Consider the following 118,133-nt stretch of genomic DNA (forward strand, 5'->3'; position numbering starts at 1 on the left):
TCTGGTGAGGTAGGGGTCCCATCTGTGTGATACTGTCCTGCGTTCTCTGTTTTTAATAATTTTCATATTATATGACTATTTTATCTGCTTTAACGTTGAGCATTTTGTGTTTTTAACGAAAATGAAAGGCGCTATACAAATCAATAAAGTTTGAAGTTTGAAGTTTGAAACTGAGGCTACAATTGACACAGAATCACCAAAACTGGACAATAGAAGATTAGAAAAACGTTTTCTGGTCAGATGAGTCTCCATTTCTGCTGATACATTCTGATGGTAGGGTCAGAATTTGGCATCAACAACAGGAAAGCATGGATCCATCCTGCCTTGTATTAATGGTTCAGGATGGTGGTGGTGGTGTAATGGTGTGAGGGATATTTTCTTGGTACTCTTTGCACCCCTTAGTACCAGTTGAGCATGGTTCCAACCCCACAGTCTACCTGAGTTTTGTTGCTGACCATGTCCATCCCTTTCTGACCACAGTGGACCATCTTCTGATGGCTACTTCCAGCAGGATGAGGCTCCATGTCATAAAGCTGGAATCATCTCAGACTGGTTTCTAGAACATGACAATGAGTTCTCTGGACTCAAACGGCCTCCACAGTCACCAGATCTCAACCCAATAGATCACTTTTGGATGTGGTGGAACGGGAGATTGACATCATGGATGTGTAGCAGACAAATCTGCAGAAACTGTGTGATGCTGTCATGGCAATATGGACCAAACTCTGAGGAATGTTTCCAGAACCTTGTTGTGTCTATGCCACCAAAGATTAACCCTTGTGCTATCCTAGGCACTTTACCATTGGGAGTTGGGTCATCTAGACCCACTAGACCATATGTGTCAAACTCAAGGCCCTCGGGCCAAATGTGGCCCTCAATGTCATTTTCTGTGGCCCGCGAGAGCATCAAAGTTTTTAATTTCTTAAAATGAAATAAAAAAAATGGTGTGTATTTATTCATATCTGGGGGAATCGGACTTGAAATATCGGATTGGGCAACTATACATTAGGACTTATTCACTGTCAATAACCTGTCAGAATCAAATTTGAAAGGATTCATGCTAGAGTAACAAGCAAACATATGTTTTTTATGCAACTGTAATTGTCACTTTAAAAAGTTATAATAAATAAATAATGAGTTATTTAACATTAAGGATTAGTTAATTAGTTTATTTTTCATTACTTTAAGTTACGTGTATAAGTTAATGTAATGAAAAATAAACGTAACTAATCCTTAATGTCAAATAGTTACATGTATAAGGTATATCCGGCCCTTTGAGGACAGCCACTATGCTGATGTGGCCCTCAATGAAAATGAGTTTGACACCCCTGCACTAGACAGTGCTCTGAACCTTTTTTCTTCAATGATTTGTGATCTTCACTGGTGTCCATGGATTACATGAAATCTTCCCACCTTTATCCACCTTTGTCATGGTAGGGAGAACACGTCAGTGGAAGGGTGGGGTCATCTAAGATAACACAAGGGTTAAGGCAGTTCTGAAGGCAAAAGAGGAGTCCAATGCAGCACTACCAAGGTGGACCTCATAAAGTGGCTGTTGAGTTTATGTTTACATTTCACACCCTATTTGATAAATATTAGTATTTAAAGTTTAGGACACATACTTGCCCCACCAACTCTTCAAAGAGACCACTGTACACATTATTAAGAAAATCATCTAAGTGTCAGAAAGTGTTTATACTTTTCCCCTTGAACTGAAATTAAAAGCTGAAATAAAAACATATATTTATGGAATTTTCTATACCACCTTAAGATCAGCCTGGTCATGGTCATGATATCCACAGAGTTCTGATGAAAGGCAGTGTGGATGCAGGTGGAGGTGAGAGTTGTTTGAACAGGATCTCTGTGATGACTGAATTATCTACTGTGTTCAGTCAGCTGTCTTCACCACACAGTCTCTGCTGCCTGTTCATCAACTCAACATCATTACATTCAAGAACAGACTGACTTTAAAGATGAGGTTTCTTCTTTTTCTCCATAAAAGTAAGTTGGATGTCATCTGCTAAAATACAAACACGCACATGCTGTTCACATGACAAAAAAAAACACTTGTAATTTAACAGAAACCATTCATGTGTTGATTTAACACACAACTAAGGAGAAAATGTTCTAATAAAGATGTTTCATGTTTGAAACCAAATGACAATGATTTTAAATGTCCACAGTGAGGCTGATGCTCTTTATTTTTTTGGGTTTGTTTTCAGTTATGCCTTCTTGGTTCTTTTCACATGTTTTCCTCCGTCACTGAATCCAGGTTGCTAATCATCCACAGCTGTTTTCATTTACGTCAATCATCCTCAGTGTGTTTATTTGTATGGTCTCCAGGGGCCTGTTTCAGAAAGGAGGTTAAGTGTAAACTCTGAGTGCGTTAACTCTGAAATCAGGGAAACTCTGTGTTTTCCGTTTCAGAATGGGAGGTTTGTTAAACCAGAGAAAGCAGAGTAAGTCAAACCCGTTTCTGAAAGAGAGGTAACTTATACTCGGAGTCAGTGTCCATGGTTACTTACGCTCTGAACCTAACCTGGTCGGGAGCAGGTTAGGCGTATTATTTATGAACGGTCCTTTTTCAAACGTATGTAATACAGTATATAGGGTGCACTGAACTATGAGGTGTCTTAGTGTGGAAGATGAGTCTATCATGAGTCTATCAGTCAGTCTGACTTTGTTAACTGAGTTCACAGTTATTCTAGAACTTGTTTGTAACACGCTACACGTTAGCCCCTTTAGAAGTGATAGCTGCTTTAGAAGTGTTGACCGCATTAGCGTTCACAAAACCTGTAACTCCCAACCTTGTTTGCAATACTCAAAAGAACAGCCTGACATCACCAAAATTAGTCACACATGAAAAAAGCGCAGTACTTCACCTCCACACGTTATTCCCAATAACACCCAATTTAGACAGAGCGCCGTGTACCTCTCAAAATGACAATCAGAACTAATCCATACATCCCATCCTATAAGTTGTTTTTTGAAAAACATTACGGCTTTTAAATGCGTCTAATAGTGCTGAAAATAGCCTACAGTGGATCAAGATAGTTTTGCTCATACAGAAAAAGATTTGCCTGATTAAGACCTTTAAACATATTTAGGTTTATAAGGCATGAAAATACAATACAAGTTAATGTGACAAAAGGGAAATTTAGCAATTTTTCTGTTTTTTATGAATAACATGTTCCTGTTAGCGAGATGGTTATTCTGAATTAAGCAACATTTGACTCTTTTTTTTCCCTTTTGACACCTCTCAACTAAGTGGATTTTTACAAAACTAAAACCTCCACAAACCCACAAAAACTCTTTTGGGATGGTTCTGGGGTGTTGCACAAACATTCACTAAGCGAGCATAGGAATCAGCTGAGTGACAGCTGCCTCATCTTCAAACAATCTAAGTTTCCTGGTTTTGAGTTCAATTTAGAGAGAAAAGTTACATCACCCCACATACAAAAACCTATCCAGCCTCCACAGAGAGAAATATTTGAACAGATGCTTAAGAAAAACTGGAATTTTAAAGCTTTTGGATGATCCAAAAAACACAGACGCTCAGGAGCCCAGTTATTTTCATTTCTCTACCTTCTAACCTGTCTGAGTCACACTCACCTACACCAGCTTCATATTCAGACACTAAAGCTTCCACACTTAACTCTGGAGAACACACACATTTCACTGCCATGGCTACCATCAAGCAGTTTCCATGGCAACAGGCCAGGTTTGTTGCTCTCTTAATTCCCTGAACACACCCATGTCTGAGTGACATAGGAGGCATGACAGAACCTCAGGGAGACGACGAGAAAGACAAACCCAGTTAAGAAAATCAGTTGAAACCCTTTCAAAGCCCTGGTGTTACTGTGACATTTTACATCAGATCGTGTCGGTTAACCATGAATTATTCTTAAGTGGCATCAGAATGCTTTTACCATGCAGACTGCTTTCACAGCTGTCTGTTTATCTGAGCGAATTCTGCCTCGGCTTTTCTTCGCTGTAAAGTCTCAGCACTTGAACCTGGTGGGCTGACTGAATACGTCCATGTTGTTAAAAAAGCAGTCTGCCTCACACTCTGATGTGGCCCTGAGGTCAGCTTGGCTTGGTCACCATGACTTCCAATCAGGTTTTAATTTCCTTCACTCTTTCCTGTTCTTATTTCTGTGTTGTCATTGTTAAAGTGAAGGAAGCATCCAGAGACTGATCTACTCTGAGCATCTGCAGAAAGTCTGATGCACGGATCTCCAGCCCTGGTCTTCAAGCTCCCTTTCATGTTGTTTTCCAACACACCAAATTCAAAAAACTGGGACCTGTTCTCCAGTCTCTGCAGAGCAGAATTAGGCAGATTAAATGAGGCCTAAAAGGAACATGTTGGATGGAGGTACCTGAAAGCACTGGTCACATGTCTAGAAGTTGAGTCATGGATCTGGCTGAAGCCACTTGAATTCAAGAAGGTTGACCTGAGTCCAAATGCTCTGACTCCAGACATCACCTGGATAAATGAGGACCTTTAATAATACTAGTCTAATGGACTATAAAGGTTTGGATACAGAGCTCTGTACAGATGAGTGTCATCTTCATACAGATGTTGATGAAATTAACAGCAGCAATAACCACAGAAATAACCTGAAACTGAAAAAAAGTAATTTACTGAAATCTATTTGTCAGACATTTATTTTGAAAAAAAAACCCACTTAAGACTGCAGAAATAAATCTTAATAAATCAATCTTCCTCCTAGAAAATACACTTAAAGGCCCACTCCAATCAAAATTGTTCTTTTGGTGTTTTAACGTGTTCTTGTGGCATTTTTCTCCTGACAGAGGACAAGAGGAGGAGAAAATTAAGATTAAAACCCCATTCCTTAGTATTTCTTTATTCAAATCGTTGTGAATCAGGAGCAGATGAAATAAAAATGCTTTTGGAAAAAGCTTGCAGATGTGACGTAGAACTTACAGCACAGGCCACAGGCTCCCTGCTCTGCTGCATTCTGAAGCATCCGCCTGTAGACAGATAGATCCATGCAATGGACGAAAAGATGATCAGAGTGGGACTTGAAAACTTTTGCTTTTACAGAAACACATGCAACTCAGTCGTGTTCTCTGATCAGTGTCACTTCTCACAAACCTGTGATTGTCCTTGTTTAGTCCATGTTTAATCTCTGTGCTGTTTGGTAAAATAATGTGTTCACATGGACCCAAGACAATAAAAGGAAAGATTTTTCCAGGGATCAGAATAAAAAATCCCAGCCCGTGGAACCCTTGTGCTATCCTAGGCACTTTACCATTGGGAGTTGGGTCATCTAGACCCACTAGACAGTGCTCTGGACCTTTTTTCTTCAATGATTTGTGATCTTCACTGGTGTCCATGGATTACATGAAATCTTTCCACCTTTATCCACCTTTGTCATGGTAGGGAGAACACGTCAATGTAAGGGTGGGGTCATCTAAGATAGCACAAGGGTTAAGGCAGTTCTGAAGGCAAAAGGGGAGTCCAATGCAGCACTACCAAGGTGGACCTCATAAAGTGGCTGTTGAGTTTATGTTTACATTTCACACCCTATTTGATAAATATTAGTATTTAAAGTTTAGGACACATACTTTCCCCACCAACTCTTCAAAGAGACCACTGTACACATTATTAAGAAAATCATCTAAGTGTCAGAAAGTGTTTATACTTGTGTCAGAATGTCAGATAGCACAAGGGTTGAAGAAAAGGATGAAAAAGCATCTCCTGGAAAGCTGATTTTGCAGTGACTACGTCAGTCTACCCAGATCATTTAGATTCATATGAATGTAGAGACCTCTACTGAGATCATGAAAAATCCTCAAAGCTCCAAGGAGAACTTCCATTGGGCAGGAGATCAATCCGAGACTCTTGTGATATTTTTTTTTTGCTTACAGATGGAGAAATGAAGCACCAAGAAAACTGGTCCTGCTGTGAGACACAGAGGGGGCTTAGAACATCATAGAACATCATCATTTTTGATTACTTAAAGTCTATGGCATTCTCCTATAGACATTTTCAACCAGTACAGACGAGAAACAAATACTGCTGAATATTTTAGTGACTAAAGCCCTACCCTCAGTTTAGTAATCCAGTGGTAAAGTGTCTGCTCTGAGACTGGGTTGTCTTGGTTGGGCCACAAATACCTTATATGATAATGTGAGGTATGTCTGGTTCAATGTTGACTGGATGGATTTGTAAAGATTGAGCTGACACATCACAACAGCCTTACCCATGAGATGAGTTATACCAAGAAAAGGGCAGAAAAAAATCTCAAATTTATAGTTATTTTGCTGCTAGAAAATCAAGGATTATGAGTCCTCTTCTATGTGATCTGGTCTGGTTTTGAGTTTGTTTCTAAAAACCTTGGAGTTTCTGATGTAACCTCCTATTACATGCCATGAATACCTTCTGTGATTGTAATCCTAACATGGGGAGACGGTACCTGCAGAGCACAAGGCAGAGAACGTGCAGCATCACAAAAACTTCTCTGTTACCAACCACCATCTGTTTTTTCTCTTCCAGACATGCGCTGACTCCTGCGGCTGACCAAAGGTGGTTTCTATTTCTGTAGATGCAGATGTATCAGAGCAGACAGACGGTGATCTATGTTACAAAGAGCCTAATATAACTGCTGGGATAATTTTAGGCTGGACTCGCTGCTGGCTGAGCCGTGGCTGCTGAAGGCAGTCTGGAGGAGTTTTGGTTTGCAGTTTCTGCACAGATTGGAAGCGACGGTTGTGTTGTGTTTGTCGTGCCTGTGTGTAGAGTTAATGAGTGTGATGGAGAAGCCAAGGTGACATGGATTTTCACTTCAAAGGCGCATGAGAGCACTGCACAGATTAAAGCGCACCAGGTATCAAAGAGCTCGGGGCAACCGGCAGCGCACAGGTGTCCCCCCTCCATGTGTGTTTGAGTGGCTGCACATTTGTTGTGTTGCAGCAGAGGGGTCTTACGTCTATTTTTACCTCCTTTCTCTCAGGAGACCTTTCTGGGTTCTTGCTCTCTTTCAGCCACGCTGTTGTCATTGATGAATTGGATCTCCTGCAGCTCCCCAAAAAACACATTTTTCCTTTCATATTTGCATTTTTAACAAGTTCTGCCGATGTGAACTGATTCGTTAATGACATGGAGGAAGGGTTTCAGGGAAAATCCCTTTAATCTGACATACACATTTCAAAGCAGTCATTGTTTAAAGTCTTCTAAAGGATTAGAACAGGACTCCTGTTACTCAAAAAGAGGATTGACAAACACAATCCTGACATCCCATGAGAAAAATCCCGATGTCTGGATTTGGTTTGGTTTGTATTTCAAATGCCAGTCTTGCTAAAAACTATTTTTGGTGTCATGAACTGCTTTTTGTTTTTCTTAAGAAAAGCACTGACCATGACAAAACCAGAAGAAAACCTTGGTGGGGAGTGACTATGCAGTTATTATCATCATAACATACAACTCCACCACCTATCACTTAATAACTTCCCACTTTGTGTTTTACAGCTTTGATTGTGCTCGGATATACTGTGTCCGATTATACGTCCATCAAAAAAGTAATACGGTTATTTTTAAGTTGACTGAACTCAAAAAAATGATTTTTGTTAACTGAAGCAAATGATTAAGTTGAAACAATGTAAAAAGTTCATCTTTCCAACATCCATACGTGGTCTTATCATCCTCTCCTTTTTTTCTTCTTTCTCTTTCGGCTTTTCCCATCAGGGGTCGCCACAGCGAATCATCCTTTTCCACCTCACTCTATCATGAACATCTTCTACCCTAACGTTAGCCAACTTCATGTCCTCTGTCAAGACATCCATATATCTCCTCTTTGGCCGTCCTCTTGCCCTCCTGCCAGGCAGCTCCATCTCCAACATCCTTCTACCAATATATCCACTATCCCTCCTCTGAACATGTCCAAACCATCTCAGTCTGGCTTCTCTGACTTTGTCGCTAACACAGGCAACATGAGCCGTCCCTCTGATGTACTCGTTCCTTATCCTGTCTAACCTGGTCACTCCTAAGGAGAACCTCAACATCTTCATCTCCGCTACCTCCATCTCAGCCTCTTGTCTCTGTCTCACTGCTACCGTCTCTAACCCATAGAGCAGAGCTGGTCTCACCACTGTCTTGTACACCTTTCCTTTGAGTCTTGCTGACACTTTTCTGTCACACAACACTCCTGACACTTTCCTCCACCCGCTCCAACCTGCCTGCACTCGCCTCTTCACCTCTTTTCCACACCCCCCATCACACTGAACTGTTGACCCCAAGTACTTAAACTCCTGCACCTTCTTCACCTCAGCCCCCTGTAACCTAACGCTTCTACCTTGATCCCTCTCGTTCAGACACATGTATTCTGTCTTACTACGACTGACCTTCATGCCTCTTCTTTCCAGAGCAAACCTCCACCTCTCTAGCTGTTCCTCCACCTGCTCTCTACTCTCACTGCAAATTACAATGTCATCCGCAAACATCATTGTCCAGGGAGATTCCTGTCTTACCTCGTCTGTCAGCCTGTCCATCAGCATAGCAAACAAAAAAGGACTCAAAGCTGATCCTTGGTGTAGTCCCACCTCCACCTTGAACTCCTCTGTCTGACCTACAGCACATCTCACCACCGTCATACTTCTCTCATACATGTCCTGAACTACTCTGACATACTTCTCTGCCACTCCAGACAATCTCATACAGTACCACAGCTCCTCCCTCGGCACCCTGTCATACGCCTTCTCTAAATCTACGAACACACAATGCAGCTCCTTCTGACCTTCTCTGTACTTTTCCATCAACATTCTCAAAGCAAAAATGGCATCAGTGGTGCTCTTACGGGGCATGAAACCACACTGCTGCTCACAAATCTCCACCTTCTTCCTAAGCCTGGCTTCCACTACTCTTTCCCACAGCTTCATTGTGTGGCTCATCAACTTTATTCCTCTATAGTTGCTGCAGTTCTGCATGTCACCCTTGTTCTTAAAGATCGGGACCAGAACGCTTCTCCTCCATTCCTCAGGCATCTTCTCACTCTCTAAAATCCTATTGAACAACCTCGTTAGAAATTCCACTGCTGTCTCTCCTAAGCACTTCCATACCTCCACAGGTAGGTCATCAGGACCAACAGCCTTTCCGCTCTTCATCCTTTTCAGAGCCTTCCTAACCTCATCCTTTCCAATCTCTGCTACTTCCTGCTCCACAACAACCACATCTTCCTCCCTTCTTTCCCTGTCATTTTCCTCCTTCATCAGCTCCTCAAAATACTCCTTCCATCTTTTCTGTACACTCTCTTGGGTTGTTAGCACCTTTCCATCTCTGTCCTTAATCACCCTTATCTGTTGCACGTCCTTCCCATCTCTGTCTCTCTGTCTGGCTAGCCTGTACAAGTCCTTCTCTCCTTCCTTTGTGTCTAACCTGTCATATAGCTCATCATAAGCTTTCTGTTTGGCCTTTGCCACCTCTCTCTTCACTCTACGCTGCGCTTCCTTGTACTCCTGTCTACCTTCCTCAGTCCTTTCTACATCCCACTTCCTTTTAGCCAACCTCTTCCTCTGGACGCATTCCTGTACTTCCTCATTCCACCACCAAGTGTCTTTACCGTCTTTCCTCTTTCCAGATGACACACCTAGCACCTTCCTACCTGTTTCCCTGATAATCTCTGCTGTAGTTTCCCAGTCCTCTGGAAGCTCATCCTGACCACCCAGCACCTGTCTCAACTTCTGCCTAAATTCCTCACAAGTTTCTTCATTCTGCAGCTTCCACCACTTGGTCTTCTTTTCTGTTTTCCCTCTCTTCTTCTTCCTGACCTCCAGAGTCATCTTACACACCACCATGCGGTGCTGTCTGGCTACACTCTCTCCTACCACCACTTTGCAGTCATTAACCTCTCTCAAATGACCTCGTCTGCATAGGATGTAGTCCACCTGAGTACTCCTACCTCCACTTCTGTATGTCACTCTATGTTCCTCTCTCTTCTGGAAGTAAGTGTTGACTACAGCCATTTCCATCCTCTTCGCAAAGTCCACCACCATCTGTCCCTCCAGATTCCTGTCCTTCACACCAAACCTGCCCATCACCTCCTCATCACCTCTGTTGCCCTCACCAACATGTCCATTAAAGTCTGCTCCAATAACAACTCTCTCTCCTCTGGGGATACTCTCGATGACCTCATCCAACTCACTCCAGAATCTCTCCTTCACTTCTAACTCACAGCCAACCTGTGGCGCATACCCACTGACTACATTCACCATCACCCCTTCAATTTCCAACTTTAGGCTCATCATCCTGTCTGAGACACTTTTCACCTCTAGAAGACCTCTAGAAGACTTCAGAATCACTCCTACCCCGTTTCTCTTCCTATCAACACCATGATAGAACAGTTTGTGTCCTCCTCCAATAGTACGTGCCTTGCTGCCCTTCCACCTTGTCTCCTGTACACACAGTACATCTACCTTCCTTCTCTCCATCATGTCTGCCAGCTCTCTGCCTTTCCCTGTCATTGTACCAACGTTAAGAGTAACTATTCTCAAACCTATGTTCCTGCCTTTTCCCTTCTCTCTCTGGCCACGGACCCTTCTGCCTCCCCTCTTTCTTCCACCAACAGTAGTCAAATTTCCACCGACACCCTGTAGGTTAACAGCATCGGTGGCGGTCGTTGTTAACCCGGGCCTCGACCGATCCGGTATGTCTAAAGTGTTGTGAATGATTCGCATGGTTATTTTGGCAATTTTTACGCCGGATGCCCTTCCTGACGCAACCCTCTCTATTTATCCGGGCTTGGGACCGGCACAGAAGTAACTGGCTTCCAACCCCTGTGGCTAGATTTGTCTTATCACCCTCTCACGGTGGAAAAAGTATTATCTGAGCTTCTTCATCCACTAAATCATCTTCAAATGGACACGCCATGCAATCCTGCAATGTCGCACAATTGATGCTGGAACCAACTCAACCCTGAATCAACTAAACTTTTATGGAACCAAAAGAGCAGGACAGCAGAAGGCTAAAAGCTCAGAGGCTTCAAACTGTGGCTCTCTTTCACACTCCGCTGATTCTGCACCGCCAAACTCCCCCATGGATTTCAGAGGATAAAACATGAGCCATGTTTTATGATTTGTTGGGTTCTGGTAAAACTTGAAGAATGTCAAACATTCCCACTAAAGAGGCAGTGTTTTGTAACACAGAGGATGAAATAACAAGGGAACAAACAACATTTACTGCCTGAAGTGTTTGCACGGTGCTAAGTGGCTGCCATCTTAGAGTGTAAGTGGTGGGTGATGGTGAAAGAGGTACAACAGTGTGACAGAGTGGTACTTTAGCTCAAGGCCCCTGCAGCTTGTTCAGCGGGTGAGAGTCTAACACTGACGTCATCTCGGATACGCTGCTGCCTGTAGGGAAAACAGAGCGGGCTCGCCATCGTCCACAGCTATGGAAGGATGGGTGGGAGGAGTTTCTGCTGACTCTTCATTTATATCAACAATAAATGATTGCACAAGCCTCTGATGAACAAAGAAAAAGTTCCTCAGTACATCTGCGTCAGGTGTACTGAGAACCTTTTGATCCAGCAGTATATATCCTGTGAATCCTCGTGAATTAGAGGTCGAGGCAGACCAGATGTGCAGATGTGAGGTAGAACTTACGGCAGGTCATAGTCTTCCTGCTCTGCTCCATTCTGATGCATCGACCTGCAGACAAATGGATCCATGAACGTCTTAGAATCTGGAATCTGGATCTAAACTGTACGGCTGGATAGATCTGATATTGATTACGATTTTTGTTGCACCGCTAATGTTAACTTGGGGTTGTGAGTCGCTGTAAGCTAGTGGGAGAGAGTGTAAACAGAGAGCTCTCAGCAATGGGGAGGGGAAAGGGGGATGGGGTTTCTCTGCACCAAAGGTCCAACCCACATAATTCCTGGTGCCCTGAAGAAATTACGTCCTATAAACGACACGTCTTTTTGGCCAAAATTGGCGTAATCAAAATTAAAAGACCACTGGGAACACTTTGACAATATACGTTTTATCTAAATTTAGACCATAAATAGGACAAATTTACTGTAGATTAAGCAAAGATTTGCTGTTTGCATGTACTGTATAAAACATTTCCCACACAGTACTGATTAGGCTTAAATCATCATAACATTGTGCACGACACTCCTTTGAAAACACCTTCCATCTGGTTACCGGTCACATCAAATCTTCTCAAAGTTTTAACATAGTGGAAAGGTCCATAGATGTAACATTTACCATAGGTACTTACAGATTACATCCACATTGAGGAGTAACGTGGGATTCAGTGTTTCTTATCTAAGAGCTCTGGGATCCAAGCTGCTTCACCCAATAATGGGACTCAGGGGCAGCAGAACATTAAGAGTAAAAATAAAGTGTGAGACAAAGAGTGAAGGAAGCCAAAGAACAGACGTGACTCCATGGACAAAGTTAACACTTTGGTGCCAGAAAACACTTGTCATACTGCATGTGGAAAAAAATCAACAACAGACAGGAGTGTTTCTGATTTCCAGATCCACACAGAGAGAAGACGCGAGCACAGTTTAGATTATTGACATTTTACTTGTGACTGAAGTGTGCAACAGTAGGATGATGGAGGGAAATGTGGTGGATAATTGTAACAAGCACACTTCAAAGAGCTTCCCCCACCATCCAGTGAAAAGCTGTGACCATGCAGTGTAGGACACGCAGGCACGCAAGCCTCTCAGCCTCCCACTGCTGCTGACCACAGCTCTTCACGCACCCACTCGCCTCTCAACCAGCCAGCACCCGGACCTCCATGACGTCCCTACGGTCCAAATGCCGGGAAACTTCTTCCCTGTTTACCGGCGTTTCATGGCTGCCCTCCAAACACAAGCGGTCACTCACAAGTAAACGCACATGCACGCATGGAATTCAGTGCCAGTTGCCGTGGCAACACTGCAAGAAGCTGCTCTTTGTCTTTAGCTAAGCATCGCTGTGAGAGCAGTTCATATCTGAGGTGAAACCATGCGGACACGTGCCTGATCACACTGAGAAGATCTGCATCCCAATGAAGCATGAGACACACAAACTGTTGCTGTGATTCGCTCCAAGACCTTCAGACTGAAACAACCATCAAGACAGTAGCTGTCCACCCCAGCTTTTATCAACAGCGCCCCCTACAGCACAGACACTGCTGGTACAGCAGCTGGACATGCAAACCACACAGTGTGCATGAGTCACATCTGACCAAAGGATGTGTCTGGCAACCGTCTGTTGTGACGGGAGGGTGGGGGTGTTCCTCCCTCATGACCGGGAGTCTGATAACATCTGACAAATCCTAAAAGTCCCTGCTCAGCAGCTGAACTCTCTGAACAAAATGACACAGAAAAACGTTTCATCTCGTATTTGTCATATATTGGTATTATTAACAATACCGTAATCTGTTTTAACCCGTTACTGTTGTTAAATACACATCCCACTTCCGAGGCAGAATTCAGCACCATGGACAGCAACAAGCTCTAGCGGTGTAGTAACACCAACTAACCACTAGAGGGTAGTATTGCCTCAGTTTAGAAAACCTAACATTCCTGTTGTGAAGTTTTTCTCAAAATCAATTACAAAACTAATTAATTTCTCCAACAATCGCAAAAATTAAATGCCAAAGAATGAGTGGTTCATTAAGAATTAAGGTTCCTTAAGTATAAAAGAGAGTATATTTTTTTAAGTATTCATCTGGTTTGTTAGAAAGGATAAGAGAAACTGTTCAGCTCTCAGCAGAGTTACACTTAACATTCATTTCTAATAAACAATCATAGGTTCTCTGAATTCAGTCACAGGTTTTAATACAAGTTTAGTTACATAAAACATTCTCCAGACTTTTATTTTTAAAAGATTTAACAGAAATAAAATAAAAAATTGTTCTATAATTTGGTATCCGAGCTTTAATTTTTTGTTTCTTTTTTGTCTTTGTGCATTCATGTGACCTAAAACACAGCAGAAAAAAGCACTCATTCATCAGGAACAGACTATTATTATGAAAATAAAAATTACATTTGAATAGGTGTGGTTTGTTGATTTTTCTCTCACAATTAATTCTTTAACCACAGAAAACATGATACAAAGAAAATAAAATGCAATAAGACATACTACTGTACCTATTCTTAGAGTAGTTTTCTTACAGAATTGTTTTACTTGAGTATATCTAATAAAGGGAAATCAGTATTTTTACGGAGCTACAGTGACCACATTAGTCTAGTAGTTCATTCTTGGTTTGTATATTTGTTCTGGGGACAACATTAGAACTCATGGTGGGTCATGTTTGGCATCAGTGTGAGGATTTCTGTGCGTACTTCAGCTTTATGTCTGACACCATGAAGAACGCATCAGTAACAGAAGATGAACTTGATCAGTGCTGTGAGGTAAAACACACAACCCATTATTAACCCAAAGCAGGAAAGACTTTGTGTCTTTAACAAAGAAAAAGCTGTAATTCTCCAGAACCGTTGATGTAATCAGTGAGCACCTGTTTGAAAAAAGCTGCAGTTTTTGGTCTGATTACATAAGAAGTTAAAACTGTTACTCAGAACTTTAGTAGATTTTTAAGTACTATATTTACCAGTTCCTGGAGTCATAACGTGAGGCAATACTTTTTTGGGGAAAGCTCCTCTTCCTTGAGTAAAACATTTAGATGCATTATGGAGGTCTACAGCAGATTTAACAGGAATGTCTGTTTGACATCAATGGAGTCGAGAACAGCAGCTCAGTTTTGCCATTTCTGAGGAGCATCTGAAGTTTTAAAACGCCCAAACTTCCACGATTGCATTCATATAGAGCTGTTAGATGCTGAAGTTTAAGTACAAATCTGATTAAACAATGAATAAAACTTGTGAAAATGCTGTTGGCAACTGCACTAAATTTCTGAAAGTGTTTCCTCCGTTTGAGTTTCTTCTGCGTCCACAGGTTCCTACTATAACCATCAGCTGTCATGCAGGAGGAGGTGTGGAGGGACATCAGTGAAGTGTGAAAAACAGACAGAGCAGGTCAGAGATTCCCTAAATGTCGCTGCAGATCTTCATGAGGCCTTCAGAAGGTCCAGAATGCGCCGCATGAACGCCGTGCTGCGCTCAGAAACTCTGTTCAGAATCAGAAATTGTCTTTCATTTTGGACCTGGAAAGGCGTTTGTCTGCCATTTCCAAGTGTAAATACTTATTTGGATTTGGGAAACCTTATACTTTTGTTGCATTAGTCATCTTTAGAGCTGAACTGCATCATTTCTGGGTGATAAAACAGGAAAACTTGGGATGTTTTTCAAACTTAAGTGAGTTTGTTTCAGCTGAACAGGTCAAGTGGGAACGGAAATGAAGTTCTGAGGCGACACCTATTCAGCCAAGACACAAAGGTTTCACAATAAACATTTTAAGTTTTATTGTGTGCGTGTTTGCATCCTTCTTTATTTACAATTGAGGGAAATTTAACAATAAAATGAAGTTATGAAAGGTAAAAAAAAATAACAGATTTACACTGGCATTCAAGTTTTGGCTGGTTTTCTTTGGCACAAACATCTGGAACATCTCAGGCTTTTCTGCAATAATGATCTGGACTGTCAGATACCATCAGATAGATTCACTGACATCTGAGGACGCCTCCATGCCAGCCTGGGACATGAGCTCCGCTACGTTCTTCTCCAAATCTTTTATGCGGCGGCCCATCTGATCAAGTGTCCCGGATAGGAAAAGTTCGGCTTGATACTTCAGTGGTTTGGCTCCAGTCAAACTGATGTTCGTTTGATTTTCACAGTCACAAAAAGAAAAAGTATTTTACTTTGAAAAACAGCAACTGCTCTTTTACTTTGAAGGTGCGAGCGTTAGCCCACAGGTAAAAATAAGGTATAAGTTATTTTCTTTAAATAAAAAAATATAAAATAAAATATTGAGTCCCAACTTGATGTACACAAAAGTAAAACAAGTAAATAAGCTTAAGCTGACAACAAACAACCAAGATTAAACTGGACCAACTAACAGATCAGTGGTAAAGACAAACAAATTTAAAAAAAAAAGTCGTTTTCTTATTTTGAAAAATATAAGCATAACTGCCTGAAACCAATCTGTGCACTTCCTGTTTGATCGCCCTCTAGCGGTCAAAAGGACAAACTTTTCCAGAAACTTGAATACAAAATTTCTATACTGAAACAAACAGGAGTTTAATGTAAACATGAAGGATATTGTTTGACTCCAGCTGTTCAGACGTCTTCTTAAATCTGTCCTGCAGCCTTCGCATAGTGGTTTCCATCTACAACGACGGAAAACTTTGGGTTAAAACTTTGTTTTCCGCCCGCAAACAAAACGTCCTCTAACTCGCCATCTAAGAAAACAAAAGATGTGTCGAAGTAGAAAAACGGCTTTGTTTATTGTTAAAAGAAAAAGTTCTATATTGAGTAACTCACTATTTCTTTCAGCTCTGCAGCAGCTCCGCCGTCTGCTTCAGACATACTTGCACTGCGCAATGTGCGCATGTCACATTTGTCAGAGACAGACACTTCCGCCCGAGTCCTTCAAAATAATGCTCACCGGTCCAACGAATGAACCAATTTCTTTCGTAATGATGAGAATTGTATAGGGGTCAGATTTTAGTACTAACATTATAGTTACTACTCCAGTCTTGCTTTGCTGAGTTTTTGATTTCTGCCACCATTCAAACAGAGGAGAGTATTTAATTATTTAATTTAGGCCCGCAGCGAATGAACATCAATCTTTGAGCAGCTCAGACTGTCGTTGGGTAAGTTTTCCAGTGTAACAAGGAAACAAAATAAAAACGCAAGACAAAGAAAACACAACTATTTTTCACACACACATACACACACACACACACACACACATACACTCTTATTGCATGTTTCACAACCTCCGAGTGCAGTTTATTATGCTGTAATAAAGGCCTGAACCTGTGATCGCTCTTACCGCTCTTAAGGCCCGTACACACCGGGACGAATATTCGCCAGGCGTTATTCGCCAGCGTTTTTCGCCACGTTTTTTGTGTTCACACCCAGGCGATTTTCGCTGACGGTGAGCCGAGCGAACATGCAATTTCCTTCCCTGACATTAGATGGCGCTTAATGTAAACAGAAATACTCCTGTACACAAGGTGGCGCTGCACAACTTTACGCTTCTTAAAGTCGCTTTTTACTCAGAAGAAGATAGCAAGTATTTACGCGCTTGTCAGAATAATACAAAGAAAACATGAATATTTCAAGCATCAGTAGCTCCAACTGGTACTTGGTTCGGGGATATTTAAGAATGTCCGTCATTATTTCTTCGCGGCAGTGTAGACGCTACTTGGCGTCTAACTTCTTCGCTGGTATGTGTGCTCAGCAAGGCAGTTTTGTGTTTGAGCGCCCCCAAGTTGTGTTTTACTGTAACTTCAGAAGCTACAGACACGTGTGCAAAAGCGCCATTCTCATTGGTCGAATAGATTTCGACGCGACGCGTCAAAAAAAAAAACGAACCCGAGGCGTTTTTTTTTTTGACGCTTTGTCGCGTGGCGTTTTTTCGCGTCGGTGTGCACACTCACATTGGTGCCCTTTGTTTAGTCACGAGGCGTTAAACGTCGGCGAAAATCGCCGGCGAAATTCGTCCCGGTGTGAACAGGCCTTTATTCACATGATTCGTCATGATATGATGTGTAGGAGGCAAGTCTGCAATTACTCAATGACGAATGTCGCGTCTTAGATCGGAGGAATCAGGGTTCGATTCCCGGATGGGAATAAACAATGGTACTGGGTGCAGTTACCATACAATGGCGAGCTATTAACATCACCCATTGAGGGCCCTTGGGCAAGACCTTAACGCTACTGCCTACCAGCGTGTGCGTGAAAGATCCCGGTGATGGTCAGACAGACCATAGGCACGCACTGGCAGCCACGCCTCTTCCATCACCAAGCATGAATGAAGAGTGAATACAACGCTGAAGTTGGCTTCCGATTCACAGCTACTGATTCATGAGTGCACTAAGATCACCTAGAACCGGCTTCTGTTCAAAAACCGCTGAACCTGGACTGCTCAAACCTGGATTAAATTGTGATACTGAAGAATACGTTTAACACAGGTTCTGATTTTATGCAATTTAAGGGTAATAGGGACAAGGGAAGGACAACCTAAAGCAAAACACCAAAACAGGAACTTTAAAGTAAATTAGGAAACAAACCAAGAAATATTGAACAGAAAACTCAAACTTAAGTCAGGGGCTCATGCTAACCCTGACCATAACTGTGTGTCTAATCTGACTTCTGTTTCCCAGTTTCTTTTGTATGTTGATGGCTGACATTTTTATGTCGCCTCGTCCAGCCTTCTTGGATTCCTGTAGACCATCATAAAAGTACCAGCTTTTGTCTGTGCCCAGTCTGTGGAATGCAACAAAATGATTTGGCGCACCCAGGTGTTATGGCCACCGGCTCAACCTGTGTAAACAAATACAATAGTACAATCCAGTATAAAAATACAAATAGAAAAATGCCAATTATTTAAACATTACATTTCCTTCCAAAATTCAATATTAGGGAAAAAACATATGATGCTAATTAAATTAAAAATAAAGCCGATTAAAACCCAATGCTGTAAATCTCCACATTAGTGCTGCATTTTACGCCTTACTTTCCACCAAGAAGTTCGATCAGATGTGGCAACGCTGTTGGTTCTTTGTCAAAGTGTTTTTGTGAAGGATTGATACCAGTAGAAGACATGGCAACCCATGCACAAAAGTACGTTTTCATGTTCTTTTTTGTTCTGTGCATGGCCCAGCACCTCTGAAAATATTAAAAAGTGAGAAAGTCCAACATTTGTTTCAAATATTTAGACTTTTCTTTGTTTGATTCTCATACATATGCTACTTTATACATACCTTTTGCATGGAAGTAGTACGATAATGTCATTGGACCACTTGTCAACATCAGCCTGTAACTTAGGTCCTCACACCTTGCAACAAAAATTTAAAATAAATATATAACATGTATGGTTACATGCTAAATAAACGATTGTTTCTGTTACAATAACAGTAAAAACAAGCAAACAGTTTGCTAAATAAGTGTATGTAAAAGTTTTATCAATAAATACAATGTACTTACACAATATATATTGAGTTGTATCTTCTTTTTGCAGTTGGACAGGCTGGATTATGACATGTTTGTACAACTTCTGTACTCACTGTGAAGGAATTCAAATCTACATGTGACCATGTTCTCCTCTGCCCCAGAAGCATCCCAGGTTGATCCTGTGAATCTTCCGATTTCATTTAGCCACAATGCTTTTCCCTGTGCCCACTCCTCATTCTTCAAAAGGTTGTAATTTAATCCAGGTTTGAGCAGTCCAGGTTCAGCGGTTTTTGAACAGGACCCGCTTCTAGGTGATCTTAGTGCACTCGCGAATCGGTAGCTGTGAATCGGAAGCCAACTTCAGCGTGGTGGTGTGAATGAGTAATGGACACAATGGAAGCGCCTTGAGCGTCTGGAAAAGCGCAGATAAATCCAATCCATAGTAGATCAAGTGTCGTCAATGTTTATGGGGTGGTTTTGGAGACATTATCTATCTCGTACCTTTCACAAAGGTGTGAAATCGAACCAAAATCATGACAAATGTCCACTTTACACTTTTTCGTATCGAAATGTTAACCCGAAGAACTCTACGTCCTTAAAAAATCTTTACACTTATCATTTACATTCATACACCCCTAAATGTATTCATGATTACCATCAACCTAGAAAAAAGTGGCATACATAAAAAAGTAAACAACGATTTTTCTTCTTCTTCTTAGAATGTGATGTTCGGTTTTTTTTCGGAGCGATGCGAGTCATCTCAATCTCACTAGTGATCTTTGGCTAGACTCATGACGTATGACGTTTACGGAAGTGTAGAAGAAAGCACGGCTGAGTGGCAGTCGCTCAGTGCAAGTATCGAGAAACTGAGTTATTTCATTGTAGATTTAAACGGTTCTTCTTGTAGATTTATGAATGTACGTCGTTTTATACAGTTGTTGACATTTCTGCGGATCGAACCGAAGCGGTTCTGAGCGGACCCGGAAAACTAAGAAACTCAATCAATCGCTCTAAAGTTGATCATCATCTCCGCCGTAACCGACCATGATGAAGGTGTGGCAGCAGCTCTTCCTGTAAACACCGGCAGCTGCGGCTCACGGATGACCGCAGAGGAACCACGAGGAACCGGGAGGATCCGGTGACAAACAGCTGCTACTGAAGATGGAGGAGGAACTGCTGGATCAGCTGGTTTCCGGGTTCGGGATCCTGGTGACCTGGGTTGCAGCTGGTGCCATGGTTTTTGGGGGCGTCGTTCCCTACGTCCCCCAGTACAGACACATCCGGCGCTCCCAGAATGCTGAGGGCTTCTCCACCTACGTGTGTCTGGTTCTGCTGGTGGCAAACATCCTGAGGATCCTCTTCCGGTCAGTAGCTCCCAGATCAGGAATCCGTTTTTGATCCCAAATGATCAGGAATCATGAATCTCTTGCTCTGAACTTCAGCAGATCATCCATCAAGGCTATGAACATCTCAGGTCCTCAAACAAACATCAGGAGTTTACAATTCCATGTTGAATTCTGAAGATGTTCATCTGAACCAGCGTGGCGTTTACTTCTGGGTTTGGACCAGTTTTGTTCAGAACCAGGAGAACTCACACTGATGTGCTCTAGACCTTTGTGTGTCCTGACACAGGGATCCACTCTCATCCATGATGTCACACCTATTTGAGTTACTTTCTTTAAAAAAAAAACATTTTTTTAAAGAGTTTTATCCTGAAATGGTTTCCGAATACCGATCAGTGGTACAGCGTCTGCCCTGAGCCTATGGGGGATTGAGGGTTTTACATAGTTGGGTCGTATCAGAGACTTTAAAAATAGTGTCCAATACCTCCCATCACCTTTGATCCTGTGAGGAACTCCAGAAATGACTTTTTTCTTTTCTTTTTTTACTGTGGTGCTTTCACTGACACCTGGACATTCTGGGATTCAGACCTTCACCTCTCTCCTCCCTCCTTCAGGTTTGGACGTTACTTCGAGACGGTGCTGCTGTGGCAGAGCATCGTCATGATCTGCACCATGCTGGTCATGCTGAACCTGTGCACCAACGTCCGCATGGCGTCCGAGCTCAGCACCAAGCGGCGCTCCTTCATAGGTCAGAGACGTTCTGTGTGAATGTGAGAGGATGAGTGCGGTGGGTGGGGTGCCAGCTCCTTCCAAACTTCAGTTCAGAGGTTCATAGTTACTTTCCTGGAAATACTCACTGAAGTAAAACATAGCAGTATAAAGGAACAGATGTACCAAAAAGTATCTGACATTTTCATGTAATCACAGCTGATTATGATATATTTTCTTTTTGGTAAAGTGAAAGCACACAAAGTACTACTGCAGGAGCAACCTTCAACTAAAGTCTGATCAGTCCTTCAAAATAAAAGTACAGTTTTTCTCTTCAGAAAAAATAGAACCTGATTCCTTTTGAGAAGAACTTTTTTTTCATTTTACCTGCAACAACAGGACAGATATCAGCTCTGTCAAGAAAATCAAAACAAGACGTCTGTTAGGAACGAAAAAAATGAAAGAAAAAGTATCTGAGTCTATGAAGCCTAACAGAAAGAATAATTTCAGTCCAGATGTGTATAAAACGACAAACTAAAGAAGGCTTTGTTTGTAGCATCTCTTCATCTCTTAAGTTCCTCACAGTTTTGCTGCTTTAATTTAAAACACAAAAGGCTTTTGATGGACTTTGTTATGATGACATTTAATGGTTAAAACAATGGAAAAGATGATTGAGTCATAACGTTCATTGTCAAATAGTGAATGTAGTTTTCCCTTTGTGGGATCAATAAAGTTCTATTCTATTTTATTCTATTCAGCACTGGAATTTAACCATCAGATATCCTTTCAAGGGGATCAGGGTCAAACCTTTGTGATTTTCTGAGAAAATAACGAAAGGAAATCTATTAAAAAGTAGGATCTGTCTTTAAAATTCCTTTTGATAATTAAGCTCCGGTTCACAAAAACACTCAAAATGCTTCACAAAGAACAAGAAAAAACGGACATTATTTTATGTTTATGATCTGATTTTCTTCATTCTGGTTTTCCATCTTATATAAGTGACCAAAGCTTTACATGAAGGAGTTTTTTTATAGATTAATGTCCACACCAACTAAGCAAAAGGCAGTTGGACAGAAAGTTTCCTACGAATGGAAGATTCAAATTTAGACTCCATCAGAACCGGCATCGGTTTGGGGGAACCTCTGCTGTGACCCACTGGAGTGTGAGAAGACAGGAACGAGGCACTGGAACATGTAATCCAACAGGAGGGAGGCCAACACAAACAGACAGAACGGGCAGCGCCTGTGACGATTCAGGATCCAGGATTCAGGATATCTCTGTTGTCATTTCAACACAAGGATAAAACTCAATTTGTGTCTCTGGCCCCGGGCCAACCGTTTCCAGAGCCATTCTGACAGGATGACATTTATGTTGATAAGAAGGAAGAAAAGATGGAGGAAAAGTTTACACAGAGGAAATTCTGCATCCCAAAATAAACACAGCTGGTAAAGGAATGACTCAGGGTCTTGGCATAATGCTTTATTATCAAAGAAGGTTGTAAAACAGAGACTCTAATGAGCACATCGGATCTCAGATGCAGCTTTTTGTGACACTGGTGTCATTTCAGACAAACTTCATAAAAGTGGAGAAAAACTAAAAGCTTAGGTTAGTTAATACAAACAGCTAACTGCTGGTTAACTCTAGTTCTGCTGTACAGTTTCTGTTTGAGTCTGTAAGACCTCTATGGATGTCTTGGTTTCCAGATTCTTGTCTTTTATCCACTGGTAAACTGTCTTGATAATGCAACGTGCTTCAAAAAATAAGGTTATTTTTATACCAGAATACTTAAACAAATCATAAAATCTTTGTTCAGGCAGAGACAGCAGTAAGTTAGTACTCAGTTTTCTCTTATTTCCCTTTTACTGTTGAACCTGACCTGGTTACCGTATATTTATCTAACAATCTGAGTAGTAAGGCTTTTCTTTGTTAGAATAAAGTTTTAGGAATTTCTTTGCATTTTGTGGTGAAATTATGCGGTTTATGTCTCTGATCTTGTTACACTTTAATAGTTCACAACATTTATAACTTTTAAAAGTTTGAAATCCGCTGACTCAGGTAAAAACAAGCTTTGAAATGTAATTAAAACACAATTTGAACCGTTTTTAAAAACAAAACAAAGATTAAACTCAATTTGCTCCATTTGTCTTTAGGGATCTTTAGTTTTTAAAACAGATATTGATAAATGGATCCATTAGTGAGAGTAAAAGCAGCGTGAAACCCACAGATACACTATTAGGGCTGTCACTAACGATTATTTTAGTAGTCATGAATTATTGTTTACATAAAGTGTTGTTCAATCTTTTCTTTTCTTAACCAAAGGTGATAGTGCTGGTGTTCAGTCTGTGGAGGTTTGCATCATGTATGGTGCATTTACACATATTGAAATCTTACATGTATAATTCATGAATTTCAATTTCACCTTCTAAAACATAAAGAGTTTAAGGTCATAGGTAAGCTTCATACTAGCACAAAAAGACATAACTGGTGTCGATGAACTTGACTGGCCTGCACAGAGTCCTGACCCCATAGAACACCTTTAGGATGAGTTAGAGCAGAGACTGAGATCCAGGCCTTCTCCACCAACATCAGTGTGTGACCTCACCAATGACCTTCTGGAAGAATGCTCCAAAACTCCTAGAAACTCTCCTCAATGTTGTGGACAGCCTTAACAGAAGAGTTGAATCTGTAAAAGCTGCAAAAGGTGGACCCACATCATATTGAACTCTATGGGTTAGAGATGTGACGGCACTTCAGTTCATGTGTGAGTCAAAGCAGGTGAGCCAATACTTTTGGTAATATTGTGTATGAACAAGACAAGACAAGTATCTAGATTGTATCAATTTTAGGAAAAAGTCAGACCTTATCAAATCGCCACAAAGCTAGTTGAATCCTCTACACGTCGGTAGGTCAACCATGTATTGGGATGTGTATCCAATCGTGTGAGAGGGAAAGATACACAACCCCAGTTTTAACCATTAACCAAGTTACTCAAATTATAAACTGACCATTCAGATCCCTCAATAAAAGCATGTGGTATTGCGTCGAGCGTTCAAAACGTTTGACAAAGGCTATTTCAGAATTACCCCACTACTTTCTAACTACTAAAAAACTACGTATATAGTGCAGGACCATGTAGTGGCCTGGATTTTAACAGCAATTCGGACACCATGCTCACTACCTTTTTTTTTTAATGTCAAATATGACGTCACTAATTTCCCAAAGTAAAAACCCAATAAATATGAATATTTTATAAAGAATATTTATTAATCCACTGTGTTCTCATGTTGAAAATGTAGATGGTTTATAAAAAATATATTTAAATGCAATTCTTTTCAAATAAAAAATCCTTCAAACTAGATGCATTGTGGTCTATATTTGACAATCTTGTGAGTATCGATGCACACTTTTCACAGAAACTGCTGGAAAATGTCTAGAGCACCCTAAAATAATGCTAAATGCCCTTTATAGCGCACAAAGTAGTGAGTATTGAGGGAATTTGGACACAACCAGATGAGCCTACCTTCAGGTTGTAGGGGATGGACGCCCAACAAGGTCACTGATGATTGGCCTGGGTGGTTGTCATAAAATATTGACTGAGATCGACTCAGACCAATCACTGCTTACTGAGGAATTCGGGTTTTAACACAGTGACGTCTGTATCGCCAAAAAAAGCCGACTGAATTTCAATGGAACCGGAACCTCACTCAGTCCAGTACTCATATACAGTCATTGGTTTCTACATATGTTCAAAACCTTCTGCTTTTACAATCTCAAAGTTCTTGAAAAGAATGTGTATTAAGCTAAATCAATCAAAATACATGTTTTTATTTTTGCAGTTTTTGTTCATTTAAGTGTTGTTTGCACTTTTTCTTTTCATGTTGAGAAAGTGAATTCCAGTTTAAAATGATGTTCTAGTGAAAAGTGTTGGATCTTCTTCTGGCTTTTAGCTTCAGAGTTTCTGAGTTAACGAGGAATTTGGAATTTTCAGGGTTCTTCGGTTACGATGACGCAAATAAAGAAAACCAGCTGTTGTTTTTTTTCCTCCCCTATTTGTGCTTTGTCGTAGTGACAGATGGTAAGGACGAGGAGATCAGAGTCCCTAAGAGGCTCTTTCTGGGTATGTACAGAACCTGCCGTGTCTGACGTGAACCATCAGTTGTAGCTCATCTGCCCCACCCTCATTATCCCTCCACCCTGACACTAACAGATCAGGACTAACTGCATTTTCCACATGTTTAATTTAAGCATGAGCCTCTCAGCAGCATGCCGTTGACGTGGAGGCCTCCTCCCCGGCTGTCCGCTGTGCACGCTGCTGTGAGTGCACGTTTCTCCACATACGCCTGGTGTGAGTCCATGGATGTCTGCTTCTTTGCATGTTTGCCCTGTGCCTTCACTTGCATGTGAGTCGTTTTGGATTTTCAGGCCGTGTCACATAGCTACTACGAACGTTTTGCGCATATTGCACAGATTGAATATGATCATACATGAATATAAATAAGAAAAACGTTGTGGTCTTTACGTGAACTTTTAACAGATGTAACACGAATGAACCAAGTTAAAACCAACGTAGAACATGAACTGTTAGTGATTATATGCAATTAATTAGTGATTTGTGCCTCAGTTACGTAATTTCAATGTGCAATTGTGCTGTATATGCGATACGAAGGTTGTACATCGGTGGTACATTCATGAAAAGTCCGTTAGACATGCGTGGAATAGGATTTCGCAAATGTCATATACAATTGCATAAGATTTGATGTAATAATTGCGTATAAACTACATAAAATACACGTAAACTGTGTTATTCCCAACACACCAAAAATTTTGAAGACCCATCAGCTGAAACCCTCGATGGACATCTGCGCACACAACTGAAATTGAATAATTTGTAAAATGGACGTGGTAGCTTTGTGACATGGCCCTTAGAAGTTGTTGGTTTGCTGTTGCGTGCTGGAAACACATGTAGACTTTTCTAACCTCTGGTGAGGTTGTCATGAAGTACAGTCATGGTATCTGGAGTTGAAATCTTCTTTCTAGAAATATTTTTCATATCATCCAAGGGGAACCGCTTTGATGAATTCTAAAACATTTCTAGAAAGAAGATTTCAAGATCTAAAGGACAGTTTAAGTCCAGATGCGATGACTTAACTTCAAGACCCGGATAAATGAGAACTTTTGTCGTTTTTGTGAGCATGCTGTCAACAAACTCGGCTCAAAATTAACTTAATCCTGAGAACCTTCTATCGGTGCTTCAATCTTCTCAGATTTTTACTAGTTTAGAGGCTTCTTTGGTTTCAACATGCTAGTTCTTTTTGTTTGAAAAAACACAACAATCTATCATTTCTTGCACCTAACCCAACAGGAAATGCCGTTGCTTAGACTTGTTGGTCACCTTTCAGCATATCCCTTCAGGGGTCGCCACTGACAATTAGCTTTCACTGATCCGCACAGGTGGTTTGCCGGTGTTTTTCACGCCCAATGTTTGGCGTTTCATCGCTGCCACAAAGTGAAAGGGTGTAAAGACATCTGAGCGGGCGTATTCAGGAACTGAGTGAGGAACCTTACAACCGCGTAGGCGCAATTCTAATCGAGCGACCCCACATTTTGCAACTGCACGACTGCAATCCTAACACAAAATCCCCCGGCGGCTGCGTCGAAAATGAATGCAATTACAACGCGGTATTCTTTATTAACAAATAACAGTAACAACTAACTACCACCTATCTAACTAATTAACTAACTATAAAGGTGTTGTAAAATGACTATGTGTGTGTGTCAGCGTGCTGTGTGTGTAGGAGGAAGGAGCACACGTGTGTTGGTGGTGCGTGTTGATTCTTCTGCAGTGGACCGCTCTCTAGCTGCTCTCTGGTACAGACATCTTCTCAGAATATTCTATATTGCCCAGTAATAAACAGACTGCAGACACTTTGTCACCTTTCCTGTAGCCATGAAGCCTGACACCCATGAAGAACGCGGGGCAGGAGGCTCTGCCTTTGTTCTTACAGACACGTAACGTTACGCTGCAAAAAATAGTTCCCAAACAAAACATGTAGTGATATTCATGGAAATCTAACAGCGCATGTTTGGTGTTACAGAGTGAAGGAGAACAGTAATAAACCCCCCCAACACAAAATCCTCCGGTGGGCGGCCGTTTCGCGCACTCAAGAACGTAAGCTTGTAATGGAAATGAAAACAATGGAAATTAGTAATTAGAACGCAATAAATTTCCTCGCGAGACGGAAAATTCTGTTGTAGAATGAGCAGCAAAGATGAATGCGTTTAATGCGTTTATTATAGTTCCAATCACGCACCATATGCAGAACTTTAAAAAAAAAGCCAAAAGTGCGGTGATGCGGTTATCGTCACACCCCCAGCGGTGATCTTGCGCTCTTTGTGGGAGCGAAAAATACAAAAAGTTCTTCTCGATATAGTTACCAAACTCATGACTGAGATGTTCCATTTTCATGACGTCCTTTAAGGGAACTGCCGAACACACCTCCGCTCCTCTTAAGATGCGGCCCATCCTGTTTACGACCCTACGTGGGCCCAGAGAACCCGAAAACCCACAGCACCAGTACGGGTGACTAAGGCTTAAGGAGAGTGAGGCTGTTATAAAGATTGCTTTATTGATGCTGTAATCCTTTACACCTGCATTACACCGGTCCATTAAATGGCATATATTGCTCACTTTTCCAGAACGCACCAGGTTGGGATGGTTTTATTTTTCCCCCCCCATGTCCTCTGCTGACCTTTTTCTCTACTGCAGGGGTCAGGTTTTTCACTCTAGTTACATCTTTTTTTGGTGTTTGTGGGTTTTTTACCTTAAAAAGTCTAATGGAATGAAAAGAAATGTTTCATTACAAGAAGCTTTATGAGGTATCAAGATGAAAACTTTCATTCTGATGGCTGGTTAAAAAGAATGTCAGATGGATTTTTGTCCTAAAAAGCAAAACTGGGAAAATTTATGTTGTAAAATCTAATAAATCTGTACATTTCTTTTACTCTTCTTCATGAAGTGAACTGCTGAGCTGCTGTCTTAAGTCTTAACAGTAGGTGGCAGTAGTGGATAGTAAATAGAGAGCTTAAAGAAAACTGCAAATGTCCTTAATATGTCATAACTTTAATGCATTCTGGGAAATAGTTTGGCTTTCACGTCATTTGTGCTCACCCATAATAAATAATGGCAAAAAGGCAGAAGCCGTTTTCATGGCCACTCTGGTTTCTATAGCAACATGTGCTCTCAGAAGCTCTCATAATTGCAGCCACATTATCCCTGCAGGCAGCTCCATCTAGCAGCTGGATGTTTGTGCCCAGATGAAAAACTTTAAAGAAAACTTCCTGGGAAAGCCTAATAATGAGTCTTGATAGTTGACTATGAACATTTTCTGCAGAGTCAATGTTCAATTGCGGGCTGTAACTTAGTTTCTGTCTTGTGAACGGCCTTGTGTCTCGTAGTTTTTGGACAGGATGAATGGTTCAGCAGCTTGTAAAGCCTACTGCAGCCTTAGAAGGACATTAGATCATTCAGTTGTGTCACCATCCGGACTTCTGGCAATCGCTCAGATGGAGATAAAAGTATTAATGAAAAAAAATGACTTATCTGTGGGGAAAGTTTTGACAGCAGCTGAGAGGAAAGTTTCTCCAATGTTTAATGTCTATTAGAGTCAAATATTTATTTTCAGGACCGAAAGGTAAAAAGTGATTGGATTTTTGCAGGAGCTCCGGCCGTATAAAACGAATTAGTGTCAGCAAACCATAAAGCACGAGTGGATGATGGGAAAGCTGGATGGAAATGTTACAGCCTTTGTGTTCTCACTCAGCAGGCAGCCGCTCCAGCCTTTACAGCCACTTTTTTCCTCTTCAGCTTTATTCAGGTTCTTCTGCTGCAGCTGGAAATCCCAGCAAGTGAACAGACTTTTTTGAAGCATCTGTTCCAGTCACAGCATCTAAAAAGGAAATGCTACAGGGAGCCGTTCAGACTGGAAACATTCGTGCATATATTATTATTATTATATATATTATACATATATGCTCTTTTGGCAAAGATATCCATTTTTAAAAACTTTCTATATCCTCTTTCTTCTTTGCTTGCTAGGGATGTTAGTTTTTGGGGTTCTACAGTTCAATTTAGTCAACTTTCAATCACATCCATTCATTTTCCAAATCTGCTGAATTCCCATTTGGGGTGACGTGAATGCAGGAGCCTACCCAGTCACTGTAGGGTAAAGGCGTGGTACCTACTTGACAATTGGCCAGTCCATTGCAAGGAAACTTCAATGACAATGAAGTTTAAAAATGGTTAAAAACGTACTATACTGTTTGATACGTACAAACAAGTAATGTTTATCTATTGTTTATTGATAAAGAGTTTACCATCTCAAAGCGTTCAGGTACCTTTACTCTTCCTGCTCTGCCAGATTCAGGCCCCCTTTTTTCCCTCCTCCTGGGTCTTTCGAAGTCGTCTGCCCCGTCTTTCCCTCTGAGCCTTAATCTTTTGCGTTCTTTGACATTCTTCTTTCATTCTCACTCTAAAAATAGAGCTAAAAAGCTTGTCTTTGAGTTTGATCGACAACATTTTTTCTACACAAAGAGACGTGAAAGCGGCCACTTCCTCCCCTCATGGAATTTGTGGAACTGGACACACCAACAATCGATGGGACAAGTGGAGGTTAGCGTGTCCATCCCGGTTGTTCTTGGAAGATGAAAACTTATTTGAATGTTTGATAATAAGATTTCTGGCACTGAAAGACTTTTGATTTATCTAGTAGTTTTGAAGCAACAAGAGAAACATTGGGCAGTTAAGATCTTGGTTAAGACAGTCACAACCCGACCAAAATCTTCAACAGGGCCATGTGCTCGCGGCCTCTGAGCGGGTGTGGAAAATGGATGACATCTTGGAAACAATTTCTCCACTGATCAGAGGCAAAATGATCATAAGAAAACTGAATTCACCAAATCAAGTTTTTTGTCCAAGAAGTTTCTCAAAGACTCTGTCAGACCAGTCAAGGGCACAGCTGGCCGATAGAAAGATAAGTCTGCTGCTACCAAGGAACTCCTATTTAATCTGACTTTTCTTGGCGGAGTGTGTTTTGCCCTTGGGTTTTCAATACTATCTGCTCTAGAGAGTGATGTTTACTTTGTATGTGAAGGCAGGAACATGCTCAGCTCCTCTTGCTTTCAGTTTTCTAACACCCCAATGCTGGAGCTGGTAGCACCTTGCGGCATGATGCTGGGGCCCCAATACCATGCCCCCCCATGTCACATGCATCTGTTTTGTACTGTGATTTTCTGTATAAGTGGGGTCTTGTTTTCTTCAGCCATACTCTGCACCAATAAGAGCAGAGTGCAGCTAAAAGTCTGTTTGCCATCACTGTTCTCCTCGTGTATTTTTCTCCTTCATTGTTGTCATACATGTTGCAATACCAACAAAGACAACTCATTAAGGCTTTTGTGAAGGCTTTGGGTAACCTTCATGATGCAACCGAATCAGTTCTTGTCTTCTGTCCTGAAATTCAACTCAAAATAGAAAAACGCAGTAAATTGGCTGAAGTGGTGGTGGAAACAAATATGACAACACTACTGTCACTTTGTGTGCAACATGAGAATAAACATACCAGAGCCAAGGACAAATGGATTAAGGACTGGAATAAGATGTTTTGAACAACTGCTATGTAAAGAAACCCTGTGATGGGTGGTTTCCAACATTTGTCATGGTTGAATTCTGTTTCAGTGTTGGCTGGATTCCCGTATCACAATCTTTTTGGTAACTGTTTCACAGCACACGTCTCTGTAAGTTAAAGCTGGTTCAATGTGTTGGTTGAATTTATCAGTAAATAAAACACTAATTGTGTTGCAGGCAGCTTCTTCATGCAATGAAATAATGAATATCACCTTGAGTTATATAACTAAAGCAATGATTGGAGGATCAGTATAATGGTGGAAAGCAAAGAAGAGAAGGTGCTGTTTCTCTGGTCAGTCCTTACTTCTGTCCTGCAGTGGTTTCCTCTTCTACTGTCATTGGATTTGACAGTTCAAATATTAGTTACCTTCCAGAAGAGGGAAGCTCTAACATTTCAGAAAAGCTGCATAAAGATCTTTCCTCCTGCTCTGTTTTGTCAGTCTTTTATAAAAATGTTGTTGCTTTTCTGGTGGATGTTTTTTGTGAGGTGGTAAAGATTTTCTGGAGTACTTCCAGTGAATCTGTCCAGGGCTTTGCTGAAGTTGTCAGAGAAGAGTTGAAAAACTAGTAATTGAAATCTCCAACTGTGACCCTTGTCTTCCCACACATGTACTGCATTGCTGTGAGTGTTTGAGCAGAGAAGTTGGGCGATCAAAAGGAGAGTTCAGTGTGTTCCCACACACTGCCACCACTGCTGCCACAAAGTGTGTGAAGTCCATCGCTGCCATCAGCGTCTCTGTGCTCAGGAACATTTTTAGTTTCAGCGGATTGGCTCACAAGATTTTTGTGTTCATTTGTTTTATGCCTTTTTTTAGAATTGTGTTGATGAAGCAGAAAGTCTTCCGTTGATTAAAATGTATCAACCTATTTTGATAACTGCAGTAAAGCACACAGTGGAGCATAAAAGTAATTTTTATCACTAACTCTGCAAGTTGTTCTTCTTTAAAAAGCTGAGTTTGGTTCATGACAGAAACAAAAAAATAAAATAAAGGATCCAGGATCCAAATCACATTGTTTGTTTTTTACATAGTTTATTCTTAAAATGGAGCAGAAAAAACAAACATTTAGTCAATAACAAAAGTTCAATGACAGAGGTCAAATGTTTTCTTGTAGATCTTCAGCTGGTTTTCACACACTGTAGCTCCAGTTTTGGTTCCTGTAAGCTGTAATGTTCTAGGGCTCTTAGTGGAAAACAGACTTTCAACTGCCTCTGCATATTCTCTATTGGCTTGAGGTCCAGAGAGTGACTAGCTTCAGAACCTTGAAACTCTTAGCCTCTCCTTGGTTGCCATGGGGATGGGTTTGGATCATTGTCATGCTGGAAGATCCAGCCATGTTTCATCTTTAATGGTCTTACTGACGGAAGACGGTTTTTATCCAAAATCTCACCGTACATGGGTCCCTTCATCCTTTTCTTCATACATACCAGTCATCCTATCACATCCAGTCCTCCTCCGGATCATTCAATGGAGAACTTTAGCCGGGGCTGGAATAGGCCTGCACAATAAATCCCAAACTTATCGTTGTCGTGATATCAAGCTGTGTGATATGCTTATCGCAAAAGACAGCAAAAATTCAGATAAATGGTTACCTTAAATGTGCCAAAACAATCTTATGGCAGCTTGACGTATTTAACGAATCAAATAAATGTATGCATTCGACCAATCGGATGGACCCCTTCATGTTGTTGACTAAGTGGATCCATCCCTTTTATGTTGGATGTTCGCCTACTATGAAGACGAGGGTCATTTGGAGTATAATTTTAAGTCATGTGGACTCTTGTTTGAATTAAATTAAACTGTTGCAGTGAAATGGAAATATTGTTTTTTTTTTTGTTTGTTTTGCTATTTATTCAGATATCGCAAGTTACATTGCGATATTGACCACTAATATCGCAAATGGCGAGTTTTTCTCATATCCTGCTGCCCTAGTTTGGACATGTTCTGGTTTAAGCTGGAGAATCTTTAGAGCTCTGCAGTTTTTGAATCCATGAACACGTCGTGTGTTACCATAGTAACCTTTGTTATGTGGTCTCAGCTCTCTTCAGGTCATTGACTAGTTCCTCCGTACAGTTCTGGCCTGTTTCCTCACCGTTCTCTGGAGGATTTTTTCCACCAGCTGAGATCTTTCATGGACCTCCAGGCGGAAGGAGTTTGTCAGTGATCTTGTATTTCTTCTGGTTTTTAATATTTGCACCAACAATTGATCTGTTCTCTCCAAGATGTTTTTTTGTTATAGTAGACTGGTTAATCCCAGTCTTGTTCAGGTCTACAATCTCTTCTCTAGTGTACTTTGACAGCTCGTTGGTCTTGGTCATGATGAAGAGGTCGCAGTCTGACTGTTTATTGTGACTTTTATTCAAATAAGCAGTTCAAACAAGTAGGTCACAAGTAGAGGAAGAGCCTTTTAAATACCAGGTAACAGGTCTGTGGGACATAATTCTTGGTTTTTGAGGGAACCAAATACTTGTGGTCTATACCATTATCCCTATAAATTATTTTAAATCAAACAGATCTGAGTTTTCCTAGATTTTCTTTTTTACATGCTGTTTCTCACAGTTGAGGCGTTTCTATGATGAGCATTACAGAGCAGGCTCAGCTTTTTGAATGTTACAACTTGATGACTGCTAAATACTTTTTTAGAATTACTGTGCACTTTCTAAATGCTTTATGCATGTGATCTGCTACTTGAGATTTGCTATAAAATCCGTGCATGTGTTATGACCACACAGGACAGTTATGCATAGTGATACACAAATATTTGTAAATATCTTCTAGATTAAAAAGATTTAAGACCATGTTTCTTAGTAAATTGATAAAATGGAAAGACAGGTTTTAGTATTAAGAGACCACAGGGGCTTTGACTGCTTTTAAGATCAACACCTTTAACTCACTAGAACAACTATGGCAGTCAAGAGGCGACTTACCAATTGGTAAAGCCAATGATTTTTGTTTTCAGGTCTTTAAATGGATAAAGTATGAAATAAAATAAAAGATGGAGTAAAGTGCAAAAGCTGTGGTTCTGAGAAACCCAAATAACTTAATGAATTGCTAACTTTTCAAATAGGTCTGTATTACATAATGCAATAGTAATCTTATGGCCCAGAGCTGTAAATGTTGTGTATTGTGTGTCCTGTATTGTCTTGAATGATTTAGTGAAACATTTTGAGCGTTTTCAGCAGTATCGTTGGCAGTAAATGCAGCACTGTAGCTCTTCATGGCTTCCTGCTGCGTCGGACTGTTATCAGGCAGCACCAGCATGCTGCTACACTGGCCCACACAATCTTCTGCCTTCTGCAATTATGACTGCACAGTCTCTCATCTGCAGCGACAGGATAAACACGCCTTTAAAACACAGATCACAGCTTTGGTTTCACCGTGATGTGAACAGTAACGCAACTGGACCTTTGGAAATGCCTGCTTTTTGTGTTTCGTCGTCTTATCACGACTGGTCTTCCTCTGGAATGACTTATGGCCCGCTGACAGAAGTCTGGGACCTGGTTTGAGATTTATTCACTTTGTCTTTTACAACGAAACAATTGGAGTGGTACCATGCGTTTACATGCAGATTCATGTTTAAATGCCATCTAAATGTCAGAATCAGGAAATGTAATCTCTCGAAGGAAAACACATTAAATTCATTTCGGTCCCTAAATGTCATAAACATCTGCTGTCTTCCTATGTCTGATGGCATGAAGTCATACAATACCAGTTTGCTCAGGATTAGACATTAACACATGCAACAGCAGTGTTTTTGTCTTTAACCTACTTTTCACTGTCTTCTCCTGAGGTCCATGCTGATAGAAACTGAGCCTGCTCAGTACTAGACACGGTAAACCTGATTCAGATGCCATCCTTGGTTGCATTTGTGTCTTAAATCCTCTTTTAAAACCATCGACACATTTTTGTTCATTTGCTTTCAGCCAGGATTATATAGACATGGTTGACTCATCTCTGCAGATCTGATGAAGCCTGCAGCAATGTCCTTGTTTTCACCGCTTGCACCGGAGGTCTTTGTTACCCGTGTTTAAAATCACAGCTAATCCAGGTAAACACGCTGTCCTGCTCAGGGTTGCACTTTCCTTTTTTTTTCTTTCTTCAACTGAAGCCTGAAGTCATCAAGACATTTCGTCCAGCAGATATGAAGTTTCTCATTCATTTGTTTATAAATATGAAAAAAAGTAGAATATAAAGTAAGTCATTGAAAAGAATAGCACATCTGTGAAATTCACAAATCCAAAAGGTGGGAAAAAAATCAAACTTATTTCAGCTGCTTCACATGCTTATCAAAGGGACACAAACAAATTATATTTGCTTTTTGGTTTAAAACCCAAAGTCTGAGCTCAGAATTTGTAATGAGTCATCCCTTGAGTGAGTGGATAACAGATAAGAAGGTAACATTGTTGGTCAGTCCCACTTTCCTAGAAAGGCTACAGCCTCACCTGACTGTCGCTCTTCCTCAGGGCTTTCTTACACCTCATTCTTCTGAGAGGTGACCATGTCTAACGCCAAATCTTTCAGCTTCAGAAGAGTCTTAATGGAAATTCTTATGTAGAAACCACACACTGATGATTTTTTTTCAAAAATTGTTGGATTGGTGTGAAAACTCTCAGCTTAAGTGTGAAGCTGGTTAACACTTGTTTGTTGCTTCAATAAATCAATCAAAGACCAAAAAATACAATATGCTTGAATATGATTGCTTTTTAAATCGTACAATCAGAGCCCCTTTCACACTGAAATTAAGATGAGATTGTTGGCTTTTGTCTTTAAAGATAATAGTACTCTTAGTCCTTTTGTCATCATTGTTTCAATTTTGATGTGTTTTTTTTTGCATTTTTGTGTTCAAGATAACTCTGTAAGACCACTAACAATTGTTCAGTATTCCTAATAGTTTTTTTTTTTTTTTTTTTACAAAAACAACAACAACCGGAAGCACGTTACGTTCCACATCATTCTTACATGCCTAAGAAAATGACTGAGTGAAGTATAAAAGCTCAAATGACTTTCAGAACTGTGCTTTGAATGTAGGAGCTACAGGCTATCGTACCTGAGCCTGCCATGGTTTTCAGAGTAAAAAGTCCAAGACTTTTGCATGCAGCAAAGAACCGATTTTTGTATTAACCACTTTCTACACCGTGTCCTCATCCTAGCAAAATTCAGCATCACCGTGGCTCAGTTCCCATCATGCATGAACTGCTGATGCATGAACAATCCCCTAAAGCTTGTTCAGTAATATTTCAGCCTCCTGCTGCATGTGGGACCTTTTAACATTTATTTTATTACTTTGGAATTTGGTTTTGATGAGTTAGAAAGAACGAGAACTGTTAGATGGCTCTGAGGGCTTTTTCACCAACTTCAGAAAATTTGACACTAATTACCTTACATAGATCTAACTGACAGCTTTACTTCAAGTCTTGTCTAATGATTCGATAAATGTCAAGTCATGTCTGACTAGCATCTCATGACGCTACGCAAAGAGCAACAGGAAACATCAAGTGAATGTTTTAATCCATTCTGGGCCAGATCATTTCAATGAGACCAGATTATCTGAACCGTGTTTTAAGAACAGCCTATGAAAGTGACCAACAGATTACATAGAAAATCTTTGAGCTTATTCCTCTTACAGAGCAAGCAAAAGGTGACAGTGGAGAGAAAAAGGGTCTCTCCACTGGTTCTGGTACTCGGGGAAAGAAAAAGCCAAATGTGTCTCTAAGCTCCAATTAAATTTCCATCTCTGTTTGTCTGCCAAAGGATTAGACCCTGGTTTTCTCAACAAGGAGACCTATTAACGTTTATTTACTCCTCAAGCCTTTTGCAATTTGACATATTGTAGTTAATTACATTGCTGATGTCTGCTTTGGGCAGTTGCAGTTTGTGTTGGTTTCCCTGATCATCCTCTTGGGTCTGCAGGTTTAAAAGCTTATTTTAAAACTGGTTTGAACTCCGTTTCTCAGGCTATCTAGTCTATGTCCATTGCAAATGAACTCTGGTGTGGTTCAGTTTATTGTGAATGGAAATCAACTTTCCACCGACCAAAGGAAGAAAAACAATCAAACGGGGCAAATGCTGCAAGTTTTTAGAGGAGAATCTGAAGAAGCAGGAACCATGAAATGTGGAAATATTTGCTGGGTAAACGTGGTGGAGTGAAGCCCTGTAGGTACTTATTTCATGTATGATAGTCAGAGGACTAGTGGAACTAGTCACTATTCTACTTCCTGCTTTTTTTGCTCATCCTTGTCAGGGTTCATTTTGAGCCCCAGTGCCTCCAAAATAGCATCTGTTAAACCAGTGTTTTTCAACCAGTGTGCCGCGGCACACTAGTGTGCCGTGGGAGATGGTCAAGTGTGCCGTGGTAAATTGCCCTCATTAACTGAAAAATTAAACATTTCCCATCTCCAGGATTTCAGCTCTCTGTTCATCCAAACAGGCCCTGATAAAACACTGAGGAGTTAGGAATATAAAAGATTGTAAAATACTTTTTCTTTGCGTTTATTTTATTTTATTAAAGACATTTTGATAAGAATGACGTACCGCGATTCACCTGCAACTCCCGCTGTATTTTGGAAAAGTCCCGTCCTTTTAACTGTCTCCACCAATCATTCTTGGGGTGCTTAATCACATGTCATCGGTCTGACCAATCAGAAGTGGTTAAAGTCTTCACTTCCTTGTCCCGATTTAGCTCGTAAAGTCGCTCAGTTCTAACAAAAATACCAGCTAAAGCTCGTCTTTATCGGTGCAGCTTTCCACAGAATCCGATGTCAGACGTGGAACAAGTGAACAAAACAAGGAAGCTCAGAGACGCGATCTCCGCCGGCCGTTTAATGCACTACATCTCCCATGATGCATTGGGTTGTGAGAGTGACAGCGCTTAAGGAGATCTGTTGTTAAACGTCTTGAAATCAACAAACACACATCAAACTGTTTTTACATCTTCTAACTTAACTTTTATTGCATCTTTTAGAAAAAAAACAGCTGCAGTTTCCAGCTTTTTCTGACACAATTATCTCAAAAATGCATGTGATATTGTGGAGGGAGGGGCTGTAGATCAATACAGAGTGAGTTTCTCCGTTTTTTTTTGTTTTTTTTTAATTTTTGGATCTTGGTGTGCCGCGGGATTTTTTTTAAGGTTAAAGTGTGCCGTGGCTCAGAAAAGGTTGAAAAACACTGTGTTAAACTGCATAATGGGTTGAATGTTACAAATCATTCAACCCATTGATTTCCTGTTTCTCCTTATTTCCTTCTTTCTTATAGTATCTTCTGCCATTTTTTGCCGCTAACTCCTTAACTCCTACAATTTTTCTATTTTAACCATTCAACTATTCAAATGTTCAGCTCTTTCAGCCTTTTCCTTCTATGACTTTTGGTATTTCAAATCCCTGAACTTTTCAAGAAATTACAGGATTTTTGCCTCCATTGAAAAACATGGGGAGTCCTTGGTGCAAATCTCGCTGGTTCGATTCCCGGTGCTGGCATTTTTCACAAAAATATCTTTTTTGTAACTGGGGTGTTTTCACTTTATTTATGGTAAAGTTTGATTGTTTACTTTTTCATTCATTTATTTATTTATTTTTGCCAATCATTGCCCTGTAAGTTTCATTTTCATTCAGCAATTCAGCATTCAACCCTGCAGGTTCTTCTGGAGATACAGCTCCTTCTAGTTTCATCAGCATTGCTACCCTTACATCCTTTCATCTTCTAAACCCGTTTGGTCCGTTTCCGGGTCACGTGGCTGCCACAGCTTATCCCGGCCACTCGTGGGCAAAGGCAGGGGACGTCCTGGACAGGTCGCCAGTCTGTCGCAGCCTTGCTACCCATTCCAACCAAATCCACCAGAGAGGAAGCAGCTTCATGGAGCTGCTCAAAGCATCCAGATGCTTGTAGAGCAAAACAACATTAAAGAAGAGTTATTGTGGAGAAAGAAATGAAAGAGATGAATTAGTTTTGATGAGTGGTATCACTCAGTTAGCTAAGCTTCTGCCATTGTGTCTTTACAGGTGATAAACTACTTCATATATTATCTGCTGTTTCTGCATAGCTACAGTTTCTGAAGATGTCGCAGGATGATGCAGCAGTAATGTGGCTTCAATGATAGTTTGGAAGAAACATCTGCATCTGAATGCTCAGATTCCTGTGAAGTTAACACAACTCTTCTGTTCCCCGAACAGAATGTAAATTTATCATAATACTTCATCTGCATTTACACAGAAGCAGCCATACACTTTAATGCTATGATCCAATTATCTACAGCGGGTACAGAAAGTATTCAGACCACTTTAAAATGTCCACTCTTTGTACCATTGCAGCCATCTGCCAAAATCAGGACAGTTCATTTCCGTCCTCTAGCTTGTACACTGAGTGAACCATCTTGACAGAAAAAGCAGGTGTAGAAATGTCTGCAGATTTACAAACAGGGAAAACAGAGAAATCCCATGCTATTCAGAGCCTTTGCTATGGCGCCCATATTGAACTCACATGCTGTGTATTTCTTCTGATCCTGCTTGAGATGATTCGGCTTCTTCAATGGAGTCCAGCTGAGTTTCATTCAACTGACTCCACTTTCTTAGGAAAGCTACACGTATTTAGCCCGTTTTTTTGTTCATAATTGTAGCTGTTGTGTTTTCCACATGTTTTGAAGTTGAGTTGTTTGAATCCTCTAACTTTGGGAATTGTGTTGTCAATAATGCAGAACTCAACTGCACTGATAGTTTTTAGAAACACTTTGTCAAGTCTTTCTAAGTGTTCCAATTATTTTCTTTTGTCTCATTGATGAATTTTCTAATTTTGTTCATTTTTAGACTTTGAGTGGAACTATTTCTGGCTGTGGAGTCGTTTCATGGACTACATGCAGTGCGTGCTGGCCTTCACCCTGGTGGCGGCCTACATGACCTACCTTCTCCTGGACTCCACGCTCTTTGTGGAGACCCTGGGCTTCCTGGCTGTTTTCACAGAGGCAATGCTCGGCACGCCGCAACTCTACTGCAACTATCAGAACAAGTCCACAGAGGGCATGAGGTACGCACAGCACATGTCACATCGCAATCGCATTCCAGGGGCCACAGTGGAATTTTTTAAGGTTTCTGGTCATGTTGTCGGTTTCTGTGCCTGTCTTTGAGCTCTTTGGTTGCTGCCATCTTGGCAGTTGATGTCACCAAGCTGTGGTCTCTGTGATACCCACCGCCTTTGTCCTTTTGGAGCATAAAAGGTCGCTATCTTAAAAAAAAAGAATTGTGCTGCATTCTGCCTCATCAGCATCTGCTGTTGCTTTAGTTAGGCTGTGGAGGATGGTGAGAATCAACTGCTGGCAAAACATTCTTGCTTACTTGACTTCCTGTTCAAAATAAGATTCTGTTTGTTTTATTAATCAAGTGCCAGTTTACAGCAGAGTTGTCTCAAGACTAAAGGCAAAACCAGATAGATTCATTTAGACTATATTCCAACACAGAAAAAAACAAAACAAATAGGAAGCAGGCGGGCAAACCCCAAATCCACGATACATCTTTGACGGGACAGAAAAAAATCAGGTCAACCAAAAACTTAGATGCAATGCAGGTTTTTAAAACAGGATGTATGTTTTCATTGTATAGTTTCATCATTTTCATCTTCAGTTTAGGTGTAGCATGCCCCCTAGTGGTTGGTTGACCAACTGCAGCTTGCTCCATTTGGTTTTTGAAAGAGCATCAGTGTGAAAGGTAAAGGTTTGAGGCTTGTTCTGGGTCAACATGGAATTTGGTTGTCTTAATGTCCGGTTAAATGTAAGGTGCAATGCAATGCAGATCCTTGGTTCCAACAGCAGTGGGGCTGTTGACAGCAGCCTGACATTAAATGTTCTTGACAGCTCACTTTCTTTCACTTCACTTATAAATAGCATCACTCAGTCAGCCTCCTTTCATCCCTGCAACATCAACCATCTGCATCCTTCTCTCACCCCCTCCCCACACTTTTGCCAGTCTGGTTCTCAGTCTTCTCAGCCACCTCTCAACTTCACCTCAGCAACTCTTCACTGTTTGCCCCCCCAACTTCAATGTTAATCACAATATGAACTCCATCCTCCTGTCGCGTTACACCTGTTCTTAAGCAGCTCCACTGGCTCCCAATCACATGAGGGAGCTATTATCAGGGGTGGGCAACTCTGTGTCTGCATGATATCCAGAAATCCAAGCCCTACTCTGATGAGGACACATTTCAGTCACATCTGATTGGCTCACAGGATTTTGTGTTCATTCGTTTTTTGCAACAAACAAGATTTTTATGCCTTTTTTTTAGAATTGTGTTGATGAAGCAGAAAGTCTTCTGTTGATTAAAATGTATCATCCCACTTTGATAACTGCAGTCTAGCATACAGTGGGGGCATAAAAGTAATTTTCATCACCAGTTCTGCAAGTTGTCCTTCTTTAAAAAGCTGAGTTTGGTTCATGATAGAAACACTTCTGGTGTGAGAGACAGACTGTAAAAAAACAAAAAGAATCCAGGAAGTCACATTTTTTGGTTTTTACATCATTTATTCTTATAATAGAGCAGAAAACAAGCATTTAGTCAATCCAGATATCCAAGCCCTACTCTGATTACCTGGTTCAGGTGTGTCCAGCCAATTAGAACATGCCAGAGGAGGGTATGTTGGAAAATTTGCATGAATGCAGCCACTGAGGCCTGGAGGTGGCCATCCCTGCTTTACATCCTTCACTGTACCTGCCGGTTCTTCCAGATCCTCCTTATCCGTCCGGCTCACAGCAGCAGGAGCCAAAGCGTTCAACAGTATCAGCTCATACACCCTTTTAAACAAACCTCCAAACTCCTGCTATGGTTGCCCCTAACGATTTAAACATTTGCTTTCTCTGGTGGATCAATTTGTCTGATTTGTTTCTCTATCATGTGTTGTAACAGTAGCTTAAAACCTCTGCTGAAACTCTGCATCGTATAAAAAAAGAAAATCCTGCTGTTTTTCATCAGAAAGACCTCCCACCCCTACATGTTTGAAATGCTGCTGGGAAACATCAGGAGGCCTGTGCAAAGACAACCCCCCCCAAATATGAGGAAACTGAAAATGGCCCACATCTGATCTCAACAACAAGGGGCTTGTTGGTAAAATGATATACTGCGTATAGCTATATAGCTCTTATCTACATTTAAGGCCCTAAGCGCTTTACAGTCACAGTCCCATTCACACACACATTCACACAATGATGTGCCTAACACTGGCGCCAACCAATAGCCACCAGGAGAAACGTGGAGTTCACTTACCCAAGGACACTTTGATACATTTAGCTCTCCTCAAACCTCTGATCAGAGGTTGACCGCTCTACTTCTGCAATTATGCTCTCCATAAGTGTGAGGGACCAACCGTTTGGTCCGGACTCCTTTGGAGCCGGTTTATTCAACCTGGATAAAAACCAATCACTGAAGCACGCCTGGTGTGTCCCTGACAAGACACCGGCAGAAAAAGCTGGACACATGCAACTGAGCGCAAACGTTCAGTCAGCGTTCAGTTTCATCCAAAACCAGAATATCGGATAAAAAGCTCTGTTCACATATATAAACCTAGAGGCTGTTTGTGGATATCCATTAAAACACACTTCGTTTACTGCTTGTTTTTGGTTTGTATCAAGACAAATGGTCAGAAGAAAAAAAGGATTTCCTGATGTTTTCACTGAGAATAACTGCAAGTTAGTTTTTCCTCAGTGAGGATAAAATGTAAAAGTGCAGCACTTGTCGTGTCGCTGTCAGATGGGACGTAAATACACTTTGCAGATAATTATTGACCATCTTTCTCGTTTCTCAGCTTTTCAGCCTTTTCAAGACAGCCTAATGGAAATCTAATTAGTGCATTTTGTCCTGGATTAATGGCAAAGTCATGGTCCCGATGAGCAATGTGCTCTTCATCACTGGCAGCTCTGAGGGTGATGCTGCGTCAGTCACACTGAAAATGCCTCAGTAATGACCCTGTCCTCTCACATTTGCTCATTAACCCTGACATGTGCCCGTTTAGCATGGGGATACCTGTCGAGCCTCCTGACAGCTGTTTATTAGGTGAACATGAGCGTACACCACCTGACAAGTCAATATGTTAATGAGCTTTTCGTCTGAGCTCGTTTCATGCTGCAATTAGAAGCTGGAATGCAACGTTTATTTTGAGTGGTGGGATTTGGGAACAATGAAAGCAACTTTCCCTGAGTCCATGTAACCTAATGCTGCTTTGAAACAGTCAATCAGACATCAATGGAATAAAAAAACACTTCCAGGCTGCTAATTAAATACTGGAGGTGGGGAAAATACCCGAGATGATTGAAGTAATAATGTGTTGAAACCACGCAGGTCGTTCACAGTCGCTCTGCTGCAGGTCTTTCTGCAGCAGACAGAAATCAGAGCTCCGGCAGGGCTGCCTGTCCACTTCCCCGGCCATGACGGCCCCCAAGCTGAGCCTTTCTGCCGACTCTCTGCCCACTGCTGGTTTCCTCTGGACCTCCTTTCCTCCCCCGCTCTTTGTGTCCTGTCTGTCCACTTTCAGTCTTTGACTCGGCCTCCCACGTTCCTAACAGTGGCTCCTTTTCATTGAGTCCCACTTTCCGTCATGTCGGCTCTCTGCAGTAATAAACACGACTTTAGAAAGTATGTCAGCAAACCTGCAGGAGGCTGGGGGGCTCATGTAAAGCTGGCACGGTTAAAGGCAGCGTTTGGTCACGGATGCTTCTGCTGCAGCAGAGGAACATTTTTCCCTCCTTTCAATCTCGGTTATCATTTTAGAGAATTTTGTGGGGGGGAGTATATATGAAACCACAGGCGGCACACCAGCCTCCACTAAACCCTACAGCAAAAGAATCAAGAAATATGATGAAATTTCTGTGGCAAACCAACATTGACCAAAGATGGTCTTTTAGTTCATCAGATGTTATCCTCCAGGGATTTCAGCTCCTCACTTCATTAACAACCATCTATTCAAACCTTTTTTATTTGTTTAGCCCCTTTTAGTACTTCAAAACACAAAGGGCTTTAAAAATAAATCAATGAATTAAAAACATTTAGATCAAACCAGCACCCCTCCTTCTCCCGGTTCCTCCCTCCACCCACCCAGCTCCCCAATAGACTTAAGAACTGCAGTTCTAAGGAAACAGTCTGGCTTGGTTCTGCTGTGCAAAAATAACCAGTATTATGGGGATCCCAGCCCGACCACAGGGGTCAGAGCCACAGCGCCCAAAGTCACTTCCTGTGTTCAGGTTCCAGAAGGAGGACAGGTCTGAATCAGGCATTCAAAGCAGATGTTTGCCAGAACATCTGCAGCATTGAGCTCATGGTTTCTATTCAGAGGTCTAAATACATTCTTTTTGTGGACTCAAATAATCATAGAAGCAAAGAGCATCTAAATTAGAAATTGTTGAGAATTATTAATGAAAGTAATCTGGATTTAAGATGCATTCCTATTATAGGTTTTATTATTTTATAAAGACTTTTCGGAACCATTTTTGTTCACATTTTTTTTGGTGATGGTTTAAGATTCATTCAATTCATTTTATTGTTATCTATTCAATACGTTATTGGGATTTGCCTTTCAAGATGAAATGTCTGTTCTTGGTTCCGTTTTATGTTAAATGAATTTATCCCAAAAGTACACCTTAAATATCATTTTTCTCCTTTATTATGCTTTTTTTTTGCATCTGTGACAAACTCTGGTGCAGTTTATAGTGCAAAAGAGATTGAGTTTGTTTAAACAAATCGATGTGAATCGAGAGCAGACAAAAAAATGCAGTTTGACATAAATCCATGAACGTCTTTGTTTTCCTCGTCTGAGAGGCTGTAAGCCAGCAGGAAATAGTGTAAACTGAGAGCTCTCAGTTATGGGGGATCAGAAGGGAAAATATACAGGTGTTTTGATTTTGGTTAAAAATGGTAAAATTTTAATTAATAGAGCACTTGGATGCTTTGACAGTGGATCTAAAGATGATTGGGGAAGAAAGAAAGAAAAATATTTTTTTTACTTGTTTTCCCTATAGAACAGGGGTGTTGCACCCGCAACGCCAGATGGTTTAATCTGGCCCACACATGAAGAGTAAAACTTATAAGGATGTTTAAAACAAAGCAAGTTTCTAGTCCATTCCTGTGGCGAGTTATGATTTTTTAAAGAAATAACCGAAATGCGCAATTCCGCCACTAGGGGGAGCAAAGGAAAAGCAAAACAGTTGAAACAGCATAACTCTGCGCGTGTCAAAAGCAAAACTAACAGCTCTGCCTCTAAGTAAGATGTAGTTTGGTTCCCCGTGAGCCTCACTGCTGTTACGTTGCTATAAGAATGATCAGTAGTGACACCCTAACATGTTGTCAGAAAGAAAACATGTTCAAGTGAAGTCCTGAGCTTTCCAGGAGAAATGGGCAGAGTTTTATTTGTTCACAGAGCTGAATGCAAAACCTGCATGCTTGGTATGACATCAACAGGTCGCAGTGCTCAAAGAATATAACATTCAGCAATGCTATGAGACTAGCCATAAAAAAAAGTTTCACCATTTGCAGTTAGGAAAAGAGAAGATTTACTAACTTGAAGAACAACTGTCTGCATTTTCTGCAGCCGTGAGGTCAGTGATGGAGCAGTGACAGCTAGCTGCAAACAAGTTGGAGCAAACATCCAATCCATTTTCTGATGGTGAACTTATTGAAAAATGCTGAAGGCTGCAGAAGTCTTGTGCCCCAAAAAGCAGTCGACCTTAAACATGAGTCTGTCAAGAATTACGATCAGATCCAACATCTCTGAGGAAACATGGGCAGCCATATGAAGGAATCCAGTCATTTATTGTATTTTCAGTCACTGTTTATGAAAGCACAGACACAGATATTGCACAACTGTGCATATTTGTCAGAGACGTTGAGGAGACCGTCACAGCAGAGTTTCTGTAGTTGATGGACACAACAACAGCTGATGACATAGTCAGCTCTCTAGTCACTGTGCTGGACGATGTTGGAGTGAACTGGTCACTGATGTCAGTCTGGCCACTGATGGCGCCCATTAAAGGTCAGGAAGAAGGCAGGTGTTGCCACAAAATTCAGGCAGCAACCAGGAAAAGACTCTTGGACATTTAATTGCGTTTTGCACACTTGAATGACACTAAATGTGTTTCTGCACAGGATCTGAATCCTGATATTGATGGCCGGGTGAGGATTCAGTAGAGAAAGGGAGGTTAACTCCAAATTCTTATGTTCACAAATTTTTGCAAGTTTAACTTAGTTTAATTTTTCATTAATCTGCAAATTTACATTTTAGCCAGGTGTTTACTTTTTTCTGTAGCCCATCAGCCCATCAGGATTGCTTCAGTGTCAGATGTAAAATATTAAGTCTGTATAAAATTGAACAAACTAATTTATTTTTTTCAAGTGAAATTCATTTTATTTTAGATCTATTGGCCTCTGTGAATGAATGTGTGATAATAAGTGACTAGGTACCATGTTGGTTGAGGCATTTTTTCCAACTGAGTAAAAAAACCAAAACAAAGCTGAGATCAGACGGGTTGAATGTGGCCCCTGAACCAAAATGAGTTTGCTTTAGAACATTGAGCTGTTTTTTGTGATTTTGTTTCTTAAAATGCTGTTTGTTTGTTTTTAATTTATTTTGTTAATTATTAATCCCAAACAAATTACTATATGAATGAGTCTAAAATGAGCCTGTGGGTCTCCTGGTTGGCCCCCAACATCAGATTGGTTGGATTTGAGGTCAAATAACAGAGGACAGGTCAAATCCCCGTCGGAGTGAAGCCCCCCCTCCCGGTCACATGCCAAGTAAGGCCTGTGGAGTTTTGGGTGTCATTCTGTTTTGATGGAAGCTTCAGCTTTTTCTCTTTCTCTCCTCCGAGTTTGGCATCTAAAGTCGTTGATGAAAACCAACCTGACCGTGTCACGACACTCAGGACGCAGCCTTTTCCCCCTGGATCCAATCTCTGCTGTATTAAAGCTTCCCTCCACCCTAAATTAGGCTCTAAAGAAGTTTGACAGCGATTGTTTCTTCCTTCATTATTTATGTAGAATCGAACTGTTCACGATAATGATCCAAATCTGAAGTCATCCTGTTTGACACGCCAAGCCTCACAGGAACACGGAGGACATTTCTGTTTGTCGTCTCTCCTCCGGATGTGCACAAACTGTTGAGTCTGACAGGCTGTTGCTAGGTTACTTTACCTCCGCTCTTCCTTCAAGGTGTCTGTGCGTGCACGCTCGTGCACGTGAGTCGGCACGGCTGCAGCATGAAACTCTCAGAGGGGGTGTACCGTGCGTTCGCTTTGCAATTTAACAATCTTGAGGACTTTTTGTTTACAGTTTGATTGGTCGGTCAGCAGAAGCTGAGATCAGGTTGAATGTTTGATGCATTTTTTCAGATGTGAGGAGACGGCAGAGAGCGGCTTTCTGAATCAGCCTGGAGGAGAAGAAAGGAGGAAAGTTTCTGATTGCGTGTTTGCAGAAAGACTCTCCCACTCGGCATCCTTCTGTGCTGCAGGAAGGCTTCAAGGCTTTGACAGTTTTCCAGCTCGCGGCAGGAAGCTGTCCACCCTCCCCAGTAGGCAAAAGAAGGACTTTGGTGGAGGTAAAAGTTAGAATGAAACATTTGGGGTGTCAGCCGTGTTCAAACACTACAGTCCTGCTGTCAAACAGGCACCAGAACAGCAGCTTTTATTCATGAAGCGGGGCTGAAGCTCGTGTTAATTCACCCCCAGGGTTTTTTTTTTTCTCTCAGTGGTGCAGTTTGACATCAGTTGCTTTTGTTTTTAATAATCCCAGAGGCTTCTGCACTGTGATGAAGGTCCTGCCCTCTGTCAGCTCTGCCTTCTGCAGCATCCGTGTCGTGATGATCACTGGAACCCTTCCTCCCCCGTGGGACACCAACCAGAAACCGATGAAAGCCATCTCTGCTGTGTTGGAGGAAATGTCAGAGGGAGGTGTTTTCTGAGCCAGAGGAGCACAATGAGCAGCAAACCAAACCGAGAAGCCTGGCCCAGCCTTTTAAGGCTGGTGACCCGCCGTCTGCCGCCGTGCACACGCTCCGCCTCTCACGCTGAGGAGCAGCAGATCTGCAGAGCAGGTCCAGCTCTGGGCTGTGGACCCGAGCAGCAGCCGAACATCTGTCCAAGCCGTCTCCACCCTGCAATTTCTATCTGCACTCATTTATCTCCTTCCCAGTAAGATCAAATCACGTGCAGCTAGGCGTGTTATTTTCTGATGACACAAAGTATGTGTTTCCATACAAAAAAAAGAGCAAGCCGATACAGAAATTGTTTTTCAAAATAATTGTTTGGCAAAGTCTGTCTCAGATCCGCTACAGAGGTAAAATCACAACCCAATCTTACAACAGATCATGTGTTTTAATTTAGGTCCCACTCCGATCATCTTTGAATCTGTTTTCAGTGTTTCCAGTGGTGATTTTGTTTATAACGTTTTTAGCCAAGATAAAAAAAAAAAAAAACTGTCAATTTTTTAGGACATAGTTTCTGCAGAGCAGCAGGAGTTCATCAAAAATTCACCTCTGAGTTGTGGGCGGGACTGTTGATATGAAGCAACTCACCCCTACTCTTCTAGTTGCTGTGAGCTCTCTGTTTAAAAGGCTCTTCAGCTAGCCCCTCACATCCCCCAACTTAACATTAGTGGTGCAACAAAAATGTTAGGCAATGTTGGAGCAATCCATCCGTCCAGTTCTGATCCAGATTCCAGCTCAGACCAGGAAAACAAAGACGTTCATGGATTTATTTGTCTGACGGTGGATCATCAGAACGGAGCAGAGCAGGACGACTGTGACCCCCCCAGCGTCTTTTCTACATCACTAATATGATCTTTTTCAAACTGCCTTTTTCGTCTGCTCCTGATTGACAGAAGAATTACTTCTTTTTCTTTCTGCATGTCCTCCATCATGTGAAAAATGCTACTTGTGAAAAACACCAGAGACACCGTTTTCATCAGAGTGGGTCTCTATGAAGCCTCCTGAAATCCTTTAGGCTGATATGTGCTAGTTGACCTTTAGGGATCAGGAACTTGCTGGTGCGATTTCAGCGCTAGAGGCTGCCGCTCAGGAAAAAACAGATGTCTGAAAGTCTATTTTCAAATCTCTCAACTCAAAAGAGATTTGAAGGCAGGATTTGTTAATAACACCACCTATCTGACCTCACTGATGATGCAAAAAGCGCACCGATTGGTTTCAAAAACAAGGCATTTCTGGCTGTTTTTTTAGAGTTGAAGAGCTTTTCAGCTGGAGGCTGGTTGTTTTTTTGTCCTAACAGAAGACACAGCCAGTGTTGTTTTACAGTAATGTGCCTCGGGGCTCAGCATCACTTCTGCCCCTCCTGCCTGTCTCTGAGAAGGTGACAGGTATGCAGACATGTTTGCACCTTGTTCAGCCGTTCTCCTCTGGGCTTGCTCTTATTAAGGAACCTGCAGAGGAGCTGATCAAACACAAATCCTGCAGGTGAACACCGTTATACCTGAGGATGGAGGGTCTCTGTCCTCAGAGTTAACAAGCATCTCCCTGAGAGGCAGGACGAGGTGAAAACAAGCCGGTTTTGAGGCGAGGAGATGGTGGGGAGCGGTAGCTGTGGATGAGGCTAAAAAGGCAAACATTTTTGACAAAACCAAAGGCAGAATTTGTGAGGGGATTATAAGAAACATGCCCAAATTTTCATAACACAACTTTAGATGCTAAAAGATTTGAGCGTCCGAAATTCACTCTGAATGAAGCCAAAAATTTGTCTGCCGGTTTTTGCTCTTATTAAGGTTATTGTCAGTCCCCTTCTGTGCTGCTTTCTGACCATATGGAGTATTTGCTCTGTTACGCCTCAGAGGGGCGGGACAAAGGCAAGTTCATGCGAAGGGATTTTTGTGTTCAGGGTGCAGGAAGTGTGTGGTTCTGGAGAGTTTTGGACTGAGATGTTTAGATAGGGGATAGAGAGGTGTACAGAAGGGTTGTTCTATCAAAGGTTGATTTTAAAAGTGATTTTTCTGTAAATGACATGTTAAACAGCCTCAGAGGGGGTTAGAGACACTCTACTGCTGTCATTACAAACCACATCAGACCTCTTGGGACCAGACGGCACACAAATAAACAACACACGTCACCTTTAATGCACAGCCTTTCTATTAATTCATAAAAGCTTCACTCTGGCCCACTGCGTCAGTCCTTTTATTACCTAGGAGGCATAGCTTTTGTCAATAAATAAGATTCAAGGTATTCAGAAAGTGCAAGTTTACAAGCAAGTATGTCCCAAGATGCAGCACAAAAGGCAAGAAAACTTCAAACAGAGCTGACTACATTACAATGTTTATAGTTCAGTCTAGATCACAACGCGTCCAGATTGTCTTAACTGTATTTCAGTGCCAGTCAGTGACAGATGGGTGACCATCTATCAACAACAGTTAGAGACAAACATGGAAAAACACAAGAACTTCAGCTCAGCCGGATCTCGAATCTTCCTGGTTCAAGTGCCAGAAACTTCGACTCTTCAGGTGATGACTGGTGGATTTTGGCCCCATTAGAGTCAATCAGGCCAACAAGAATCTGAAATCTACAATGTGATGAACTTTTTACTGATAAAATTCTTTCTTACTGTTGTGTTGAAAATGAAATTCCTCACTTTGTCACACATTTCAACTTTGAAAGGATCCTTCTTTGGTAAAAGTCTTATTGTTCATCACTGATGGCTTTTTTTTTTGTAGAAACATTAGACTTAGCTGCACTTCCTAATGCCGCTCTGGATTCTAACAGTTTTGTTGTTTAGACACTGTTGACGCACAAGACAGACCATAATATCCATCCGTGTGTGTGTGTGTGTGTGTGTGTGTCTTGGTAAAGGACCCGACTCTGGCTGTGGCCCCAAGCGTTTCATGGTCACTTAGTAAAAAAGAACATCCACTTTACTAAAGACACTGAGGACTTGTGTCCAGACACACGACTCCACCTTACCAACAAAGGGACTTCTTATTATGAATTTTACAAATAACAGCCTCTGTGTGCAGCCAGGAAGAAGGTATGTGGCTAACAGGAAGTCGCAGCCATGTTTACATCACAACAATGATGCATGCAGATGCTTGACAGCGTTTACCACAAATATACACAAGAGGAGCTTTATAGAAGCAAATTGATTTGCTCTATCGAGAAAAAACACACAAGTGGAGTCACCTCCACTTTAATTTTAGGACAAACACTGCAGTTCCTGCTGGTGTTAAACCATCTTCACACCACAAGATGTCTTCAGGTTGTCTTTTAGCCGAGCACTTTTAAATAAATGTATTTCTTTAGCAGTTGTTTATCTGAAAGATGAGTTCCTCACCTGCTCTCTTTGCGTATTTTGGAGTATTTTCCTCCTTGCAGCCTCAGTGGAGGTTCTCATGGTCAGAAACAGCTTTTCTTTTTTCCTGACCAGTTTGAGGGCCTCACAGCATTTTCTTTCCTTTGATCATTGCTCACTTGAGTTTGAACAGCGGGTGCATTTACTTTACTTTTGCGACATATAAAGGTGGTCAGTTGTAATCCTCCGTTTGCCCCATTGTAAATCATCTACAATAACTTGAAGTTTTCTTCTGGATTGTTTTTTTTTATTTTCTTCTTTTATTTTTTTTGTAAATAAAACTATTCTTCTCATACTATTCAACTTTTCAGTTTGAAGCGTCTTTAGTTAACCCCAGCAGCTTCATAAGCAGATGCGATGACCTGGCAGTGTGGTTCTAGCCAGCGTGATGGAGTGGGTCATCAGATTCTGCTGCCCTGGTCTTATGGCACAAAGCCTTTTTTTCACTGTAATGTTGTTGCAGGGTTTTCAGAACCGACCAGGAAATGATTGCATAGTTGGGGATAAGAAGAAACTATCTGGGGGTCATTTTGCTTTTTCCATTTTCCTTTAGATTAAGCTCGGTATTTTTTTTCAGACCTTGGTGCAGTAGGAACACAGTTAACGAGATGTCAGCCTCTGATTCAGCTCAGCAGGTGAAACTGACGGAGGAGTCACACTGTGCACTAGCTCAATAGTAATCACTTGTATTTGCTGCAGTCAGGCAAGTCTGTTGAAAGTCAGGATAAACAGCCTAATCAGAGGCCTCATTCAGGTCAAGATGGAGTCATTTGAGCAACAGAAATAGTCGTACCTGCCGCAGCGTCTCATGGCTGAAATAGTCTGAATAAGCTAAGATATCCCAGTAAATTCATTTCAGCAGAAAAAGTCTGTTACTCGTATGCTGACCGACCGAACCAGCAAACATGAGTGAAAGATGTCAGCATATGAAGCAGATCATAGGGCTTCGGCGTGTGCGGGTGCAGACACACGGCTGGCTCAGGCCTAGCTTTGTCAGCAAAGCCTTCATGCATCCCTGCTTCCAGCAAAAAATACCACAGAAAAGACAAGCACCTCTGAGCTCAGCAGAATTCAAGTTAAGTCTGCCATAAAAAGGATTTCCAAAAATGTATTTCATGTTTTCCTGGTGTTGACATGAAGAACTTTTTCCAAAGAACTCTCTTTCTCTGATTTCCCATGCGTGCTTCTGTTCAGTGGGATGTGAAACAATACCACTTATCTGTGAATCAAAGATGCATGCCTTGAGTTGGAAACCGTGCAAAGTAGAAGCACTCTGATGAGTTCATCCACAAAAATGTCCCACAGGATGTGAAGCCCGGAGGATCATTGTTTCTGTTTCAGTGACCCAACGCCAAGTTTCCACTTAAGAACTTTTAGTGCAGTGAAAGTCTTTACTAGTTTTTGACATGACCTGAATAAAGTCTTTAATATGTCCCCAAAAGGGTTTGTGTTTTCCCTGATTATCTGTGCTTTACCCTATTTAGTTGCTGATAGAGACTATAAGTAAATGTTTACATTGCATATGCGCCTATAGCACTCATTTGTATTGCTTTGAGGCCCAAAATGCTTTACAGTCACAGTCTCACCCATGCACACATTCACACACTGATGGCAGCTCTGCTGCCTAACTCTGGCACAACCTCAAGCATCAGACGCAATGAGGGGCAATGTGGGAACTGAACCTGCATTCTTCCAATCAGAGGTTATTCACTGTACCTTTGCACTGGTCCAGTCTTTAGGTCTTCAGTCTTTGGTATGACTTTATTAGTGTCTTCGGTGTGACCAAATTGGAGTCGTTGTTATGATCCAATTAGTATTTGCTATGACCCGATTGAAGTACTTAGTGTGACCCAGTTGGAATATTTGGTATGACTCAACTGATGTTTTTGCCATGACATAGAGAGTTTGCTATATCCTGATCAAAGTCTTTGATGTGTTCCTGGTATTTTTTTATTAGTTGTTGATATTACCCTTAAACATAACAGATGTACCTCCTTTCAGTATTATTCTAAACTGTATATTTTTTTGTTTTATCTTTGGATCTTTCACATGTAATTTTGTGCTGTTTATCACATTTACTTTGTTTCAGAAATGGGTTTAGTATGACGGCTTCCTACTCTTTTTTTATCATGTCAATTTTCCACATTTTTTATTTAAACACATATGGAGGTTTCGTCTTTTGAAAGACGTAACAAATGAATCTCCAGTTCTAGATTGTGATATCCGGGTGGTTTCTGTTCCACCATGGAAAAGCCAGGGTCCTATACAACAAATTCTGCTGTGAACCAACCATCGAGCCAGAAAAACCACCTTAAACTGGTTCAAGACAAACTAGTGGATCACATGACCATAGTGATGTGATCACTGCATCAGCAGGACGTCCCACCTTTGGGTTAGATGCACACGAAAGTGTGCACTGTTGATTATTATGTTTTTCTGTCCAAAAAACAGTTTCACAAACTTTCTCCTCACAAAACATTTTCTATGAGTTGGATAGATTTTGAGCTGAGCGTAACCCGTCTCTCTGTTCTTTGGCTTTTTCTCTTCCAGTGTGAAAATGGTGCTGATGTGGACCAGCGGGGACACCTTTAAGACCGTCTACTTCCTGCTTACACAGGCTCCGGTCCAGTTCTGGACTTGTGGTTTGCTGCAGGTTCTTGTGGACTTTGCCATCCTGTTCCAGGTATACTACTACAGCCGGTACCCTCAGAAGCCAGCCCCCCACACGGTGTCCCACACCACCAGCGCCAAAGCCCTCTAGGGATGCACTTTAAGAATGTACGAAGCTCCTTTTCAATCACACGACACAGGGAGGTCCTCAGTCTTCTTTACACCAGGAAAAGCATCAAAGCGCCAGTGAACTGGAGGGACATTTAAAATACTCGTTTTTCTTGCATGATCCTACAGACTTTTTCCATGCAAAGAGATGCCTGAAGATCAAGGTTATGGAATCAAATATTATGCACACGTGTGCCTGAATGTCCAGTAAATGTCTAACTGTAAATGTTTACACCTCATGAAAGTGTGCTGATGAGCATCATGAAAAGGCACTTGGTAATAACCCTCAATTGCTTTGGATGAAGTCATCCTCTTCATCATTGTGAAACTGCAGCTTCTGCTTTAACACAGTTGGCTCAGACAGCAGCTGGAGATCTTAAAGTCCTTGTGATGGACCCATTCCCAGAGCTTAATAAAACCAAAAACTGTAAATGGAAGAACCACATTAGTGTTTGTCTCACGTGGATCTGGGTTTCTGGTTCTTCATGCACCTGCAGTGTCTTCTGTCCTAACGGAGGAACTTCACTCAGGCAAATCAAGTCAAAGTCTGCACTGCGTAAAGTTTGTTAAATGGCATTTTTCATTGAATAAAGAAAATCACAAAAGTGTTTAATAATGCAGATCAGAGCCACATAAAAGCAGGATATTAAAAGAAACATTAAATGATAAAATCCCATTTTTAGCTGAAAACACTGCAGTAGAAAAAACTTCAGATGGGTTTTAAAAGCCTCAGCTGAGTGAGGTCAGAGTTTGGAAGCATCACTTAACATTTGCAAACTTATAGAAATAAAAATATCTCCCTTAGAGCTGTGGTTAAGACCCTACAGATTAAAAAAAAACTGTGTCATAATAAACTTTAATTATTTTAAGACAAGCTGCATTTTTGCAGAATCGTGTTTATAAAGAATATTCTAAAGTAACTGCATCCTTCCTCGTTATGGTAAAGGATGTTTCAGTGAAAGACTGTTCTCTTAAAAAGACTCAGTGACAGTAGAAGGAGTGACGGCGAGGACATTTGAACCTCGTCCAGCCCACAAACAAACACTTTATGACCATCACAACAATACCGGTTCATCATCTACCTGCGACTCCTACTAGGAGATCATGTCCCACATCTTTTCACATAAGACGTTTTAAAAAAATGGCAAGAGTATTTCAATGAACTCTGGTGAAACAATAATAATATTCTACATTCATTGGTGAGAGTCCATATGAAGAACCGATGGCCAAAGCTCATGTTATGTTCCATCAAACAGATGGAGATCTTTTACCTGGGTCATATCAGCTGTTCAACTGGCCAGTTAGATTTTTTTTAATGTTTATTTATATATTTTCTGAGCAGCTGTCGCTCAGAGCAGGTTCCGCTGTTTTCTTTCAAGAAGAGAGTTTCCTGCAGAAATGCAGCAGCAGATCAGAAGCCTCTCTGCTGTCAGGAGGAACCAGAAAGCTGAGCAGACTTGTTTCCTTCCTTAAAACCAGCTTATTCAGCAGAAAAGGACTGAAACGAACGTTACACAATTACAATTTTGTGACTGTTTACATCCATATTTTTTTCCTTATTTTTGTAATATGTTCCCCTTTAACTCTGTTTGAATCATTTCTTCTCTTTGGCTTTTTTGTATTATTTCTTCAAATTGAGGTTTCTTTTTCTTGATGTTTAAACTTTAGCAGGTTTGTGAGAAATGGCCTGTTTCTCTGATTTTTGCAAACATTGTGGCTTATTAAAGAATTTTTCCTGGGATTTGTAGTTCAGGCTGGACTTGTGTTTTCCATCAATGCTGCAGGCGAGAATTTTTTAAATTTGGCAGAAAAGCTGGTAGAAACAGAGATGTTTAACCCTTGTGCTATCTTAGATGACCCCCCCTTCCATTGACGTGTTCTCCCTACCATGACAAAGGTGGATAAAGGTGGAAAGATTTCATGTAATCCATGGACACCAGTGAAGATCACAAATCATTGAAGAAAAAAGGTTCAGAGCTCTGTCTAGTGGGTCTAGATGACCCAACTCCCAGTGTTAAAGTGCCTAGGACAGCACAAGGGTTAAATTAACATGTTGAAGTGTAATGGAAATGTTGTTAGTTGTTTTGCTATTTGTTCAAATATCGCAAGTTATATCGTCATCACAATAATGATCACTAATATCACACACTTCCCTCAGCATGTAGGTCAGCTCCACCCTTATCCTTCCTGAGGAAAAGCAACAAACAGAAACCAAATGTCACATGCATTCCCTGTAGCACATGATTAGGCAGACTGCAGCGGTTTGAAATCAAAGCCAGTCCACACAGATCAGTGTTCAATATAGCCTTTATTTCCCAGAACACAAAAGGAATTTGCTCCATCGTCAAAACATCATTTTTTTAAGGTGCCTTTTTTTGTTGATTCAGTTAATTCTGTGTCCTGAAATTACAACCGGCACGATTTATTAAAATGCCCGATTTGCTGCATCAACACACCTGGCTGACTCCAACTCTGCCGTTATCCAGGGGAAACATTTTTCCGAAAGTGACACTTTGAAGCAGAAGGCACTCATGTCGGAGAAAATGAAGCTCTGCATTTGGAATTAGGCGTCAGAATCACTCAAGACCATAGACAGGATCTGCAATACTCCTGCAAGACTCCCAAACTTTGACGCTATGCTGCTCTCCAGGCCTGAAGGCAGCGGCTGTCTGCCTTCTGAGGAGGGAGACACTGCAATTAAACCTCAAGAACCAGTATAGTTCACTTTAAAATGGGCTGCACTGTGGTGACGACACACTAAGTTGGCAGAATCACATGAAGACGGAGACGAGGTGTGAACTTTTCTCAGGATCTGATTTGGGATTGTTTCTTCGGTCTGAGCAGGAGATCTACAGATCCACAGAAGAACCAAACATGAGTCTGCTCCTGCTTCCTGTGACCACACGTCTACATGCATGCGCACAAAAACAGCCATGTCTGCATGCACACCGGCTGCTGTAACCCCTTGTGCTATCCTATGGGGTCCACATGACCCCACCGTTACTTTGACATGTTCTCCCTAACATGACAAAGGTGGAAAGATTTCATGTAATCCATGGACACCAGTAAAGATCACAAATCATTGAAGAAAAAAGGTTCAGAGCACTGTCTAGTGGGTCTAGATGACCCAACTCACAACGTTAAAGCCTAGGATAGCACTAGGGTTACGGAAACAGCTGTTGGGTTTGTTTAGCCAGACCTCTCGGTCCGCGTCAGCTCTCTGAGGCCTCTTTCAGTGCCAAGGGAGTTTTGAATTCTTGATTTAAAAAAAATCCTCTGCTGGCTAAAGGAACGCTTGTCTGGTATACAGGCTCACTTTTTATGTTGATATAATCATAACTGCAAAAACAAAACAAAAAAGATCAATTGAGGACTCATTCTAACACCAAGAAGGTAAGTTGAAGGAAAACACCTGACCCAAATAAGGCAGGAAAATGTGGACAGCAAGCTGGAGGTGGATTTGGAGGACCAGGACTTGGCGGCTCTGCTTCTAAACCAAACCAGGTAAGTTAAAAGGAGCTTTTTTTTAAAAAAAAAAACATAGTTTTATGCCCTTTTTTCACCTTTAAGCACCCTTGGTTCAAAGGCTGAAGCTTTTTTGATAAATAAAACAGCATTTTATGTCAAGTGCTTCTTTTTCTAGGTTGATATTAAAGTATTTCTAATTCAATTCATTCAATTTACTGCCTCTGAGAATTGGACAGTCAGTGTGACATCATCCAAAGCAAATGGTTTACTACCCGCTGGAACCAAATGAAGTCAATTCAGTCGCCAATTTTTTGTGGTACGGATGTCGCTGTGTTGGAGCCAGTAATGATCAGTAGGCAGTGATTGGTCAGAGTTGGTTGAGTCAACGTTTTTGTATGACAACTACTCTCACCAATCAGGAGGGAGCTTGCTGGAAGTCCAAAACTCTACCATTAAAGCAAGCTATACAAAATTTGTCAACCACTTTGAACTTTCGACACACTGCATCACAGCAGACACCGCCTAGTTTTAACTGGGGCATCTGGTTGGTCAGTTTATAACTTGAATAACTTGCACAACAAAAAAAAGAAAGAAAAGTAAACAGTGTCAGAGCAAGAATGGCTATTCTGACCAATAGAATGACTGAGTAACAGCTGTTTGTTCCTCTATAGAAGTCTATGGGATTTGGAGGGGGTTTTTTTGGGACAAAGGGCACTTCCTGTTTGGAGCGCCATGGGGGAGGGACCTCTCAGTCCAGTTCTAATATGCAGTCAATGAATCAGTCTTCAAGTATGGTTTGAGTTTAACACTTGAGGCTTTCACTTTTCTGCTTCAATAGTCAATGCTAACAACCGTAAACAAGAGTAATGTGCTAAGAATCTGATCAGACAAAGAAAGGTTTCAGTCCTGCATGGAAATGACAGTCATGGATCAGAGTGGTAATCAGGTAATGCGTTTACTTTGATTTACTATGGGGCCAAGATGACCATTGACGTGTTCTCCCTACCATGACAAAGGTGGATAAAGGTGGAAAGGTTTCATGTAATCCATGGACACCAGTGAAGATCACAAATCATTGAAGAACAAAGGTTCAGAGCTCTGTCTAGTGGGTCTAGATGACCCAACTCCCAATGGTAAAGTGACACAAGGGTTAAGGCCAGATCTGCAGTGGTGGTCTGAGTCTTCTGTCTGTATCCCTCAGTAGTAACTGTGTGCAAGCAGAGGAGTGTGGATGGAGAGCTGGAGAGGCTGAATCCAGCAGTTTTGTGCTTTAATCAGTTTTCTTTCTGCTAAGGTAGTTGGATATTAAAGGGATATTAAAGGGAGGAGCCTAAAGCAGGTGCTCAGGAAAAGGCCGACACCACTGAAAGCTGGAGTAGAAAAGGATGGTGATGGGAGGGGCACTCAGCTGAAGAAACTACTAGAAACTAAAAACTACTAGAAACTAGAAGTACAAAAGTTTGGCCGTTAAGCATATGAGAGAAAACCGTGTTGCTCTGTTGACTGAGTTTAACTTCTAACTTTCCTCTTCCGTTTCCTTTTTCTTGGTCATTAGTCCAACCTGGAGGAGGAGCCTGCAGGTCCTGTCGTCTCTTCTTTGGGCATTTTTTTCTAAACCTTCACTTTTGTATAGATTTTGCTTTTTTTAACTATTTTTTTTCTTGTCCTTTAGCTCTTGATCACTCTGCATGTCGGTTAGGGTGGCATAGCTCATATTGGGATTTTTGCTTGCTGATTAATGCATGACTGCATTTTTTGCAGCAGAACACCTGGATCAGGTGTGTGTGAGTCAGCCAATCAGCAGAGAGCAGTGCAGAGTAAATAGAAAATAGAAGGGGTGGCAGATCTGGAGGACCAGGATTAGGTACCCCTGGTGTATACAAAGAGGTCATGCTTCGCTGGAACGCTGAGGCTTCCTCACATTGTAGACATAACTCAATACAAATTGTTGAGTGGGGGCCAACCTAAAGACCGCAGCAAGCCGTCTGCCCTCCCACCCCCATGATATTTGTTGTGAATTTTATGTCTCTGCTGGGATTTTCATCATTTTTGGCACATTCACTGCTGAATCTTCTACTGATGCTTTAAAAGGGTGACTTATGCTACCTACACACCAGGCATGTGACACACAGAACACAGGTTCTTGAATGCGCTTTTAGCACACGGTTTTTTACACTGGACTGTCGCTACTCAATACTAGCGCATGTACTCACAGTTGGAAGAGGCCTGGTGTGGAATTTCAAAGCGATGCAAAACTGGTAAATCTTGCTCCAGCATTTTTCTTTCACAGCTCTATTCTGATATGACAGACTTGGTGTCATATAGGCTCAAACCACAAATATTAAGTTCTCCTTCATGATCACTGTTTTTAAATGGTTGGCACCTCCGTGTTTTGAAAAGGGTGCTACCCAAACATCAATACCAAATCCGAGTTCCTGATTGGTCAAAGTTCAACTGGTTTAACTTTTAACAGGCGGTCAATGGTCGCCGTTTATCAATCAGAGCCCTTAAAGTGACAACCTAACTTGCGTAGCAATGCCCGAATATGAGAGTTTTGATAGTGAAATCCCTAGATGCGCATTTACATGACAACTTCCTAAAAAAGAATCAATGTAAAACTGCGTTTACTTTGATTTATTAATGGAAGTGGTTGCTTGAACACGTGTTTCCAAACCTAGTGTGAATTTAGCATCAGACTGCATCTACCAGACCGAAGAACCAAACTTTGTGGTGACTGGAATCCAAGCAGATCTAGTATTGAGTGTTTATAGGAATGTTTTAAACTCACATTCAAACATCATTTTTTTTAAATGAACCACTAAACAAAACAAGCAGAAGTTTGTCAGTCCCACATCTCTGCTGTTTTTTTTATAGATGGAGCTTGTTCAAACCTATTTATCTTTCCAAATGACAATTTCTCCCAAAATCTTTTGGGAGTCAAAGTTGCTGAAGTTGCTGAAAGTGGCTGAAGGACAGTTTAAGGAAAAAACTCATCTTATGGCCGTGTCAAACAGCCAATATTTACATTTTGCGCATATTGCTGGATGAATATTGGTCATACGTGAATATACATAGAAAAAGTGAAAAAAGTTGTGGTCATTCATTGAAATTTTCTCAGATGTATAACAAATGAACTACATAATAAATCACAGACGGAGCACAAATAAACACGCAAAGAACACGTACATCAACGTAGAACATGAACCCTGCATGGTTATTCCACTGTTTATATGTAATGCATTAGTGATTTGTGGGTCATTTACGTAATTTTAACAAAATACGTGCACCATACACGCAATATAAAACCTATATATTGATGGTACATGCGTGAAAAGTCTGTTAAGACATACGTAAATTGGTCTAGAAAGCCACAAATTTGCATATGCATTTAGCAATTATCACGCACAATTTGCCTAAGATTTATGTAATAATTTCGTATAAACTACATAAAATACACATAAACTGCGTAATTCTCAACACACTAAAAATGTTAAAACAGCTCCAAAACAAATTCACATAAGGACCAGTCGGCCAAGACCCTTGAATGACATCTGCGCACATCAACGACTGACGAACGCAAAAAAAAAAGCCCTTCTGAATTACGTATATCATGCATTTATCACGAAAGGCTGAAATTTCATACGTGGAAAATGCGCAAAATGTACATAGTGGCTGTGTGACGTGGCCTATTAAGGAAATGATTTTCTCAACTGATAATGTTAGGAGACCAAAGCAGGACCCTGCGTCACCCTCATGGACATGATGTGATCTGCAGGTTTTTTTTTTGTTTTTTTGCAAGAAAGCAGCACAAATTGGACAACAATATCATTTCAAATTCAAACCAAAAGCTAGGAGATCAATAATCAAATGTGCGTGAAAGAGAAACCTCTTTTTTTAACCTAAATGTTTCTTAAGCTCACTGTGCTAAATGTGTTTAATCATAAATATTTTTTTTCCCAAAGTCATATGTGGGGAAAAAAAACCTCTGGAGCTTCTTTGTAAGAGTCTAAAGCTCCGCCCTTCACGTGTTTAAAGGAGAAAACCAGAGAAGAAGATCTCTGTTAACAGTCTGAGGTCCCCTCTTCACCCAGACTGCCAGTCTACAACTGCATGGACTCTCTGATCTCTGCAGCCCTCTGAGCAGCCATGGACTTCCGCCGCTGCACTGCAGCCGCCGCCACCGCTGCCTCCGTGATGCCTTGGTAGCTGTCGTCCTGAGAGTCCTCACTGTTCTGGGACTTGGTGCTGTCCTGCGAGTCTGGCTTCTGCCTGAGTGCCCGGTTCTGCTCCTCCTTCAGCTCCACGTAGGAGCGAGAGAACGTGTGAAAGATGGAGGTGACGGGGAAGGCCATGAGGAGGATGCCGCTCAGGATACTGCTGAGCGCCACCACCTGGCCGGGGATGCTTCTGGGAACCATGTCTCCATAACCAACTGTGGTCATGGAGATTACCGCCCACCAGTAGCTACCAGGAATGCTGGTGAATTCTTGCTTAGCTCCCATTTCGCTCTCAGCGAGGAACACCAGAGGAGAGAAAAGCGCCATGGCCACACAGAGGAACAGCAGCAGCAGACCAAACTCCCGCGTGCACCGCCTCACCGTCAGGCCGAGCGTCTGCAAGCCCAAAGAGTGGCGAGCCAGCCTCATGACGTAAAAGATCCGTAGCGCTCGGAGAACTCGGAGGACTAAGCCCACCTTCTCCAGGTAGTTGTTCCCTGAGCCGGCAGGCTTCCTTCCTCCGGACAGGGAGTCCACGATGAGGGTGATGTAGTAGGGAAGGATGGCCACCACGTCAATTACGTTTAGAGGTGTTCGCAGGAACATGCACTTGCTCTGAGTCTGAATGAAGCGCAGCAGGAACTCCAGGGAGAACCAGGCCACGCAGACCGTCTCCAGAACAAAGATGTTGTAGCACCTCTGGGAGCACTCACCCTGCAGAGACAGAACAAGAACAGGAACAGCGTTTAACCCTCCAATGACAGACGTCAGACACACACTGAGGACAGGAGGGGGTTTCATTGCTGACGTCACAACAAACATCCTGCATCACATCACAGACATTATGAAGAAGCAGGCATTATGAATTTTTGAGAACATAATCATAAAAGATTTGGTTTCAGTCAGAGTCACAGCAAGTGAAGCTTCAGCTGCTTCTTATTTTTGTCTCTTCTCGTATAAAATAAGCAGCAGAGATTTTCAGTAAATAGGTTGATTTAAAAAAGACAGAACTTTTGGATCTTCTTTCCTGCTGATGTAAATATCTGAATAAGTGAGTCTTTCATTATGTAAGACTTGCTCCGTCAGCTTTATGCATCTTTACTTCATCTTGCATAATTCATGGTTTTTGCACAGGAACCTTCAAACCTTCTACACTTTTTAAGGATTGTGTAACTGAGCTGGGCACACAGCAAACTGTGACGGCACAAAATGATGACGGTAAACAATGTTTTTGTCCATGATCAAAAACTGCTGATAACGTTTTTCTTGACAGTAAACTCTTTTAAAGGCCCACTCTGATCATTTTCTAGGTGAAAGTCTTCCCACTAGTCTTTCAATGATTATTATGCCGTTTTTAACCCCCAAAAAACGGTTGTTTTGTAGGACATAGTTTCTGCAGAGCGGCAGTAGTAATTTGCCTGAGTTGTGGGCGGTACCATTGGCAAAAAACAACCCCTTTCACTACACATTGCTGAGAGATCTCTGTTTACATCCTCTCCCATTAGCTTGTAGTCCCTCAAACCTCCAACCTATGGCATTTTTTCATCTGCTCCTCATTCACAACAATTTCAATAAGGAAATACTCAGTAATGGAATTTTGAGCTCATTTTTTTTTATATTTCATATACATTTATTTTATATATCTTTATATATGTTCTTCATCATCAGAAAAAAATACTTCAAGATTATGTCATGAACACCGAAAACCCGTTTTTCATCGGACTGGGTCTTCAAGTGGATCACTGGTAAAAATGTTTATTGCAGATATTTTCATTTGTTATCCTCTGGAGTTGTTCATTAAATTGGTGTAGGAAAATAATATCCTGTTGTTTCTGCAACCATCTTAAATACACCACATACAATTTTAATGTCTTTACACGAGTTTCACGTCCCACAAGATGACCAAAACTTGTTTTCAGTCTTCTAAAGGCTCAATTGTTCTATTTTACTGTACTTGTAAAAAACTTAACTCCATGTTGGAAAGATTCTTGGTTCTGCAGATGAATCTCAGCTCCCAAATAAAAAAAAAAAGTTTTTTATAACCTTTTTTTTGTAAAAAGGTTTCATTATTATTGTTGTATTTCTTATGGAGTTTATTGTGTTTTGAATGTATGTATTTTGTCTTTCATTATAAATAGTCAGATGTTAGAAAAGTCAGACTGTCCAAAGTTGAAAACACTGCAATTTGAATGGAGTCCATTTATTTCAGTTGGATATCCTGAAAGACACCCCCCCCCCCCATTAAAAAATATTGTTTTTGGTGTTTTCAACATGTTTTTGTGACATTTTCCTAATGATGGAGGACATATTTAAAGAAAATTCTTCATGCTGGCATCTGAATGTGTGAATGGGACTGTGACTGTAAAGCGCTTTGGGCCTTTGAGAAGTTGGTAAATCGCTATATACGTATAATCCATTTTACCATTTACTATCCATCTGTATACACTCTCTCCCACTAGCTTACAGCTCCTCACAGCCCCAATCTAACATTAACGGTGCAACCAAAATGGCCACATTGGAGCATCCAGCCGTACAGTTTCAAGCCAGATGCCAGCTTAGATGAAGAAAACCAAAACGTACTTGGATCTAGTTATCCTCAACTGGATGCATCAGAATGGAGCAGAGCAGGGACCTTGTGGCCCACCCAGCATCTTTTCTACGCCACAAATCAGCTCTTCTTCAAACTGCTTTTTTACGTCTATTCCTGATTCACAACAATTTAAACAAAAGATGCAGTTTTAATCTTAATTTTCTTAATATATGTCCCCCATCATGAGAAAAATGCCACAAGAACATGTTAAAAAACAGCTCATCTTTCGGGTTGAGGTCAGGACTCTGTGTAGACCAGGCACATTACTAAAAGGGCCTATGTCATGCAAAATCAAGTTTTTGAGCTTTTGGGTGTTTCAAAATGTTACTTCCTCACAAAAAACCACCCCAAAGCGTTATTTTAATCAATTCACGCATTTCTGAGTATTCCTCTGAAAACCTGCTCTCTGAGCACCACCCCCTCCCAACCCACAAAAACGAGCGGGTTCTCGCATTGTGATGTAGAAAAGTGAGAATAACTGCTTCCATGAAGAGTCTGCTCTGCCTGCACCACCTCCAGGCTAACACACAGAAGTTTGGTTGTGGTTTGGAAGAAAGACCTAACACGCCGCCGAGGCCGGCAATATACGTCAGGAAATGGGCAGAACCCACACAGAGTAAAAAAACAGCATCAGAGATTGAGTCGTCTTACTTCTAGGTAGGAAATAATCTCATGAAAATAACTCACGTTTCTTAAAAAGATGTTAAGTGTGTCAAAGGTAATACATTATCATATACATGGATATAGTTTACTATAAAGGCTTAAGAAAAGCATGATATAGACCCTTTAAGAGCAAGCAGGTTCATCCAGGTCTGCATGGGCCTTGGAATATGAAGGTGTCCCTAAACTTTTCACACAAACCGACACAGACTCCCACAGTTCAAGTGCATTCATACCTTTTAAAGACTAGTCCAGGTTTTATTTATGCCATTTCTATGTGCGGTAAATTAGGAAGTACAGTAAATTGTGTATTTGTGTCTGTAAGTGTATGTGTGTAGTTGGTTGCTAACAGTGGGTTTCTGTATTAAAGCAGTGATCCTCTAACTGATGAAGACCTATGTCAGCTTTCGTTCAACATCAGGTTTAAGTTGCACATTTATAGAGCAGTTTTGCAGTCAGATCATATTTTCTACTCGATTAAAACCAAACTCTTTGCTATTCTTTTATCTCCACGCAACAAAATGAAGCAGCTTCCTTCATCTCTGGTGTTGACAGTCTTCCTCATTCAACCTGTTTTCCCAGAACTCCCAGGCTTTGTTGCTTCCATGAAAGCTGTGTTCGTGTTTCCCTTCGCTGCCTGGGTGAGTTTGCTAACAGGCTTTCCCTCTTAAACCAAGATCTATAAAGAGACGACATCAGCTGTTCCCATCATCAGGTTTGGCTGAACTTCCTGTTTCTGCAGAACAAAAACAGGAACACTGTCAACTCCTACAACTCAGTAAATACTGAAGATATTATCAATACTGCATGCTGGACTCCGTCACTTTAATGTTTTATTATGCCTTTTCGTGACGCACAGACTTTAAAGCTGCAGACGTAAAGGACTGGTTTGGAGTTTTCCCCTGATTTCTGCTTGAATATTTGAAGATAGGTGCTGGTTAATGTACATATTAATTGTTTTGTTTGGTTTACAAATGCAAAGAAAGATTTCTGCAGACACACATGATCAGACAGATGGTTCCACTGGCTGCAGATCTTCAGAGCTTTTTACAATTTTAACTGCTAATAAAAGGAAACCAGATGGACTGGATTCAGACAGAGAGCTGCAGGCTAACTTTTCTATTCAGCTTTAGTGAGATATGTATTACAAAGGGTCAAAGGTCAATGTGTAGTATCATCAAAGACATGTTGACCATTATCTTTTTTTAATCTTAATCTGGTGCAGACAGAAACCTTGTTGTTGTTGTTTTTTGCTGGAGTGGGGGCTGTGCAACAGTCATGAGAAGACAAATGCAAGCGGATAAGCACCGATTCATCTGAGGAACATTTACCGTGTGGAAAATAAGCTTCTCTTTCAATATTTGTTCTGGTATCTCACTGTGGGACACGCCTCTATGCGCTGTGCCCACAAACTTTTTTTACATTACAGGCGGAAGGTGACGTCTAGTCTAAAAGGAGGGACTTCCTTCCAGTAGACGAGTTAGACACGTCACCTTCTCCTCCTCAGTCTGAAACCTCTTCTTGATCCCAGAAGTAAACTCTCACAGAGCTCCTGTGGCAGCAAGCTAGCTCAACTGTTCACAGAGCGACCTAATCATGGAGTCGCCAAACGCTAATCGGAGCTTCTCTGAGCTAAGTAACTGGCTTGTGTCCAATCAAAAGCGGCTGTAGTCAGCCACCATATTAGCCACTCAATGTTTTCTGCTTCTTATTAGAGCAAAAGAGAAACAGAGCCTAAATCTGCCCTCACCATGGACAACGTCAGGCTACCGGCCAGAGCGTGCACGTGTAGGAACAAGATTGCCGAAGCTTGCGCTTCGTGTTTGCGGCTGTAACATTCCCAGGATGAGTCTGAGTGCACGGCTCTCCCTCAAAAACCACAAATGGCGGCTCATGCGCCATTTGTGGCGAGTCAGCCTGTGAGAGGTTGACTCGTTGATTCCCCTCTCCTGGAGTTAAACTGACTGCGCCCGCAGAGGTTCACTTCTTGGGGATGTCAGCTGGGAAGACTAGTTAGAGTTTGCCGCACCGCTGACCGACCCTGGGGAGCCTTACAAGCCTGTACCTCTGGAGCAGTGTGACGCCATGAGCGTCAAATCTGACTCCGGAGAAGAGTTCATCAGCCTCCAACTGTTGGCCCTTTCTCTTATCAACACACGCAGCAGATTTACAAACCTGACTACTACAGTGGACCTGCACGACATCTGCAGAAGTCATGCTATGAGGGAAAAGGCTCCCAAAAGCCAAATCTTCTGGTCAGCAGTTGTTGCCAGTATTCCTTGAGCACCTGGAGGAAGCAACTTTGTTGTTTGTGTCATGGGCTCCTGCGCATAAGTGAAAAAAGCTCTCATTAAGCAACGTTTGACATGTTGAACTATAGAAGCTTTTATAATGGTTTATAACGGTAGGACATTCAAACCCCCTGTTAGTTTGTGGGCTCATTCTATGCATGGGCTGGCCTTTTCTTAGGCACTCTGTCAAGGACTTTCAGTGGATGATAAGTATGGCTGCCAGTTGGGCATCAACCCATACTTTCACCAGATTCTACAAACTGGATGTGACCACACTGACTTTGGCTCATGCAGTAATAGGTGTGGATTCCATGCTGATTTAGAATGAAGGCGCTTCTTAGTCTTCAAGCAAAGTAATACTGGAGTCCCTATATCCTATAGCAGTGTTTTTCAACCAGTGTGCCGCGGCACACTAGTGTGCCGTGGGAGATGGTCAAGTGTGCCGTGGAGAAATTGCCCTCATTAACTGATCTAAAAACATTAACCATCTCCAGGAAATCAGCTCTTTGTTCATCCAAACAGGTCCTGATAAAACACTGAGTAGTTAGGAATATGAAAGATCATAAAATACTTATTTCTTTGTGTTTAACTGATTCTATTAAAGACATTTTGATAAGAATGACGGCACCGCGATTTACCTGCAGCTATAACTGTTTTCTGAAAAGTCCCGCAGCTTTTACTGTCTCCACGACTCCACCAATCATTCTTGAAGGCTTAATCACATGTCATCAGCCTGACCAATCAGAAGTGTTTAAAGTCTAAACTTCCTTGTTCCAATTTAGCTCATAACTCACTCATTTCCAACAAAAACACCAGCTAAAGCTCGTCTTTAGCGGTGTAGCTTTCCACAGAATCCGGTATCAGACCGTGGAACAAGTGAACAAAACCATGAAACTCAGAGACGCAAGTGTTTCTGCCGTTTTCTCGCCGTATTCACACTACATCTCCCATGATGCATTGGCTTAAAGGGACAGCGCCTTAGCGTACAATGAGTCGTCCTTGTTACACGGATTGAAACCACAACGAACATACAGTTTGTATGTAACTTAACTTTTATTACATCTTTTAGAAAAAACATCTGCAACTTCCTGCTTTTTCTGCCACAATTATCACAAAAATGCACGTCAGATTGCGGGGGGGGGCTGTAGATCAAAACAGACTATGAGTTTCTGCTTTTTTTTGGGGGGGGGGTGCACGGTGTGCCGCGGGATTTTTGGCAAGGTTAAAGTGTGCCGTGGCTCAAAAAAGGTTGAAAAACACTGTCCTATAGTGAGATACCAAAACAAATGTTGAAAGAGAACATTAAGGTAAGAAAGCTGATATGAGTGAGGTATCCCACCACCCTCCTTGCCTGGAGTGAGAAGAGGTGAGCATTCTTAGGCAGAGGAGGAGAAGGAATGGCTGAAGGCTTTCTGAAGGCTTTCAGATCCGCGCTGAGAACATCTGCGCTGCCCAGAAGAAACCCGCTAAACTTACTTCAATGAATGGAAAACCGGATCATCAATAATCCACACCTCGATCTCAGGAAAACAGTCTTTTTTTTCTTCTTCACCTCAGTCCCACTCATGTTTCTATTGTTGTTTTGTTGTTGTTTTCGTTTTCCCTTCTAACTCTTTTTTTCTTTCCTTTACTCTCCTCCCCCCCTCTCCCCCCTCATTATATGTAAATCACCTGGAAGCAACTCATCCTCGGTAAGTATTTATTTATGCACGGAGCGGGCGCGCGCACACACAAGCGCACACAGGGGCGTGCACATGCGATCCCGCACACACACGCCGACATACTGCAAACACCTCACACAGGCTCTCATAGGACGCACGCGACACGCAGCTCACATAGCCAGAAAACGTTCACGCGCACAGCGCTTCTCAATGCGGGCACGCGCACACGGACTGGTACACAAGCACTACTTAGCTTTACACCTTTTCAGTCAGAGCAGTTATGAACAGTCTTAACATCGTTAGCTGGAATGTGCGTGGACTTGGCTCTGAGCCAAAGAGACTGAAAGTGTTAAATCACCTGGATGGTCTAAAAGCAGATATAGCTCTACTGCAGGAGACCCATTTATCGAATTCTTTGAATCGCCTTATGTGCTGCTTACAATTTCCAGTTATATACTCTGCCAGTTACAACTCCAAACAACGAGGAGTTGCTGTTTTAATTAATAAAAATCTTAATTTTACTCATAAGGATACAGTTACTGACCCAGAAGGCAGATTTGTAATCATTAATATATCCATTCAGAATAAGGACTTTTGTATAGTGAGTGTATATGGCCCGAATGTTGACGACTCTTCCTTCTTTCACAGATTCTTCACCTCACTCTCAGTTCACTCTGACTCCACAATCATTATAGGAGGAGACTTCAACCTTGTTTTGGACCCTGAACTTGACAGACTCAGCACAGCAGCAAATCAGCGTACATGGCAGTCTGCAAGTATTCTAAAGCAGTACATGAATGATTTGGGTCTCTGCGACGCGTGGCGCTCATGTCACCCAAACACTAAAGGGTTCACCTTTTTTTCTCCAGTTCACTATTCACACTCCCGTTTAGACTATTTATTAATCAGTAACTCTCTTTTAAAAAATATTCAAAGCTCCAATATCCATCCAATTATTATCAGTGATCATGCACCAGTCTCTGTAAACATTTCTAGGGAAAAATCCACACCCTCTGGTACAACCTGGAGGTTTAATACGTCTCTGTTAAAGGACCAGGAATTTCTTGAATTCTTTAAAAAAGAGTGGGCAACCTTCTTAGACTTCAACAATACTCCAGACATCCCACCGTGCGTTCTTTGGGAAACAGCAAAGGCAGTCATGAGAGGGAAAATCATTTCTTATTCAACGCACAAAAAACGCAAAGAGAAAGCAGATTTATTAGAAATAGAAAATAAAATCAAAACCCTGGAGACTGCTTATGCTGCTTCTGCACAGGAACACATTCTGGGAGATCTGAAAAATTTAAAGCTGCAGTTAAATGACATCATTAATAAAATAACACAATTTCAAATACAAAGGCTACGACTTGAAAGATTTGAAAACTCTAATAAATCTGGCAAATTTCTGGCTAATCAGATTAAAATTAATAGAGAAAAATCATCAATCACCTCTATTACGGACCAAACAGGAAATGTCACTCATGACCCGGTCAAAATTAATAACGCATTTGAAAACTTTTATAAAAACCTGTACACACCGCAGATCAATCCGTCAGAGCAAAGTATTGACTCATTTCTTAATAATGTAAACCTACCCAGGCTAAATGAGGATCAAATCACAAACTTAGATTCTCCGCTCTCGCCGTCTGAACTTCATGAAGCTCTGTTACTTATGCCCAATGGTAAAGCACCAGGGCCTGACTGCTTTCCTGCTGAGTTTTATAAAGAATTCTGGGAACAACTGGCACCAACATTTTATAAAACTGTCACATCTATTAATGAGAGCCAATCAATGCCACCTAACATGAACTCAGCCAACATAATTCTTCTTCTAAAACCAGACAAAGATCCCACTAGTCCTTCAAGCTATCGCCCTATTTCTTTAATCAATGCAGATGTAAAAATCATCTGCAAAGCACTAGCACAGAGAATAGAAAAAATCTCTCCTCACATAATTCACTTCGACCAAACTGGATTCATCAAAGGCAGACACTCGGATGATAATGTCCGTAGACTAGTTAATATAATAGACTTTGCCACCATTGAAAACCAGGAAATGACGGTACTATCGCTGGATGCTGAAAAAGCCTTTGACAGAGTAAATTGGAAGTTCCTTATTGCCGCCCTCCATAAGTTTGGTTTTGGAGAAGCATTCATCAATTGGATCAAAATATTATATCACAACCCCAATGCATCAGTTAGAACTAATAAACAGACTTCAAACAGGTTTTTTCTTGGAAGAGGAACCAGACAGGGCTGCCCACTCTCCCCCTCTCTTTTTGCTATATTCATTGAGCCTTTAGCTGCAGCAATAAGACAGAATGAGAGCATTATAGGAATAAAAACCAAACACAGCCATCATAAAATTAGTCTTTATTCTTCTTCCACTTTCGGCTTCTCCCATCAGGGGTCGCCACAGCGAACGAGTCGCATGGTAAATTTGGCAATGTTTTACGCCGGATGCCCTTCCTGACGCAACCTTCTCAAACCAGGCTTGGAACTGGCAGAGGTAGAGAAGGGAACAGGGAGCAGCCCGGAGTCGAACCCGGGTTTCACGGACGGAAGGCGCCGCAAACCAGCACGAGCTAAACTGGTCTTTATGCAGATGACATATTACTGTTTTTAAGGAATTTACATTCTGTAAATGAAACAGCAATGATCATAAATGAATTCTCCTCCATATCAGACTATTCCATTAATTGGAATAAGTCTGTTTTATTACCACTCAACAGGAATATGGAACAAAGACTCACAATTCCAGTTAAAACAGGAAATATCAAACATCTGGGTATCCACTTTTCCCCCAAACTATCAGAACTGGTGCAGCTAAACCACACCCCATTACTGAAAAGCATACAGGACGATCTAACACGCTGGACCAACCTGCCTCTGTCCCTTATGGGCAAGGTAGCCACGGTTAAAATGAAAATCTTACCCAAGGTTAATTATCTCTTCTCAATGATTCCCACACAACCACCATTAAAATGGTTCAAAACATTAGACTCATCCATATCAAGCTTTCTATGGAACAACAAACCTGCAAGAATTAGTCTAAAAACTTTAAAATCTGCAAAAAGCTGTGGAGGATTAGAATTACCTAACTTCCACAAATACTTTCTTGCAAATAGATTACAATACATCTTAAAATGGTTAAAAAATAATCCAGATACCAACTCATGGTTAGACTTGGAACAGGCGTTATGTGGAAAGATCAACCTGTCACAGCTACCATTTATTAGCCAAACAGTTAAAAAACAGGATTGTTTCAAAAGTATTAATATAAACGGCACTTTAACAGCCTGGTGGGAATTTCTCAAAATATCAAAATCATCAATTCAACCGTGCAAAATGACACCCATCTGGAACAACCCGGACATCCTTATTAACAAAAAAATGATTCACTTCCCAGCTTGGCAAGCAGGGGGCATAAAACAACTAGAGCACGTAATTATTGATAGAAGATTCATAACTCCCCAGGAACTTCAAGACAAACATGGAATAAATAACTTCTTGGAATATCAGTAACTTAAATCAAGTATTACTAAAAAGTATAAATTTAAAGACGACGATTTAAAGCTACCAGATGTAGTTACCACTCTGATTAATTTTTCAATGAATAGAACTCTCTCCAAAATATACAAACTTTTATGTAATTTAGATAACAATATTGCCCTTCCAACAAAAAAATGGGATGCAGATTTGAGCATCAGCACAGATGAAAGCTTCTGGTCAGAACTCTGTCTAAACACCTTTAAACTGACAAAAAAGTCCAAATTTGCAGCTAATCCATCTCAAAACTCTTCACAGAATTTACTACACTGAACAGGCCCCACCCTTTTTGTACTACATTTGAACTGTACCGTAATGATAAACAACCAGTAAACCTGTCTGCTCTATGCTGCTTCATGGTCTTACCCCCCCCTCTCACTATCACCCCTCCTCTGACATCCCTCCCTCTTCTTCCCTTCTTTCCTTTTCCGTACGGTCCAACACCAAAGATTTTCAATCATGGTTGAAATGAATAAAAGTTTGGCCTCAATTACAAAAGGGGTTTATTCAGTCATACCTTTGGTTTGTCTGAAGATTAATAACCCCTCTTGTTAAAGTAAAATATGTCCAACACAAGAGGCCTTCAGCTCTCATCTGTCTGCCCCGCTGTTGGACAGGACAAGTTAAAAAAAAAAAAAAAAAAGAGGAGGAGAAGGCACAGTCCAACTCTTATACTGGAAGGAAGTTCCTCCACACCATCCGTCTGCAGGTCAGGACCAGCGTAATGTGAAAAAAGCATGTGGGAACAGCGCATAGGGGCGTGTCACACAATGAGATAACATGTTTCAGAAAACCAGGGTTCATTTCTTAACCTAACATTTTAAGTGAGGCTTTGGTATATTTTTTAAAGTAAAATCAGTTGTCTCATAAGAAGCACCTAAACTGCTATCACTTAAGTTCCTACGCTGTCATGTGTCAGCTTCTCTGCACAATTCAAATAAGGTTTAACATTTTCTTAGGAAAAATCTGTATTTCTTAATTGGAGGAAAATCTGAGCTGACCCAGCCAGCAAAGCCAAGTAGGACACATAGGTTTAAAAGTGGGCAGAGCATGTGGGCCCCCAATGGGCTAGCTTGCTACGCTGGTCACTGGACAGCTAGCTAGCATAGCTTGTACCACTTAAGCCAGAGGTGGGCACTGAGGGCCGCATTCCTGCATGTTTTCCAGCATACCCTGCTCTGGCATGTTCTAATTGGCTGGACACACCTGAACCAGGTAATCAGCCATGAGTAGGGCAAGACTATCTGGAAATCATGCAGACACACCGGCCCTCGAGGCCTGGAATTGCCCACCCCTGACTTAAGCCAATGTGGGAAAACACAGGTGGGGCCTCCACAGAAACTGCAAAGGGGAGTTCATGATGTGAGGCAGACAGTACTGTGCTGCACCTTTAGAGGGCGTTCATGAGAAAAGGGGTGCTTGTCATCTGTGTTGAAATGCTGCTCTGTACCAGTGAGCTGATGCGGGTATCAGGGACCAGTACTTGAATAAAAGTTGCATTATTTAAAAACAGGAATTCTCAAGCAAAAGTAAAAATTAGTAATTTAAATAACTATTCAAGTAAAAGGGAAAAAAGTAACTGTTGACAAAAGTATTCAAGTACTGAGGGACAGTTTGAACTTCTGTGGATCATGTCTGAAACTTACTAATCAGAGATATAGAATTTTTTTAACCAACTAAATAAACCTGAACTTCTTGCAAATATTTGATATACTAATAATCCATGTCTGTTCATACATGATATCAATGGATTAAAGACCCACTTTTGCCTTAAAAACAACCAAAACACAATTTTCAGTGTTTTTAGAAAGTTTTTGTGGCATTTTTCTGATGAATGAGGACACAAACAGTCACTGTCCATCCACTTTATAAGACAAACCGGTCTAACTGCTCATTAACGCAAATTTCTAATCAGCCAATCACATTGCAGCAACTCAATACATGAAGAGTCTGCGCTGCCAGCCCTGCCCCCAGGCCAAAACACACATTTTCTCCACAGAGCTAACTGTGATCGGCTAAACACTTCAAAACTAAACAAAATTTCGAATGATGTTTTTTTGGGAGGGAGAAACGCAGCCATGCTGCCGAGACTGGTGCTAGGTTGATGTCATGAAATGGGCAGTACCCACAAGGACCAAAAGGCGGAGCCTCGGAGATCGAGTCGTTTTACTTCCAAGTTGGAAAAGAACTCAGGAAAATAACTAATATTTCATAAAAAAAATCATTCTTTAGTGTGGCAAAGGTAATATGTTGTCATATATGTGGATATGGATAAATATTAGCGTCATTTAGGCCCTTTAAAGCAGTGTTTTTCATCCTTTTCTGAGCCACGGCACACTTTAACCTTAAAAAAAATCCCGCGGCACACCAGGATCCAAAAATTTAAAAAAAAGGATAAACTCATAGTCTGTATTGATCTACAGCCCCTCCCTCCACAATCTCACATGCATTTTTGAGATAATTGTTACAGAAAAAGCTGGAAACTGCAGCTGTTTTTTTTCTAAAAGATGCAATAAAAGTTAAGTTAGAAGATTTAAAAACAGTTTGAAGTGTGTTCGTTGGTTTCAAGACGTCTAACAACAGATCTCCTTGTGTGCTGTAACTCTCACAACCCAATGCATCATGGCAATGTAGTGCAAAAAAACGGCCAAAGATCGGTTTTCGGAGCTTCATTGTTTTGTTCACTTGTTCCACGGTCTGATACCGGATTCTGTGGAAAGCAACAGCGCTAAAGACGAGCTTTAGCTGGTATTTTTGTTAGAACTGAGCGACTTTACGAGCTAAATCGAGACAAGGAAGTGAAGACTTTAACCACTTCTGATTGGTCAGACTGATGACATGTGATTAAGCTCCCCAAGAATGATTGGGGGAGACAGTTAAAGGGACGGGACTTTTCCAAAATACAGCCGAAGGTGCAGCTGAATCTCGGTACTGTATCGTCATTCTTATCAAAATGTCTTTAATAAAATAAAATAAACGCAAAGAAAAAGTATTTTACGATCTTTTATATTCCTAACTCCTCAGTGTTTTATCAGGGCCTGTTTGGATGAACAGAGAATTGAAATCCTGGAGATGGGAAATGTTTTTAGATCAGTTAATGAGGGCAATTTCCCACGGCACACTTGGCCATCTCCCACGGCACACTAGTGTGCCGCGGCACACTGGTTGAAAAACACTGCTTTAAAGGATGAAATAGAGGCCTGGACTTCCACAAAGTCCATTAATTTCTGATAATGAAACTCTTTAAGGGCATTATCTCCCTTATGCCATGGTCACTGACAAAAGAAATAAATATTAAAATAGTTAATAGTACTTTAATCTTGTTTTTTTAGATTTAAATTGTTTCTCAAAAGAAGCAGACTCTTTGATATGTAAACGAAGTATCATTTCAGAAATAAAGTTAATCTTTTTCTGATTCTGTTTTTGTCAAATATATATGCTGCTTAGCTGGTCTCTCTTTGAAATGTTTGAGCTGAAACTTCCAAACTGACCCTCTTCCTCCTCTGTCAGCAGCATTTCACATTCCAACCGCTTTTTTTCCCTGCTGACATCTAATTGGCTGACCAAAGCCTCTAATGACTGTTTCCATACTTACCATAACATGAACCTTCAATGGAAAAATGAGGTAGGAGAACCTCACATGTACATTTACACACAGATGACTGTAGGATGCTGTTTTGAGAGAGACGCCAGCATGAACGCATTCTTTCATCAATCTTAATGCTTTTAAGCAAACATGCACGTCATGTTCTTCACTAAAACCCACACAGTTGCAGAAATGCAGCAGCTGCCCAGCTAAAACACTTTCTGATTCAAGAAGCAACTTGGAGGCCAATCAGCTTCATGCTGAGATTGTTTTACAAAGCTGTTGTCTATGAAGATCAAACTTCATTCCTTCTTGAAAACGTTTCCTATTCCATCTTTACTTAAACTGCTACTAACCTGCCGGATGTTCCAGCATTATTCCTGCTTGTTTGTCTTTCCTGTCCTCTCAGACTCAAACCGGTCTCAGCAGATGTTCGTCCTGCTTCTGGTTCTGCTTGAATTTTACTCCTAACCTTCCTTTTAGACTCGTTCCTCTACACTTTTACCAGCAGGTGTGAATAGGCTAATAGCATGAAATATGTTCTAGTTTGTTTGTTTTTCATTAATCTGGGTTAAACTAGATGAAACCAACCATAATTATTAAAGTCTTTCTGATGTTCTTATGAACGTTTGTGTAAAAAATTGTAATTTCATTTTGACCAAACTGAAGCGAAGGTTTCTTAACAATCTGCACATTTTTAATGGAGCTTTTCCGTTTGAGAAATCATGCAACACTGTATGATGTTAACAATTGGTTTATTATTTCACCAGAAAATTTTACAGTATGTCACCTGTATCAGAATAATACAAATGTCTTTAAAACATATATGTCATGGTTTGGGTTTGTTGTCTTGTTTGTTTCTGTTTCCTGTTTTATTTTGAAAGGGTTTTCTGTCTTGTCTGGTTTCTTGAGTTTTACTTCCTTTGGTCCCCATCTGCCCTGATCGTTTTCACCTGTGTCTTGTCTGCCCTGTCTGTATTTAAGTCTTGTCTCTGCCTTCCTCCTGTGCTGGTCCATTAACTCTGTTATGGTGTTCATGTCATCCTGGCCTGTCTAGTCCATGTTCCTGTTTCTTGCCTCGTCCATGTTTCATGCCACGCCAAGTAAGTTTTTGTTTTTGTTCTGTGAACCTGCTCTGCAGCGCTTTTGTTTGTTTTTGCGTATTAAAACCACTAGTCCCTGATCCTCTGCATCTGGGTCCTACCGGCTCTCTAGCCACCCTCACGCCGTGACAATATACTGATTATTAATGTATTTCTTTGGGCTGTATGGTGCAGTAGTTAGTGCCTCACAGCAAGAAGGCTCCGGTTTAAGTCCTGGCTGGGACCTTTCTGTGTGGAGTTTGCATGTTCTTCCTGTTCAAGCGTGGGTTTTCTCTGGGGACTCTGGCTTTCTCCCACCATCCAAAAACATGCTTCATAGGTTCACTGGTGACTCTAAATTGTCCCTAGGTGTGAGTGTGCATGGATGTGCCCTGCGACAGACTGGCGACCTGTCCAGGGTGTCCCCTGCCTTCACCCAACGGTAGCCGGGTTAGGCTCCAGCAGCCCCGTGACCCCAAAAGGGATAAAACGGGTTTAGAAAAAGGTTTGGATGTATTTCTATACAAATATGTCTAAATGTGTAAACTCAAAATTGAATGGATCAAGAAAGTCGTAAATTGATTCTGGTAATTATTGGTGATACTCGGCCCTAGAAAGGAGCCATCTTGGATATGAACCAGGGCATTCTCACTATGGGTCCACAGTGCTCAGCACTACACCAACATGTAGCCATCTTTCTTCAATCTCCACAATATTTCTCAAATCAGGTGCATCCAGTCTCAGAATGTCAAAGAAATGATTCACAAGCCTGTTTCCTCAGGATTAAACTGCTGTAATTCTTCATCTAATTCTCCAGATTTAGTGTCTCTTCATTGGCTGTCACACCCACAATGGTTCAGGTGAATTATCCTTAATTTAGGGGGGGATTAGTAATACAATAAAATGAACGTAAGAGGTTTATAACACTCTCTGTTGCAGGGCTCCGCACATGCACTTGGTCATATAAAAAAACTGGACATTCTCCCAGCGTGTCAGGCTAAAGCTCCCATGGGGGTCCTTACGGTTCCTTTTAAGCTTACCTCACCCCGGGTGCTGTCTATTTTGATGGATGTTTGTCTGTCCAGCGGATGCTTTCTTCATAATGAAGACGTAGCACTCAAACTGACAGACAGGACATGTCCAGTGTTTTTTTGTCACAATAATACAACTGTTTCAACACAGACCTGCAGGCTCACATCACCTGCAGCCTAACAGAGTTTTAGTACAGATGCAGACGTGTTCAAACAGCCTAAACAAATGTTTGAGGGATATTATATTTGACTGGAACTGTTCCACTCAAATGTCAGATGAAAGCCTCAGAGTCCTGCGCGTGTTTCCCTCAGCCGTTACTAAACTCTAACCTTGATTCCCATTAAAACTGTCAGTCTATCAATTACCTTCATCTTCTCCGGGCAACAAAGAGTTTCCTCTGTGAATCCACTGGAAAAAGGCAGATAAGACCACTTTACCAGACCGTGTTCACTGATGTGAATGGCTCTCTGGTTTGATGGCTCTTCTCTGAGTCACAGGAGTTCCTGCTCACGTTAAGAGTTTGCTCAGCTGGGAGTTTATGCTCCTGAGAGATTAGCAAGAACAATACACCATTTCACACAGCTGTGATGAACTCTCTTTCACACAGCACTCACGGGGGGAGAGCAAGAAGATGGACAGGAGGGCAGTTCCGATGCATTGGAGACATGAACCTCAGCTTGTTGTGCGTAAATTAAAACCAAGCTACGAAACCCAGATGTGATTTTAGTGTGCCACTGATGAGTGCTGTAGAGAGGTCTAGAGGTCAGTTGATTCTCAGCCAGACAGATTATTGGCACCAATGTTTGTTATTTTGATGTATTACAGCATCAGCCTTGTTTTAATCTGACAGGCTGATATTGAACTGGTTACTTTGGCTCAGAAGCAGCCACGCCTCTCTGGTTTAAGCACTGTCCCGCCCACAGTGCAATCAGATTGGTTATCCAAACAATGCACTCAGTCCACTGCATGCCACACTACTAACAACTAGGGCTGTCACTTTTAAGGAAAAATACCAAGTTAACCCAAACATCTTTTAAGGTGTGCTAAAATATGACTGTTTGTCCTCCTCGTATTAAGAAAAAAACAGCGCTAGCCCCTCAGCTGCTCTGTGTGTGGGTATAACTACGCCCTAACACTCCTGTGCTTCAAGCGAAAATTTCTTTGTGCACCATCTGCATCTACAGCAAGGTTCTTACAATTTACGAGCCCAAGAGAAGCCATTTAGTGGGAGAACATGCAGAAAAACGTGGCTTTTTGTGCCATAATCTCATCCTTCCTCACCGGGACTACTGATGATTCAACAGTCAGATTTTTATCAAACAGACCATTGTTTTTTCTACTGGACAAAACTTCAGGGAGCCGTTTTGTATTTTCATTTTTTTTTTTTACCTTTTAGAACATGCTACAGTGCCAAGAAACTCCCTGCACTGTTGTTGTTTGTTTCAAAGTATCAAAAATATACAATACATTCCCAAAAGTATCCGCTCACCTGCTTTGACTCACACATGAACTGAAGTGCCGTCCTACTCCAAACACATAAAGTTCGATATGATGGCGGTCCACCTATTGCAGCCATTACAGCTTCAACTCTTCTGTTAAGGCTGTCCACAACGTTGAGGAGAGTTTCTAGGAGTTTTGGAGCATTCTTCCAGAAGGTCATTGGTGAGGTCACACACTGATGTTGGTGGAGAAGGCCTGGATCTCAGTCTCTGCTCTAACTCATCCTAAAGGTGTTCTATGGGGTTCAGGTCAGGACTCTGTCAGGTTCATCCACAGCAGACTCTGTCCTCCATGTCTTCATGGACCTTGCTTTGGTCACTGGTGCACAGTCATCTGCTCTAGAGTCCAGTGGCGTTGTTCTTTCCACCACTGCATCAATGCTTTGTATTCACTTGGTGATGTGTGTTTGGATGCAGCTGCTCAGCCATGGAAACTCATTCCATGAAGCTCTCTGCATGCTGGACTTAGGCTAATCTGAAGGTCACATGACGTCTGGAGCTCTGCAGCAATTGACTACAGGAAGTCTGCGACCTCTTTGTGCTTCAGCATCCGCTGACCCCTCTCCATCAGGTTACGTGGTCGACCACTTGGTGGCTGAGTTGCTGTTGTTCCCAAACTCTTCCATGTTGTTCTGATAGAGCTGACAGCTGACTGTGGAACATTTAGGACTTTTCACCACTAGATGTGTTGTACAGGTGGCGTCCTATGACAGTTCCAGTCTGGAAGTCACTGAATTCCTGAGAGCGGTCCATTCTTTCACAAATGTTTGTAAAAACATAGTCTGCATGACTGAGGGCTTAATGTAATACACCTGTGACCAGAAGAAGTGATGAGGACACCTGATTCTGATCATTTGGATGGATGAGCCAATACTTTTGGTAAAATAGTGTATGTCATTTAATTTATGTTGAATTTTTCCGGCTTCCGGCTGCCGCTGCTGCTGCGGTGGGGGTCTTGGGGTGGGGATGGCTGGGCACTCTCCCTCCTTCTTTCCACGTTCCACCATCCATTTTAGAAGAACATAAACACTCACCTGAGCACAGGTGTTAGCTCACCTTTGCACTTACAGTTTGCATGACTGAATGACTGAAATATTTCACACTAGTTGGTTTTAAGGCATAAGTATGCGTGTGAACACTATCTGTTTTGTATATATGTCGACAGGTGGACATTTTTTGCAGCTAGCAGGTGTGTTTATAACATTTGAGTGTGTGTGTGGACAGGCTCCGCCCTTATTGTACTACATTTGAACGTTACCATAATGATTAACAACCAGTAAACTTGTTGCTTTATGCTGCTTCATGGTCTTATCCCCCTTCCCCTCCTATTATCACCCTCCTACCCCCCCCTCTCTCTATCGTCCCTCTCTCTTCTTCCCCTCTTTCCTTTTCCGTCCGGTCCAACACCAAAGATTTTCAGACATGATTGAAATTAATAAAGTTTGGCCTCAATTACAAAAGGGGTTTATTCAGACATACCTTTGGTTTGTCTGAAGATTAATAACCCCTCTTGTTAAAGTAAAATCTGTCCAACACAAGAGGCCCTCAGCTCTCATCTGTCTGCCCAGCTGTTGGACAGGACAAGTTAAAAAAAAAATATAAAAAAAAAAAAAATAAATAAAAAAAAAAAAAAAAAATTTATGTTGAATTTTTACTTTATTTACTATAACAATTTTCAATTTTGTTCAACTTTTTTTAAAGCTTATAAAATATGCTGCTGAACCTGTTACTCTCTGCACTTCTAATAACTATTTATTTCCTTTGTTTATTTACTTATTTTTAAATAAACAAAATTAACTGATGGCGTTTGTATTATTTTCAGTTTTGATGCTAATATTTTTACTTTACCTGCAAATGAATTACGGCTCTAAATATTGTCATAATTGGCTGTTATTAATCAGTATCAGCCCTGAAAATAACAGTCAATCTCTGCAGCAGTCGAGATCCAGTTACATGACCCAACATGCACGCACATGTGAACATGCATGAGTTTGTTCCGCAAAACATTTGAGCTGTGACAGAAAATAATTTGAAAAACAAACAAAGAAACAACTGCTTTTCAAATTTTCCTGCATTAAAAGACACATAAGATGAAAAAGATTCACCTATAATAGTGAAAATCAAGCTTTTTAGCAGCAATGCAGTTTTCATTGAAGCCGATCTCAAAGAGCTGCATTTAGAAGTGACTTCAAAGTCTCATTAAAACATAATAGAAAAAGGCTGTTAGTCTGAAACATGCAACCCTTACATACAGTAGGCCTAACAAAGCCTTCTCACTCATTTCTCTCTAGTAGCTGTTGGTCATGCAATAAAGGCGTGCATAAGAAAACTGAAGCATTGATCTAAAGTCGCCGAAGGCTGCAGGGTTAGATTAGAAGAATCATCGCAAAATGTGACTCACACATTAAAACCATTATTTACGGTTGATTAGATTTTGAGTTTAAAAATGTGCAGTACAAGAAAATTCTAAGCTTATTAGCAGAACAAACAGCCTCTAGTTTTTGCAACTTGGTTGAATTTCTGTTGTGCAATCCTGGATTATAAATTGAGCTCTTATTATAACAATGATGTGACACCTGAATTAACAAATCAGTAAATATTTGATTGTTTTGTGCTCCTCCTAGCAGGAACATCAATGTGGTATTGCTGTTTTTTCCGGCTTTAGGTATCCCGTAGATAAAAAATAGTTTTCCTGTCTCTGCACATTATGGATTTGACTTTTCTGCTGAATCAGTATTGACTGAGATGAAATGTTGGGATTTCCTGCAGCGGTTGCACACATTTCTCTTCCCTGCGTTCGTTCTGTTCTTCTGCAGCGACATAAAGCTTTTAGTGGAGCTGTGCTTAAAAGTGACTGGGATTTACATCATCATGGAGTGTGAAAGCCTGCAGGGCATAAAGGTTGCAGCCGCAGCTCATGCAGGACCTGAGCGGGACCAGAGCCGCCTTTTCAAAGACGCCTATGAAAAACAAGTGGGCAGCTCTGAAGGAAGGAATCAGAACACAGGGGATGCTTAATCCCCTTTTCATCCGCAGAGTGGACCAGAGCCCACAGAATGGGAAATGCATTATAGATTTTTTTTCTTGTACTCATTCTGTAGGAGCGTGAGTGAGGAGGACAGGGAGTCTTTCTACAACAATTAAATTAGCTCCACAGGCTAAGTGCTCCTCGTTGCAGATGCCTCTTTTAAAATGTGGCTTTCACTGAACTTGTGCTCTGCAGCACAACGTCATTAGATTCTGGAAAAATACACAAATGTTGACTATTGGGATAGAATATTTTTAAGATAAGAAACTTATCTGTATGTTTTTATTCTAATTTTGTTAGTTGCATCTTTTTAAAAGTTTGTTTTTTCCACAAAGAGCATAACAAAGTCAGACATTAAAAATGACAGAAACATTAATTATTTACTACCTTCTAATGCTGAAACCAAACATCCTGATAAAATGAGTCTTGAACCAATTCTTATAGAACAGCATCGTAATGTAAAAAAACATTCAGTAACTTCCAGAGTAAACATGTAAAAAAATAATAAATAAAAGTCAATTATCCAATCAGCACAGGGGCAGTTATAAACAACATACATGCTGTCCCAGTTTGAAAACCCTATTAAAAATGTTCACTTTTAGTTCTCTGGTCAAACTTTACCAATTTTCTCAATCAGACATCTTCCCCATGAAAATATTGGGGGGGAAAAAAACTCTAGGAAAGTTTTGAGATTCAGAAATAAACCCTTTGTGTACAGAGAGCTGGACTATTGAACTTTTTTTTTAGCTCGGAGATACAAGGTAAGGTTTTACTTATAAACCCTGAGACCTGAAGAATCCTGAGGGAGGAAAAAAAACCCAGAACAGCCTTTGTGAAAAATGCTAGTCAGCCAAATATTGGAAAATGTTACTGTGAAGGTTTTTGTACTTTAACTCTGAGTCCACCTGAAGCTTTTTTTTTGAAAACTGAGCAGATTTTTCTGTCTTTTTAACACTGACGATGGTTTTTTTACCTTAAAGAAACGTATCGTCTCTGACAAAGCGAGCAGCAGCTTCATCGTATTTAGTGAAGACAGAAAAGCTGTGGATCTTCCGAATGTTTACTTTACTTTTTTTAGCAACTTTGAAAGAAATGTAATAAAAAATAATTAGTTCCTGTAATTGTTTCTTTACAAATTTTAATTTTAAATAAACATCAGTGCTAAGAGAACTAGTCCTTAAATCAGGTAACACACACTGTCAGGTGGAGGAACCTCAGCGATCTTTAAACCAGGGCTGCCCAGTCCTCCAAATCTACCCCCTGGCGGTTGTCCAGATCTCCTGCCTTGCTTTCTGCAGATCACCTGGATCAGGGAAATCATTCAAAAAATCCTTTATGCACTAAGAATTATGTAAAGTTGGAGAAAATGTGCGTAAACAAAAGTCAGGGTTTCTAAAGAAGAAAATCTGCAGATATAAGATGAACTTGTTTACCACATTGACTGTATAAGAGAACTGAACTGAGTGATCCTGCCTCCATAAGGTCCAAACAGGAAGTACCTGCTGGCTCCAAAAACCCAAATCCTGTAGACTTCTATAGAGAAATAAACAGCTGTTACTTAGTCATTCTATTGGTCAGAAGAACCATTCTTACTCTTATTTTTTTTTGTTCTTTATAATCCTATTTTTTCACAAGGATTTTACGTTATTCATTCATATAAGTTTTTCATATTAAGAACTGACCAATCAGAGGCCTCAATCAAAACATATAGTCCCACGATGAACATTCAAAAATGTAAGACAGATTCTCTCAACAAGCTCACTCCTCATTGGTGAGGATGGCTGTCAGAGACAATGACTCAGATCGACTCAAACCAAATCCTGGCTTCAGCACTGCCAGCGTGCGTATCGCCACAAAATGGCGGCTGAGCTGACTTCATTTGGTTGGAGCTGGAACTAAGACATTTTCTATGGATGACGTCACACTGACTCAGTCCAGTTCTCAGAGACAGCCAATGGTTTAATCACATTTTAAAATTGACGGAGAACTGTGAGTGAGACTCTGCACTTCAGCAGTCTAAGGCTTTACCGACACCCATCCCCCTCATGGACGCACCCATACTCTACTTTGACATAACCGAGCTGGACACGCCTAGTTTCATCCAAAGACATCAGTAAAAGAGATGATGTGATGCTGTGGGTCCTAAAGTAAAAGTCAGATAAAGATATAGAATTTGTTTTGTAGCAGCTGTAAACACGTCGATCCTTGGTTTTCACACCTTCTAGAGAAAGAGACCGGCGTCTCATTACTGGATCTAGCTGAGTTCAGGACTCTCAGCCCTAATGAAACACCTTCTCGGCTCTCATGGTGGGAAGACGGAGACTTCTCAGGATTTTTTTTTAGCTGCAGGTGCAATGATGCCATAAGAATCAAAACTTGTATGGTTTGATTTCAGTTTTTAAAACTGGATTTATTCAGGCGCCCGGTGACGCTTCATTGCAGGTGAGATTGTGTTTCTTGACTCCGCTTTAACCGTCTTTGTTTTCTGCATATTGATTCTCTGTATGAAGTTGACACTCCTCAAACAATGGCAGCCCGCCCCTCCTCTGCCTCACTGATGAATGCATAACTTTGACAGAGAAGCTGCAGGGTTCTCTTTTAATCATAGTCTTCCCTGCTTGACGCCATTCAGGCGATGAATTAGTGAGACGCAGAGGAGCTCCACAGGCTGACACGCGGGGCAGGGGCTTTATAATGCCTTTTTGCTCCACTCGGCGTGGACTGTGACAGCATGTGCTGTTAGTCATATCAGAAGCTTAGGTGGTGATATTTCTCCTCCTGCAAGCTAAAAGCTGAGCGCAGCAACAAGTGGAAGCTCTCTGCATTCACATCACGAGCTGAGACTGATGCATTAGACATCATTCATGCTGAGCTACTTCAAACTTTATCTTTTGCTTTTTGAAGTCAGACTCTGATGATCAGGTCAAGTCCATGGTGCTGCAGAACTTCCATGAAACTCCTTGGGAAAAAATTTAGGATGGATCTTTTAGTGCTGGTTAGCACAAAGACTTTCCCCTCTCAAAGAAATGTATTGTGCCTGACAGCGCGAGCAGCAGCTTCTCCATATTTAATGAAGAAGGAAAAGCTTCTGTTTTACTTAATGTGCGCTTTGATTTTTTTAATCAACTTTGAAAATCTGGAGGGAAAAAAACAAGGATTTAAACCAAGCAGTTGATGGAAAAAGACATCAATGTACGAATTCTATAACTTAAATGTTCAAACCCCACCTTCTTGCTGCAAGGCAAGAGTGCTGACCCTTACGCCACTGTGCCGTCCTCAAAAGCATGTCTTTTGTTGATATTTTAGCGATTTCCCTCTTGACGCCATCAGATGTTCTTTTTTTGTCTCTCCCACTAAAATCTCTGTTTGCTCTCAAATTTCCTTTTGTGTTTGTGTATTTGTATTACAGATCTTAGTAAAAGTGCTCCGTCTAATTATATCTCCAGACAAATTTTTACTTCAACTGTTAGTCCTCATCCTCTTGTGTCTCATCAGCAGGGAGATCGACACAGGATTTTACAGACTTGAACCCAGAATTCTCACACCTGAAACTCAGCAGAGACAAGTCTCCATTTCCTCATTACTTCATCCCAACAGCAGCATCAATTTTCAGGGTTTTATTAAAAAAAAGTCAATATTACAAGATAATTACATTTCTTTTTTCTATTATGTCAAATTGAAATTACTAAGATATTACAGACTTCAGAGACAGAAATTAGCTTTACATGCGCTCCAAATATAATGAAGTGTTCAATGAAAAAATTCTCTTTTGAAGAATTTGGCAGTTTTTCGTTAATTGAATTCATTGTGCATTTAATTAACTACTTAAATTGATAGTATAACAGAGTATAATTTTTTTTTAAGATAAAAACATTAATAGCTCTATTTTACCATTAAAAATGCATTAGGGAAAAGCTAAAATAGCATTAATTCATAACAAGACCAATACATTTCTGATGTTATCAGGCCCCTAAGTGTCTTTAGTCTTTAAAGACTCACTCAGAACATCGTTTGATCTACTGTGAAAGTGTTCAGGGCTAAGTGCTCTCACCTTAAATCCCAGCTGGGACCCTTTCCGTGTGGAGTTTGCATTTTCTCCCTGTGCACGCGTGCGTTTTCTCCGGGCACTCCGGCTCCAGAAAACATTCTTCCTGGGTTAACTGGGTATTCTAAATTGTCCCTAGGTGTGAATGTGTGGCCTGCAACATGCTGGTGACCTGTCCAGGTTGTGCCCTACATTGGCCATGTTAGGCTCAGGCAACCCCATTTTACCAAATGGGTAAATGGATAGGTGGTTCCCAGTGGTCTTTTAGTTATGATCATGACATTTTTAGGTAAAATCTGAAAACCTGTGTCATTTTCTAAAACCTAGCTTCTGAAGAGAAATGCCATGGAGAAGAATCTCCAGCCAAGATGGAGTGTGAGATAGAAAGGAGGTTATTCAGAGAGATGCAGCAGAGAATACTGAACAAGCCCTTTTCCTGCTCTACATCCAGGGCCCACAGTTGGTACAAAGCTAGATCAGGAAAAGAACTGGTCAACATCAGCACTTGTCTCAAAGGAGAGTATTACTTCCCGATCACACCTCCTAGTCACGGGGAGTGGTGTTCCATCATGTCCACAACGACGACCTACAGCATGTTTTTACCTCCACCCTACCCACTTTAGTTGAGATTTCTGAGGTGGAACACCTTCCTTCATCCAGCCCTTCTACCTCAGAGACTGAGCTCTCCTTCCCACCTCAGGTCATCACAACTACACATACTTCAAAGACATTCTGCTCACGTTCAGGACGTGTGTGCAAACCCGTCAGGAGACGAGACTTTTAGTATCTATGCAGCGCGACGTGCTCAAAAGCTCAAAAAGTTTTTCTCGACCTCATCATGGAGATATGATGAGAGATCAGCTTAATTTAGCCCCCAGTGGGAGGGGCTTCAAAACAGCAGAGGACACGGTAAAAGATAGTAAATTCTGTTATCCCCTGATTCTCGTAATTTTAATTTTTCTTTTTTTTAATGCAGTGTCTCATTGCATTGCAGACTTTTTTCATGAGGCATGTGTAAAAATCCCACAAAGCAACCAAAGTTGTGTTTAGTGCTGCACATTTTTTGACGCAGAACAAAAAAGTCACTTAGGTCTCTATGTAGCCTCACACCTCCATAGTAAATACGGTAAGCAGACTAATTACAGAGACTATTGATCAAGCCAAGCTGAAAATGTTGCATAAAATGTTCAATTTTCAATTGTTAAGTGTTCAGAAAACTCAAAAACTTATTCTGACAAGAAGATTGATGATTTCCGTGGCTTAAAAAATGTTAGAAGGGATTTTTTTTTTAACCACCAATACTACTAGTGTCACTCCTGACTTTCAAATTTTTGAGCAGATAAAGATAAATAACTCATTGTTTTATGTTTAAACAAGTTGATTTTTTTTAACTTTTACTTTTTCTGTCCAACAGCTGAGCAGACAGATGAGAGCTGTGGGCCTCTAGTGTTAGACATATTTTACTGTTACAACAGGAGGTTCTGGATCTTCTGTTACAATGTGTGTATTTGTATGAACACCTTTTGTAATTTAGTCCAAACACTAAAAGCGGCTGGGTAGCTCGGCTGGTAAAGTGAGAGACTACCACGCAGGAAACCAGGTTTCGATTGAACAATGGTACTGGGGGCAATTACCATATCAATGGCGAGCAATTAACATCACCCAGTGAGGGCCCTTCGACAAGCACTCTTAACGCTACTGTCTTCCGAGCGCGGTTCGGCTGCAGCTCCCCGCTCCCCCAGGGGATGAGTCAAATGCGGAAAACATAGGGAGACGTGATGCTGTAGTATCGCGAGACCCAGCGAGACGAGTGTGGTGAGTCGACTCGGCGGCGCGTAAGCATTTGAACAAACATTTTCGATCTTGTTTTCATTTTTTCCGCCATATTAAAATATTTCCGGCAAATTAACATAACCTGTTAAGAGTATTAAGCTTCTGTCAGCCTGGAGGACCTGGAGAAATACATCGACGAGTGCTACAATACCTGCGTCATGGTGAAACCCAAAACCGCCACCACCACCCCCTCCTCCAAGCGTGGACGGCCTGAGGACTCTCCCGGGGCTGCGTCCTCTCCAGGCAGCGGCGTGAGCGATATCCTGGACTCGATTGATAAAAAGCTCTCCAGCTTTGATTGCCGCCTCAACTTGCTGGAGATCCTCCATAGAGAATTTCAAGGTCTGCGGGAGTCTCTGGAATTCAGCCAGCAGCAGGTGCGGGAGCTCGCAGAGGAGAACCAGGCCCTCAGAGAGACCGTCAAGACTCTGAGCAGCGACACCGCTCGTCTCTCCGAGGAGAACCGATCAATCAAGGAAACCCTCCTGGATCTTCAGTCAAGGAGCATGAGGGACAATCTAGTAATCTCCGGGGTTCCAGAGGAGGCAGGAGAAGTCCCCGAGGCCACGGTGAGGTCCTTTTTGGAAGACCATCTGAAGATCCCCAAGGAGGAAGTCCAGAAGATCTCCTTCCACAGGGTTCACCGGCTCGGAGGGAAAAGGCCGGACAATCAGCGTCCCCGTCCTATTGTTGCTAAATTTGAACATTATAAACAAAAGGAGCAGGTAAAAAGCAGAGGACGCGAGCTGAAAGGCACACATTACAGCGTGAATGATCAGTTTCCAGGCGAGATCCTCCGCCGGCGGAAAATCCTCTTCCCGCTGAGGAGGAAGCACCTGTCTGCTGGAGCACGCGCGGTGGTTGCCGTTGATAAACTTTTTGTGAATGGCAAGCTGTTCCGGGACCCAGAGGTAACACCCTGGCTGTGCTGAAGGCTTTCAGAGGTGCACTGACATCTGCGCCGCCCAGAAGAAACCCGCAAACTTATTTAATTGAATAGGAAATAATCGGATCATCAATAATCCACACCTCTCAGGAAAAGTGTTTTTTCTTTCTCTCACATTCATGTTTCTGTTGTTGTTTCGTTGTTTTTGTTTTTTGTTCTTTCTCTTTTCCTCTCTCTTTTCTCTTGTCCCCCCCCCTTCCCATGTCCTCATATGTGAATCAGGTAAAGTCAACGCATCCACGGTGAGTATTTATTTATGCACGGAACGGGCGCGCGCGCATACTAGCGCGCATAAGAGCATGCACACGCAATCCCGCACACACACGTTGACAAACTGCAAAAACCTCACTTAGGCTCACACAGGACGCACGCAACATGCAGCTCACAGCCAAGACATGTCCACCTCCTACGCACAGCGCTTGTCAGTGTAGCAGGTACGCACAGCGGGCACGCGCACACGGACGGGCACACGCACTATTTAGCCTTGCACTCTCCCGGTTAGAACAGCTATGAACAGTCTTAACATCGTTAGCTGGAATGTGCGTGGACTTGGCGCTGGACCAAAGAGATTGAAAGTGTTAAATCACCTGAATGATCTTAAAGCAGATATAGCTCTGCTGCAGGAGACCCATTTATCTTTATCAGCTGGTAATCTCCTGTGCTGTTCCCAGTATCCAGTTATGTATTCTGCCAGTTTCAACTCCAAACAAAGAGGGGTTGCAGTTTTGATTAAGAAAAATGTTACATTTACTCATAAGGACACAGTAACTGACCCAGAAGGCAGATTTGTAATCATTAATATATCCATTCAGAATAAAGACTTTTGCATCGCCAGCATCTATGGTCCGAATGTTGACGACTCTTCCTTCTTTCACAGATTCTTCACCTCACTCTCAGCTCACTCTGACTCCACAATCATTATAGGAGGAGACGTCAACCTTGTTATGGACCCTGAACTTGACAGACTCAGCACAGCAGCAAACCAGCGTACATGGCAGTCTGCAAGTATTCTAAAGCAGTACATGAATGATCTGGGTCTCTGCGACGCTTGGCGCTCATGTCACCCAAACACTAAGGGGTTCACCTTTTTCTCTCCAGTTCATCATTCACACTCTCGTTTAGATTATTTATTAGTCAGTAACTCCCTTTTGAAAGAAATTAAAAGTTCCAACATTCATCCAATTATTATCAGTGACCATGCACCAGTTTCTGTTACTATTTCAAGGGAAGTACCCACACCCTCAGGTTCAACCTGGAGGTTTAATACGTCTCTGTTAAAAGACCAGGAATTTATTGAATTCTTTAAAAAAGAGTGGGAAACCTTCTTAGAATTCAACAATACTTCTGAAATATCACCAAGTATTCTTTGGGAAACAGCAAAAGCAGTCATGAGAGGGAAAATCATCTCTTATTCAACGCATAAAAAACGCAAAGAGAAAGCAGATTTATTAGAATTAGAAAATAAAATCAAAACCCTGGAGACTGCTTATGCTGCTTCTGCACAGGAACACATACTGGGCGACCTGAAAAATTTAAAGCTGCAGTTAAATGACATCATCAATAAACAAACACAATTTCAAATACAAAGGCTTCGACTGGAAAGATATGAAAACTCGAATAAATCTGGCAAATTTCTAGCTAATCAGCTTAAAATTAATAAAGAAAAATCAACAATCGCTTCTATTATGGACAAAACAGGGAATGTCACCCATGACCCGGTAAAAATTAATAATGCGTTTAAAGACTTTTATCAAAACTTATACACACCACAGATCGATCCATCAGAACAAAGCATCAACTCATTTCTTAACAATATAAACCTGCCCAAGTTAAACGAAGATCAAATCACAAATTTAGACTCTCCGCTCTCGTTGTCTGAGCTTCATGAAGCTCTGTTACTTATGCCTAACAGCAAAGCACCAGGACCCGACGGCTTTCCAGCAGAGTTTTATAAGGAATTCTGGGAACAACTGGCACCAACGTTTTATAAAACGGTAAAATTTATCAATGAAAGCCAATCTCTACCACCTAACATGAACTCTGCCAACATTATCCTTCTTCTAAAACCAGACAAAGACCCCACGAGTCCTTCAAGCTATCGCCCCATTTCTTTAATTAATGCAGATGTAAAAATTATCTGCAAAGCACTAGCACAGAGAATAGAAAAAGTCACTCCTCACATAATTCACCTTGATCAAACTGGATTCATCAAAGGCAGACACTCGGATGACAATGTCCGCAGACTCGTTAACATAATAGACTTTGCCACCATCAAAAACCAGGAAATGACTATACTATCACTGGATGCTGAAAAAGCCTTTGATAGAGTAAATTGGAAGTTCCTCATTGCTGCCCTCCATAAGTTTGGGTTTGGAGAAGCATTCATCAATTGGATCAAAATATTATATCACAACCCCAATGCATCAGTTAGAACTAATAAACAGACTTCCAACAGGTTTTTTCTTGGAAGAGGAACTAGACAGGGTTGCCCACTCTCCCCCTCTCTTTTTGCAATATTTATCGAGCCTCTAGCTGCAGCAATAAGACAGAATGAGAGTATCAAAGGAATTAAAACCAAACACAGCCATCATAAAATTAGTCTCTATGCAGATGACATATTACTGTTTTTAAGTAATATACATTCTGTAAATGAAACGGCAACAATCATTAATGAATTCTCTTCTATATCAGACTATTCCATTAATTGGAATAAATCTGTTTTATTACCACTGAACAGTAATGCGGAGCAAGGACCCACAATACCAGTTAAATCAGGCAATATAAAATATCTAGGTATTTATTTTCCCCCCAAAATATCAGAACTGGTGCAGCTAAACTACACCCCATTACTGAAAAACATACAGGACGATCTAACACGCTGGACCAACCTGCCTCTGTCCCTTATGGGCAAGGTAGCCACGGTAAAAATGAAAATCTTACCCAAAGTTAATTATCTCTTCTCAATGATTCCCACACAACCGCCATTAAAATGGTTCAAAACATTAGACTCATCCATATCAAGCTTTCTATGGAACAATAAACCTGCAAGAATTAGTCTAAAAACTTTAAAATCTGCAAAAAGCTGTGGAGGATTAGAATTACCTAACTTCCACAATTACTTTCTTGCAAATAGATTACAATATATCTTAAAATGGTTAAAAAATAATCCAGAAACCAACTCATGGTTAGACTTGGAACAGGCGTTATGTGGAAAGATCAACCTGTCAGATCTTCCATTTATCAGCCAAATAGTTAAAAGACAGGATTGTTTCAAAAGTACCAATATAAATGCCACCTTAACAGCCTGGTGGGAATTTCTCAAAATATCAAAATCATCAATTCAACCGTGCAAAATGACACCCATCTGGAACAACCCAGACATCCTCATAAACAAAAAGATTATCCACTTCCCAGCTTGGCAAGCAGGGGGCATAAAACAACTAGAGCACATAATTATTGATAGAAGATTCATAACTCCCCAGGAACTTCAAGACAAACATGGAATATATAACTTCTTGGAATATCAGCAACTTAAATCAATTATTACTAAAAAGTTTAAATACAGAGACAACGATTTAAAGCTACCAGATGTAGTTACCACTCTGATCAATTTCACAATGAATAAAACTCTCTCCAAAATATACAAACTTTTATGTAATTTAGATAATAATATTTCACTTCCGACAACAAAATGGGATGCGGATTTGAGCATCAGCACAGATGAAAGCTTTTGGTCAGAACTTTGTCTAAACACCTTTAAACTGACAAAAAGTCCAAATCTGCAGCTAATCCATTTCAAAACTCTTCACAGAATTTACTACACTGGACAGAGGATGTTCAAGATGGGTCTCAGTAACTCAGACATTTGTCAGCACTGTGACAGTAATCTACCCGACAATTACATGCATGCACTGTGGTTCTGCACGCCTGTCCAGGCTCTCTGGCAGCAGGTATGTGCCGATCTATCAGTCTGGCTTAAGGTTTCAATCACAGCTTCACCGTCACTTTGTGTGCTTGGTGACATGAGTGCCATCGATGTAGAAGGAGGATTAGGCTCTATCATTTTCATAACTCTTTGCATTGCTAAAAAAACTATTTTAATAAATTGGAAAAGCAAGAAAAATATAAATATAAGTCAACACAGAAATCTGCTGCTTGATCATATCAGCTTGGAAAAAATGTCAGCCCAAGGTTCAAGTAACTTTGAAAGAACTCAGTCTCTCTGGTCTCCCATAGCTAACTCCGTGACTTAGGGGGTGGGGGGGGCCTGGTCGTCGCCGCTCCTTGCCCTTCTGCCGTGGGCTGGGGTGGGGGTCGGGGCCTCCGGTGCCTGGCGGGGGGTGGTGGGGGCTCCGTTGGTCGGGGGGTCGGGTCCGGCGCCTGGGTTGGGCGGGCTGGGGCGCTGCGTGGTCCTCTGGGCTTGGGTGTGGGGGTGCGTGGTGGGGGGGTGGGGTGGTGGTCTGGCTTGGCTTGGGGGGGTGGTCCCTTTGCCTGTGCTGGGGGGGGTTGGCGGGGGGCGCTGCTCGGGGGGGGGCCCAGCGGCGCTGGATGGGCTTCCCACCTACACCTGGGGCTGGGATCGGCCCTTTCCTGGCTCTGGGGCGGGACGGGACAGCCCTCTTGGGGCCCCCGGTCGCTCTGGGCGTCATCCGCTTTGGCTGCGGGGTCTGGGGGGGGGTGGGGTGGGGGGTCTTGTCGGCCCTGCCTTGTGGGGGGGCATTCTGGGGGAGGGGGGGGGGCTCTATTGGTACGGGGCAGGGGGGGTTGACGGGTCGGGGTCTCCGCTGAGGCCATCGGCGGTTTCCCCGGCCGGTCGGCTGCCTCGGTCCCGTCGAGGCCTGACCAGAGCTCTTCCAGGGCCGGCGTTTGGGGGTGGGGGCCTGGGCTTGCTCCTGGGGGGGGCCGACGCTTTCTGGCTCCTCTCTCTCTGTGTGGGGGGGGGTGGTGCTGGGCCTGGGGTGTCGGCGCCTCCGGGGGTGGGGCCCCTGGGCTGGGTGGGCCTGGCCCCCTTGCTGGGGGGGGGGGGGGGGGGGGGGGGCAGCTGTCTGACCACCGGGGGACAGTCTACCAGCTGTCCCCAACTTACCCCCTTCCTCATATAACCTCATAATAGGGTGAGGGGGTGGGGGGCTTAGCCTGCGATGAGCCTTGGGGGGGGGGGTTTACTAGGCAGTGGCCCCCCTCCCATGGTTGCCGTATGGAGTGGGCCCCCCCTCTTTCGGTTTTATTTGCACCTTAGACATGTAGGGCCCTTGGTAGGGGGGGTGCTTGGACATCACTGCCAGCAAGCAGCGGATGTCCTCCTGGCACCCTACCCGCCAATTTTAACCACACCTTAGACATTTAGGGTCCCTTGGTGGGGAGGGTGAGGGGACGTCACTGTGAGTAATCAGGAGATGTCCCCTCAGTGCCCTACCCGCCAATTTTAACTGCACCCCCCTTAGCACACACACCCCTCCCCCCTCAATATATACATTCCAACATAAACACACACACATGCACACACACACCCTCTCAAACACACATACACGCACACACATTTTGCAAGGAAGGTGGGACCTAGGACCATCTGTCCCCTGCCTCTTCCCTGGTGGGGGGTACGGGCCCCTTTGCAACGGCGGCCGTGTCCCCGGGGTGCCGGCTTCCTGGGCCCGGCGGTGCTCTCTCCGCGCGGCGGGGGGGTTCACATTACATCTGAGCCGGGAGTGTTCGTGTCCCTGGGGGGTGGGTTCTGGTCCTTGCTCCTGGGCGCTGGGCCCCGCCATATTTCCAACTGTGGCCGAGCCTGGTCGGGCCATATTTACAACACCCCTTGTGGGCCCTCTTTTTTTTTCCCCGGGGTTCCCCCCCTCTTGGGCGGGGGCGGCGGGCCCCTGCCCCGCTCCTCCCTGGACCAGCCGCGGGCCGGGCGGATGGCTGCCTGGAGCGCGGAGCGGGTCTCCCTTGGGGGGTCCTGGCTCGTACCTGGGGTTGGGGCGGGGGGATGCCCGGAACTCCTGGGTGGTGGTGGGGTGCTCGTCTGGGGCTGTGGGCGTCCGTCTCCGGTGGGGCCCTGCGTTGGGTTCTCCCGGCGCGGCGGGGGGGCTGCTCTCCTGGTTGGGCTGGGGCGGCGCTCTCTCTCCCTCCGTGCTTCCCTGCTCTCTGGCTCTGGGGGCCTTGCGGCGGTCCTGCTGGCCCTGGCCTGGGTGGCGGGCTTGGTCGCCCGGGCGGCGGTTGTTCCCTGCCGGTTCCCGTGTGGCGTTGGGGGGATTCCGGCTGCCGCTGCTGCTGCGGTGGGGGTCTTGGGGTGGGGATGGCTGGGCACTCTCCCTCCTTCTTTCCACGTTCCACCATCCATTTTAGAAGAACATAAACACTCACCTGAGCACAGGTGTTAGCTCACCTTTGCACTTACAGTTTGCATGACTGAATGACTGAAATATTTCACACTAGTTGGTTTTAAGGCATAAGTATGCGTGTGAACACTATCTGTTTTGTATATATGTCGACAGGTGGACATTTTTTGCAGCTAGCAGGTGTGTTTATAACATTTGAGTGTGTGTGTGGACAGGCTCCGCCCTTATTGTACTACATTTGAACGTTACCATAATGATTAACAACCAGTAAACTTGTTGCTTTATGCTGCTTCATGGTCTTATCCCCCTTCCCCTCCTATTATCACCCCCTACCCCCCCTCTCTCTATCGTCCCTCTCTCTTCTTCCCCTCTTTCCTTTTCCGTCCGGTCCAACACCAAAGATTTTCAGACATGATTGAAATTAATAAAGTTTGGCCTCAATTACAAAAGGGGTTTATCCAGACATACCTTTGGTTTGTCTGAAGATTAATAACCCCTCTTGTTAAAGTAAAATCTGTCCAACACAAGAGGCCCTCAGCTCTCATCTGTCTGCCCAGCTGTTGGACAGGACAAGTTAGAAAAGAAAAAAAAAAAAAATGCGGAAAACATATTTCCCATTGTGGAATAAATACAGTATAATAAAAAAAAGAAAAATATCATTTTCATTGGTGTGGGTCTTTATTTGTCCAAAAAAGTTAGTCTCACCGCATCACATCACCGCATGTTTTTTTTTTTTGGAAAGTTCTGCTTACAGTGCGTTATTGGAACTGCAATAAACACATTAAACACATTCATCTTTGCTGATAATTTACTTTTTCTGCTAGTCCTGTGTTCAGACTTATTACTGTTTTTGACTCCCGGCGCCGCGCCTCTCACTCCCTCTACGCTGCATGCGGCGCACTCCCTCTACTTACACACACACGCGCAGTTCAGCAGAACACACACATCCTCATTCTACAACAGAAATTTCCGTCTCTTCATTACAGTTTATATTTGCACACTTGTATATACTGTTTGTTTGTGTGATATTGTATTACGATGTTCCTTCCTTGCTATTATTGCACTGATGGCTATGCTTCAATCTCATTGTACAACGGATAATGACAATAAAGCAAATCTAATCTAATCTAAAGGCAGAGCCTCCTGCCCCGTGTTCTTCATGGGTGTCAGGCTTCATGGCTACCAGAAAGGCGACAAAGTGTCTGCAGTCTGTTTATTACTGAGCAATTTATAATATTCTGAGAAGATGTCTGTACCAGAGAGCAGCTAGAGAGCGGTCCGCTGCAGAACAATCAACACGCACCACCAACACACGTGTGTGTGCTCCTTCCTCCTACACACGACGCAGCGCGCTGACACACACACACAGTCATTCTACCACACTTATATAGTTAGTTCATTAGTTAGAGATGTAGTAGTTAGTTGTTACTGTTATTTGTTAATGGAGAATACTGCGTTGCAATTGTATTCATTTGCAATGCGGTCAGGTAACTGCGACACCGCGCCGCCTGCTGGTTCATCACCACGGTGATCAAAAATCCCACACAGTCACAGCTCTAGTCTCGTAATGAGAAGATCCTAAGTGACAAAACTAAAATAAGCTAAGTAAGTTTAGCTAGCAAGGCTAACTCTCTTTTATTATTATTTAAAAGGTAAAAGTGAACAAATCCATATTTTATACTGTATTTATAGTTTTATACGGAATACTTTTGGTTTGCCTCTGTGTTTGTGACAGAAAATGAAAAGGTTAACTTCTTGATGAAAAGTCAAACTTCTATCAGATGTCTGCTAAATGTTTTACTGATCTAATGGTCTAGGGGAAGCATGCTATATGAAAAACCAATACATAATCACTGTTATATAACCGTAATAGGCTTATTTTATTTGCTGAACGGCTGTGGGATTTTGCAAGCAAGCGCAAACACATTTATTCATTTCAATAATCATGAATGCAGAGTTTCCTGCATGTGTGTGAACACAACAAAGTCCCACAGGACTGCACGCAGAAAGAGGCATCATCCGTGTCATCCGTGCATGTGTGCTGCTTCATTAGCATGATAAAATCCACTGCAGCTACCGTACAGCACGCCACCCTGAGGCTGTGTCCAAACAACAGAGAACGGTGCGCCCACATTTGAGAAAAGGCTGTCATGCTTCATGAAAAGCTGTTTGCCATTTCTCGCTCAACAAAGTAATACTCTCTGGGGCTTGCACATTGTAATTACTGTCTTCTTCAATCTGTTTTTTTTTTAAATGGGAAATCAATCCTTTTTTTATTGAAGCAGCAGTTTTTTGCTCGCAGGAGGCTTGTAGAAATGCCTGCCTCAGAACTTAAGAAGAATTGTGGCTGCGAAAGCTTCAGCCTCCACGTTTGGAAACCCTAGTTCTCAAAGGCGACATCAGCTACCTTTATAGCTGGATTTAGTCATGATTTGCATAGGACAGTGCTGAAGAGGAAACATGGGAAATGAAATGAGAAGAAACTCACCCTCTCCTCCTCCTCTCTGAGATCAGGCATGGTGCTAACACACAGCGTCACGGCAGTGATGGCTACAAACAACACTGACAGGCAGGCAAAGATTTTTCCTGGGAGCCCAGAGTGGGGGTTCTCCACCATGTCCCTCAGCCTCCTCATGCAGCCCCCTGTGAAGGTCTCCTCAGGCCCCCCAGGAGGCTGTTGGCTCTCCTCGCAGGACTGTGGTGAGGTGAGCTCGGCCTCCTCGTCTTCCAGCCTCAGCTGCTCTTTGTACTCCTCCTGCCTGAGGCGCAGCTTCCGGAGGCAGCACCATTCCAGATTGTTCTCCTCCACCCCCCAGTAGAGCAGCTCCTCCTGGAAGGACAGGGCGCACATTTCCCTCAGGAGCCTCAGCTTTCCCGCCGCCAAAAAAGTCACAATGATGCGAAAGGCAGACGGACTTCGGTCAAAAAAATACTCATTGCGGCTGCCGTCGTAGTCGTCGCACACGTCCATGATCTCCGCTTCGTTGCTGCAGCTGTGCAGCTTTCCCAGTCGGGTCAATGGAAACTCATCCAAAGTCGACCAGGGAATGCGGTACTTGATGCCCCCCACGTTAATGATGGCTGCTCTGTCAGCCAAGCCGATGTCTCCTCCATCCTGCTGGTGGAGAAGGAGCTGGGCTCGCTTGTAGAACAAACCCTTTTTGGAGGTCACTTCCTGTGGATTCTCCACACGGTTGAAGTGGAAGGTGGTGAACTGCTGCTCTTTACTCCCTGCCAGGAAGGCCACCTCCTGGTACATCCCTGCAGCTCTGCCGGTGGACACAGTCCTGCTCAATGGAACGAGAGGTCTTCACAGCATCTGTGGAGGCAGCGCTGGGTTCTCACCCCTCTTGTCTCTGTTTGACAGCAAAAAGGAAACAACCATGTCAACTGCATGGCAGATTTGTGCAGCAAAATGTCTTTAGTCTGTAAGATTCGAGGCTTGTTGGATGTAGAAAGATTTTCATTTTACAACTTTCCCTCACAGAATCACCAAATCAATTCATCCAACTGAAGCGAATTCAGGTAAAATGACAGCCTTCAGTCATGGAATGGTGTACTGCATTCCGAAAAAACAGAAGCTTGATCAGTTGAGGTAAAGCTAAAAGATGAATCGCCATAGAATTATTTAAAATCAACCCCAATATGTAACAAAAATCTTTTACACACATTGTTAGGCAATGCTTTGTTGAATGCAGCCAAAATGTATCCCAGGACTCTGATAAAAACTGGTTATTGTTTTTAACAAAGTTGGCTTTTCTTCATTGGCATCCATTACAGATGCACTCCAATGAAAATTGTGTTTTTAGTGTTTTTTAACAAGTTTTTAACTCAGAGGTGAATTTCTAACAAACTACTGCATACATATAATTAAAGGATAACTGGAAACACTTTGAAAATAAATCAGAGGTGATCGGAGTGGGGCTTTAGGATTACAAATTTCTACAAAAAAACAAAACGAAAATTAGTGTTGTTAAAATTATTTTACCGGCATTATCAGTATTAACTATCGGCATAAATCAGCAAAGCTCCTCCTTATCAGACAGAGCTCAAAGTTTCCAAACACTTTGTTCTCCACCTGCAGTCGTTCTTAGGATTCCAAAACTAAAATGGCGGCACAGCCTTCAGTTTAAATGCTGAAGGCGTGGAGTGAATTGGGTGCTTTCAACACCTACCTTTACAGTAGACTTTAACTTTGACTATTCTCTGTCTTACCCATAATCAAATGTCATTGTTACTAACTTGTATGCCTTTTTCCAACACACGCTCCAGGTGTTTTGTGTCTTACTGTCTGCCCTGTGTCATTGTTGCACTTGCTGAATTATATGAACCATTGTATTTTTCAAGATTGTTTGTCTCTTTCCTGTCGTCTTAGACTCCCACCGGTCACAGCAGAAGGTCGCCCCGACTGAGTCTGCTTCTGCTGATGGTTTCTTCCTAACTTTAATTCTTAAGGAGTTTTTCCTCTCCCTTGTAGCCTTTTGCTTGCTCAGTACAGGGATTAAACCCCAAACCTTTTCATCTGGTAATCTGTAGGTAACAACAAATCTGTTACTCACTTAATAGACACGGGTTTTATAAAAGTCTGGCTTATTTGAAATGATCTGGGTTGACATGGATTGTAACATTCTTGTGTGATATTTATTCAAAGCACAGTAATGTTGGGAGTGGGGTCATGTGGAAACCACAAGAAAGCGCATTAACCCTTGTCTTATCCTATGGGGTCAAGATGACCATTGACGTGTTCTCCCTACCATGACAAAGGTGGATAAAGGTGGAAAGATTTCATGGAATCCATGGACACCAGTGAAGATCACAAATCATTGAAGAAAAAAGGTTCAGAGCACTGTCTAGTGGGTCTAGATGACCCAACTCCCAATGTTAAAGTGCCTAGGATAGCACAAGGGTTAAACTTTTTTCCCCCCAGTGATTTTTGATTTTTCCCTGATGTCCATGGCAGGCATGGAATCCTGTCCATCATGGGAAGGATGACACATCAATGGATCCCACAAAATAGCACAAGGGGTAATTAAATTTGGTTTAATTTGTGTGTGGGTAGCAACTTAAGACAACCTCGACAAATGGCACTTAAAAAATAAACTGAATTGGAATCATACCCTGCAGAAGTACAGCAGTTCTGCCTTAGTCACATGCATCCTTGCAGGGGGTTTACAGGTACAGGTGCTGCGGCCCGTGGAGGCTCGAGGGGGGAGCGGCTGCATCTTAAATGGAGTGCAGGCTCGTACAGCCACATCAAGGGATGTCATGAAAATGGAACATACCATTGTGGTGCATGTGGTAAGTATATCATGATGTATTTGTAATGCAAAAATATAAGTTGCGTGCAGTCACGACGCATGAGGGATAATGTTGTTCGTGTCCTGACACATCACTCTAGTATGGCGGTGTGTCCTAATTCTGCGTAATGTGCAAATTCCGCACATTTGGGGTGTGCAGGTGATACATAAGTACCAATAGGACAGCCGTAGGTTGTCCACAAAAACCACACTCTGATTGTTTTCTCATTTCTAACAGTCAGGCTGAACGCAAGGAATGCACACTTATCATACACTGACCAAAAATATAAACGCAACACTTTTGTTATTGCTCCCATTTTTTATGGTATGAACTCAAAGATGTCAAACATTTTCCACATACACAAAATAACCAGTTCTCTGAAATATTGTTCACAAATCTTTCTAAATCTGTGATAGTGAGCACTTCTCCTTTGCCAAGACAATCCATCCAACCTAGCAGGTGTGCCATATCAAGATGCTGATTAGACAGCATGATTATTGCACAGGTGTGCCTTAGACTGGCCACAAGAAAAGGCCACTCTGAAATCTTCATTTGTATCACACAGCACAATGCCACAGATGTCGCAAGTTTTGAGGGAGCGTGCAATTGGCATGCTGATAGCAGGAATGTCCACTAGAGCTGTTGCTAGGGAATTGAATGTCCATTTCTCCACCATAAGCCGTCTCCAAAGGCGTTTCCGAGAATTTGGCAGCACATCCAACCGGCCTCACAACCGCAGACCACGTGTAACCACACCAGCCCAAGACCTCCACATCCAGCATGTCCACCTCCAAGATCGTCTGAGACCAGCCACTCGGACAGCTGCTGAAACAATCGGTTTGCATAACCACAGAATTTCTGCACAAACTGTCAGAAACCGTCTCAGGGAAGCTCATCTGCATGCTCGTCGTCCTCATCGAGGTCTCGACCTCACTCCAGTTCGTCGTCATAACCGACTTGAGTGGGCAAATGCTCACATGCGATGGCGTCTGGCACGTTGGAGAGGTGTTCTCTTCACGGATGAATCCCGGATTACACTGTTCAGGGCAGATGGCAGACAGCGTGCGCGGCGTCGTGTGGGTGAGCGGTTTTCTGATGTCAATGTTGTGGATCGAGTAGCCCATGGTGGTGGTGGGGTTATGGTATGGACGAAGAACACAGGTGCATTTCATCGATGGCATTTTGAATGCACAGAGATACCGTGACGAGATCCTGGGGCCCATTGTTGTGCCGTACATCCAACAACATCACCTCATGTTACAGCATGATAATGCACGGCCCCATGTTGCAAGGATCTGTACACAATTCTTGGAAGCTGAAAACCTCACAGTTTTTGCATGGCCAGCATACTCACCGGACATGTCACCCATTGAGCATGTTTGGGATGCTCTGGATCGGCGTATACGGCAGCGTGTTCCAGTTCCTGCCAATGTCCAGCAACTTCGCACAGCCATTGAAGAAGAGTGGACCAACATTCCACAGGCCACAATAGACAACCTGATCAACTCTATGCCAAGGAGATGTGTCGCACTTCATGAGGAAAATGGTGGTCACACCAGAGACTGACTGGTTGTCTGAGTCCCCTGACCCCCTCAATAAAACAAAACTGAAGATTTCAGAGTGGCCTTTTCTTGTGGCCAGTCTAAGGCACACCTGTGCAATAATCATGCTGTCTAATCAGCATCTTGATATGGCACACCTGCGAGGTGGGATGGATTGTCTTGGCAAAGGAGAAGTGCTCACTATCACAGATTTACAGATTTGTGAACAATATTTCAGAGAACTGGTTATTTTGTGTATGTGGAAAATGTTTGACATCTTTGAGTTCATACCATAAAAAATGGGAGCAATAACAAAAGTGTTGCGTTTATATTTTTGGTCAGTGTATAAACAACACTAACAGTCTCCTTGCACTGTGCGCAGGATATGAGGGGGTTGAAAAAAAAATCCATAATCCAAACGACAAGTCTGCCTCTCACCTACTTCACCTTAACTTGCATTTTGTGCAAGCATTCACTACGACCTGTTACTCATGGCATGCACATAAACATAGGCACATGAACATTTTCACTCTACAGGATCCTTCTACAACCTTGATATTTTACAGCAGCGGTCCTCAACCTTTAGAACGCCACAGACCGGTATGACATCACACAAAGTTTTCAAGGACCGGTCTACAAGATATGGGCTGATGATTATTGTAGCAACGCTACGATACATCAGGATCAGACATGTGACAAGAGGAACTCTGAGCTTTTATTTTGACACGCATTGTCATTGTACATCGCACAGGTGTCATCATCCTCTCCCCTTCCCTCACTCATGGTGCTAAAATTAAGTACTGTCTATTAAATGTAGCTTTCTCTTTTTTTGGAAGTCAAAGGCTCCTCTTCTGTCTCCTGGCTGGACGGTTTCCCCTTGTTAAAGAAACTTTCCAAAGACATTTGTATTTTACTATTTTTGCTAGCTCCTGATTTTTATTTTAGCGTTAACCTATCACGTGACCAAGAAGAGCGCCTTGGCCTGCGTCAAGAGTGACATAGACGGATGTAACAGAGAACCGGGCAATTTTTCAAAATAAACCATCTTTCAGATTCTGAAATAAATAAAACGAAAGTCATGTAAGTTTTTTATTCTTTCTGTGCGGCCCAGAACCAAATGACCCAGGGACCGTTACCGGTCCACGGCCGGGGGGTTGGGGACCGCTGCCGTACAGGTTTGCTCATTTTTCACCTTCAGTCCACACAGCCTGCATCCACTCGTGAGAACAGTTGTGACTAAGGCTTAAGAAGCACAGAGAAATCTTCCTACAGAGATGCTGAACTTGACCCAGAACTGAAGAGGAGCTCCTTTTGAGGGAAAAGTAATGGAGGCCAGGTCAGTTCACCAGGTAACTGTTCCTGATGGTGTCATCCAAACAAGTTTTAGATTGAATCAGATTTGCCTCTGTTTGGTCAAAGGAGCATGCTCATTAGATGTCAACTTTCAAATGCAGCCATGAACCCAGAGCACATAAAATGATGATTTGATACAAATCATCATTAAACACACAGCATTTAATGTGCATCACTGCAGAGACCTGATCACAGCAGACTGAGGCAAATACGACAACAAGAGCATCACCACAAACAAGCCTATGACACATATTCAAAGTTTCCTCTTTGTGGTAATCGTTTATTTATTTTTCATTTCACGCAGACACACAATCTATTATTCAAAACAGCCTTTCTCCCAAGACGAACAATAACCTACATTCAGAAGGACATCATCCAGACTCGTACAGTCGTTTCCTGTACACGCTCATTCTGCTGCGTGGGAAATGCAAAGCAGGAACTTTCAGATGCGAATAAATCCCAGACATGACAGAACAACATCCGAGAAATGAAAGAATAATGAAACAAAATGACAAAATACCCAGACAAAACCTGAGCTTTCCTTCGTGCATATTTAAGTCGTTTTGTTCTCACAGAACAACATGCATGCTGTGAGCTTTTGTAGATGGTAAATCGCTTTTGATTTGGAAAATCTTTGTAAACAAAGACTTTTTTATCAACTGTTATGAGCCTCAGATAGCCGAGCCCTGGTGTTTGCCTCCTGCTGCTCATCTTCACTCCATGATTGCTCCAACGTGTCAGTCTGGGTCCAGAGAAGACATTTACATCTATTTACACATTTCTGGGGCTTTTTTGTACCCCCCACCGCACTCGCACACACACACACCACCATCCGCACACATAAGCATACACCAGCTTAGCAAGGACCTGCTGACAGGAGCAGTTTACTGAGCGGGACGCTCAACCCTGAGAAGCGGCCTTCATGGGGAAGAGGAGGATAAATTTAAGCCGGGAGGCTCTCCAACCACACAAGAGTGAGATGTCGTGATGCTTCACAAGTTTTTCAGGGAGCGAGTCTGGAAAAGTGCTTAATTCAACACTTTTACAGCTTCAGAAAAAGCAGCAGGACAGAGATGACACTGAAAAGCTTGATTTTAGATCACTGCATGACTTTAGCTGCTGCACCTCTTCTGTGCATCAGGAAAGCAGTGGGAGTTCCCTAGACACAAAACACCACCCATGCTACCTGCTATTGTTATCTTAAACTTAGTCAAATGCATGGTACAAACGTTGACCTTCCTGGTGCTATAGGTCCATAGAGGGTCATAGAGAGGAGCGGCTGCTCTTAAAGGATGTGCAGGTGATATTAAGGCCTCCATAGAATGCCTGTATGACACTCAGTCACATTTCCTTATTTCTAACAGACTGCACACACCCACACCCTTACGAGTAGTTTAGGGTTCGCTGTATGACCTGTCGTCCACATCATGCACTTAGAAAAAAATGAAAATTTTCGCCCTATGAGTTGTATGTCCCATGCAGGTTTGCCCATTATTCACCTGCAGACAGCCCATATCCACCCTTAAGGGCATTTGTGACTAAGGGATAATAGTCTGGAGTCCCCTGTGACCTGAAAGGTTGTTGGATTTGAATTATTATTAGTTGAGGGGAGTATAGCACTGCTGCCAAATCTGTTGTTATTTTTGCTGTAGGAGTCTGGATGTGATCGTGTTTTCAGAAAAGTTTGATTCTTCTCTCTGCAGTCAATTCTGTCGCAGACGGAGCTCATTTGAATCCTGCATGTCCTTCAGCGAACTGAATTTACATGAGTGTTTGCATAACTGCATGCATGACTGTCACACGCCTTAATGCACTCAGTTCATCTTCATCTCTGTGAACTTTAGTCTGCTCTGGCTGGATCCTCAAGCCTTACTCTGCTTCTTGTTTCAGCAATCAGAGAAGAAAAAAAATTCAAAATGCAACGTGAAATGACGCAAAATAGGTCTGTTAAAGTGCAATAATCACGGAAAGAGCTCTTCTTATAAAATAATGACATATGTGCTGCTCTGAGGGGGGAGATGGAGAGCACCTATTAGACCATGAGTCACAGGAACTGATTATTTTGTCCAGTTTGTCTCCTACAGAGATGCTTTTATATTGATTTGATTTCTGCTGTTCAAAGCTGAATATGGATTTCTATGGTATAAATTATAAATGTGACAGAGCCCATTATTAAACTCCTTCTCACCCGCATGATGGTGCAGCATGGGCATGTGCTTTTAGTGAGCCAGCGCCAGTCTGAGAGGCTGAAGCAGCACTACCAAATTCAGCGAGTTTCTTTAAAGAGTTGAGGGGGGGCATGAACAGAATCGGGCCGTTCTGCAGAGGAGCTGTCAGCCACTCTCAGGACAAAAACATTTATTTAAGATAAGTGGCTCCTTTTAGCGTCAGTAGACAGTATTTTGGCTCAGAGGTCGGGCAGCTTTTACTTCCTGTCTGAAAGCTCTGCAGGTCTTTTTAAAGCTCCTTTTCTGCAGAAATCCACTCATTTCTAGACATCCTCACCACTAAGATAGAAGAACAGCCACTGATGAAACACCCATGTTTGATAGCTTTAATTGTCTTGTTAGATGCTCCCGCCATCAGAGCAAAGCCTGAAGTCTTTAACATTTCTCACTTATTCCAGTAAATGAAGCTCATTAACTGAAGTTTTCATTCTCGGATTTTTTTCCCATTTTTGGCTGGGCATTTGACACGTGTTTAGGAAGGCCAATGATGTTCACACTGGACAAGAAGGGACAGGCTTTTGCCTGTTTACTAGCGCCTGTCCGCCGCCTGCTAGAGTGACAAATGGCAATATTATTGAAAGTCTCTCAGACACACAATTCAATCTTGGTTGCCGTACATGACGCAGTGGTCAAGTGTTGCAATGCAACAACAGTCCTGTGGTGAATCATTACACATCTCTTTTTTTCTAAAAAAAACAACGAGCAATTCAAATGATACTTCAACATGCTTTAATCTTGTAAAACATTTATGTGATAAACAAATTGAAATTAAAATTATTCTAAACCAACCATTTAACTTGGAGAATAATATATCTAGCACATACTAAAAGCAGCCGAGGTCAGTGTGGGCTCAGCACACCAACCAGAGTGTCATACGGGCATAGTCCGCTTTTTGTAAAAAAAAAAAAAAACTACAAAAAAGCTATCCAAACATAAAAACAAAAATAATAAAGTACAAAGGCTTCCACAGCATGTATTAATTTCTGATAATGCACACATTGTCTGCCATTATCCCTTATATAACCATGAACGACCTTCAGTAAAGGTTCAGTTGCCAAAAGTAATTAAGCATCATCAACGAACCGCATTTAAAATTCACATTTCAAACATTTATAGAACTTAGTCCCTCTTTGTCTTACGTCTTCTCTTCTGCTTTTTCGTTTTTCTTTTTTCATAACACCCCCCCCCCCAAAAAAATAAAAAAAGGCTATGTTGAGACTAAAAGTCTCGTCTCCTGACGGGTTTGCACACACGTCCTGAACGTGAGCAGAATGTCTTTGAAGTATGTGTAGTTGTGATGACCTGAGGTGGGAAGGAGAGCTCAGTCTCTGAGATAGAAGGGCTGGATGAAGGAAGATGTTCCACCTCAGAAATCTCAACTAAGGTGGGAAGGGTGGAGGTAAAAACATGCTGTAGGTCGTCGTTGTGGACATGATGGAACACCACTCCCCGTGACTAGGAGGTGTGATCGGGAAGTAATACTCTCCTTTGAGACAAGTGCTGATGTTGACCAGTTCTTTTCCTCAACTCAACTCAACTTTATTTATAAAGCACTTTAAACAGAACAAGGTTCACCAAAGTCCTGATCTAGCTTTGTACCAACTGTGGGCCCTGGATGTAGAGCAGGAAAAGGGCTTGTTCAGTATTCTCTGCTGCATCTCTCTGAATAACCTCCTTTCTATCAGGCCATCTTGGCTGGAGATTCTTCTCCAGGGTGGACAGTGTTGTGCGAATCTTTCTCCCCATGAGGAGCTCTATCAGGCTGACTCCTGTAGAGGTACAGAGGGTTAACCGGTCGCACATGAGAGCAATGAGTGGATCCTCCTGCCTGAGAATTTTCTTTTCAGTTTGCATTGCACTGTCTGCATGGACATTTTTTGGGGGTGGTGAGGAATTGATGTAAGGTGTCTGAAAATCCTGTCTTGTCCGAATTCTCAAAATTCTGCCCAGCAAAATTGAGGTGTTTTGTCACTCACTACTTCATCTGGAATTCCGAACTCGGTTGGTAAGTTACAGGACTGGTAGCAGGAATCCAGGGTTCAATTCCCGGGGGGGGGGGGGGGGGGGGGTGAACAATTAATGGCATAATGGTGAGCAATTCACATCACCCAGTGAGGGTCCTTGGGCAAGACCCTTAACACTACTGCCTACCTCATAACATGAACCACATAACATGAGAGACAATAAACCACATGTTGAGACGTCGCCCAGCCAAACAAGGTCTGCATCATGTGCTGGGGGATCAGAGCAACTTGATGGAAAGTGGGCTACTGGAACAAGACAGAAATGGACTACATGTGAGAGGTTCTGTTAGAATGCTACTACTAAAGTAATCCCAACCAGAGAGGTTACATGCAGAGAATGTTGAATGAATGGATGCTTCGAAACCCACAATCAAGGCTAACTGCCAAACACCTGGTAGCCCAATGTTCTAACATCCACAAACTGCAACTCCTATCACAACTTGAGATTGTAGCGGTACAATCCAATTGCAATATCGCCACGGGGGAGCCAGAACAGCAGGTCAGAGAGAAGGCTATACCACACTCCCACCCTCAGGTTGGGTACACAGCCCCAAGCCCCAAGGCAGCAACTGACCTGAAAGACAAGATCATGTCTAGAATGAACACTAGGCAACCCCGACACCAGCTACAACGGTTAAGAGATGTACCACCTGAAAGTCTCCTGGAAGCTGTGAATGAAGCATTGAAGGCAATCCCTACCACAACAATTACAGAAACCAATGAACTGGTTTACACCTCAGCAACAGGGATCCTTGAGATGCTTGGCTATAAGAGCAACCATGGAAGAAAACAGTACCCACCATGGAAGCAACAATTGGAGGCCAGAATCAAGGCAACACGGAGGGATGTGAGTAAGCTGACAGAGGCTCAAAGAGGTACAATGAGAAAGCAAGTACCCTAAAAGATACAGCCAGATGCCCATACCTGAAGAACTGGAAACTGCTAAACAAAGGCTCCTATAGCCTTGAGCAGCCGCCTAAAGAGGTACACAAGAGACAATGAAGCCAGACAGATAATCAGGCTTTTTTGCAACTCAGCCTGCAAAAGTGTACTCTAAGTGGCAGGGTCAAAACAGCCGAGCAGACCCACCAAGGCTAGAAACTGAACAGTACTGGAAAAATATCTGGGAGAAAGAGACGGCACATAACAGCAATGCCCAGTGGCTGGTCTCTCTGAGAAAAGAACATAACAACCTCCCTGAACGGAATTCAGTAACCATCACAGTGGCAAACATCCAAGAAAGAGGCTCAGGTATGAAAAACTGGACAGCACCGGGCCCTGACATGATACATGCCTACTGGTTAAAGATGCTCACTGAACTCAACGAGCGTCTGGCAGCACAAATGAACCAGCTGCTAAGAGATGGGACTCACCCCGAATGGCTAACGGAAGGGCGAACGATCCTGATCCAGAAGGATCCCTCAAAGGGTGCAGTCCCATCCAACTACCTACCAATAACCTGTCTCTCCACAACATGGAAGCTCATGTCAGGCATCATTGCAACAAAGATAAATAGGTACATGGATCAATACATGAGCAACACACAGAAGGGCATTGGTAGAGACTCCAGAGGAGCCAAACACCAACTCCTGGTTGACAGAACAGTCGCTCAAGACTGTAGGTCATGACACACTAACCTGTGCACAGCCTGGATTGATTACAAGAAAGCCTATGACTCAATGCCACACACATGGATCACTGAATGCTTGGAGCTGTACCGCCTCAACAGGACTCTCAGAGCTTTCATAGGAAATCCGATGAAGCTGTGGAAAACCACCCTTGAAGCCAATGGGAAGCCACTTGCACAAGTGTCTATCAAATGTGGGATAGACCAAGGCGATGCTCTGTCCCCACTGCTGTTGTGCATAGGTCTAAGCTATGGTTGTTCATCATGGCTACCAAAGGTCTGTGGTCTGTCTCTAGCCTGCACCAATCCAAACCACACAAATACTTATCAAACTTCTCACAGGCCCATACACTGGCTAAACATTCTTTCTTAATTTGAGCATACCGAGTTCGGCCTCTGACAGCCTACGGGAGCAGTGGGTGACTGGCCTCCATTCCTTGCCATGAAGCTGGAGTAGTACAGCACCTAGCCGGTAGCTGCTGGCGTCTCAAGAAACAGTTGTTGTCTTTGCAACGTCATAGAAGGTGAGAACTGGGGCTGTTGTTGACATGCCGTTGATGTTCTCAAATGCTGCTGTTGTGAAGGACCACAGGTCCATACTTTCTTTGTTTTGAGTAGATAATAAAGGGGTTGTCCGACTGTGGCAAGTGAAGGAATGTACTTGCCTAAGTAGCACTGTTTCAGTTCATGCTCATTTTGAGGCGGGGGTAGCTGGTTGATTGCCGCAACTTCCCTGGGTCTGGCCTTACTCCTGACTTATCAATCAGGTGACTAAGAAACCTTAACTGGCTTTGCCTCTAGAAGCATTTTTCTTTGGTGAGTTTGAGGCCTGCTGACTCGATGCGACGTAGACCTTTTCCAAACGTGCGTGATGTTCTTCCATGATGGCTCCATGCACCAAGTTGTTGTCCATGAAGACTTCCACACCCTCAGACCTTCCAGAGTATCGAGCATTATGCATTGGAAGATTTCGGGTGCACTTGTGATGCCAAAGGGTAGTCTTTTAAAACATTACCTGCCAAACGGTGTTATAAATGTTGTCAACTTACTTATCTTGGTGCAGGGGAATCTGCCAGAACCTGCTAGCAGCATCCAGAAATGAGAACATCACCTGCACCACTTACTTTAGACGTTACCTCATTCAAAGATGGTAGGATGTACCGCTCTCTGTTTGCTGACTTGTTCAGTTTTGTCAGCTTTACACAGATCCAGGCCTTGCCTTTTTGTTTTTCAGGACTGGCACCATTGGAGCGCATCATTCTGCTAGTTGTGTCACGTGTTTAATGATGTAGTTTTGCTCCATCCTTAAAGCTCCTCTTTCACTTTCTGTAGCATGGTAAATGGTACATGCCTTGCCGTGTGGCACAGTACATTCTTTTAATGCTATTTTAACTGGATCAATTTTTAAATGCAGCGGTTCCAATAGGGCTGACTACCGACCTTTTGTTTAGTGGTGTAGGTTGTGATCTCATCTACTTTTCTCACAAGATTCATTTCAACTGACAGGGAGCGACTGAGCAGATTGTTGACTTTGTGCCCATGGACTTCGTACATTTTTTATGCGTAGCTTCTGCCTTTGTTGCCACATTGAAGCAACCGAGGCAAGACCATTCCCCTCCAGAATGGCTGTGACACTTTCCTTTGTCTGTGGTGTAAAATGTGTCCTCGTTTATAACATTGACATCAGCTCCTGTGTTGATGTTAAATTGGACAGGAACAGATTCATTTTGTAGTGACAGACCATCTTTCAGTCTTGCCTTTTGCATTACGTACAGAGCTGAAAACAGGAGGTCTGCGCACCTTTCTCCCTTTCCGTGAGTTCATTTACTGGCCTGATGCTACGACATACTCTGGCCCAATGCCCCATCTTGTGGCAGTTATGGCATTTAGCTTTTGAACCTGGACATTTCTCATCTCCTTTAGAAGATGAGAAAATATAATAGCATGAATTTATCTCTTAACCATATTTTTTACCTCTGTAAAACTCACCGGCAGCTCTCACATCTGCAGAACATTTTTGGTAAACAAACAAAAAATATCCTAGAAGGAAACTTTTGGAAGTCGAACTTACCACCTCCACCCTGGATTTACCATCTGCCTCTGCTTCACCAAACTTTTACAACAATTACCAAGTTCCTACTGGACTCCCAGCAGGTACAGACATGAGAAAAACAGGGATGTTTTGCCGAGTTGGGTTTTCTTGGGCTGAACAGCTAACCCACAGCTGTGATGTTTTACAGAAAACTTTGATTTAAAGTCAAAATACAACAGATGGACCTCACATCAGAGAATACGGCAGGTTTTTACAACAAAAACAATTCATTACTAAACCATAAAAAGCTCAAATGTCAGTCAGTAGGCTTTACAGCAACTCATCCACCTCCCTCTAACCCTCTCCTCTGCATCCTTCTGACTCAAATCCACCATCCTCGTATCTCCTCTCCATTCATGAACCTCCTCCTCCTCCTCTAAATCTCTTTCCTTGAAGCTCCAACCTCAGGATCCTTTTACCAACATCATCTCTGCTCTCCAAACCATCTCCATCTGCTTCCCTCTGTTTATCTCCTAAATATCTACTATGATCTGTTCCTACGATGGATTCATTCCTGATCCATCCTGGTCATTCCCAAAGACAACCTCAAACAATCAAAATCCAATTCTTTACTCTTGTGTCATTTTATCAGACCTGGACGCCTGGCATCATTTTTGGTCAACAAGCTGGTTTGTGTTTGCTGTGAGGTCCTGTGTTGTAGAGATTCTCAGGGTGGACTGCAGGTGATCATCAGTGAGACGACACCTGTCTGCTGTTTTGTTAGTCTTCATCACTGAGAAGAGCTTCTCACACAGAAATGTGCAGCCAAACATGCACAAGGCTGTAGCTGCATGTAGACAGAGCTGGGGCGTTTCAGCAGGAATGGAGAGAATAAACTGTTCAGTCCTGCAGTGTCAAACTTCGTCTTCAGTGTGCCAAAACACTACAGCTCTCTCAGCTCCATCTGAATCTACTCAGGTGCAGGTTCCACATTGACGGCAGACGGGTAAAAAAGTAACTCAAAATTCCTTTTTTTGGTCTTCAAAGTTACCAAGGCGCTGTTCAAACGCTGTGTGCTCAGCTTCTCAGCAAAGTGTGCATTTGATGTTTGTCTCATGGCGCCGTCTTCGATTAGATTCTTTACTTACAGCCACATTTGCTCCACAAATGAGACAAACGGGTTTTCCAGTAATGTCAGTAAACATTTATTCTGACTCCGGAGGCTGTTTTCAGAATCAACTTTTACTCTTCACCATCGTGAGGGCTAGTGTTCACCAGGGCACCTGAAGCACTGCATTGTGGGATCTGTAGTAGATATGTTACGAGCGCTACATTTCGCTGGGCGGCTGAAACGCTGCATTATGGGATCTGGATTGAATATGTTCTCAGCGCTATATCTGGTCGGGCCATTAATAACAACAATATAAAATGATCTTGAAGGCCGGATAAAATTACACGGCGGGCTGGATGTGGCGTGCAAGCCTCGACTTTGACACATGTGCTCTAAACCAACAACATGGTTGCTCTCTCCACAGTCTTCTACACCTTTCCTTTTTTTCTATTAGTCACAAATCACACTTGAAAACCTTCTCCACCCATTTCAGACTGCTTGCACACACCTGGTCACCTCTTTCCTAAACTCTCTGTTGCTCTGGATAATTGACTCGAAGAACTTAAAGGGCATCATGCTGTTCTTCAGCCTTTTATTGTAAATTATATCCATGTTTATGATAATATATTACCTTTGGCACACTAAATTAGGATTTTTTAAATGAAATATGATTTATTTTCCTGAGTTCTCTTCCTACCCTGAAGTAAGACGACTCGATCTCTGAGGCAACACTTCTGACTCCATGTGGGCGTCGCCCATTTCATGACGTCATCCTAGAGCCGGCCTCAGCAGCGTGTCTGTGTCTCGCCAACGAAAACAAACAACATCTGAACATAGATGGATGTGCATATTGTGCACATAAAAGGAAAGAGTTTTTTGCCAAACACCACTAGCTCCATGGAGAAAGTGTGTGTGTTTGTTTGTGTGTGTGTGTGTGTGTGTGTTAGCCTGGGGGCGGGGCTGGCAGCGCAGACCCTTCCTGGAAGGGGCTGTTCTCACTTTATTACATCACAATGTGAGAACCCGAGGAGCTGGTGCTCAGAGAGCAGCTTTTTAGAGGAATACTCAGAAATGCATGAATGGGTCAAAATACCGCTTAGGGGTTTCTTTTCATGAGGAATCTTCTTTCTCTTTCGGCTTTTCCCATCAGGGGTCGCCACAGCGAATCATCGTTTTCCACCTCACTCTATCATGGACATCTTCTACCCTAACATCAGCCAACTTCATGTCCTCTGTTAAGACATCCATATATCTCCTCTTTGGCCGTCCTCTTGCCCTCCTGCCAGGCAGCTCCATCTCCAACATCCTTCTACCAATATATCCACTATCCCTCCTCTGAACATGTCCAAACCATCTCAGTCTGGCTTCTCTGACTTTGTCGCTGACACAGGCAACATGAGCCGTCCCTCTGATGTACTCGTTCCTTATCCTGTCTAACCTGGTCACTCCTAAGGAGAACCTCAACATCTTCATCTCTGCTACCTCCATCTCAGCCTCTTGTCTCTGTCTCACTGCTACCGTCTCTAACCCATAGAGCAGAGCTGGTCTCACCACTGTCTTGTACACCTTTCCTTTGAGTCTTGCTGGCACTCTTCTGTCACACAACACTCCTGACACTTTCCTCCACCCGCTCCAACCTGCCTGCACTCGCCTCTTCACCTCTTTTCCACAATCCCCATCACACTGAACTGTTGACCCCAAGTACTTAAACTCCTGCACCTTCTTCACCTCAGCCCCCTGTAACCTAACGCTTCTACCTTGATCCCTCTCGTTCAGACACATGTATTCTGTCTTACTACGACTGACCTTCATGCCTCTTCTTTCCAGAGCAAACCTCCACCTCTCTAGCTGTTCCTCCACCTGCTCTCTTGGGACCGGCACAGAAGTTACTGGCTTGCAACCCCTGTGGCTAGATTCTTTTCATGAGGAATAAACTTTATAATACCCTTAAAAGCTAAAGAAATTGATTTTGCATAATATGGGCCCCTAAACTCTTCCACCTTCTCCACCATTGCTCCCTATAACCTCACTGTTCCACTTGAGTCCCTCTTAACTACCCATAGATACTCCTTCTTACTGCAGCTGACCCTCATTCCTCTCCTTTCCAGAGCAAACCTCCACCTGTTCCCTGTTCTCACTACAGATCACAGGGTCATCTGCAAACATCGTGTTTCACAGAGATTTCTGTCTAACCTCTTCTGTCAGTCCGTCTATCACCACAGCAAACAAAAAGGAGCTTTAAGCTGATCCTTGGTGCAGTCCCACCTCCTCCTGGAACTCCTCTGTCACACCTACAGAAGATCTCACTGCTGTCTTCCAGCTCTCCTCCATGTCCTGAACAACTCCAACATTCTTCTCTGTCACTTCAGACTTCCTCATCCAAACCACAGCTCCTCTCTCCGGATCCTTTCAGACTTGTTTCTACATCTACAAAGACACAATGCAGCTCTCTTCTCCGTTTTTCTCCAGAAACTCTTACTCTTTGTCGTCCCGTTGTTTGCACTCTCTTCTGCAAGCTTACAGCCCCCCACAACCCCATGCTAACATTAGCGATGCATCAGAAATGTTGAGCCATAGCATAGCTATCCAGCAATAGATCCACTTGCTTGCACGAAATATTCAAAAATGCAGTTTTAACCTTAATCTTCTTTATCTATGTCCTCCATCATCAGAAAGAGGCCAAAAGAGCATGTTAAGTACAGCAAAAATACAATTTTCCTTGGAGTGAGTCCTTCAACTTTCTGTACTTCTTTTTGCACTGACTTCTTAAACCCATTTTCCTTTAAATAATAAAGTAACAGAAGGTCTCCTGACCTACTGATACCATAAACCTGTATGAATAAACGCCTTTTAAGATGATAAAGAAACAACAAACATTGTAGCTTATCATATGTTCTGATAGAGGCAGTTTTCTGTGTAACACAGCAGTATGTCCAAGTTCCCCAGTGTTACTCATTCCCCGAGCTGGGAGTCAAGAACGAGGACGTATTCTGTAGCTTCTCACTGTTAGGAGCCATCACACACTAGTGTAGGCAGTGACTGCAGAGTAGGTTTGAATCCTTCGTGAGCCTGTGTCCTGTTTCCAAGTCTCCTTCTGTGAGAATGAGAAGATGCAGGTTAAGGTGTGATCATCACCTTAACAGGTGAACTGGCAGATGAATACCTTTGTCTCCACAAAGGTATTCATCTGTAACAAAGCTTTGTTGGCAGTTTGGTTAAAAAACAAATTGTGGTGGTGTGTGGGGGGGGGTCCCTCTTTTAAGGTGAATTAAATGTTTAATGTTTGGAGGACTAAAAGCATATGAAATGTTCGTTTTTCCGGGGCTTGGTTCCTATTAATGTATGTTTTGCCCACAGCTTTACCGAACCAAATAAAGTTCTGATTATTATCATCAGCGTGGAACCAAAAATGTTCTGTATTTGTGCAAAAACATGAAAGGACTAACAGCTGTAAGACTGAAGTTCCTGAAATAAACCAATAAATGGATCCAGATTGTTTCATTCTCTGTGATTTTTTAGGAAATAAAAGGTTTTCAACATAGAAACAGATGAATTACAACAAGGATGAATCTGAAAAACAGGATGAAGCACGCAATGATTTCCTTGATGGCTTGGTTTGAAAACACAAGAAGGTGTATTTTATCAACACATAAACCACTGTCTAATCACTGACAAAGGGTGTGTGTGTGGGGGGGGGGGGGGGGGGTGAGTCCATATTCAGGTCTTCACTTACATAAAAGAACACTCCTGCTCTATCAACTCAAAATAAGTAATTCACACACACATACACACACACATCAACAACTCCACCACCATACACACATCTTTAATGAACTAAAAAGGACAATAAACATCACAGCAGGCTTTAGAGTTCTCACTTTAGTATAAAATGTAACTTTTAACATGGGATTTAAGGGGAAATTTCTCCTTTCTGAAACCACCCTCCAGTGGTCATTTGAGGAACTACAACATTTCCTTTTGTGTTCCTTTTATCCCTTCATTCGTTTTCATTTTTTATTATGTCAAGCTTGAACGAGAAAAGAAGTAAGTACACGATGTTTTCATTAGTAGTTTGCAAAAAGAAAAAGAAAAAACATGTGTATTCTTCTCAAACGTGTGGACCTGAGAATTCTCCTCCAGCAGAAACAGAGCCATAGACCCTGAAGCCTCAGTTCCTGCTACAGGCCAGTGAGAAACCACCCGCTCTGCTCTCCTTCTTCATTAGATCCATCACTCCTGCCTGCAGGTCTCTGCCTTCAGAGCGTTCCTCTTTTCTGTTTGGTTCCGAATCTCAACCATTCCTGTCTGAGCAGCCCTAACTTTACGCCTGCTCCTGAACTTCACACCATCAGAAGTCCTTCAGCAATCAAGCTGAAAACGAAAAGCTGATAGTGTGACTGAAGACCAGCAGCAGACAGGACCGCCATCCTCCTGCAACTTCTGTCCTGCTTGATCCTCATTGATCAGAGTCATCTTTTCAGCAGGGAGCTGCTCCATCAGGCTGTCACTCACATGTGGATCAACCGCAGCAGATACATGAGGATTTTTACAGGGAACATGGATCAGGTCGCGCGCGCAGCTTTTGTTTAATAATTGCGACTTTATCGTAAGACAGAAGACGCAAAAAACGGAGTCCAAAAACAGGCACACTCACCGCAGAACAGATCCGCGCGTGTCTAGTCCCCGAGCCGCTCCTCTGTAAGTTCTCCCCGCAGGTACTGCGGGACTCGGCTGACCCCCCCCGCCCCCCAGCCCGGAGCCTGTTGAAAAGTCTCTTCACATGTTCAAACACCCACGAGGCGTAAGTGTGCGCGCGGGGCTCAGAGCATGGGGAGGCTGCACGCGGGCTCTCCGACGCTCCGCGCGGACTGCTCAGGTGCGTCCGGAGCCGCGCGCTCAACTCCCCGGAAATGCGAGGTGGGGGGAGGAGGGGGGAGTGTCCTCGATCCGTTTGTCTGAAATTATCCAGTTTGACTCTATCTATCTATCTATCTATCTATCTATCTATCTATCTATCTATCTATCTATCTATCTATCTATCTATCTATCTATCTATCTATCTATCTATCTATCTATCTATCTATCTATCTATCTATCTATCTATCTATCTATCTATCTATCTGTCAAAGACAGGATTTATTTGATGTATTTTTCATTTCTTGTTTGATATGCTGACATGTTTTCCCCCTTTAATTTCCGGGAGTCTTCTTCAAATGTGAAACTTTTTTTCTTTTTCTTTTCTTTTGCTTTCACAGATTA

General features: G+C 42.3%; 3 protein-coding genes across 10 annotated transcripts; 1 reads left to right on the top strand and 2 right to left on the bottom strand.

The window, feature by feature from the left end:
* Positions 1 to 15,351: 15,351 nt before the first annotated feature.
* Positions 15,352 to 16,546, bottom strand: hsbp1l1 (heat shock factor binding protein 1 like 1). Its single transcript, XM_004074253.5, has 3 exons — positions 16,395 to 16,546; positions 16,174 to 16,240; positions 15,352 to 15,668 (listed from the first exon to the last, which is right to left on the bottom strand). The coding sequence occupies exons 1-3, from the start codon at positions 16,461 to 16,463 to the stop codon at positions 15,565 to 15,567; spliced, it is 240 nt and encodes a 79-aa protein (XP_004074301.1). The 5' UTR covers positions 16,464 to 16,546; the 3' UTR covers positions 15,352 to 15,564.
* A 3,228-nt stretch (positions 16,547 to 19,774) lies between these two features.
* slc66a2 (solute carrier family 66 member 2) lies at positions 19,775 to 55,579 on the top strand. 8 transcript variants are annotated; one of them, XM_078954545.1, is made up of 6 exons: positions 19,775 to 20,398; positions 20,992 to 21,125; positions 25,158 to 25,202; positions 39,559 to 39,775; positions 47,110 to 47,315; positions 47,549 to 48,013. In XM_078954545.1, the coding sequence occupies exons 1-6, from the start codon at positions 20,196 to 20,198 to the stop codon at positions 47,575 to 47,577; spliced, it is 834 nt and encodes a 277-aa protein (XP_078810671.1). In that variant the 5' UTR covers positions 19,775 to 20,195; the 3' UTR covers positions 47,578 to 48,013. The 8 variants fall into 8 exon arrangements, with proteins under 8 accessions (XP_078810671.1, XP_078810670.1, XP_020563027.1 ...); XM_078954544.1 differs by having other exon boundaries at positions 19,776 to 20,398; positions 25,152 to 25,202; XM_020707368.3 differs by lacking the exon at positions 47,549 to 48,013 and adding an exon at positions 53,611 to 55,579 and having other exon boundaries at positions 19,778 to 20,398; positions 25,152 to 25,202.
* Positions 55,580 to 56,127: 548 nt separating this feature from the next.
* On the bottom strand, positions 56,128 to 117,793 carry kcng2 (potassium voltage-gated channel, subfamily G, member 2). The gene is made up of 3 exons (XM_023960219.2): positions 117,529 to 117,793; positions 98,149 to 99,016; positions 56,128 to 62,237 (listed from the first exon to the last, which is right to left on the bottom strand). The coding sequence occupies exons 2-3, from the start codon at positions 98,917 to 98,919 to the stop codon at positions 61,407 to 61,409; spliced, it is 1,602 nt and encodes a 533-aa protein (XP_023815987.1). The 5' UTR covers positions 98,920 to 99,016; positions 117,529 to 117,793; the 3' UTR covers positions 56,128 to 61,406.
* Between the last annotated feature and the right edge of the window lie 340 nt (positions 117,794 to 118,133).

This window comes from Oryzias latipes, chromosome 11, assembly GCF_053564925.1.
Source record: "Oryzias latipes strain Hd-rR chromosome 11, Olatipes_Hd-rR_3.1".
Taxonomy (NCBI): Eukaryota; Metazoa; Chordata; class Actinopteri; order Beloniformes; family Adrianichthyidae; genus Oryzias; species Oryzias latipes.

What these genes read in the sequence shown, in the direction of transcription:
- hsbp1l1 (XM_004074253.5), bottom strand. Translation starts at nt 16,463, where the DNA reads ATGCGCACATTGCGCAGTGCAAGTATGTCTGAAGCAGACGGCGGAGCT. An exon ending in CTGCAGAGCTGAAAGAAATA is followed by an intron (nt 16,241 to 16,394) that starts GTGAGTTACTCA and finishes CCGTCGTTGTAG; the next exon opens with ATGGAAACCACTATGCGAAG. An exon ending in TGAACAGCTGGAGTCAAACA is followed by an intron (nt 15,669 to 16,173) that starts ATATCCTTCATG and finishes TATCCGGGACAC; the next exon opens with TTGATCAGATGGGCCGCCGC.
- slc66a2 (XM_078954544.1), top strand. Translation starts at nt 20,196, where the DNA reads ATGGAGGAGGAACTGCTGGATCAGCTGGTTTCCGGGTTCGGGATCCTG. An exon ending in CCCTAAGAGGCTCTTTCTGG is followed by an intron (nt 25,203 to 39,558) that starts GTATGTACAGAA and finishes GTTCATTTTTAG; the next exon opens with ACTTTGAGTGGAACTATTTC. An exon ending in AAGTCCACAGAGGGCATGAG is followed by an intron (nt 39,776 to 47,109) that starts GTACGCACAGCA and finishes GCATTTTTTCAG; the next exon opens with ATGTGAGGAGACGGCAGAGA.
- kcng2 (XM_023960219.2), bottom strand. Translation starts at nt 98,919, where the DNA reads ATGTACCAGGAGGTGGCCTTCCTGGCAGGGAGTAAAGAGCAGCAGTTC. An exon ending in TCAGAGAGGAGGAGGAGAGG is followed by an intron (nt 62,238 to 98,148) that starts GTGAGTTTCTTC and finishes CTGTCTCTGCAG; the next exon opens with GGTGAGTGCTCCCAGAGGTG.